The sequence below is a fragment of the Trichomycterus rosablanca genome, chromosome 23 (genome assembly GCF_030014385.1).
Source record: "Trichomycterus rosablanca isolate fTriRos1 chromosome 23, fTriRos1.hap1, whole genome shotgun sequence".
NCBI classification, from domain to species: Eukaryota; Metazoa; Chordata; class Actinopteri; order Siluriformes; family Trichomycteridae; genus Trichomycterus; species Trichomycterus rosablanca.
Window position 1 is genome coordinate 17,622,912 of NC_086010.1, and position 109,204 is coordinate 17,732,115.

Below are 109,204 nucleotides of genomic sequence, written 5' to 3' on the forward strand. Positions count from 1 at the left end.
AATAATCATGGAGTTATAACGCCTATATAACTCATAACATCTTATAATACCTGTATGTGTATAGACACACACATATGTATAAGTAAAATATATAGGGCTTTCATCACGTTATGTATTTTGAGGAGGCATTTGGTTAATCTGTTAAATAATCAGACAATATTTGTTGAGCAACCAATTCATTAACGAGAGTAATTTATTATAAATAACAATAATGAAAATGATCATTTATTATTCAGGGCACCTTTAAGAGAAGCCGGATCAGCTCACTGGTGACGTAAAACGCGCGTCGGTCATAATTCCGCGACTTGTAGTTCTAGTCACGTGTCCTGCAGTTTTAGGTGAGTTACTGATGTTTACAGGATTCTTATACTTTATGTTTATTAGATACATATATATATACATGATATACATGTTTTAATGAAGTTTAAACCGCTTTAATGTCTGTTAGAATCAGTTTTACAGGAATGTGCAGTGCTTTTTCCTTCCTGCATCTCTGTAGTATCAGAACTACAAGGAATGAATTCAGCACATCCAGTATTTCATAACATCAGATAAAGTGTATAATGTATAATGTAGATAAAACGATCGAGTCCGTGGTGTTTAATACCCTGCTGATGTGGTGTATGTATAGTGGATATGTGGACATCAGTGTAATGATTCTGTTTTGCATTTAATATTTGTTATAACAGCAAATGTATTAAATTCTAATTCATTATTTTTATATGTAAATTACCACTTGACGCTTTTATTAAGTAGAACCTTCATTAAACAGGTTATACTAAAATGCATCCTCAATTTAAAATGTTTGACCCCAAACTGTGATCTTTGAGATTTTGTATCCCCTCAGCATGTCCTTAATTTCAAATTTAACTCGTTCTCTATGTGTTAGTGTGAAATTAAGATTATTAATAAATTAAAACTATATTTAATGGCATTTTCTAAACTAATAGCCGTGTGAGCTGAGAGCAACAACATTGTTTTAATTGTTAAAACGATTTTTCACATTAATTCATTCAAGCAATTATAACAACGTTGTTGCTAAAACAGTGGCGAGACTGTAATTCTGAAGCTGTAGCCTGGCGGTTAAGATACTGGACTAGTAATCAGAAGATCGCTGGTTCAAGCCCCACCACTGCCAGGTTGCTGCTGTTGGGCCCTTGAGCAAGGCCCTTAACCCTCAATTGCTTAGACTGTATACTGTCATTACTGTAAATTGCTTTGGGTATTTACATTTACATTTTCAGCTTTTAGCAGACGCTTTTATCCAAAGCGACTTATGAGCTGAACACGATGAGCAATTGAGGGTTAAGGGCCTTGCTCAGGGACCCAACAGTGGCAACTTGGTGGTGGCGGGGCTTGAACCGGCAACCTTCTGTTTACTAGTCCAGTACCTTAACCACTGAGCTATCACTGGCCCTCTGGGTATCACTGGGTAAAAGGCGTCTGCTAAATGCCAAAATTGTTGTAAATTGTAAATGTACATTAATCTTCTATTAACCTCTGTTCTGTATTAGCAGTTTTAACACAGGTTTAACTTTGCTCATGACTAAAATTCCTAATTATTGGAGGAAACAGTTGGACAGTTTTTACATCTCTGCCCTGCTGTTTCTGCTACGAAAGCTCTGTTTGCTATGTATACATTTTGGAAGCTGACAGGTATAACTAATGTCTTATAATGCTGTTATAACTGTTTCTCTTTTCTGTAGTGGACCACTGATATTCCTGCTTAGTTTTCCTGGTGCCATGAAGTTTGAACTGTCCAAAGTGGTGCGAGGATGCCGGCTGGGTCTTTTAACCAGCGTCGGGCAAACAGGGGGGCACTCTTTAGAAGTGCCAAGCTGTCTTCTGTACACCCGCTGTGCCACGGTGCCTCATCTGACTCAGGAGACCCTGCACACGCTCAGCAACCTGCCGGCGGTCACACAGGTCTCGCTGGATAGTCTGTAAGCATTTACTGATCTCTACACACACTTAATATACATTATATTGGTTATCACTGCTGTTTGTACATCAAGTAATCCTTCCTGTTATATAGTGTGTATTTACTGTGTAATCCTGCAGTACTTAGATTTAAGCTGATGCATGTAATTATGCCATCTATTTATGTATTTATGTATTCAATTTGGTTCCCTGTTCAGTGCAGAACACCATGAGGTTCTAGAAGAGTGTAAAGGTGGTGTAAGGAAGTTTGCAGGTCAGTAACACTTTCATTAGTGATTACTTTCATGAATGCTGGCACAACTGCTTATTCAGGCTAGTTTGGAGGATTCCAGTAAAAAATAGCCAATATGTGCAGGAGCAGAACAAAACCAAATAATGAGCAACATGGTATAACGATAACTAAATAGAACAGAAGCAATTTTATTATAAAATGTAGTTTTATAATGTTAGATGAATGTCTGTCTAGAAACTTTAAACCAGATGTGTAATTATTGGTTATTGGAAGGCACATACTGGGACAGCTGTAGCTCGCGGTTAAGGTAATGGACTAGTAATCAGAAGGTTGCAGGTTCAAGCCTCACCACTGCCAGGTTGCTACTGTTGACCCCTGAGTTTCTGAACTCCTCGGTTTGAAACTCGGTGTTGCCACCGGTCGGCTGGGCGCCATCTAGCGGGCATAATTGGCAGTGCCTGCAGCAGATACTAATTGGCCACTGTATCTGCAGGGAGGGGGCCGGACTATGTGTGGGTGGGCGGGTCTTCATACGCCGTGTAAAGACCCTGATTGGCGGAAGAGACGCCTGTGCGGAATGCATGGGCGAGAAGAGGAGGGCTGTACACGTGTCGGAAGAGGCGTGTACAGCGACGTGCGCTACTCGGATGCAATCTGGTATCCCTCAGCAGCGGAAGACAAGTCGCTAAATCGGGAGGAAAATGGGGAGAAAATGCATTGAAAAAAAAAAAAGTCTAAGTCGCTGTGTATAAAAGCGTCTGCTAAATGCTGAAGATGATGATGTGAACATCTGGTAAACAAGCACTACTGCACGTGTGCAGCTGGAAATAAATCTCTGCTGTTGCTTATCTGCTTATCTGTGGGCAAACAAAACAAATCTCCAAAAATGTGAATATAAATGTGAAAATATTAAAATGCAGCTGTAGTTAAGATTTAAATTTGACTTTATATGTGGGAAGCATTTTAAATGGACAGGGTGAAGGTCCCGGTCCTGTAAAACTGCTGCATATTTGTTTAAGAAATCATTCAGTTTAATGAGTCTCACCAGATGGCTGCAGATACTTTATAAATTCCCCACCGTACAGAACAGTTGGCTTCAGACATTGTGGGTTGAAAACACAGTTTAGCTTCATCCAAACATAAAATCTTTATGTATTTCTTGTAGCAAGCTTGTTTTATTGGTTTCGTGTTGTGCCCAGTTGAATGGTTTGCCTAGTAAATCTGGATCCTGAAGCATAATGATCATGATCGGGGGAGGCATCGTGCATGTGGGTGAGGTGTGAATATTCAGTGTGAATACTTTGTTCAAGTCAGAAGTTCTTTTCTATGTTCTTTTATACGTTTTTGTGGCTTTTTCAAAAAGTCGCACGTCCACGTCCGTCCTGATTCGCAATATCTCAGGGTTACACCTCCAAATTACATTTGTTACTTTTTCACCTGCATGAAAATTGTGTGCCCGCGTTTTTATTTTTTCTTGCCTGAAGTGAACGAAATTGCTTCCAGGATTTCAGTGCCATTTGTACAGAGAAAGAAGGAAAGATGTGATTTTGAATGTAATTTTGTACATCAACAGGTCTGCAGGACACCCTGGTCTTCTGCTCCCTCCGTGACCCTGCGACTACCTGCCCTACTGGTCACGTGACTAACAAGGTCAGAGCTTATTGAGAGAGATGCTTAAATCACTCCGGGTTTCAGTCGTAGAATAATATTTACACTCACAGCACACACACTGTTAACACACTAAGAAATCATTTACTGTCCAACTGTCTGTTAACACCATTAACCCACCGTTAACCAACGCAAGTTGTGCTTTTGCTGTGAGTTTTGCAGGATGCTTTTTTTTGTAAAATGTCTGTGCTACTAATACATGTATCTACCTAACAATGTAAACAAAATGTTCCTAGAACTACAGCCCATTAACTAAAACCAGATCTATTTCTAATGCTGAATTCTCTCTGTGTGTGTGTGTGTGTGTGTGTGTGTGTGTGTGTGCAGACGGTGTCAGTATGGGGCAGTGGAGGGAGGATAGAGCTCTCCGTAACCAAGTTCATGGCCTTGCAAGCAGCCGTCCGTCCTGATTTTTACGAAAGCATGGCGGACGGGGAGACGTGGCAGGCTAACACGTCGCGGAAGAGAGTCCGCAAAGCGGTCGAGCGGACGCTATCACATCTGGACGAGTGTTTAGCGCTGCACAACGAATCACAGGTAACGGTGCATGAGTCCAGTACATCGGTCCTGTGTGCTTATCTGTAGAGGAATGTTCGCTCGGAGGGGTTTCGGTTTTGCTCTCAGCGCAGGGACGGATCGTTTGTGTCAGGCGTCTCGGGTAACACTAGAAATGATGCCCGAACAAAATACGAAGAACAAAAGGAAGATGCATTTTAGATAGACAGAGGGAAATTGTTTCCACATCGCTTACTCGAAATGGTGCAATTTGTCACTAACTGTGCAGTTTTGGCCCAAAAGCTGATAATCATCCCTTTTTGCCAATCTAATAAGTCGCCCCTTTTACTCATGACAGCAGCGAGGGATATATGTGGTCCGATCCAACAGACGAGCTACTGTAGCTCAATCTGCTGAAGTTGTTCTTGCTGGTTCTGATAGAAAGGTCGATGGGTCAGGGCTGTTTTGGCAGCAAAGGGGGGACCAACACAATATTAAGGTGGTCATAATGTTATACCTGATCGGTGTACAACCCTGCATTACCCTAGTGTCATCATACATACATCTTGCACATATGGTAAGAGGCATAATGTACTAAAACAAATACATTATACGAAATATGTTCGTTTTTTGTTGGGTGTTTACTTTGGGGCATAAGAAAACAGGAAGACCAAGTTCTGTACACTGATAGATGCTGCATCGGCCACAACGGACTGACACATTTGCACCTAATAAAATGAGAAGAACCCCCACAGAGTTAAATTGGTCAGGTCCCCACCATCATGAAACACATTCTGATTGAATGCACGAAGCACCAGATAGAAAGGCAACGTGTGTCCGTATCTAATGTAATTTAGGACGTATTCAAGCTTACAAGACGTAAACAGTCCTCAAATTCCTTATATATGTATATATATATATATATATATATATATACAGTGTATCACAAAAGTGAGTACACCCCTCACATTTCTGCAAATATTTTATTATATCTTTTCATGGGACAACACTATAGACATGAAACTTGGATATAACTTAGAGTAGTCAGTGTACAACTTGTATAGCAGTGTAGATTTACTGTCTTCTGAAAATAATTCAACACACAGCCATTAATGTCTAAATGGCTGGCAACATAAGTGAGTACACCCCACAGTGAACATGTCCAAATTGTGCCCAAAGTGTCAATATTTTGTGTGACCACCATTATTATCCAGCACTGCCTTAACCCTCCTGGGCATGGAATTCACCAGAGCTGCACAGGTTGCTACTGGAATCCTCTTCCACTCCTCCATGATGACATCACGGAGCTGGTGGATGTTAGACACCTTGAACTCCTCCACCTTCCACTTGAGGATGCGCCACAGGTGCTCAATTGGGTTTAGTCCATCACCTTTACCTTCAGCTTCCTCAGCAAGGCAGTTGTCACCTTGGAGGTTGTGTTTGGGGTCGTTATCCTGTTGGAAAACTGCCATGAGGCCCAGTTTTCGAAGGGAGGGGATCATGCTCTGTTTCAGAATGTCACAGTACATGTTGGAATTCATGTTTCCCTCAATGAACTGCAGCTCCCCAGTGCCAGCAACACTCATGCAGCCCAAGACCATGATGCTACCACCACCATGCTTGACTGTAGGCAAGATACAGTTGTCTTGGTACTTCTCACCAGGGCGCCGCCACACATGCTGGACACCATCTGAGCCAAACAAGTTTATCTTGGTCTCGTCAGACCACAGGGCATTCCAGTAATCCATGTTCTTGGACTGCTTGTCTTCAGCAAACTGTTTGCGGGCTTTCTTGTGCGTCGTTCTCCTCAATCGGAGCACGGATCGGCATTGGTGGAGAGGAAGCATGACGCAATCGGGCAATTGGACACGCTAAAAGGGAGAAAATGCATAAATTAAACATAAAATTTCACAGGAAAATAATCACAGATTTTGCAGATAAAAAAAAAAAAAAAAGAGCCACATTTCACAGCAGTTATTAAATAACACTTATAAATTGCTAACTGAATTGCCGTAGGATTGCTAGGACCGCCTTATAGTGCAAATTAACCAGTAAACAGAAGGCACTTGAATATTACACGGGAATGGGCTTGTTTTACGGTTTGTGACACCATTTTCACGGCTGTGAATTAGGTAAGGCCTTAAGTATAAAAGAAGCGTCCAGAAAAGGCCTAGTTCTCTATGAGCGACAAAGGTTTTGAGACTCGCCACTCGCAGCCGAAAAAATGCACCAATAAATTATACAACACATTAAAAGCAAAGCTACCAAATGCAGGAATTTTACATATTTTAGCGTCTGTGATGCCTGTCACCCTGGATCCCTCAGACAACCCTGCATTAAATCAAAACGATTCTGTAATGGAAATCACCACATGCTTTGACAAGCGATTCTCGATAAACACGAGTCGTCAGAATGAACTCCTGTTTAATACTCACGTCAACAACAACCAGAAACGCAGCCGACTTCTCAAGGTTACTCGAGGTCGATCTGATCAGATCAGATAATCTGTTCCCTGTTCACTTATGTGCACTGGGTTTGACATGTGTGTGTGTGTGTGTGTGTGTGCTGTTTTCATCGATAGGAGCTAAAGGGGTCTGCGATATTCGGCGTGATCGAAGGGGGCGACGTCCTGGAGGAAAGGCTCAGGTCAGCACGTGAGACAGCGAAGCGGCCCGTGGCTGGATTCGTGTTGGATGGTTTCCAGTCTGGCGCCATGGAGCAGAAGCTGAGAGGGGAGCTAATTACAGCAGTAACTGCAGAGCTGCCTCAGGATAAACTCAGGTGTGTGTGTGTGTGTGTGTGTATGTGTTCCTATCAGTTAGAGGCTGAATGCTTGTTGTGCTTCGGGCTTACGTCTGCTAGCACTGATTCCTCACAGCAGCCGTGTTAAATCTCTTTCACCCCACGAGCAACAGCAACCTCGTCAATTTGTGGCCGGGCAACAGGATGAGCTTTAGGGCCGAAAGTCTGGCCTGGGTTTACACTACTGCTGCTGAATAAAACATATATTTACAAAAACCTGAATAATAGTTATACGAGACAAAAACAGAAGTAAATGAGCTTGTTATATTTGAGAGAATAAGTGATAGGAAGGGAATGGTATTGTACACGTACACACAATAAAGTACGTTTTCTGATGCATCCCAACTATTTATCCGGGCTTGGGACTGGTACTTAGGGTGCACCCCCAGCCCCCACCCCCCCCCAAAGCGACTTCAATACAATTCAAGCGCTCGAGGGTTAAGCCTTGTTCAGAGGCCCATCAGTGGCAACTTAGAAGCAGTGGGGCTTGAACAAGCGACCTTCTGATTCCTAGTCCAGCAAGGCGCTTTTATCCAGAGCGACTTATAGTACTGTGATAGTATTTTTTGTCTAAGCAATTGAGGGTTGCTCAAGGGCCCAACAGTGGCAACCTGTCAGTGGTGGGGCTTGAACCATCAGCCTTTCGATTACTAGTCCAACAGCTTAACCACTAGGGTTAGGGTTATACATTATACATTTTCAGCATTTAGCAGATGCATTTATAAGCAGTTGAAGGTTAAGAGCCTTGCTCAGGGACCCAACACCCTGGTGGGGCTTGAACCAGCGACCTTTTCAACAAGATCACTTTTTTATTTAATCAAATTTACAGTTATTAAAGTTGTATTATTATAGCAGCAATGTACAGCGAGGAACATTTGTTATAACCCCAGTTATAAATGTTTACATTTACAGTTCAGTTTATTTACTGATTATATCATCATTTCGGCTGTGTTTTCAGGTTGTTACGGGGTGTAGGCCGTCCGGACGAAGTGATTGCATGTGTGGAAGCAGGAGTGGATCTGTTTGAGTGTTTCTTCCCCTTCCAGGTGACAGAACGAGGCTGCGCCCTGCACTTCAACTACACCGTCACACCTGATCCAGAGACAGCAGGTACATCTGAGCCAACAGGTGGGCCACAGTCTCTTAAGTTAGGCCCTGTGTGTACATGAGTTCCTATGTTTATACAGTATAATAAAAGCCTCCGTGTAGTTAAACTTTATTGTTCTGTGTATTATTCTGTGGGGTCGCGGCTCTTCAGGAGCCCCCGGTGTGCCCGCCTCATTTTAAATTTCAGATTTGAAGCATTTGCATACAAACAGCATGCACATAGTTTCTTCAGTGCTGGTACGAGTTGTTTGAAGGGTGTACCGGATGGTAAAGGGCCCCTGGTTTCACTTATTTAACATGCTTACGTTAAGCCCTCAGCTGAATGAAGTAATTGGCTTGTTGCACCCGAGCCAGAGCTCCGAACATCAATCTCGCCTCTCCAGGGCGGACGCTGATGCTAATTCATACTGTAAGTCTCGACCACGTGGTCTCCGTAACGCAGATGTTGTGATGGGCAGGACGTGCTCAGACGGGCTTAATTGGACTCGGTGATGTGTACAGAGGCGCGGCGGTGGGCAGAACAAATCGATTAGGGGGCGACGATTGTAATGAAATTCCGAGTGCTTTGCTGTTGAGCGCTGCCTTTTGGGATTTTCTATAAGTGTCCTCGAAACAAATTAGTGCACACTGCTGAGGGAGAGGCTGCGGGCTGCCTGTGATCACCCGGCTCATTTTACTGCTCCATCTCTTGTTCTGTCTGTTTAAATAAAGGAATATGACAAGCTAAAGTTCTGTTCTAACAAAGATTTGGTCAGATCTTACACACTGGCTCTCGTTTTCCTAGAAATGTGACCCGTCAATCACCTGAACAATCGGGCATCATTGATCAAGTCTAAATACTGATGTGTTATATACAATGTCCAGTCAAATGTATGTGGACTCCCTTAATTAATCTTAATTATTAAGTTCAGTTGAATTAGCCACACCATTTGCTAACAGGTTTATAAAATCAGTGATATAAAATAAATGATATTAAGGTAACAGTGTGGGGAAGGCCCTTTCCTGAGAAAGCATGACTGCCCCTGTGCACAGAATCTATAGTCTATAAGAAATTGGTTAATGAGTTCGTCTCTATCACCTTTAGGACGAATTGGAATGTCGCTTACAAGCCAGCATTTACATTTTCGGCATTTAGCAGACGCTTTTATGCAAAGCCACTTGCAGTACTGTGACAATATATTGTCTAAGCAATTGAGGGATAAGGGCCCTGCTCAGGGACCCAACTGTGGCAACCTGGCTGTGGTGGGGCTTGAACCAGTGACTTTTTGATTACTAGTCCAGTACCTTAACCACTAGGCTACAACTGCCCTACAGTTGTAGTTGTGTAATATTGTTTTGTTTAATAATTTAAAGTTATTTCATGCGACACCATGTCTTGGAAAAAAGAACAATGTATAGAAATTGAAGCTGCAGCTCTGAATTAAGACGGCAGGATTTAAAAGGTTAATTGTGTGAGCTCACAGCTTCCGTTTAGCCTGATTCTTACAGCGACCTTTTCTAGCTGATAAATCAGATATGAATAAGTTGGGCACGTCGCAGTTCTGCAAAGTGAGCGCTTTATATTGTGGGATAATTCTTTAATTAACTCACGATCCAAAGAGCATTCTCAGGTTAATTGCTTTCTGTGCTGTGTTCAGTTTTATCACAGGAGCTGTGTGTGTGCTTTGCCTAGATAATTCTGTGAAGTTGTTTGCAGTATAACACCATGATTAGAATATTAGTCGATACATATGACTGTAGCTCATGCTGTTGTGGTGAGAATGCAAAAGAAGTCAAAAAGTACCAATGGACTGTATTGTAGAAGATTTATTTAAACACAGTTTGGTGTGGTGGGTTCTTACAGCAGTATATTAGCCAAAGAACAGAACTGTTGGCCTCCCTTTATACTCCACTAGTCACGCTACAGTTTCAGCTCTTGGGGTTGGTACCAACCGTTCTGTAGTAACTCTTATTCCTTATTTTGCTTACAACATCCTGCAGCGGCTTATGACAGATGTGTTGCTTATCAATCCCTCTGCACAAGCAGCATAATACTAATATTCAGATTATACTAAGCATAAAATCTAAGCTTGCTTGACTGTGGGCAGTGTCAACTATCTTTCAGTAGATTCTAATTCACACCATTTTAAATGACATCTGACCAAAATTTTCTCTCGGCTTTAAGTGGCAGTTAAGATTTTCTTTCTTACAAACGCAATTCCAAAAAAGTTGGGACAGAAGTAGAACTTCAGACTGAACTATATTGTAATGTCTGTGTTTGTCAGTGTTGGAACTGAATGGAGAGAATCCGACTGTAGAAAAGCTGAAGGAGAATGGAGACGGCAGTCCTGAGAACATGACCGGCTTTGAGATGAACATGAGGGACTGTGGGTATGTAAAGAATGAAAGGATTGTGTGATTTTATTTCTCTGCCACTGTTCCTGATTGACTAACGCTACGTTTACAACGTTACACTGTAGTTTCATGTAGAACAGTGAGATGAACTGGAACTCTGAGAGCAGAACCAGTTTAACATTCAGAAAGTAGATTTTATACACAGTAGAGTAAGATGCTGTGAAATGGCTTTAGATATTATTATTATTATTACAATTGTTATTAGCATAATTATTATAATTTTATTATTATATTTATTATTATTATTGTTATTATTATATTATTATTATTATTGTTAATATTATTATTATTACTATTATTATTACAGTATTATCATTATTATTCATTTTATTATCTTTATTATTATTATCATTATTATTCATTTTATTATCTTTATTATTATTATCACTATTATTATTATTGCTATTTTTATTATTATCAATATTATTATTTTTACTATTATTATTAGTATTATTTTTACTATTATAATTATTTTTATTAGTATTATTTTTACTATTATTATTTTTACTATTATTATTAGTATTATTTTTACTATTATTATTTTTACTATTATTATTTTTACTATTATTATTAGTATTATTTTTACTATTATTATCTTCTTCATGTCCAGTTTGCACTGGTTCCTGTTTTTTTATGTGAAGGGGAGAATCTTTTGAAGCAGCTTCTGATTCTTGTACCAGCGGGAAGCAAATTTTTACCATGAATGAACTTAACCTTTCATTAGAAGCAGAGTAGCTGAAATAATTTCAACCATGAGGTTCATATGGTCAGTTTCCTCTGAGCTATGTAGGGTGATAATGATTTCATTTCTGGTTCACTCCCATGTGCAGCTGTTTTCCTAGTTGACCGAAGGGCAGTCTATACCACAAAACATCCACAAAACAAACTTTGAGAAATATCACAACTATATTCTAACAATGAGAAGTAAATACGTAATATGAATGAAAGTGAGAAAGCCAAGGCTGTGTTCTGTCCTCAGCTACAAGGATGATTTCCGGCCGCTGGTGGAGGGGTGTGACTGTTACTGCTGTAAGAACCACACGCGGGCGTACATACATCATCTGCTGGTGACCAATGAGCTGCTGGCAGGGGTGCTGCTGATGCTCCACAACACTCGGCATTACCTGGGGTTCTTCAGAGCGCTGAGGGACGCCGTGGCTAACGACCGACTGCAGGACCTGAGGAACAAAGTGCTCCAGTGATCACTGTGGATTAACGGGTGTGGCACGGTTGCGTTTACTGGGGGTTTAGGGAAACAAGGCAGTGTCGAGTATTCTGAAGATTTGGGCTGCATAGGTTTTCAACTTCATCTGTTTTACACAAACGTTGCAAATGCATAACTTACCTAAAAATATCAATACAACCTAGATTTATCATTTACTGAGTTACAAAATTGGATGTTCATGCCTCAAAACTTCTGGTCTGTTTGGTCACTCAAACCTGATAAACATATTTATTGTCCACGCTTTAGAAAACCAGCTCATAAGATTTAAATGTTTTTTAATTTTGAAGCAAGTACTGTATTTAAGCTCCATTTAAAAGTAGAGAACCTTAATGTAATCTGCTGCCTAATATTTAACAACTGGTTGAGCCCCTGTTTTGACTTTCGGTGTATACATTTCCAGTTAAAGGATGAAGTCCTGAGTGACCAGGGTTGGATGGACGCAGCATAAATATGGTGCTGTTTTTTAAATGCATTGTAAGAGAGAAGCCGTGGCCCATCTGAATCTGTTTGCTGGGTACATTTGGTAGATCTGCCTGGCATCAGAGTATAAACTTATGCCAGTTACTTTGCCGCTGTCTGTTTAGCTCATAATCTTATAAAACATTATCTGTAAGATCCCTGGTACTGGTAAGAGTGATGAACTTACGGTTTATGTGAAATTCCTGCACCGGGATCTGAATTAATTCCTGATAATCCACTGATTTGTGTTTGCACGCGTTAATTTCCATTTGCTGCTGACTAAGCTGAACCTGGTAGCGATTTTAATTTTAAAGCATTCAGGGACATTTTATGCGTCTCCTATAAATAATGAGAATCCAGCTGAGCCAGGGTTGTTGTCGGGGCATCTCCTGACTCAGGTCTCTGTACTCGGCTTTAAATGGTTTCGTATTTTTATGTATTTGTTTATTTACTGTTGTATTCACGCCTCCTGCACTCGAGAGAAAGTTGTAGTCAGGCCTGAATGATCCCGCACACCCTGTATGTACTGCAGCTCTCACACATGACTTATGGAACCTAAAAGGGACAATTGGGTGTTTAAGAGGTGGTGAGGGGTGAAGAAGAGGTTTTGTGTTTGGACAAGACACGACACCGGGCAGCGTTTTCCATTAAAAAGGTGCAGAATTACTTTCCAGGCCGGTGCGTTTTTCCATTTCAGACCTAATTTCAAACTACCGCTTATACATCAGGAGGATTCAGGGGTGTAAAGAATGTGTTTAATAAATCCAGAGTGTTTGTGCAATAAAATCAAGTATTTCATTTAAAACACTCTGGGTCTTGGTGCTCTTGTATTGTTGTCAGCTCTATTAATTAGAATTAGGAGTGCTGATGGAATGCGCTGATGGAAGCTGGGAAACCACGTTCCTTCGGTGCAGGAACAAGTTTGTTCAGACTAAAATAAAGTATTTTGAGGTCTTGGTGCTCTTGCATCATTGTAATCTCTATTAATTAGAATTAATTAGAAGAAGTGCTGATGGAAGCTGGGAAACAACGTTCCTTTGGTGCAGGCAAGTACAGAGAAGTGCTGATGGAATGTGCTGATGGAAGCTGGGAAACAACGTTTGTTTAGATGCAGTCCTACCTGGATTCAATCCAGAGTGTTTTCACACTGATATCAAGTATTTCATTTGAGACACTTGTGGTTTGGTGCTCTTGTATTGATGTAATCTCTATTAATTAGAATTAATTAGATGGTATGCTGATGGAATGCGCTGATGAAAGCTGGGAAACCGCGTTCCTTGAGTGCAGGAACAAGTTTGTTCTGATGCAGTCCTACCTGTTTTCACACTAAAATCAAGTATTTCATTTGAAAACTCTTGGGGTCTTAGTGAACATGTATCGTTGTCAGCTCATTTAACAGCTGAGCGCACGGGTGGGATTGTGACGATTCGGATGTGAATGAAAGTTTCTCTCTGGTGTTTTCTAATTTATTAGGTGTCAAGTCATGTTGTGATAGACTAATGCCTCCTTAGATAGTCGCCCTCTGTCCTATGTAACATGTACAGGTACATTTAAAAGCTTACACAGGCTTGTAATTGATGTCACCCAATTCAGGTTCTTTGTGGGTTTTCTGAATATATGGCAACATTTGCCAGGTCAAAAGTATATATACAGCTATTCAGGTGATTTATTTTATAATGAGAAACGAAAGTCCTGTAATGTCGTTAAACCTTGTCAGTGTTTCCTGACTGCACTCATAAAACGTACATACCTGGAACAGTGGTCTTTTGCCAAGGTTAGGAAATAAACCCCAAACTGTCGCCTTATATTGAGAGAAACTGTGTACCATTATCAAGTAGATGCTGCACCACGTTTCTCACAGTTAAGCAAGCTTTAAGTCACCCTGAGCTTCCGTGTGATCAGCAGTGAACTTCTTTTAAGCTTTATGCTGCTGATACATTAACAGGACTGATCGCTTTAACCGAGACTGATCAACTCCGTTGTGCAGCAGCAGATTCCTGGGCGGGTTAGCTAAGCAAAACGTAACGACTGACGTGTTGAACACTGAAAGTTACTGAGCTCCTCAGTGCAGTTCATTCCAATGCTAACTTTTGTCTGTGAATATTGCACGGTTGTACGCTTGATTTTATGATCCTGTAAGTAATGTGTGTGGCCAAAATAGACACACCTATTCATCTCTGTTAATTAGAATTAATTAGAAGGAGCGTCCACATATATATATATAGCTTTAATACTTCATGGTTAAAACTATTCCACCTCCCTGGGTAGATCCGTAATTGCTCTCTTCTGGGAAAACACAAGTCCTGGTTCCAACAAAAGCCCAAACAAAATATCCAGGGCGTCTCGGCTGCTGTTCCACTTACCTCTGCCCCCGCTGCTTTGTGTTGTTTTCCCCCAGTAGTCTGAGGTCAAAGTTTTGAAGTAAAGGTCAGTCATGTCCACCATTACCGCCTGAATAGGTCGGATTGGGCACGTAACCTTCTCCGACATCATCCCTAATCTGCCTCCTCATAGATACAGATTGATTTATCTCACTTGCTGCTAGCTGTGATTAATGGATCGTGTGTTTTCTTCAGGTCTGGAGAGGTAAATACGGCCGGTCTGACTTTGTATGTGACTTTGTGCACGATTTTAAGTCACACTGGAGCATAAAGAAACGCTGCAAAAAGTTCCTGAGTTCTGTCAGCTCAACTTTCAGGCACTATAATTAATGGCAAAATGTGCTCACACATTGCCTGAAGTGTTTGAACTAATTACATTCAGCTTTTTAAAATGCTAAGTGCTGGTAAATAAGCTTTTTGTTAAATGTTCAGCACTTTACAGTCCTCACGTATTTAACCTGAAGTAGCATAAACAGATTTGAAGGCTTTCTAATCAATCAGGAAACGAAGCAGGAAAAAAATCATAATTAAATCGTTTTAGTAAACCTTATACAATTGCAATTAAGTCGATTAAGGTCATTTAGGGATAATAAGTCCCTGCAGGCATAACATTATGACCACCTTCCTAATATTGTGTTGGTCCCCCTTTTGAAGCCCCATAGACAACAAACTGTGCTGCTCTGTGTATTCTCACACCTTTCTATCAGTCTGTTGGATCAGACCACACGGGCCAGCCTTCACTCCCCACGTGCATCAATGAGCCTTGGCCGCCCGTGACCCCGTCGCTGGTTTACCACTGTTTCTTCCATGGACCACTTTTGATAGATACTGACCAATGCAGACCGGGACACACCCCACAAGAGCTGCAGTTTTGGAGATGCTCTGACCCAGTCATCTAGCCATCACAATTCGGCCCTCGTCAAACTCGCTCAGATCCTCACCTCATTTTTCCTGCTTCTAACATCAACTTTGAGGATAAAATGTTCACTTGCTGCCTAATATATTTCACCCACTAACAGGTGCCGTGATGAAGAGATAATCAGTGTTATTCACTTCACCTGTCAGTGCTCATAATGTTACGCCTAGTCGGTATACACTATTAATTTAGTAAGTAATTTTTGGTCAGTGGTTTTATTTGTGTAGCTCTTAAAACGTGTTTTTAAATTTTTACATAGGTGCTCTGGCTCATCGGATGTGCTGGTAGTGAAACACTTTGTTTGGTTTGTATTGTAGTACTAATATTAAAGCAGCTTACATGAAACCGTCCCGTGAGCCGCGGTATTTCTCCGTACTCAACTCCTCTGAGAGCGTCTCTGTTTGAAGATGAAAACCCGACTCTCCTATAAATATTTGAAACCATTTCATCAGGACCTTCAAATGGCTTCACTGACCCGGTCATGGACATCCAGGAGGATGAGATTAGTATCTGAATCACCTGATCTCTCTCTCTCTCCCTGCTCTCACTACGGATCACTGTTATCCTCAACGACGAAAACCCCAGATTAGACGGGTCTGTTCTTCTGCCTGGGTGACGATTCAGGATTTAATACACATGAAGTGACGTGGAAACGGTCTCATGATGAGCAGAGTTCTGCTTCCTGGCTGGAGGAAGCTTACAGTTTAGAGCTCAGTAGTCTGGAGGAGTTTGTACTACGGAGGACAGACACTCGGGATGAACCCATATATCATCTCACAGAAAATCTGTAATGACAGGCAGAAAATCTGTAATGACAGCACCACGGGTGATAAGTGATGCAAGTGGGCCAAAAACCCAGACGACTGAGAATATGTTTTACAGGAAGGGCAGGAATACACATGAGGATGGGATGTTGGGCCAAAGTAAGAGCTCAAGACTTAAAGTGGCTTTATTTTACAATGTGAATCAGAATCACTTTATTTTATGTTAGTTATGCCAGGTATGTTACACATACGAGGAATTTGTTTTGGTGATGCACATAATAGCACACATAATACACATGTATGACCTGTGACATATTTAACAAACCAGACAGCACACGGACTGTTAACAAGTATTTATGCACATTATGTATTTTATGCATAATTTACAGTATTTTGGTGGGATTGTTGTTATTGGATCGATGTTTTTCCCACTGTACAATCTAACAAGTATACAGTCCTGTTGTTTTTGGTTTTTTACTTTAAAAATTAATTTTTAAATTAATAGTTTAATGTGATCATTATTCTTCTCACTAGGTTGGTGCTTTAAACTAGATTGTTTTGTAAATATACTTCCAGAACTAGAACTAAAAAAAAGTGGACGCCCACTGTTGAGCATCATTTGCTTTACGTACTGCAGTTTAAACATCAACTAGTTGATTTTTTTTGTCCCACATTTTGTCCATGATTTACTGCATTCCAGGCAACACAAACAATACATCAAAACGAAACCCAAAACAAAATATATTTAATTAATAAAACAATCTGGTGCCAATCTGGTCCCACTGTGGTTTACAAGATTTAATGGAAAGCTTCCACAAGGGGGCGTTCGTGAGCTGACATTCGTCGGTTCAAATCTCAGCTCTGCCATCCGTCAGGCTGGGCGCCTACATGAACAACGATTGGCTGTTGTTTATACAGGATGGTAGCCGGTTGGGACCTCATAACTGGAGCAGTTATGGCCTCTGCTGGCTGATTGATGGCGTTTGCACAGAGACGAGGGATGATGGGATCAGGGTGCGGCTCTCTGTAAACAAAGCTGATCCGCATATAAACTCGCCTTGTAAGGGTGAAAAGAAATATACTTAATTAAAGACTCCACAAGTTAGTTAGTGTACAAGTTCATTTTGTTTATGTGCCTGTTAAAATGCATTTATTTAATTATTATTATTTTTCTCTGCAACCCATTTTTTAAAGTTAGGGTGGGTCAGACCCAGGGTTTGAAAAAGAACTAGTACATGTTTTGTCCTGACAGAATTCCTCAGCTTGGAGTAAAAGGTACCATCAGTCAGTACAGTTAAAGTCAAAACTTTGCACATATAGTATAACATGACTGTTGGAATTTTAATGATCTCTGTATCTGTTTCTGTAAGACTGAATTATTGCGAACAGGTTCTAAACCCATGCTGATGTATTTCTCACACATTCAGCAGCCTCGTATTTCTCACACATTCAGCAGCCTCGTATTTATAGCAGAGGTTTATAAATAAACCACCAATGAGGAATTAGGACGTCATGCTATGAAGTAATTTTCTACAACATTATCGGTTTTAATGGCCCAAGAAGAAACACATTTAAAAAGATAAATCAACAGGTTTCCTGATAAAATGTGACAGAATGAAAGTAAGAACTCGGAGCGTAATTCTCACCTGAAGGCAGAAGTGACTTAAGTGGGGTTTTACCCACGGCAGATTTTATCTTGTAGAATTTAAGTGGTTGTAAATAATCCCTCAGTCTCAGTGTTTGATGTTCATGAAGGTGTAACGTTGAATGTTTTCACACAGGATTAAACCACTGATGGATTTCGGCTCATTGAGGATTTAATGTTCAGTACCAGGATTTGAAACTGGAGCGGAAGTGCCGCGTTCAGATTTTAGAAAGCAATCAGAATGAAGCGGGATGTGTTGGACTGGACATTGTCATGCTGTATGGTTTAAACCGGGATGGGGGGGGGGGATGTGGTGATTGAACTCCTGTGTGATAAGTGAAGTTGTGAACATGAACCGTTACCTTGTGGCCACTTTCCCATTACTCTGACTAATGAGGAGCAGAGCCTCATGAAACATGGATGAGCCTGAGAGAAGCAGGGGGCGAGTGAATTTTGGTTAGAGGAGAGACACTTGTTTGAATATCCAGCCGTTTTCATGCCTTTATGATTTGCACTAAGCTTTGGATTGTTGTGGTCATGTATTTAATTTACCCCGGGGGGTCTGGGCTCAAGCTCAAGAGGTAAAAACTGCATCACTATAGTAAAGAGGAACATTCATAATGCGCATGAAGAAATAAAAACTGTATTCAGTCACAATTCTAAGTTGTTTCGGCTACACGATCTGTTAAATGCCAACAATGTAAATGTGGTTTTAGTATTGGGATAAGATGTTACCTTTGCTTTCAATGCTCAATGCTAGCTGTAAGGTGTGATGGAGGATGAATTATATTGTGCTTATGTGATATTTACATACTGTTGGCCTTGATGTGGAAGGCAGTGTGTATAATGGGCTGTCCTGCAATAGATTTGCACCCTGTCCAGGTTTTATTCCTACGTTGAGTGGCACCAGACGTTTCATGGCCCCAAATGTTGAATAATATAGTAGTTTGACTTTGGTTTGGCTCACATTACAATTTTCACTCAACCAGATGGACTCCAAGAAGCATTCTTGCTTAATGATTTCCTAGTCATGCAGGACGTCCAAACACTAGAAGTTGTCGCTTTATAAATTCAGTAATTAGAAACAGATTGAAATATCCAGGGGAAAAACATCATTTGATGCCTTTAATGTGGTTATTAAGGTAGATGATTTAGAGGATTTATTTCCCACAAGCTGATCCAAATCAGGTTGGTTACATGGTACGTCAGCGCGATTAGTCATCTATTCATCACCACACAAATGAAACTTTGTTGATGATGGCCTCTATTACGTACGATAACCCTGAAGAAAATAATTAAAGCAGTTTAAACCTCAGCGGATCCTCAACATTCAATTACTGCACCTGACTGAGAGAGGAAAGTAAACCTGTGGAAGACAAAAAGCAGCAGGGACAGAAATGATCGTGTAAGTGGTGTGTAGAAGACGTGAGGGGCGTGTGTGTCATGGCATGGATTTCAATGCCCTCACTAATCACTTTATTAGGAACGTTTGTCTTGGATTTATATTTATATAAGCCATTTTATAAGCTACACTTACCATAAGCTGCAGAATGATCACATTATATGATGAGAAGATTTCCATACAGCCCCAAATTTTTTTCTATTTTATTCTTTTTTTTCTTTAGGAGTTTATTTGGGGTCGTAAATCCAGAAGGCAGCTTAATCTCTGCAGAGCTTATGTGTGACTCTATCTAGAGATTTAACCAGGCTTTGACCTTATAGCAGCTAGCATCTACCTGTCAGCCTTATATGTCACCACAGATCTAAACAAAATCTTACAATTAAGTGACGTCATTCATCCGTCTCTCCTTTTCCGTTCCAGGCGCTGCATTTTAAACTCTTAGTGAAGTGAAGAGCGAGAGTATTGCTGCTGCAAGTAATTCACAAGAGGTGAACCTTATATCCTTTATTAATGCTATTTACCACTAAAGCTGAAGGTTTGCTAGCACATCCCTTACCGGAATGGTCCTGAGGTGATAAATACGCCGGTGCTGACACAGGTCCGAATGTGTGGCAGAATGAAAAGTGAGACTCAATGAGGTTGAAATAACAAACATTGATCTTCCTCAGTGTCTCGCAGCTGCTGATCGGAGAGCTGAAACAGTAATAAATAGTGGCCAGAGTGCAGCTAAGCTAAAGCTAATGATTTTTTGTGCTTATCTCTCGCGGCTCGGGAGGATTTTGTGTTTCGGGACCGGATTTACAAAAGGTGAAGCTTATTGCAGCTCAGCAATGGCGTTCTTAATATGTGAAGGGTACAAGTGCCGTGACAGGTTTGGGTTGATTATACAGCAGTTATTGTGGTTTTATATTATTTGGTTAATGCAGACCATGTTTCCTCAACACCAGGTTATTTCTGTCTTTCAAAAGCACAGCAGGAGGTGGAATGGCTGCTTTACATCTCTCCTAGAATAAATGAATGGATTACATATATTGATTGTTCTGTTTGGTGGCGTAATAGCTAATTGTCTGTAAATAAAGCAATTTTACAATTTACAATTTTACAATTTTAAAATGCCCCCCGTTTGGTAAACGCCAGGATGAAGTCAAGACTCCTCAATGGTCCTTCCATGATCACCAGATCAGACAAAAAAAACAACAATTGAACCTTCATAGATCACAGCTTCAAGATCACAGACTGTAAAGCAGATCTTCAACTCAATTCTTTCTACAACTGGAGAATTCCCATTATAAACCATTTAGGATCTCAATTAGAACATTCAAGGATTACAGCTGTTCTGGGAGTGAAGGGTTTCAGATGTTCTTCCTGTGTTCGTCAGGGTTTTTCTATGCAGGAGGTAGATTGGCTGATCTTAAATAGCCATAGCTGTTGGGGATTGCCTTTGATAAGGTGGCAGCCCTTTAGTCTCGCAGTGAGGTTACTTGTTGGATGGATGGATGGATGGATGGATGACACTAGGTGTGAATGAGTAAGTGCGCAAGATGTGAAATAAACTGAAACTGAACTGATGAATTACTTCTATGACCTATAAAGCAAATCCAAACTATTAGAGCTGGTTTTCTTCAGGTACCCTGGTGTAATCAATCACTGGGTATGTCTGTGGTGCCATGTGACGGACTGGTGCCCAGTCTCGGGTGTATTCCAGTCTGAAGATGAATGCATGAATGAATTCCCTACATGGTTAGCACAGTGGCACTGGGGGTGTTAGTTGTTGGTACCACACATATATAATAGGCACATGGTTTTCGGGACAGGATCCAGACCCAATGAAACCCTCTTCAAAAATCTGAAGAGAAAATGAGTGAACGGATACACTTGAGAATTCATATTCCACCATATGCTGCCTGCTTTTTTATTCCTTCTGTCTGTCACAGGAAGGGAACATGCTAATAAGTGCCCTACATAGAGAGGATACTAGGGCACTTCAGATTGAATGGAATAATAGATTTCCATTGAAGTTATGATATAAAGAATTGTGTGTTTGTGCTTATGTATGTTATGATGCGTACAAAAATAATGCTATATTAATACGTGAGTGAGTTGTATTATTAGTAGTATAAATAAGATATTAAATATTTATTACAGAGATTTCGCAGCATTGGGAATCTAACACAGACCAAATGAGCCAATTAAAAGCCTGAATTACAGATGTGCTGATTATACAAACTTAATTTTTGTGCACAAAACTGAGCCAAAACAGCTCCAGTGTGTGGAATCGACACCAAGTCTTGATTTGATTGGTTTGATTCTCAATGTCTGGAGCCATTTTCTCCCAGTTTAGCATAGTCAATTTGTCTTCCACTGCTGGGGATCGATTGCTGGATATATTGCTGCTCACGCCTCCTCCGACCCGCGCACAGCCTTTAACGAAACCCTTTTCCACCCATGCACTCTGCACAGGCGCCTCTATCCACCAATACACCGCGTTTAAAGACCCACCCACATATTCCGGTCATGCCTCCCTGCAGGCATTGTCAATTATGCCCGCTAGATGGCGCCCAGTCGATCGGTGGCTATGCCGAGTTTCGAACCAAGGAGTTCAGAGTCTCGGCGCTGGTGTGCTAGTGCACCAGGTTGGTGCCATGAGATTCAGATTTTTTTTATATCAACATTTAAAACAAATAGAGATGAACCAAATTATTGTGGATTTTTATTTAGGACCGAACCTATTTGTATATGTGACCAGATTTAAAACCTTTGTGTGGGGATGTATGAATGGTTTTCGCACATTAATGTCACTGCTTTGTTGATCCACGTGCATAATAATGCCCAGCGTTGGTATTTTTCCACTGATGGACGGGGTAGATAGCTGAAAAATTGTGCACAGCAACACATATGCTAATTATATACATTCAAAATGCACCTATATTGTAATGCTTCGTGTAACTTGTGTGTTGTGTGGACAGAATGCTTTCTAACCACTGACCCTTTCTCTCCTGAGATCTTTGAAATGCATTGTTCTCCCCCTTTCTGTATGTCAGTCACAGAAAGCTCTGACCTCCCGCCCTTTACTGCTTATCACACTAAAACCAGGCACAGCGAGGAACTACGAACCCGTCCGACGTGAGGTGAATGCGTTTTCCTCGGGTGGCGGGCGTTTACAGCAGACGCGCAGTCTGTTTAAGATTTCTGTAGGTATCAGCTGCTCTCGTGCGTCCGCCTGCTGCAGCCTAAAGGAATCGATTAATGCGAGATTGGGCTGTCGGGCTGCAGCTGGAGCTTCCACTGCTTATCGTTTAGCAATTTAATGCATAGCTTTACTGTTTTAGTCTTCAGCCGGCCATGCATGCAGGATCGCACTCACACACAGAGCTTGGTTCTTATCGGAATTACACTTCAATACAGAGGTGGACAAAATATTAGAAACATAAAAGAATATATTTCATACCAAAGAGCTGACCACCCTTTATGTCTAGACTGGATTTGATGCTGCCTGAAATATTGTAACAGAGCTACTCAGTGGTTTTTGGTGGGATGTTAAAGCTTCTTTAAGAAGAAAATGTTATAGTTGTTTGAGAAATGAAGGTGTGCACTCCAAGGCATCCTATACGTTTTAATAATGTATACATTTGGTCATTAGAGAGGCCATTAAAGGAGCTTGACTTCCTGCTGATCATCAACTAGTCCTAATTTACTTTAGAAATAGGTATAGACCAAAGTCATTAGCAGGATTGAGTGCAGTGCTTCACCATAAGGTGCAGTCAGGCTGTTATGTGACCATACAAAGCAATCACAGAAGCTGATGAGAACGTCCACTGGACGGCCGCCCATTCCACTATGGATTCCCTGCTATAGTGAACGCTTGGCAGTCAGCATTTTGGGTTGAAGACGTCATTTGGTAAACATATATCCATCCAGATGTTGAAAATGTAGTGAAATTTGACTCAAACTTGGTTGCTTAAGTAATTCCTCAGGCGTCCAGGATTTATACGCTTTACATCAAGGCATTTAATGCAAAACATGTCCGCATTCTAATACATTTTAGACTGCATGGCTTATAGAAGTGCTCATTGCTGTGTTAGCGCACTAAAACATTCCTCCTGCATCCCAACAGCCCAATTAGCAGCTCGTGCGAAGAAAGTGTGGAAATGCGTAAATCTTTGTACTGTCAGTTATTTTTACATCCGAAGACGAGGCGTTTATGTGTGGGCGCTGTACGTGGGCGTACCTCCTGTGTGTCGATCTGGTAAAACTGGCTATGAAATATAAAATATAAAATGAGATAAAACGAAGTCATTTCATTCAGCGGTAGAGCGTCCGACCTTCAGTCTGACCCGGCGGAGCTTATGTGTGCTGTCACAAAGGGCGCTCGGGAGGAGAATTATACCTGGACGCGCTACAGAGAGACCACTGCAGAGGGTGATAAGCTCGGCGTGACGGGAGCTCGCTCTGTCTGAACGTTTCGCCCCGAAAACGACAGCTTTATTAGGTCAGCAGTTCACAGGGAAGGAGTGATCGAACTGGACAGAGGAATTAAGTTGATGGGCGAGAGAGCGTATTAAATTATTTAGCCGCATCGCAAATGAGCAATTACAAGGAGGAAAAAGCAGCCGGCGGTTACATTCTCATTCCCTCCGTAATCTCTGTGATTACTAAAGGTTCCGAATTAAGAGTATTATGCTGGTGTGCTGTTTAGTAGATTGTGCGGGGGTGCTGCAGGTAAACTAAAAACACAATACGATAAAGAAAATACGTTCGTGCTGTGATTCCTGAACAGAACTAATAATATATGAGGGATACGAGCGTTCTTCAAAACATTTCCCACAATTTTCCTCCCAATCTAGTTGTATCCAATTACCCGATTGCATTATGCAAGACTGACACACGACACGTGTCGAAGACGAGTTCATATGCGGATCAGCTTTGTGTACGGAGAGCCACACCCTGATCAACGCATTATTCCTCGAATCAATCAGCCAGCAGAGGTTGTAACAGCATCAGTTATGAGGTCCCTATCCGGCTCCTTCCTTTGGATGAACGACAGCCAAATGTTGTTCATATAGCTGCCCAGCCCAGCCGGATGGCAGAGATGAGTTTCAAACTGACGAGTTCGAAATGTCAGCTCTGGTGTACTAGCATGTTTTACCGCTGTACCAACTGTAATGCTGTCAGCAAAAGTAGCCACTGATGCAGTGCTGCTTTCACATCATCACATGAAAATCTTCCTCCCCTTAAAGCTTCCTTGAGCATCCAAAAAGGTGGAAATCAGATGGAGCTAAATCCGGACTATAAGCATCACTCAGTCTCTCAGACACGACCGATTACTCATCCTCCCACCAGATCACAGCTGGTGGAAGAGCATTTTCTTACAAAGCTCCACAACTTTGGAATAATCTTCCTGCCTCTATTCGGGATTCGGACACAGTCTCAATTTTTAAGTCTAGACTGAAAACATATTAATTTTCTCAGGCTTTTGATTAGTACAGACAAAGGCGCAGAGCTTGGGGGTTCTTGGTCATAGAAACTTGTGGTGATCAGGGATGTTGGGTTGCTGTCGTTCTGCCTCTCTTATCCGATCACTCAGGTTTGATGATGGTAGGGAGGTGGGCACTGATGTCCTGTGAAAGCCTTCATGACCTTGTTACCTGCTCGCTCTCCCTTTTAGTTATGCTGTAATATTTAGGGCTGCCGGAGTCTAAAACTCTCTGTAAAACTGTTTTACTCAACTAGCATTGTACATTATTAACTGCATTCTTTGTTGTTTTACTCCAAAGGCATTCTGATGGAAACCTGTTTACCCGCCGAGGTTAGGGATTAAAGTCGAGACTGCCGTGACAACGATGCTGCTCCTGCCGGATGTGACTGGTCTGGAGTAATTGCACCAAGAATGACAAGGAATACTACAGACTTTATTGAAGACTAGAGCGAATAACAACTGTATTATTATTTATCTATTCACCTATTTATTACCAGTTATAACTTTTAGATCATTTAATTCTGTGTCTGTATGCTTTGTGTAAATCGTGTATTTATTTAAAGTATCCTCCAGGCCACCCAGGAAGGATGGGCCCGGCTGAGTCTGGTTCCTCTCAAGGTTTCTTCCTGTAATTTTCAGGGAGTTTTTCCTTGCCACAGTCGCCCTCGGCTTGCTCAACAGGGGTTTTTGTATGTGTTGGTCCTGGATTTTGTAAAGTTGCTTTGAGACAATGTCTATTGTAAAAAGCGCTATATAAATAAAGTTGACTTGACTTGACTTGACTCCCACCCTCACCATTTATAACCAAAATATAAGTATATAAAAAATAAGAGCCTCTGTAATAAGGGGGGGGGGGGGGATATTGTTTATCCAGAACAATAAAGGACGATAAGAACACATGTAAAGCTGTTTTTCATTTTTAATAAATCTGTTTTTGTGTTATTCTGTGGCTTCGTTTTATAATCCGTTTTTATCGCAGTTGGGATCAAACCTGGCCGCCGAGCATTTCAGTACAAAATACACTCGAGCATAGTGTGCATGGAAATGTTCTTAGCTACGGTCCTTCATCTCCACATCAGTCCTCCCACTGAGCTCTACAGTCCGGTCTGATTTCCTTATCTCTACTGCATAGTAATCTGCTTCACTTTTCCTTTTTTACTGTGGTCTTGTCTCTCACCCGCCTCAACCATTCTCTTCTCTTCTCTTCCTGCCACGTCCCATTTCCAGCTTTCTACACCACATTTATCAGAACCTGTGAGATTTGGTTGTGCTTTAATATACAGTAATATAAACACGGTGTGAATGTAACGGCCCTTCCAGTCGGACCCGTCTAGAAAAGCCGGTATCAGATAAACCGTACGCATATGCAGTTTGGATATATTCACCCCACCCAATATGAAACAGGGATTTATAACACTGAGCTTTTTTGCAGGAGGAGATTTTGAGACAGAGATTCTGAAAGAATTGTAGTTAGTGCTGGTATATTATTCAGAACGTTTGTGCTTTTGATCATATAAACTGTATCCATTGTAGAAGAGGCCAGACTTACAAGGTATCTTCAAAAAGTTTCTGCACTTTTTTTAACAGTATTTATATTTCAGTTATAAGCGGTGAGGATGGAGGAGGAGTAATCGGTCGTCTCTGAGAGACTGAGAGATGCTTATAGTTCGGATTTTGGATGCTCAAAGAAGCTTTAGGGGAAGAAGATTTTAATGTGAAATTTGATGTGAAAGCAGCGGTGCATCAGTGGCTACGACGCTTTGAAAAATGTAGAACTGTGATGTCATTTGTAGTTGAAATTCTTAATAAATAAAGTTAAAAAAGGTGCGGAAACTTTTTGAACCCTTGTACAATAAGAGCAGATCTTGAGTAAGTACAAAAACACAAGTGGAAGTGTCAGATCCACTGGTGTTTGCACTACCAGTTTCCAGCTGTATTAAGTTCCAGTTTCATTGTGCTTGTACTGTGTTTGTACTGTGTTTGTGCAGTGAAAAAGGCCCCGGATAGGAACAAACAGGCCGACAGTGACACATGCAATGCAGATGAGGTGCTCCAATAACAAACCGACATCAGAGGTGCTTTAACAGCGGAAGAAATAAAGAAATAGATCAAAGTCCCGTTATTATTCCTTCATGCTCTGATACTGATTGGGTCTTTGATCTTCTGCTGATGTGTGTTTTTAACCGCTATTAATCCAGTGATGCAGTTTAGTCCATCGATTTGTCTTGCAGTGTGATCTGAACAGTGCTGATCGGGCCCTTGGGTTGTGTTTAAATAAAAAGTTGATTCTTAGTAACAGCATCCGCGGGTAAAAATCCCAGCTCTTCGTTCCTGGTTCTCAGTTCTTAACTTCTCCACTTTCGGGTTTCGGAAGCAGGATGTGATCATACATTGTTTGTGCTTCAGCAGGTGAGGATCTTGATGAAGGCTCGGCGGAACTCGATGTTGAAGGTGGTGTAAATGACCGGGTTTAAAGCGCTGTTGACGTAGCCCAGCCAGGTGAAGGCACTGTAGAGTTCAAGCGGCACGTGACATTTCTTACAGTGAGTGTTCAAAATGTGAGTGACGAAGAAGGGCAGCCAGCAGATGAGAAACACGCCTGGAGAACATGCAAAACACACACACACAGATAGAGACTGAGCATTAATTTTGACTGCTCATACACCTGGCCTTAAAGATCCAAACCTGAACCAGGTCTGGTCCAAACCAGCTTTATGCATCACGTGTCCTGTCCACTCCCAACCACCGGGCCACGACTGTGGGTAATTTATTACCGCTGGTCTAATGGATCATTTTACTAGCTTTACTAGCTTTCTACAGATCACATTTCCCCCTTCAACCATAGTATCATAAATACTAGATATTAAAGAAGAAAGTCTTCTATGTTTTCATTGATTTATTTAGCAGCTGTTGTGGTGAAGGGAAGAGCTCTTGAGGTTGTGCATCTCTATGTTACTAGTAAAAAAAACTAAACAAACCTTATGTCTACCAGCAAAAAAAAACAATAAAATATTTACTAGTGAACAGGAGCTAAACAGGAGCCTGAACAAACAACTCTAAGCTAATCAGCTGCCCTTTAATTTTTTCCCCAATTAACCGGACACCTCAGATTACCATCAGTGCCACTCATCAGATTTAAAAACCAAATTCTGACACTCTGAGCTAATTGTGTGAAATTGCTTGCCAGGGAGGCACATAGCTCAGATTCCAAAGTCTGTCTGACTCTGATCTGACAGTCCATAGCGTTCACGTTTCTAATCAGTGTTACACACACTGAGGTATTAACTGAACTGGATGGCGTGATTAGAATTAGCCCTGATTCATGGGCTTTGCTCAGTGGTGCAGTACAGTTCAGGGTGGTGGGTTCAAATGTGTTTGCATGTTTGATTTACAGATATTTTCCACTCTAAGGACAGTTTAGATTAGTAATTACACCTTCTGAATGTTTTATTATATCTCTCAATCAAGCTTGCACATGTCCTGATCAAGGACATCGGGAACACCAAATGCTCCCTCAGGCACGGGTCCAATCTGCCGCCGCTCCTTATTACCGGCTAAGCTCTCATATTGCAGCAGGAGCAGAAAGAGACCCCATTCAACCTTCCCTTCCTCAAACACTGCCAATTATGTTTGTATGGACGCCCAGGCCAGGTAGGTAACTGTATTGAGATTTGAACTTGTGAGTTTAAAACATCTACTATGAGAATTATGTGTTGAATTTCTGCTGTATTAGCTGCTCAATATAAGCGCAACTCTATTCTGTATGACAAACTTTGTCCTACTAAACATTAGCACATTATTTTTATTGGCCTGTATTCACAGAAAAGAATTTGGGTGCATTAGACGTCAATGACGTGTGAGATCAGTCCCAAGAGGCAGTACGTACCCAGTACAATCGCCAGCATCTGCGTGGCTTTCTTCTCCCGGGACTGTCGGTTCCGATAGCGGCTGTGATTGTTATTCATCGAGACCCGCGGCGGTCGCAGCGTGATGTGCGCCTGGCCGTTGGACAGTTCCTTCACTTCGCAGCACCTCACCACGGCCGGCCCCCCCTCACGCCCCTGCTCTTCCTCCGGATTCGGATCAGCTTCAGTGCGCGCGAAGGACGCCTGGCTGATACTGCAGTAGTTCTGTGTGTCCACCGGGGGCAGGAGAGAATTCTCCACCGGAGCGGTTCTGGGCCGTTTGCGCCGCAGGCAGCCGGAGATGAGCCGGGGCCGCACCGCCTTCTCGGCCCTCTCCTGAGTAGAGATCGAAAAATGTCAAAGGATTACGGAATTAATAACAAAACAGTTACAAGTAATAAATAAATAATGCAGTTTAGTATGCTGTAGTTCGATGCACAGTTAAAAAGTTTAGTCCTCACCAGCGCCGAGATTCTGAACTCCTCGGTTCGAAACTCGGCATTGCCACCGGTCGGCTGGGCGCTATCTAGCGGGCATAATTGGCAGTGCCTGCAGCGGACATATTTCTGCTAGGGCGGGATGCCCGGACTATATGGGTGGGGTCTTCAAACGCTGTGTAAGGACCCTGATTAGCAGTGAAAAGGGGTTCCTCTAAGGTTTGCAATTGGCTATAATTGCCAGCAAGAGAAACCGACTTAACCTTGGTACCTATGTTAATTATTTTTGGTGCCAGTCCTGGATCAAACCCTGGTTCTCAGGGCCCGTGTTGCGATGCAGCACCCACCCTACCCCCTGCACCACAGCTATATAGCCTCACTAGGCCAAAATAAGTGCAGATTAAGTCATAAAGTCAGACAGTTCTACCCACATTTACCACGTTGATCCTGATGGGCGACAGGTCACGTCTCTCTTTGCGGATGTCCTCTTGCAAACACGTCTCCTTAAAAAGAAGAGCCAAGAATCAGAGGAAATTAGGAAAGTCAAGGCAGGAGGTTTTGGAGGGGTTAGGGGTGTGATAAGGAGCGAAGGGAAGAGGGAAAAGGAATAAAGAACAAAGTTTTGATTTATTGTCAGTGGGGTCTTTAATTAAAACTCATTACTACATAGAAAGGATTTATTTTCCTCACTGTAGGTCCACAGTTCATGTATAGTCCTCGTTTTATGTAATTAAAGTTCCTACAGGCTAATTAATCCACACAGAAGCCATTTCTACTGAAGCTGAAATAATTTGCCTTCTGGTCAAAGTGCTTCATTCTTCTCATTATTAGAACAGATCATTTACATAAAATATAACTTATTATAGGTCACAGGTCTGTACAGACTAATCTGTCTACCGCAGCTGCTCTGTTATAATGTGGTAACTGAATTTAATGAATCTTCAGGCTGATGAAGTACAAGTACCAGGAGGAAGCTGACCAAAGGTAAAACCAGTCAGAACTGAGAACAAACAAATGATCCCTAGAAGTGATTCCCCTCAGTTTATAAGGCTTGGGATTTATTCTTATTGACTAGATGTTAAATGTCATGTCAAGAACTGATTTCCTATTGGCTGGTACCCCTAAAGGGATCATTGTTAGTGCTACAGTAATTACTTGTGTGGTACATGTATAAGCAAAACTATGTAATCGTGGTCGCTCAGGTGGCGCAGCAGTAAAATACGCTAGCACACCAGAGCTGAGATTTCGAACACATCGAAATGTGTTCCCATCCTGCTGGGCTGGGCACCTACATGAACAACGATTAGCTGTTGTTCATACCGGGTGGGAAGCCGGACCAGGGCTCCTCATAACTGATGCAATTATGACCTCTGCTGACTGGTTGATGACGCCTGCACAGAGATGAGGGATGATGCGTTGATCAGGGTGTGGCTCTCCGTACACAAAGCTGATCCGCATATGAACTCGCCTCCTGCAGGTGAAAAGATGCAGTCGGGTACTGCGCACGTGTCGGAGGCGGCGTGTGTCAGTTGCTGCACTCCTCAGTCTCTCCTTTATCTTCTTCTAATAGTCATTGCTGATTTTATGAGCTACACCTTCAATATTAATGGATTTTGTAGGTAAAGCATTGACTTATTGTAGCCCAAATGTTGCTCTGTACAATTTGTCAGCCAGTTATTAGAATTGGACCCTCACATGACCTCCACTGACCAGAATTTATTTTGTTGGCGGCTTAATTTGGGACTGAGACGACACTGTTAATGCCGATGACATGGTAGTGTGTGTTATCCTGCAGTTTAGGAGTTTATTTGTCACATACATGGTATACATAGCAGTGAAATGTTTTTTGTTTTTTTTTATAACTGCCCGGTTACATTTAGTACTAAAGATATATAGAAACATTTAAGCTGAGATGAAAACAGAAGGAAAGAAGAGGGAGAAAACGCAATGAGGTGCAATATAAGCCTTTAAAGTGAAAAGATCACAGAAAAACATAAATGAATGAATAAAATATGTAATAAACAAACTGCACATTGATTTTTGAAGAAGATTACAGCAGATTACTTGAAGAAGATCTTGCACTGTTACCCATGGGAAATGTTGCAAAAACAAAACCAGAGCTCCTAACAGAGAGAACTGAATCAATCGGTAAGCCTATCTGCATGCGTGTGTGGGTTACTGTGTGTGTGTGTGTGTGTGTGTTACTGTTACTGCAGACTGTAGTGCAAATCCCGAATGAGCTTCACTGCTGGCCTGTCGGAACGTTATCCTCTTCCTCCTCCTCCTGAGGAAGATGTAGATGCGAATGTACACCAGCAGCGTCACCATGAAGGGCAGGTAGAACGACACCACCGATGAGTAGATGACGAAATCAGGGTTGGATATGGAGCACACCAGGGGATCGTCTGCCACAAGAAATAAACTCACATCTTAAATACTGTTATATAATAATCATGTACAGCAGGACTGTGAGATAATGAGGTGGCACAGTGGGGCGGTCGCTTTGGTGCGTCTACGGTTGTGGTGATGTTTTGCCTGTTCTCCCTAATGTGTGTGTGTGTCCCTAGCGGACCCCTTCTTTCTGCACAGGCGCCTCTATCTGCTGACCATCCCGCCCTAGCAGACACGATGGCCAACTGTTGTCTGCTGCAGGCACTGCCAATTGTGCCCGCTAGATGGTGCTCAGCCGACCGGTTCAGAATCCTGGCGCTGGTGTGATAGTGGAATATCCCTGTTTCTCATTTTAAAAGGATCACAAATCCTATATTGCTTTTGGTTTCTGAAATATTTTGTAAATGGTAAAGTAAATGGTAAATGCCAAAGCCAGTGACAGTGTGGGTTCAGCACATCACTGTCCTGGGTTCTGGGTTTCAACCTCACCTCCTTCTTTCATTTCCATAATTAAAATAAGATATAAAAAGGCATAAAAAGATATTTTTATATGTTACATTTACATTTAACATACATATAATAGTAGATATAATATAAATACACAAAATACATAGATACAAAACTAATACATGAATATGATACTTTTTTAAGTTAAATAAAGGTAAATATATATAAAATAAAGCAGTGCTTAAATCCTCATTTTTTTACACTATAAATTGAAATTTACTGTCTATCAATCACCCCAAACATCCAGAGAATCAACACCTATTCAGTTCACCTATTCACTGTAAGTAATTAGACAGGTTATATAATGCGCCCATTCTTCAGGTCTTTAGGGTTTAATAGTTCCATCATCTGCTATTACTGGCAATTATCAGCCACGATAATGAGCTCGTTTCTCCAGCTCTCGAGCTCAAACCCGGTGCAGTCAAGGTTGATAAAGTTATGTGGCATTTATCACGTAATCAATATCCTCATCTGGACCATCTTCAGCATGCGCAGTACAGCGGTTTTGTTTCTATGGTGACTAATCAAAGATCTTTAGACCTAATCAGATCGTCTCTTCAGCTTAGTCAGAGCGGGAGGAATATTTTGGGAAAACATCGTGATAAATCCTCTGTGTTGTTTCTGGAGGCTTTTTGTCTTGTGATATCACTCGTGACATCTCGGCCAGGGAATAATGAATTGATTACACACATGAAACGGGGGCAGAGATGATTTTGCACATTTGATCTGCAGATCTTTTTCAGGGTCTGATTAATATGTCTCACGAAACAGATTCCTGTGTTGTCTAAACAATTATATGTTTGAATGTCTGAGTCCACACATCAAGAAGTCCTTACTTTTTTAGATGTAAAAAGTAACATAGAAGAAATAAATACGAATAAATTGTGTTTGTAAGGAATCCACTCAGATGCACTGCTGTTTACAAAATACACTGCCATTGGTTTAGTTATACAAAATTTAACACATAGGCTTTAGTCTGGTACACAGTTAGGAAGGGACTCTTGTGTCACAATTATGACCTTAAATATATACTTAAGAAATGATTATGGTTTTAAATGACCTCTGTGTGAGGCGTGCATAACACTTCAATTAATTTGCAGGCCACTTTTTTGATGACGTTAAGTCTTTGAAAAAAGTTTGGACAGCCCTGTTTTAAGGTGTAACTTAAAGCCGACTCTAAACCTAAATCATGCCGATATGAGGATAAACAGCTCTGATACACACTCACCTGTGGTGTTGAATCCAAACAATAAAGGGCAGGAAACAGCGAAGGCCAGGACCCACACTGTGGCGATCATGACTGATACTCTCTTACGAGAGCTGTTGGTTGTGTTGTACAGTACAGGCATCACCACGGCTGTGTACCTGCACACAAGAGATGTTCTGTCGATCTGTTCCTGCCACGAAGACGCCCTCGCTGGCCGATAAAACCCATTCTACTGCCAAGGTTTTTCCCCTGAGATGGCATGGCTGTATGTTTGATTTATACACCTGTTAGACATGAGTGTGACTAAAATAGACTAACAAAAGGGAATGTGCTTTTACATTTATAGCATTAAGTGGACACTTATATCCAAATCGACTTAAAATTATGAGTGAAATAGTGCAAGTAATGGGTGGTTAAGGCCTCACGGGTCCGGTACCTTGACCATTAAGCTTCCACTGACCCTGTGTCTGAATACCCAGGCAAGCACACACGGTTTATTAATATAGAGTTCACGGGCCGTAAGGATAAAAATCAGATAGTAATCTTTAATGCAGTGTGATGGATGAATCTGTGTTTAGGGGAACAACATGGATGAGTGTCCACATACTCAGTCATGTACTGTGTTATTGCTAGGACTTGTAATGATCAGACAAGGTCAAGGTAAGAACGTATGTTTTCTTGTCTACCACAGTAGCCATTGGCTTTAAGATCACACCAACAGAGTCCCAGTCCCAGTGCATTCCTGGTCATCCCTCACAATATCAGGTTAAATATTTATAGTTTATTTATCTCTAAAAACTAATGTTAACAATATTTTACTAGCGGTGCTGTGTTACCTGTCGATACTGATGGCACACAGGTTAAGGATGCTGGCCGTACACATCATGACGTCCAGCGTCACAAAGATGTTGCAGTATATTCGGCTGAAGAGCCAGGCACCCCCAACCACCTGAACATATCAAACGAAGCACTCTTACATTTCCAATCCTTGCTAACTTAACTAACAGACTAACATTAAATCTAAATATTAAATTAGATATTTAGAATTTCTACACCATTACCAAGTAAAACATATTGGTACCTCAAAAAATTCATATTACATAAGAAGCACTGGACAGACAGGTACTCGGACAGCTCGTCTGCCACAACAGCGTGAATTAAATAAAAAAGCAATCTCCACGGATGGTTGAGAGGAATCTAATAAAGTGTGGTTTAGAGTTTAAAGGTTCTGCCACTAAAATAAATGATATTATCATTTACAAATATTCCAGGAATCAAAAGCAATACAGGATACGTGATCCTTTTGAAATAAGAAATAAACAGAAGAAAGAACACATGGTAAAAAGGTAAAATATAGGGACTGGATGCATGGACATGGAGATTTATGCCACTGATGTATTTTCCTAATGTTGTCCTAACTAATAAAAAGCTTGTCACTGACCACGATCGATCCACCTATCCACATCGAGTTGTGATTACCAATGGAAGAAAAATCTATCTGAGCAGCACAATATGCATCGCATGTCTGAATGCAGAGCTGATCTAAAATTCTGCTCTAATATGAATTGACGTACATTATGGCTGTGGGTTTGTTTCCAGCTCCTTCATTTTAAGCCTTATTGGTAATGTGCACTATTTGTATACAAGCTTTGCATCATTTGTTGCAAGCCTTTGTGTGTCCTGACTATTGAAACCTGGTTTCTTTTCACCCTGCAGCTGCTCTGAGGGCATTTTATGGATCGATTGCTGACTTCACTCACTTTCTCAGGCTAAAGCATATCAGATCAAGGAGGCATGGGGTAATTTCCTTTTGCACGTGCATTTAAGAACCTAATAATGGACAGAAATTGGTCAAGAAGACAAATACTAGATGTTTGGGAGCTCAGGTGGTGCAGCAAGTTGGTACATGCTGGTTGAAGAATATAAAGAGCATGCAAGTCTGAGTGAGCACATCCAAGTCTGCTGCTCTCCCTGGCCAGAATGGCGGTGGTGCAAGCAATAGAAGAATTACAATAGGACTTGCAACAAATCACTCCAAGAACTTGGCATTCATTTAAAAGAAAAAACACCTGATGAATAAAGTTGACTGTCCACTAAATTCTTGGTGTGTCTGTGAGACGTTACATTACAAAGAGTGTAAATAAACTGTCGTGTTAAATATAAATTGATGCAACCTGGTGAATTACTATTTGACCAAAGCCAGGATTGGTCAGTTATGGTATACAAAATGAACATGCTTTTAAAAATTATACTTACCTCCAAGTAGACAGCCCATGGCATGACCAGTGAAGCTACCAGCAGATCAGCCACGGCCAGGCTCACCACCAGATAATTAGTGGTGGTTTGGAGAGACCTCTCTCTGACCACTGCCAGACACACCAGCACATTGCCAAACACAATCGCCAGGATAAGCAGGGAATAGAGCATAGCATAGTAGTTGCGAATCCCATCTTCTATAGCTGGACCCAGGCTGACGTTGGACCCTGGACTGGCCGATCGCTCAGAGTCATTCCACCAACGTTCACTGCTGTGTAACATTGCCATGGGTCGCAAGACCTGACCAACATGGAAAAATATAATGGATTGAAAAAGCAAGAAAAGAAAAGACAAAACCAAGTGCTTATGAGACTATCAAATAAAATAAAAACAAGCCAGTCATTAAAAATAAAGACAATTAATAACTGACCACTTATAATGGAGCAACATAAACAAACCATTTCCAAAGAAACTGATGAACAATCATAGAATTCTTGACAAAAAGAAAGCTAGACAAACTTCTGGCTATTAAACTCTTCAGTTACTGAATGACAGGATAAAGATAAAATGAAATACCAGCAAAAGCATGTAGACCTCTTGTAAACCCAATTAACCTGGTTCAGAGTCAAGAGCATTACATCTTCCACTCAGGATCAACGACCTATAACACCAATCTTTAAAATGGGAGATCAATCTGACCCTAACACTTGCAAAGGATTCTGTGTAAGCAGTGATCTGTGATGTGGGAAACATTCTGTGAAGAATTCCCAGAAGATGTATAGGTTTTGAACTTTCTTTTTAAGCACAGCACCACTGATATTTATGTCTCATTACCTCATTATAATAACATCATCTGAAATGTTTACGTCTCAGTGGTTTTAAAGAGGCTTTTAATTGAATTAGTCATCAAGGAATTCAGAAAAAGGACATTTCATTAATGTATGGAGATAGGTGCAATGCTGTTTTGTTAAAACACAATTTAATGTTTACATAAATGATTTATCAGAATTAAGACAAGATGAGTCTGTATTTACTATTCTTCACATAACTGGGCCTTCTGCCGCCTACAGAAAACAGGCTACAGCAAACTAAACCTGTTGTCTCCTGGAGCAGTACATGAACCCGGTGTTGCCTACTGAACAGGACTTGGTTGTGCTGTTTTTGTGAATACTACTGCACAAAACCTTGAACAGAGCATGGACTCACTGTCATCAATGGAAGACAAGCTACACGAGACCTTAATATGTGACCCCTCACAGAACAGGTCTTAAATGCTTGACCTGTTGTTTGTACTTTCTAGAATTATATTGTTGTAATTTGTTTTCTTTATAGTGTGTATTTGATTTGATTTAATGTACAATGCTACTGGGACTCTAATTTCCTTCGGGATCAATAAAGTATCTATCTATCTATCTATCTATCTATCTATCTATCTATCTATCTATCTATCTATCTATCTATCTATCTATCTATCTATCTATCTATCTATCTATCTATCTATCTATCTATCTATCTATCTATCTATCTATCTATCTATCTATCATCTAAATAATAGGGATGGAACAGATTCTGGATCTGGCCTGAAGCTCAAACTGGACCTCTTGCCCACTACATAATAGGACCTGAAGCAGAGATTGAGTCTTTTGCCCCTACTCTACTGCTCTATAGTAACTTACAGCACATGGCCTAGTGAAGAGTCACTAAACAGTCGCTAAACTAATCATGATATATACCTGCTGTCTCACTCAAATTACCACTGAACAAGGGCTATAACAGAGCCTGGATCTGTTGTCCACTACCACAGGGATTACAGTAGAGCATTTAGTTGCTGTTTTTACTGTCATCCATTGATCAGGGCCTACTAAGTAGCTGGGAAAGCTTAAACTCTGTAGGAAGGTTGGTGGGTCTTCAAGTATTGGATCCTTTGGTGTGACTCAGATTTACTCATCCACTTAGCAATAATATAGTCTTTTTTTTTTATCTAAAATTGAGTGTGCACTATTAGTGCCACAGAACATAATAGGATTAACTGGTGAGTGTATCGTGCAGTACATCTGCACTCGTAATGCATTAATTTATTCACTTATTATTTATTTATTAGGATTTTAACATCACGTTTTACACACTTTGTTTACATTCATGACAAGATTCATCAGTTCACAAGTTTAAAGTCAAACACAGTCATGGACAATTTTGTATCTCTAATTCACCTCACTTGGATGTCACTGTGGAAGGAAACCGTAGCACCCGGAGGAAACCCACACAGACACGGAGAGAACATGCAAACTCCACACAGAAAGGACCCGGACCGCTCCACCTGGGAATGGAACCCAGGACCTTCTTGCTGTGAAACTACCCCACTTATTTTTACTTTTATTTGTGACAAACATTGGCGTGTTTGTTCTGCCAGTAAAACACCTGTACCTGAACTGATCTGAGCCAGCATATTAATCATTATTAATAATGTACAGTAAAAATACTCCAAACTATAATTATCAGCTCATATTCAGAACCAGAATTGTAATAAGTGTAATCATTGTTTAATTTTAGCATTAGCTTTATTAGCAGGATCATTATTTCCAGTCAGTCCTCATTTGACCTCTATTTCCTCTGTTTTTACACTGTTATTGCATTTAGCCTGAAGCCAGCATTGACTCAGTTCTCATTAATAATGTGAATAACAATTTTGTTGATTTAGTTCTCAAATTAGTTTATTTCCACTTACTTAATGCTAAAATTAGCTGAGATCACGCATGACATACTGTATTGTTCTAATTTTTTAATTTATTTAACCTTTATTTAACCTTTATTTAACCAGGCAAGTCTTTTATAATGTTATGCCAAGACAGCAAATTTAATGTTAAAATATTACACAGGTTTTACAATGTGTAGTATTAAGCTTTATGGCTTTTTAAAGGTTAAACATAATTACAAAATAGACAGGCTTTAGCTGGGTAATAAAATATTTATAATAGCATTAAACTTTTTAGTGTCGTGGCTATCACTAGATGTCAATGCTATTATTACAAGCCTATTGTTATTTACTGCTTGGACATTAAAAATAACATTGCAAATTAACAAATCAGTAGGCACGTTTATAGATAAATAATTGTGTGATTTTATGACAGTGGTTGTAATATCCGTGGTATTAAACAGCATGGTGGTAAGAAATGGTAAGAAATTTGGCATGTTTTCCCGTGTCTGTGTGGCTTTCCACCGTATAACACGGTTGTTCACAAAAAAAAAAAGTGCAAAAAACTGTATTGCCAAATATAATCTGAATGTGGCTTAGTTCTTAGGTCTAGCTGTCATGGACTGGCGCCCTGTCCCACCTGGACCCTGACCTGGATGAAGCTGTTATAAAAATGAACAGCCTAATAAACAAGTAATAATAATGTTATCAGAGGCCGCACACTTTAATACCAGTCATCCAAACTGACTAATTTATTTCATCCATTGCCAACTAAAACGCCTAGTTTTGGAACTTAAGGCATTATGTAGAGTTATACAACACACTGATTCGTCACAATTGATAAATGCATAATAAATATAATATTTGATCTATAATAAACCTTTTAAAGGTTTTTACTGATGCAGAATGTAAACGCTTATTACCAGATTGGTTCCTCCAGCTGCGTCAAACTCCGGTGCGCACTTCTCCAGTTCTCTTCTCCATTTCTCACTTCTCTTTGTAAAGCATCCAGTGCTTCTTGAAGTCATTAATTAATACACACTATTACACATCCATCCATCCGTCCACATACCGGAATTTCTGCCATCCGTTCACCCCGCTGGAGAGTTTTGGGCTGGAAGAGCGCATCTCCAAGTGCTCTCTGATGCGCAGCGGGTTCAGTGTGAATAAAGCGCGCAGGTTTCAGCGCGTAAAACATCCACCAGCGACTTTAAAAAAACATCTGGATCTGGTCGGAATTATATGCAGCATCCTCACATTTAATTAAAGATTTTTACATCCAGTAGTCAATCTACAAAGCACCCTGATTTAGAAGAAGTGTGTGACGAAGTTGCTTTTCTCCAGGCAGGTGCGTGTTCAGGTCTAGTTTGCTCACTGCCGCACCTGTAGTGCACTCTAACTCTAGTAACCTGTGGTGCACACTAACTCTAGTAACCTGTGGTGCACACTAACTCTAGTAACCTGTGGTGCACACTAACTCTAGTACCCTGTGGTACACACTAACCCTAGTAACCTGTGGTACACACTAACTCTAGTAACCTGTAGTGCACACTAACCATAGTAACCTGTAGTGCACACTAACCATAGTACCCTGTAGTGCACACTAACTCTAGTAACCTGTAGTGCATACTAACTCTAGTACCCTGTGGTACACACTAACTCTAGTAACCTGTAGTGCACACTAACCCTAGTAACCTGTAGTGCACACTAACCATAGTAACCTGTAGTGCACACTAACTCTAGTAACCTGTAGTGCATACTAACTCTAGTACCCTGTGGTGCACACTAACTCTAGTAACCTGTAGTGCACACTAACCCTAGTAACCTGTAGTGCACACTAACTCTAGTACCCTGTGGTGCACACTAACTCTAGTAACCTGTGGTGCACACTAACTCTAGTACCCTGGGGTGCACACTAACTCTAGTAACCTGTAGTGCACACTAACCCTAGTACCCTGTGGTGCACACTAACTCTAGTACCCTGGGGTGCACACTAACTCTAGTAACCTGTAGTGCACACTAACTCTAGTACCCTGTGGTGCACACTAACTCTAGTACCCTGTGGTGCACACTAACTCTAGTACCCTGGGGTGCACACTAACCCTAGTACCCTGTGATGCACACTAACCCTAGTAACCTGTGGTGCACACTAACTCTAGTACCCTGTAGTGCACACTAACTCTAGTACCCTGTGGTGCACACTAACTCTAGTAACCTGTAGTGCACACTAACTCTAGTACCCTGTGGTGCACACTAACTCTAGTACCCTGGGGTGCACACTAACCCTAGTACCCTGTGGTGCACACTAACCCTAGTACCCTGGGGTGCACACTAACCCTAGTACCCTGTGATGCACACTAACCCTAGTAACCTGTGGTGCACACTAACTCTAGTACCCTGTAGTGCACACTAACTCTAGTACCCTGTGGTGCACACTAACCCTAGTACCCTGTGGTGCACACTAACCCTAGTACCCTGTGATGCACACTAACCCTAGTACCCTGTAGTGCACACTAACTCTAGTACCCTGTGGTGCACACTAACCCTAGTACCCTGTGATGCACACTAACTCTAGTAACCTGTAGTGCACACTAACTCTAGTACCCTGTAGTGCACACTAACTCTAGTACCCTGCGGTGCACACTAACCTAGTACCCTGTGGTGCACACTAACTCTAGTACCCTGGGGTGCACACTAACCCTAGTACCCTGTGATGCACACTAACCCTAGTAACCTGTGGTACACACTAACTCTAGTACCCTGGGGTGCACACTAACTCTAGTAACCTGTAGTGCACACTAACTCTAGTACCCTGTGGTGCACACTAACTCTAGTACCCTGGGGTGCACACTAACCCTAGTACCCTGTGATGCACACTAACCCTAGTAACCTGTGGTGCACACTAACTCTAGTACCCTGTAGTGCACACTAACTCTAGTACCCTGTGGTGCACACTAACCCTAGTACCCTGTGGTGCACACTAACCCTAGTACCCTGTGATGCACACTAACCCTAGTACCCTGTGGTGCACACTAACTCTAATACCCTGTGGTGCACACTAACCCTAGTACCCTGTGATGCACACTAACTCTAGTAACCTGTAGTGCACACTAACTCTAGTACACTGTAGTGCACACTAACTCTAGTACCCTGCGGTGCACACTAACCTAGTACCCTGTGATGCACACTAACCCTAGTAACCTGTGGTGCACACTAACCCTAGTACCCTGTAGTGCACACTAACCCTAGTACCCTGTAGTGCACACTAACCCTAGTACCCTGTAGTGCACACTAACCCTAGTACCCTGTGGTACACACTAACTCTATTACCCTGCAGTGCACACTGACTCTAGTAACCTGTTTACTCATTCGCATTTAGAGCAACAAATCCACCTTTTGCATGCTTTTGTGAAAGGGAAACCAGAGTAAAAAAAAATATGGAGACATAAAGAATATGCCAAACTCAGAAGCAAGGGATTATATTCAAGTTCTTCGAGTCCTTCAGTTGTCTGGCTTATTACTAGGACACACATGACTCCACTGATTTAAAAAAATTAAACATGCTCATTTGCATAACCCTCATTAAAACCCAAATATAACACTGAAACGTTCACAGTCAATCTGTGTTGACTAATATTTGTTTAGAAGCCATAAGGATTTGCATGTTGAAAGGTGGTGTCTCTGTTGAATTATTTAGGCTGTATTATGTGTCTGATAGATGTGAAGAAATAGCCCGGGCTTTGTTTTTATGACTGGTGGTTTATGTTGCTACCAGCCTGCATTGGCATTCTAGACCGACAGGAATGTGATTAACATCAGCAGCCAGCTGGAGCAAAGGCGAAAAAATAAAAAATAAAATGTAGTTTTTGAGTGAGCACCCACAGCTCTGAGGTTTGGTTGATTTAAAGAAGGTTGAAAAGAATGGAAAGGTGTCAGAAATCAGGACAAGAAGGTCCCAGTGATCAATAGCTGTACTCCTGAGATCCTGCTTTATCTGTGTTTTCCCTCTGCACGTTTCCTCTCTTTGTGATTGCTTTTACATTTCAGTTTCAGCTTGTTGAGAAGATTGCTGCCTGATTTGTTACCCTTGAACTGATGATTGGCCTGAGAAATGTGTTGGCCCTGACAGCAAGGATGGCAAACATCTATACTGCCTCCAGCTTCATTAGTCCATCACCTGCGACCATGAGGCTGCAGCCGTGCTGCTCATAAAGTGAAATTGTAAGGTTTACAGAAGCTGCAGCATTGCTCTGCTGCCCTCTCCTGACCAAAGATGCTTGTTTGGGCGTTTATTTACTTATTCATTTATTCATTGTCTCTTTTACCAATGCTTAATCCTGGTTTGGGTCGAGGTGAGTCCAATTCAGGAAGCAAAATGCAGAAACAGCCCATTACAGGACACACACTCACACTTAGGGCCCTTCTTAGTAGCTCCAGTTAGCCTGACTGCATGTCTTTGGATTTGTGGGAGGAAACCAGACAACCCAGAGGAAACCCATGTGGACACAGGGAGAACATACAAACTCCACACAGAAAGGACTGCTCGGCCGGGGAATCAAACCCAGGCCCTTCTCGCTGCCAGGTGACAGCGCTATCCACTGCACTACCATGCCACCCTGTCTGAAATCTATAAGTCACAAATCATCCACTGGCTTTAAGAATTAAAGGTCTGAAAATGCTGCCAGAGTTGTAATGAATCTGTCTGGGAAAAGACTCAAGTGTATTTTGCTTTTACACACAGTGAGGAGGAAGATTGATTGAGTTGATTAAGCACCTTTGTAAATAACCTTTTACTCATCTTTACCAAGGGTGGCACTGAAGCTGACTAAAGGTGGGTGAAATTAAAAAGTGAAATAAAGTAAGATCAAACAGCTTGACTCTTGTCACTTTATAGACCTTTAATTTAAATTCTTTATCAATGCACATAAGTTTAAAAGAATAAAGTAGAACTGTACATGCTTTACACTCTGATTAGTCACTGTTTCTCTTTCTCAGCCCATTCCTTGTACCCACCAGCATAGTGACGTGCCCTGAAATACAGAAAGGAGACAAGGTTAGTTCAGGTATTGTGTTTCACTGAAGTGCCAGCCAAGGCCGGCATGGAACTAGCAATATGTACAGATACATCATAGCTTGCCTGCTGAATCCCAGATTCCAGGCGATGTCGAGTGCTGTTAAACTCCTGCGGCCTTTCTGGCAATGAAATACGATGTTGTCGTCCTCCTTCTTAGGAGCCTTCACCTTAAAGAGCTTTTCAAAGTTGTCTGGATGGAGCTTCAGTGATTCCTCAAGCTGCCCCACTGATTATGGCAAATACATGACAACAGTGGCATAAACACAGAACATAACATAACATTTATTTATTGGGCTTACATAGTTAGTCAAAGGGAAATTAAAATAATTTATTCATATGTATAGAGCTGAACAGTCTGAAATAAAGAGCCTTGCTTAAAGACCCAACAAAAATGCTCAAATTTTAACTGCAAGATTAATCTAAGACAATAAATGAATAAATACAACACAGCCTTATTTTACAGTGTGTCCTCTAAAGCAATTAATTGACATTATATTTACTTAATCATTTAATTTAGTGTTACAGGTTATTAGCAGAATTAAAGGGCCATTGGGACCTACAGGCTGCTGAGTGGTAATAAATATGCAGAGCTACAGCATTTCTTGGCACAATATAGCATACTGGCAGCAAAGTTCCCTTTAAATTAAAACAATGTAATTAACACCCATGTTCATAGACTTAAAGAAAAGCTCCTAGAGCAAAGAAACTGCAAACTTGAAAATCATTGTGGTCAGTTAGATGGGACCTCAGAATACTGTATAGCCAATACTTAGATTTAAATCATTTAGTGCCATGTGGATACAGTTAACGTCCCTAGTTAAATAAAACATCACTCACATGGAATGTTGACTGCATCAGGAATACACCCTGCCAGAAACTCATCCTGATTTCGGACATCGAACAGCTGGATGCTGTGACTGGTGAGCAATGTTTTAAGCTGTTCATAAGACACCACTGAATCTGAAATCATAAAAACAGAATTAATCACATGACCATAATTTGCCCTTTGCGCTCAGCATGGGCTTAAGATCTGAAATAGTTTTACTAAATTTGCCATTTTTATCACATAGAATCTCAAAACTGAACACGAAAAGGTCAGTAAAGAGGAGAAAGTTGGAGTAAGTTTGAGTTGTAGAACTTTGTACATGAAAATTCTGAGATAAGAAACAAGACCAAGCTTTTGTATTAAAGGCGCCCTATGAACCCACAATCAGAAAAGATAAAAGCGTCTGTGATTACTAATTAAACTATAGATATTTGTGCTGTATGTAATCTGCTGGTTAACATTAACTAATCCAATTAAATTATTCAGAACTTCTTACACATACATTTATGACCAATATACCAGTATAACACTGCCTCCTTAATAGTTCTAGTAGTTTATCTGTATATACAAACAAGCATAAAAGGAATTTGCTCACAAAGTAATGTGTTCACAAAGGAGAATGTAATAATGTAATCATGTTATAAATACAATATATTATTCTAAGACAGACAGACATAGAGGCAGACAAACAGAAGAATATTTGCTGAGGTGACAAGGATGTGTTTTAATTAATATTATGTGAGTTTCTCCTTTTAACTAACTGTAAATTTAGGTGCTATAATTCAGGTGCTATGGCAGTGTGTAGGATATAAAGATACCTAAAGCATCTAAACATTTACAACAGATAAAAGACTTGTTTTAACAATATATTCAAATTTATTTAAAACATAAATTGTAGATTTTAGGAAATTGACAACAATAATGTATATTTTAGCATTTCCATCACAACAGTTTTAAAATGACTAGGCTGATTTCTTTACTATTGACTTGTGTGCGTTTTATATCCATTTTACTGAAAATGAAAACAATATAAAATGTCACACCTATTTTAGGACTGTGATTAGCTGAACTAGGTGCTGATAAAATTAAATGGGTGAATGTAAGCACAAGAACACAATTATACAAGAACAAAACAAACTGATTCTTTACTGCTGTACTGCACAAGATTTAGAAAACTGAGATTCATCTAAAATGTGTGTGTGTGTGTGTTTGTCTAATTTATCATTTTAATATTATAAATGATTCCACAGCACATTTAGTATTTTACTGCGAACACTCAGGCTAAATGAAGTTGGTGGTGTCTCTTTTACCAGGATGATATTGGTCCTCTTTGGTGCGCTGAGTGCATGAAATCTTCAGTCCTGCAGCTCTGATTCCAGCACAGTAAACCGGTTTAAACTGTTTAGATACAGAGTTAATAACTCGCAGATACACACTCATGTTTAGTGCAAACCGAAGCACAAAGGAGAAGTCACACGGTGTCTGTGTTTGCTGAAGCTGATGATGGTTCAAAGTGTCTCTGTGCCATCACTATTCAAAGCACTAAGTACCACACTGTTCAGACCAGAGGTCCAGAGAGACAGTGGGATTGGCATGTAGGTGGAGACACTGTCAATCATTTGTGACCAATTTCTTAAAGCTGCTTGAATCTAGATGCTTCAGTTTAACATCTTGCAGCTCTAGCAGAGCAGAAACATGTTAATGCAAGTATTCAGCAATACACCTGTACAATACTCCAGGACTGAATGATTAGTTCACTGTTATTAGCACATGTGACCAAAAATTCTAAATTTTTTATAACTCATCTTGTTTCTGATGACTCTGAGGATACAATACATTTCTTGAATGGAGAGGTCTACATTAATAAATAACCAGATAAAATGCCTAGACCAGCCTACTTAGCAAAGATGCACTATGACCTGTAGATTCAAACATGATATTATGATAACATGCTTTCTGTGACCTGATAGCAAATTATTTAACTATTGCAAACTAAAATGTAATGAACAGACTATGGGACTTCTTCTATATGCCAAATAATCTATTAGTACTGCAGAGCTTTTTGCAAATGAGAAATAATAACTAAAATATCAAATAATAACTAAAATATCAACGTCTCTACACATAATTGTAACTTGTCAGGTAATTTACAACATGCTTGTGTTAATCAAATGTCAATACTTTTTGGAGTAGAAGAAATTATCGGGTGGCACGGTGGCTAAGTAGCACTGTCGCCTCACAGCAAGAAGGTCCTGGGTTCGATCCCCAGGCGGGGCGGTCCGGGTCCTTTCTGTGTGGTGTTTGCATGTTCTCCCCGTGTCCGCGTGGGTTTCCTCCGGGTCCTCCGGTTTCCTCCCACCGTCCAAAGATGTGCAAGTGAGGCGAATTGGAGACACTAAATTGTTGTTTTGGTTCCTGTCATGAATGTAACCAAAGTGTAAATCCTAAAAGTGTTAAAATCCTAATAAACAAACAGAAAAGAAATGATCAGTCAGAAAATGTTTTGCATTGATGATATAAGATAATAAAATTAGACTCAAAATATGCTTTTAATGCTTTTAATTCCCAATATACTGTTCCATTAAAGTAATAAATAATAATTCATAACACATTACGTATAGTTGACATTCGATTAACACTAAATGCGCATGCGCTGGCAGAACGCCGGCCTCCTGAATTGCGCAAGCGCAGTAGGACAATACCGGCGGACTGTTAAGATCAGTGGCCTGAACGACGAGCGGATAAGTCGAGTTTTACAGGTCAGTATGTGAATAATTCATGACATCTTTACTTATTGTGTATTTACACGTGTGTGATGTACTGATTAGATAGTCGATACAATCAAAAAGTGGATATGTTGAACAAAACAAACGGCGTCGTAGTTCCCTGTAGTCGTTGTCAGCTAGTTTACGCCAGTGGGTCGTGTTATTTTTGTCATACCTGTTTTCCGACAAAGTCCCGCCTTCTGGGTTATGATTGGCTTAAAAAATGCATTACAGTATTCGATTGGTTTGCAGCTTGCTTCACTAGCCAATCACAAAACAGTAAGCAGGATTTGTCGGAATACAGGTGGAATAAATGTCTCCGTTTATTCTCGAAAAGCCGAGACGTCGCAGATATTTCGCTCAGCTTGATTTAAACAGCGTTTATAAAACGTTCGTTTTATATTTAAGCTGTCATACAAATCATAAAATATAAAACAAATCGAAGTGTCAATTATCGAACGCGTTGACTGCTGTTGAGATTACCTTCCAGTCAAGGACTGTTTATTCAGGCTGCGTTTCTAAGCGCATACTACTCTACTAACCAGTATGAGAGAATAGTAGAATAACACACAGAACTGCTGATGTGTACTAATCTTACATACTAGTTAGTAGTGCAGTATGCGTTTGGGTGCTTTGCATGTGTAGAGCTGTTATCTAGTGCTTGTGACATAACTGCAGGGTGGATATGTCAAAAATAATAACACGATTTAAAGAGCTTCACTATCCGTTATCTTGATAATTATTTGGATAAATGCTCATCCTTAATATATGTGGAGTTTGCATGTTCTCCCTGTGACTGTGTGGGTTTCCTCCGGGTGCTCCGGTTTCCTCCCACAATCCAAAGACGTGCAAGTGAGGTGAATTGAAGATACAAAGTTGTCCACATTAAACTTGTGAACTGATGAATCTTGTGTTACCTGTAACTACCTGTCCTGTCATGACTGTAACCAAAGTGTGTAAAACATGACGTTAAAATCTTAATAAATAAATACAAAATAAAAAAGAGCAAAGTTTAAAGGACAGAATTAGTATTTTTGTGTAGACCCTAAAAACACCATTACCTGTGACAGTAATTTTATTATGAATCATTTGTTAAACATAATTCACCCAAATAGTCCTGTTTTGTTTTGTCAGTCTTTTGGCCCGAAAGTACATTCCATGTGGTTTGTAAAATCCAGATGGGAGATCATTTGTTATTTAATAGCCTTGATATCTGTATTCTATTAAAACATCAAAACAGTAAGCTGTACTAATTTGCTGAAAAATTATCAGCTTTGCCTCTTACCGGGTTCATATGCTGTTGGCTGTACAGTGTACAGATGCTGTTGGTACTTAACTAGCTAAATGCCATAACTATTTTCTAGTTATTTGTTCTCATGTTTGCAATAAACCCCTGAATTAATGTTTTTAAGTTGCATTTTTAATTCGTTTACACTGTATGTTTTGCTGTTTTTATGCTGATTTCATTAGGTTTTTGATATAAAACCAATATTGAAGCTCTAAATATCAGCTGATGCCAAATACTGATCAGATACCGACATCTGCTAACACTGATGATTGAGTTGGCTAAATAATAGCGGGAAAAATACAGATCATGAATACACAACATATGAAGGGTATAATCTGTGTACCGAATATGATTACGTAATATTTGAATTGTGGCTTTTCTCCCTAAAAGCTTCACCATGAGTCAAGGAAAGGACAATGCGCGACTCAAAAGCTATAAGAACAAATCGCTCAACACAGACGAGATGAGGAGGAGGAGGGAGGAGGAAGGCCTGCAGCTTCGCAAACAGAAGAAAGATGAACAGGTACGACAGCTGTAAGCCGGCCTGACCGACTCCTCAGTATTCAGAACCTCTCTGAGATGGAGTGTTTACTTTTCCTGTCAGGCACAGTTTAGCATAATTACCAGGGAAGATTAAACTCAATATTTAATGAATGCAGTGTGGAATTATGGATAATATTACGATATCCAGGTGGCTCTGTTCATCTAATTTGATAGAATCAAGTGCTACATCATTTTGTTTGTTTTATAGCTGTTCAAAAGGAGGAATGTGGCCACAGTGGAGGAAGACTGCACACTGGAGGATGATGGGATGTCGGACAGTGGCTACCTGGAATCCCAGGCTAATAACATGGAACAAATTGCTGTAAGATTTATTTTAATTTCATCTTCATCTTTGACAGCCGCCTTGTCCTGGTCAGGGTCATGTTGTTCATCTGTGTTATTTCGCAGGGAGGGGTTATCTCAGATGACATGATCCAGATGATCTTCTCCAGCTCTCCAGAACAGCAGCTCATGGGAACCCAGCGCTTCAGAAAGCTCCTGTCTAAAGGTCAGAGGTCACATACACACTCGCTCACACACATCGCAGATACGAGACGTTGCATGTAGTACTAATATTAGGGCTCTGTGGTTGTTCTTTAGAACCAAACCCACCTATCGATGAAGTCATCGCCACGTCGGGTGTAGTAGAGCGCTTTGTGGAGTTTCTGAGGAGGAAGGAGAACTGCACACTACAGGTGAACCAACACACTTAATGTTCTATTCATGTGTCTTTTAATAACTGCTTCATCCTGGAAATACTGGACACAAGTTGGTAACATGAGCTGGACAGGGTTCCAGTCCTATTTAGTGTAGCCAGTCCACTTCTTGTATGTACTTGGAATATGCATGGAAATCAAAGAACCATGGGAAACCCAATGCAGGCATGTTAAGAACATACCAAACTCCTCACAGACCGTTACTAAAGGCAACCCTGGTACTGTGTGACACGCACGCTTTGTGCTGTACCTCCATGTAAAACTGTATTGTCAGATATGTGTATTTCTAGGCCACGTCACCCCTAGTTTGTCTTGTGCGGGCGTGCACTGTGCAGCTAAGCAAAATTCTATAGTCCTATACATATACACCAAAGACCAAGTCCGAAATCTTGCCGTTCTAATAGACTCAGATCTTACATTCACCAGCCATATAAAAACCATCACCAAAACAGCCTTCTACCATCTTAGAAATATAGCCAAAATCAAGGGTCTAGTGTGCCAACAAGACCTAGAGAAGCTGATCCATGCTTTTATCTCCAGTAGGTTGGACTATTGTAATGGTCTCTTAACTGGACTTCCCAAAAAGACCATTAAACAGTTACAGCTCATTCAGAACGCTGCTGCTAGAGTTCTAACTAAGACGAAGAGAACTGAGCACATCACTCCAGTTCTAAAATCTCTACACTGGCTTCCGGTTAGTTACAGAATAGAATTTAAAGTGCTGCTATCTCTTAGATCCATGGACTCAGGTCAGCTAGTTGAGCCCAGAGTCCAAACTAAACACGGTGAAGCAGCATTTAGCTGTTGGGCTGCATATAACTGGAACAGACTGCCAGGAGATATTAGATGTTCCGCAAATGTAAAAATGTTTAAATCCAGGTTAAAAACTTTTCTTTTTTCTTGTGCCTATGATTGAGCTCAAAATTTTACCAAACACATTTTACCATATTTCTTTTAGTTTTTCATGCTCTTAATAATTCTTTTTATAGAGTAGTGTACATTCTAAATTGTAGTGTATATTTTACTATATTTTCTTTTAGTTTTCATGTTTTAATTGCTTATCTCTCTTGTTTTAATTTCGTATTTCCCAAATTATAGGGTATATTTTACAATATTTTCTTTCAATTTTTCATGTTGTTAATTTTTTATCTCTCTTGTTTGAATTTCATATTCTCTTAATTGTAACTAAATGTTTGCAGGAAGTCTTTCTGAGGTTTTAGATCTCAGGAATGTTTTAATGCTTTTAATTAATTTTTTTTCCTTATGTAAAGCACTTTGAATTGCCACTGTGTATGAAAGGTGCTATACAAATAAACTTGCCTTGCCTTGCCTTACACAGTACATATACACACATTTAAACACTTTAATTTAACTGTGAAGCTTGCTGACATCCCAACTGGTATAGTGTATTATTTGTACCAAAAAGGAACTGAAACCATGTTTGTAAGTCCAATTCAATATCAAGTTCCTAAGAGGCTAAAATAAAACTGGAGACCATCCGACAGACCCCGTCTACCTTTAGAGGAGTATGTTACATTTTCTAGGATCACTCAGTTGCATCTGTTGACTTTACAAATCACAATTCCTTTGGTAATTGTTGCTGTCGGGGCTTCCTTAACAGAAAATGGTCACTTTTTTGCATGTTGGTGTGAGTACACGGTCAGACAGACATTCGGCTCCCTGAACAGCCGGATTCACCTCCCGAACTCCCTGAGCCCCACAGCAGCCATGAGTCAGTTACTTTTTTGCAGCTGGAATGCTGTAATGATAAACTCACGCTTCAGGAATGCGTGTACGTTACGAGCCTCTCGACTGCAGCAGTAAAAGGTCATGAACGGTTTGCTGACGGGTGTTTTGTCTCCACAGTTCGAGGCAGCCTGGGTCCTGACGAACATCGCCTCTGGGACGTCTCACCAGACGCGCGTGGTCATCCAGGCCGGCGCCGTACCCATATTCATAGAGATGCTGAGCTCAGACTTTGAGGACGTCCAGGAACAGGTATAATGAACCATTACAGGACCATTTCATCCATGATCTTATTTATATTATTTAAATCCTTATAAGGAGTAAAAATAGAAAAGGAAGTGGGGTAACTGAAGCCCTATTATGGATTGGGTGTGCATGGATGTACAGGGTATTCCTTTCCACCGCAACCTTGACCAACCTAACAACCTAACTGTTGTTATAAGGTTCACTTTTATGTGTGACTCAAATTATAAGATGTAAAATAAAGCAAAGCTTTAATATTTTGACGTTCCTAGTCTCAGTGTGTCCAAACCAGCAACCAGCAGAAATACGATCCTGGGCGGATTTAGTCATTTTAATATGGAAATGGAAAAAATGCAAACGCTGCGCTGGGCTCTCCTCCAAACAGAAGACTTTTCAGGTCATTTCGGGTTGCTTTTCCTACGAACAGGCTAGAATTGCTCGCGGCTTTTGCGCTCTGATCCGTTTCTCTGAGATCTCCGAGTGCTTTATTTCCATGTTCCTCTGTGTGTTTCACCGCAGGCGGTGTGGGCATTAGGAAACATTGCCGGTGACAGCACAGAGTGTAGAGATTACGTGCTGGATTGCAACATTCTCCCCTCCCTTGTACAGTAAGTGTACAGTTCTGTTTACGTTCCTTTTTACTCTGCATCTTGTGATTCTGGGTGAACGATTTTTTTCTACACAGATTAAATCATTATGAAATTCATATTATGTTCATTCTTTTCAGGCTCTTGGCCAAACAGAACCGCTTGACTATGATGAGGAACGCCGTGTGGGCTCTTTCTAACCTGTGCAGAGGGAAGAACCCGCCTCCAGATTTCGCCAAGGTATAATCTGTTAGTAATGGAATACGGATTTCTATATTATACAACCACAATTCTGTTTCCTTTTAAATAGAATTAGCTACGAATTCTGTGTAAAACTAGGAGGAATTATTTAAATACGGTCATTACATGTTTATTACATTTACTTGTATAACATGGGCGGCATGGTGGGTAGCACTGTCGCCTCACAGCAAGAAGGTCCTGGATTCGATCCCCAGGTGGGGCGGTCTGGTCCAGCTCCTTTCTGTGTGGTGTTTGCATGTTCTCCCCATGTCCAGTTCCCTCCCACAGTCCAAAGACGTGCAAGGGAGGTGGATTGGAGTTATGTTATGATCATAACCCACATTGACTTTACAAAGTGTTGTGTAATCAACTCTGTTTTGACTAATTTACTACTGATTCTTGGAGCCAAAATAGAAAAAATTATATATATTTAATTTCCCTCTGACCATTTAGTATGACTAGTAGCTAGTGTTATCATTCAGACTGTATTATTTGACTTTGTTGGATACTATCTGTACTATGAACTCCATAGCATTCAGGCCACGATACTGTAAATCTAGTTTTAGTTTTAGTTAAACACTGACTGCAGTAAGCACTGTGTGGGTGTGGATGTGTAATTTGTGTGTTTTTCTTCTTCTCCGTGTGTGTGTAGGTGTCTCCGTGCCTCAGCGTTCTCTCCTGGCTGCTCTTCGTGAACGATACAGACATTCTGGCTGACGCGTGCTGGGCTCTCTCCTACCTGTCCGACGGACCCAACGACAAGATCCAAGCCGTGATCGACTCGGGCGTGTGCCGCAGACTGGTGGAGCTGCTTCTGTAAGATATAAAACGCTCGCCGAGGGGGGTGGAGTCTGTGGGAGCGATGATCAAAACGCATCAGCTGACTCTGGGTTCTGTTTTCTCTTCCCCAGGCATTCAGATTATAAGGTTGTATCTCCTGCTCTCCGGGCCGTGGGGAACATCGTGACAGGAGACGACGTCCAGACTCAGGTGATTAAAAGCTAAATTGCACTAAAATGGCAGACTTGTGCAATTAAGAAGACATTATTGGTTCTTTTATAAGTTCCTTTTGTTGTAGAACTAGAATCAGGATTGAAGAAAGGTGGAGTGACTTGTGTTTTACCTGAACAGGTGATCCTGAACTGCTCAGCCCTGCAGAGTCTGCTCCATTTGCTCTGCAGCCCCAAGGAATCAATTAAAAAGGAGGCTTGCTGGACCATCTCCAACATCACTGCTGGTAACCGAGCGCAGATACAGGTGCGTCTCGGTCATATTAAATGTAATCTTGAGGTGTTACGCAAGCATTTGCTGTTTTACAATAATTCTTATTCTTTTTGTTTGTTTGTTTAGATGGTGATAGATGCAGGTTTGCTGCCTCCTCTCATCAGTATACTTCAGGTAGCAGAGTTTCGTACGAGGAAAGAGGCGGCCTGGGCCATTACCAATGCCACGTCTGGCGGCTCTAGTGAGCAGATCAGGTAAAGTATTGTTTAGAATGCCTTTATATTTTGTCTGCAATTGTTTTTTTATTTGGTTTGTGATGGAGGACAGTCGAAGAAATCTCAATCTTGTGAAAATTGCTTCTGATTAAGACCAGATTTCATGTAGTCCTAGTCCAAAACCCAGTCCACGTTACAACCCTCAAGGTAAACACCAGGCATCCACAGAAACACAACTGGCAGTGTGTGATGGAAGGAAGGTGGTATGGGGGCTCTTCTCACTTTGCCAGTGATATGCGATTTCCAGGACTGTCCTGGACGTCTGCCTGAGTGAGTGTGTGTGTATGTTGGGGGGGGTATATAGAGCTTAGCGTGACTCTCCATACACAGTACAGCTCTGTATAAGTACGGACAGTTTATAAGTAGCCATTGTAGATTGGACACGTGTTGGAGGAACCCGTGTAATAATTCTGACTCCGATTGGGAGTTGTGCAAGCATTAGCGCATTCACATTCCTGACCTGGACGTGACTACATTTGTGTATAAAAAGGGAAAATCCAGAATTTATTTATGTAATAATAGCTTTGTCTAAACACAGAGGTTTGTGATTGGTTCTGTTTTATTTACACAGGCACCTAGTGGAGCTGGGTTGCATCAAGCCTCTGTGTGACCTCTTGACGCTGATGGACTCCAAGATCGTGCAGGTGGCTCTGAACGGCCTGGAGAACATCCTCAGACTCGGAGAGCAGGAGGGCAAGAGGAGTGGAGGAATCAACCCCTATTGTGCCCTCATCGAGGAAGCATATGGTGACGTGCACTAGCAGCCCAGCACACACACACACACACACACACGCAGTACTCGGCTCTTCGCTCCTCAGGAATCGAGATGAAGCCTCATTGAACGTTCCTCACAGAGCTAATCTCACTAAATTTCTGAGTGCCACCTCACTGGCTGCTCACAGACTCGGCCCACTCATTTTAAAACATGATTGCAGACTGATCCTGCGGATCGAGCATGAATTTCACATTCGTCTCACCTTTACCTGCAGTTTGATCTTCACTGACACTCTTCGCTTTCCTTCTTCAGGTCTGGATAAGCTGGAGTTCCTACAAGGTCATGAAAACCAGGAGATCTACCAGAAGGCGTTCGATCTGATCGAGCGTTACTTCAGCCCCGACGACGAGGACCCGACCCTGGCGCCCGCCGTCGACCTGCAGCAGCAGCAGTTCCTGTTCCAGCAGTGCGAGGCTCCCATGGAGGGCTTCCAGCTCTGAGCTCCTCAACCTCTCCCAGAGAGTCATTATCGATTATCGTGATCATGAAGAGTGTGATGTTGCGAAAGCCTGCGTTGCTGGTCGACTTCCCCTTTTCTTGCTCCCTTCACGCCCGCTGCTGTCGCTGGTCCGGCTTTTGAAGAAACCTTCGGGAGAACGAAGCCCGTAGGAACCGACGTGACCGTGAGACCAGCTCTGAACGTTCCCCGTCGCCCACGAGTGTCCTGCATTTATTTATATCCGGCTGAAATCTTTATCCCTGTATAAAATAAGCATCACATCCCTGCGGACTGGACCAGGATCGATGGAATCTGGGAATGAACCGCCCGCCCGCCCGCCCGCCCGCGCGGCCTCACCGCAGCACGGGGCGTCTCGAGGCGGCGATTCTGTTCTCTTCTGTTCGGAAACACTGGATTGACCGCGTGACTGTGGGAGCGCCCAACGATGGCGTACAGAAAAACTGGCACAGCGTGGCCAGTCTGCCCTAAAGACTGAAGGACTTCTGCTGAAGACGCTCTTTTATCTGCTCGGACTGACCGACCGCCACTGGCGACGTTTATTTGCTTTTAAATTCATGCATTCCTGTGACTGAACCCACGTGCGCAGGCTCCGGCTCAGTTATTCTTTACCTTTTAAACAAAACAATGACTAGTTTGCACTTTCGGGAGTTGGAGTCTCCCTGTGCACCGAGACTGATTGACAGGGACGAACCCCCCACCCCCACGCCTCCATGTCTCGAGCCTGTGCATCGGACGTTTTCGGACTTTCATCGGCACTTTACGTTCAGGACAGAAGTGGTTCCCATCAGAACCTCTTCATCTCCACGCAGTACTCGGCTCTTCGCTCCTCAGGAATCGAGATGAAGGCTCATTGGACGTTCCTCACAGAGCTAATCTCACTAAATTTCAGCGTGCCACCTCGTTGGCTGCTCACAGACTCGGCCCTCTCTGAGGTCTCTTCCACTACTCTGACTCTGGACATTCGGCTAGCTTAAATCTTCCTGGCTAGCTTACACACACACACACACACACACATTTTAAACCCCCCGATCAGGTGACCCCCGCATTACAGGACAAGTAGGACGAGAGGAAAAAGGCTGCATCCCTTTTTTATTATGAATACATTTCTTCTGTTTTATTTCGGGGTCGAATCTGTCAGTACCGACGGTGCCATAATTCTATTGTGAAATCATGATTAAAACCCAGCAACGAACGGCAAAAAAAAAACCTAAATGACTCAAAGTAAAGTCTAAAACAAAGTAAATATGTTGTGAGCTAAAAAGCTACGATTGTTTAATAGGTTTGTTTAATTCTGTGTCGGATTCTCTCAGAGCGACGGCCAGCTCTCCGTGTTCAATACTGCTGTCATACTAAGATTGTGAACTGTCCTCTGTCAAGCCGATTGCATAAACGCTGTTTCATGAGGCTCCGATGTTATTTATTTCAGCATTTTCTCCCTTTTTCTCCTGATTTTAGTGTAGTCAATCTGTCTTCTGCTGCTGTGGATCCCTGATTGCGTTCGAGGATGGTATATTGCTGCTAATGCCTCCGACGATGCGTGTGCAGTCCTTCTTTTCACCCATGCTTTCTGTACAGGCGCCTTTATCTGCTAACCAGGGTCCTTACACAGCGTTTGAAGGCCCCACCCAAGCAGACAAGGTGGCCGATTAGTGTCTGCTGCAGGCACTGCCAATTGTGCCCACTAGATGGCGCTAGATTCGAACCGAATCTCGGCGCTGGTGTGCTAGCGGAATATCCCTCTGCGCCACCTGGGCGCCCTAGTCCGGAACTTCCAGCTTATCGTTTGCTTTGCTTCGGATTCATAACAGACGAGTTCGAGTCTCGATGGCGCCACCAGGCTGGTCGGATGTGCTACAGAAACGATTGGCTGTGTCTGAGGAAGGAAAGGGTGAACAGGGTCACCCCATTAAGGCTGCAACGGCGATTCGTCCAGTCTGGTGAAGGCTTCTGCATCGAAAACACGTACATCTAACGAATGTGTTACGGTTCCATGTAGGGCGTGGTGTGACTCCGTACACTGTGCAGCCCTTCGCTTAAATCATAAATCCACCGCAGGCTGGTATAAAGAAGCGACAGGTCACTCTAGACCCGTCAGCGTCAACTAATCCAGGAGGAAAATAATAATTAAATCAACACATTTTTACAGGCATAAACATGAAATGAACCTGTACACGAACACCCTCTAGTGGAGGCTTTATGTTACATCTTGTAAATCACAGTGGGACCATTATTATTAATTAAGTAAATTTCGTTTAGATGCATCACTTTTATTACTTTATTAATTTATCAACTCTATACAAACAATCGTACAAGCTAAATAACGAGCTCATCTACATGAGCTGCTCAATTTAAACTAAACTGAACTATGAGTGCATATTTAGGCACCAGAACAACATTCACGTTAAAGATGTGAATATCAGTCGTGGGTTTTTGACGGGCTCCTCGAATCCCGTTCGGCGCGAGTGCTCTCTCACTGCGGTTTCTGTTCGAGAGCAGCCGCTGCTTCTCGCTCTCTCTGTGCCTCCTCTCTCCATCGAGCTTTCTTCTCCATGTTCCTGCTGGTCAGGTTGTCGTGGCGGCTCACGGCCTGCAGGGGGCAGAAACGTTAGAATGGTTAGTACTAGTCGGAGTTTAATGTAGTTTTTTTTACTTGAAATAACAGGTTGGTGCAGCCGGTGGAGTGTGTGTGGGAGAGCACCATGGTCCTGGTGACATGGGTTTGATCATTGCTTTAAATTATTGCCTTTAAATTCTATTTATTTTCTCCCAATTTTGGTGCATCCAGTTAGGCTTCGGCTGCTGGGGAGCCTGATGGCGTTTGAGGAGGGTCTATTTTGCCCGTGCCTCGATGGATTCGCACATGAGGCTCCTCCATTTCTGCACAGGTGCCTCGGTCTGCTAACCAGGGTCCTTGCACAGCGTTTGAAGACCCCGTCCACTTTATTAGTCCGATCTTTTCCCACCCAGCAGACTCGGAGGCCAATTTTGTCTGCTGCACGGTTGGCACTGCCAATTGTGGCCGCTAGATGGTGCCCAGCCGACCGGTAGCAGAGCCGAGATTCGAACCCAGGAATCGGAACCGGGAGTTCTCAGCGCTGGATTGTCCAGTCGGTGCTAATTTATCAAAATATTGGTTTAACTCGTGAGCCATTTGTCAGCACAATTGAATCCTAATTAAAGGATGGAAGGAGGCTGGAAAAGCTTTAGGATTCGAACCCTAATACATGTGATTCGAAGACCTCTGGTCTCAGAACTATGACCTATACCAGAATGAGAAGGTCAGCTGTTTCCTGTTCCCACCACACCCTATTAATCTTTACAGACGGCTGGATGATGAGCTTACGAGATGCTAAAGGTGTCCTGTAAAGCAGGAAAACCCTAAAACCCTTCAGTGGTCCTTCAGAACTGGAGTTGAAAAGCATATAAATGTAATTATTCTGTTAATTCTGCTCTGGCTGTGTCCCAAATCACACACTTTGGTACTGAATATTATAGTATGTCAATCTAAGATACTACCTATACAACAGTAGTTCCAGGTGGACGTTACCTGTTTTCCCATGATCACCATGCCCACGCAGCCTGCGATGGTCAGCAGTATCATGACGTAGCAGGCCTTCACGCGCAGTCTGTTCCTGGCTGCGTCGATCATCTCGAACCTGGAGATCGGTAACACGAGGACGTCAGACTTACAGTAACGGTGAAGTGAGTTAACGCATTTAGCTTTTATACAATCAATAGGCTACAGTGCTCTGAAATGGACCGATGTTCTGACCAGGGTGAGTTTCTGCACGATCTCCAGTGTTCCAGATCAACCATGACACAATGTGCTCTGACCCCAGCTTCCAAACCTAGCCATCTCGAGGCCAAAAGGGTCAAGGGTCTTGGCATAGACCTAACAGCAGCTGTCTGATGAAGGCAAGATTCAAACCCTCAATTTTTGGGTACTGAGCCCAGCGCTTTACCCACTGAGCCACCACTGTGTCCTGTTTTCTCTCAACCAGTCCATGAAGAGATGGACAATAATAAAGGGCCTGTACTCTATCATATCTAATTATTTAACTCTGGTTTTTGATCACTGACCAGATTAAATCATCCAGGATACAATTAACTCTCCAGTCTGGGTACGTCTGAGACGTTCTGTGCCTTGAACACATCCTGTACACCAGACCTCTAACTTCCCTGTACAAGCAAACGAAACCTCCACGACCCACCAGTTATTCTGTTATGCAACAGGAAGTGAGCACTTACGACACTGTCTCTGGGATCTGATCCATGGATTTGAAGCGACCGGACCACACCAGAATCTTCTTGTCCATCTCGGACGGTCTGTAGCCGGGCACCTTGAACCCGCCTCGCTCGGCTACGGACAAAAATAAAATATAGGGATTAAATATTAAGCGATAACATTCATACCTTCTGTTTAAGAATGATTAACAGGGTGAAACTCTTACGTCCTTTGATACAAACATTAAAACCATAAATACAGATTTTAGTTTATTTAAAACGTTGGTATGGTGGTCCAGCTGGTAGAGTGGGTACCACACAGCAAAATGGACCCTGGGGACTTGGGTTTGATCCTCAGTTCCGGTCACTGTTTGAAGTTTGGCTCCTTATATCCCAAAGAAATGCAGGAGGTGTGATGGCTGTTCTTAATCACCCCTAGGTACGAGTAAGTGAGCGTATGTTGCCGTCTGGTTGGCACTGGACCCACTGCAGCCCTGACTTAAAGTGGGTAGTAAAAAATTAACCAGTAAAAAATTTATGAAGAATTTAACTCTTATTCCAAAGTAGGTGATTAATCAAGATGCCATTGTGTTTTATTAACGTAATAACTACTATATTAATAAACATTAGCAATTAAGGGTTAAGGACCTTGCTCAAGGGCCCAACAGTGGCAACCTGGCAGCTGTGGGACCTAACCCAGCGAACTTTCAATTACTAGTCCAGTACCTTAACCGCAAAGCTACTGTACATCTGCCTTTACGTTCCTGACCTTGGAGTTGACCACTGTTCCATGTATTCCATGTACCTTTATGTATTTTTGACCCATCAGATCGTACTAGTAGGTGCTCCAGTGGGACCCACCACCACAGGGATGCTATCAGCCTGCCAGGCGTCTACACACAGACATGATTCTCCTTCAGAAGACTGAACTAACCTTGTGGTGGAACTGCGGGTTCATGTGGTTTAATGCAGAACGTTCTTCTGCTCGCCGTGCTCAGAGTGGATCTCTGAATTTGGCCTGGAGGTAAAAAAGTGAAGAGTCAGACTGACATCAGGTGAACAGGAGAAAATAAGGAAATCATGCCTCTGTGGTGTCTGGAACGCTGGTGCGCTGTCAGACTGAAACGTTGTACGTGTTTTGATGAGTCACTGTGATGAATGTGTTTGGTTGAGGACAAGTTGTGACATCATGTCAGTCAGCATCACGTTTCCCCTCGTGTCTGTACATGCTGGTTGATTGTTTAAGAAGCTTTACTGGCGTTTCAAACATACACACGTACACAGCTGAACGAAATCATAGCTGGAGCATCATAAAAAGCACAGGGCTACACAATAATACAAACAGTCTTTTAGTTTTAAGTGCCGTGCCGAGTGGCAGCCGACTGCAGCAGCTCCGTCTTCAGAGACGTTATTTTGAACCTATATTAGGCTTACTTCTTACTATACTTACTTTCAGTCATACATACTTAATCATTATTTTCAAACGTATCTTGAGCTGCTGTAATAGTTGACTTTCCCTTTGGGATTAATAAAGCTATCCATCCATCTATCTGTCCATCCATCCATCCATCTATCCATCTGTCCATCCATCCATCTATCTGTCCATCTATCCATCCATCTATCTATCTGTCCATCCATCCATCCATCCATCTATCCATCTGTCCATCCATCTATCCATCTCTCCAACTATCCATCCATCCATCTATCTGTCCAACTATCCATCCATCTATCTATCTGTCCATCTATCCATCTCTCCAACTATCCATCCAGCCATCTATCTGTCCAACTATCCATCCAACCATCTATCTGTCCATCTATCTATCCATCCATCCATCTATCTGTCCATCTATCCATCTATCTGTCCATCTATCCATCCATCCATCTATCTATCCATCCAACCATCTATCTGTCCATCTATCCATCTATCTGTCCATCTATCTATCCATCCATCTATCTATCCATCCAACCATCTATCTGTCCATCCATCTATCTATCTGTCCAACTATCCATCCATCTATCTGTCCAACTATCCATCCAACCATCTATCTGTCCATCCATCCATCTATCTGTCCATCTATCTATCCATCCATCCATCTATCCGTCCATCTATCTATCCATCCATCCATCTATCCATCTATCTATCTATCTATCTATCTATCTATCTATCTATCTATCTATCTCTCCAACTATCCATCCATCCATCTATCTATCTATACGATTCACACACTAACAACATGCTGAATACACACTGTTCATTCATTCACTTATTTAATGTATCCATTCTCACAGGTCTTCAGGCCAATTTTGACCAACTAATCCACCTACTGACACGTGTTTGAAAGCTGGAAGACAACCGGAAACCCCGGAGAAAAACCCACACAAACAAAAGAACAGCAAGCCGAACTCCTGACAGTGACCAAAGTTAAGTTTGGAACCCAAGTGTCCAGACTGTCAAATTCCAAAATCGTGCAGTAGGTGGGTTGCCTGGTCTGATCATCCCCAAAGAAAGTACAAGTGAAAGTGTCGCGACGCGAGGCCACACTGCGACCCTGACCATATGTGACAGATGTTAGACATCACACGATCTGTGCTGCCACTAATACTCACAGATCTACCAGTTTACTGAGCATCAAGTTATAATAAATAAATCACGTTTGTTTACCATGTGGTTTCAGTTCATCTGATTAAAGTATAAAATCTAACAAAACTCACCGAATAAAGCCCCAAAAACAGGCCGAGCTCTGCTGAGAGCACTGAAGAACATTTCTCCTGAATTAACGAGAAAATAAACTTTAAAAATGAGAGAAATCTGGATGTTTTAGGGCATGAAAACTATAAACAGAGATCTGAGCTCTTCCTCCTGATCGGTTACTGAGTGCGTGCTAAAGTGCGTGCTACTTTTGTGGTGTATTCAAACACCCTGCAATTATCTATGTACAAAAGTGTTTTCCAGTTACGCAGGCGTGACCGGGAGCATCATCAGCTGCACTGGTATTGGTCAGTGTGGCACCAAAACCAGTATGGGGCGGCACAGTGGGACAGCAGCAGGGTCCTGTGGATCTGGGTTTGATCCTGGACTTTTTCCTTCTATGTTTATGTAGCTTTCCCTCTTAGTTTAACCCCGACTAGTCAAGTCAAGTCAAGTCAACTTTATTTATATAGCGCTTTTTACAATATACATTGTCTCAAAGCAACTTTACAAAATCCAGGACCAACAGATACAAAAACCCCTGTTGAGCAAGCCGAGGGCGACTGTGGCAAGGAAAAACTCCCTGAAAATTCCAGGAAGAAACCTTGAGAGGAACCAGACTCAGCAGGGCCCATCCTTCCTGGGTGGCCTGGAGGATACTTTAAATAAATACACGATTTACACAAATCATACAAACACAGAATTAAATGATCTAAAAGTCATAACTGGTAATAAATAGATAAATAAACAATTAAATAATAATAGAGTTGTTATCCGCTCTAGTCTTCAATAAAGTCTGTAGTGATTTCTTGTCGTTGCAATTACTCCAGACCCGTCACATCTGACAGGAGCAGCATCGTTGTCCCGGCAGTCTCGACTTTAATCCTTAACATCAATAATAATAATAACAACAACAATAATAATAACAACAACAATAGTAATAATAATAATAATAACAACAATAGTAATAATAATAATAACAACGACAACAACAATAATAATAACAAATAATAATAATAACAAAAACAATAATAACAACAATAGTAATAATAATAATAACAAAATAATAACAACAACAATAGTAATAATAATAATAATAACAACAATAATAATAACAACAACAATAGTAATAATAATAATAACAACAACAATAGTAATAATAAAAATAACAAAAGCAATAGTAATAATAACAAAAAAGTAATAATAATAACAATAGTAATAATAATAACAATGACAACAACAATAATAATAACAAAATAATAATAATAACAAAAACAATAATAACAACAATAGTAATAATAATAACAATAATAGTAATAATAATAACAAAATAATAACAGCAACAACAATAATTATAATAATAATAATAACAACAATAATAATAATAATAATAACGTGTTAACGTTAATAATGTTTTTTTTTTTTTTTTTTTACATAAAAGTGTTCTTTTGTGCTAATACATGCTTTTACATTTCCATTGTAGGTTCGTTTCCAGTACACACCTTTTGTTCCTATTCTTTTTTTAGTACTAGAAAACTAGAATCACTCATGTACTACATATAATAGACCTTTAGACTGGATGAAAAAACTCATTTTTAGTATCACTAAAATTAAAACCGTATCAAAATTTTGACACGAACACTTTTTAACGTTTCGGTGTAGTGAATGTACATTTCCTAGTTAGGACCCTGTTAAACAAAATGAAGTTTCCCTCTGTAAGACACCCAAGTACACAAGGACATAAAAATACATAGAACTTATGCACTACAGTAAACATTAAAACATCAAACCTATCACCTGAACTGATATTACAGCTTAATTGATTAAAACGTGTGTTTGCACTATGAGAATTCACGTTTAGATTTGACATTTTACAACTTTCATCCTCGCCTATTTGTAAAGGAAAGTTCTTTCAGGAAATCAAAGTAATTAAAATAAGAATTTTGATTCAATAAAGCATTAGGAAATGTAATAAATGTTTAGATTCTAGATTTTTTGTCCTGACTGCTGTGGTGTGGTATAAACAATACAGGCAGGACACGGGCAGCTGTGAGAGGCAGATTTTGAAAGCCCCCTCAGAGCACCATGGCGGCGCCCGGTGAGACTCTAAACTGTGAGGACTTTTCAATGTTTCAGGTAAAATTATGACTTTACTCTTCATAAAGAAAGCATGTCTAGTCTTTCTGAAGGAACGCGTTTATTCTGACCTTGTTGTGTTTTATTAGAGTGAATGTTAAATTAAATAGCGCTGCTGAATAACTGTAGTCCATACGGATCACAGGGTAACCAGGGCTGCGTCCTGAATCTGTGTCTGTGTTAGTTTTAGTGCACTAGCTAGGGTGCAGTTTGATCCTTCTGTAGTGCACATATGTAGGGAGCATGGGGTGGATTCAGTCGGACGTGCAGCTTTTCATAATTCCAGACATTTACATTGTTTTCTGTACGATTCATGTGATGGCAAATAGGACTAGTTTGACTGCTCATATTTAAAGTGAATGAAACAGTTGTCTTCTGGTCAAGGGCTTGGAAAACGAATTGTCCACATGGTCAGATGTGATGCCAGAACCACCTCAGTAAAAACAGTTCTGCCAGGCTGCTGACTGGTGACTTACAGGATGCTTACTGCAGCAAACACTTTTTTTTTCTAGTATAAAATAGACAACAGTCGACTTGTAGTGGACCAGAGGGTTGCTGTTTTTGTTTATTAGTACAAAGAACGGGATTAATGCCTCTTCCTTGAGTCTTCCTTGAGTCTTCCTTGAGTCCTAAGGCGTGGATCAGGAGTTCTGGGGGGTGGCTTAAAGGTACAAGGTGATATATGGTAGGTCAGGCTGGTCCATTCTTGGTGTTGTAGACGAGCATTATTTTGTTTAATTTAATTGGATGCAAGCAGCTATAGGATCCAGTGAAGACAGTTGATGAGGAGGGTTATGTGGTACCAATTGGGTGGATTAAAACCATAATTGCAGCTGCATTTGAATTAGTTGCCGAGGTCTGATGAAGGAGGTGATCCAGCTTTAAAACAGCAAGAGACTGGACAAGGATCTGAGTGGTTTCTGTGTTACAAATGTAGTGGAATGATTGGTTCAGGTTCACAATATGAGTCAAGGAGCCAATCCAGAACACTATCTGAGTGTTATTAAGTGTAATGATAAAATCTTGATATAGACAATAATAAAACATTATATAATAGACAGTAAAACCTTGTGTTCTTTTGTGTGTTTGACAGGAGGTGTTAAAAGCAATGCGTACTATTGACGACAGGATCGTTCACGCTCTCAACACCACTGTTCCCACTGCATCCTTCTCCGGCAAAGTGGACGCCACTCAGACCTGCAAAAAGCTCTACGAGTCTGTCAGTGTTTCCTTGTATAAACTTCAAAACAGATTAATTAGGATAAACTCTCATGTTTATTTATATTTCTGGTGTATTTTGTGTGTCACTTGCAGCTGATGGAGGCTCATCGGAGTAGAGATAAAGCAATAAAGACGTGTATCCTGGAAACATCAGAGGTGGTCGGGCGGTTACGTAAAGAGAGGGTGAAGGACAACGATGACCTGTCAGTCATTAAACAACTTAGGAAAGAACAAACCAAGGTAGAGTATTATCATCCACTAGAGGGAAGCAAACTGCTGCACAATGGTTTCACAACATGTACAGGTGAAAGGTCATGATCTGACAAGGATGTGAGGTTAGACACTGGTTAAACATTAGTCACTAGAATATAAACAGAAGGTTAGTGTGTGTAGCTCACAAAACTTACCAGTTTGGATCAGTACTTAGTTGACATTTCAGTACAGATCAAAAAGCAATCCGAATAAGCTTAGGCTAGCTGTAAATATGTAAGCTGCAAAACATATTTTAACATTAATATATAATAAAAGTACAAAAGCAGCAGCATCTCTGACATTATTTGCCTGTAAATGGACACGAGCACTTTTCATGAGTGCTTTTCTCCAAGCATGATGATCTGCTTGTTGTTCATATAAGGCTCTGCCCATTGATCTTAGAGATCTACTTGGTTTATATTCTCTAAATACTAAGCACTAAATACTAAGCACCATTTTTAGATTCCATTTAAATTCATGTGATTAGTTTTGGCTATTCTGTCCTGACTCTGTAAACAAAATCGTCTGTTTCTTTATCACTTTGTTTCCAGTTAAAACTCATGCAGTCTGAGCTGAACGTTGAAGAAGTCGTGAACGATCGCAGTCTAAAGGTCAGAAAGTCAGAGACTTCTGTAGTCTGTGCATAGATCAGATTATATAAATGTTGCTCTTGTCTGAAATCCTGTTTATTATTATTAATTTATTTCATTTTAATTCTTTGCAGGTTTTCAATGAAAGGTGTCGAATCCACTACATCCCTCCTAAGATCAAGTAAACCTTCATGCCTCCTGTGAGATGTGTATATCCATGGCTGAGAATCACAGCCTGAGCCGATCTAGGACGCTGCCCCGTTACACACGGTGCCCCAAATCTCCCGACCTGACCGTGTTTGTTTGTTCTGCCGATGCTCTACATACAGCTGTTGTACAAACTGGTTTTATAAAGAATTGATTTTTTTCAGTGGCCACCATGTGTTGAGTGCTGCTCTCTCAGTGCTGGTTTACAGAACAACCTGAATTAAAGGTCAGGTAAGACCTGTGATTGTGTGTATGTGTGTGGGGTTTGTACTGATAATCAGTGTGTGTAGATTTCTCTTTTGTATAGATGTTGGATGTCATGAAGCTCTACTTATGCAAGAGGTTCAAAGTGCAAAACCTGCTTCTAACTCGGAGTAATAAATAAATCCTCCCATGCATGCAGGGTGATAGAACTTGCTCATATGTTGGAGCAGGGGTGTGGCTGTAGGTTTTTAATACCAACCAGACAGGAGCTTCATCTGTTTTAACCAATAAGTGCAATCATGTCTAGTTTATATGTGGATCGGTTTAATCACTCCTTCTTGTAACATTAAATAATACACATATGAGCCAAAACATTAGGACCATTTGCCTTATATGCTATTAAAACAGCTCTAACTTGCCAAGGCATTAAGCTCACAAGACATCTGATGGAGTTCTGTGGTATTTGGTACCAGGATGTAAGCAGCACGTCCTTCAGATTCTTCACGCTGCGAGTTGGACCGTCCCACAGTGCTTCCTCGTGCCAAGAGTAAACAAGGCACACATGCCCAGCTGCCCATGTGATCCTGGCAAAACAGGATTCTATGAGGAACTACTATCACTACTCATCACATGCACAGTTGTTAGACAATTGCACATTTGAGCGGGTTCTAATGTTTTGTTCATAATTGAAAGATTGGTGCTCTGTACAGGGTATTCAGGGCAGTTGTGGCCTAGTGGTTAAGGTACTGGACTAGTAAATGAAAGGTCATGGCCAGGTCCTTAACGTTCAATTGCTTAGACAGTATAATGTCAAAGTACTGTAAGTTGCTTTGGATAAAAACCGTCTGCTAAATGCCATAAATGTAAATATTCCTGCTTTGCACCATGTGTTGCCCTGTGGAACTGGACCAAACAGGAAAGGATGTCAGGTTTAAATATGTATGAATGCAAAACCTGAAAATAACAACAGCAACCAGGAGTTCTTTTTAAAAAGCGGTACAATATAATGCTGGTGGTATAAAACATCATGTGAATAATACAGAAGTGCACATAATCAGAATTGGCACATGACCACTGATGACTTTATGAAAATGCTCATTCGTGTCAGGATGTTTTGTGGTTACCAGACCAGGAATGTGACTCATGAACGCAGGACTTGGTTAAGCACTGGATTCCTAATGATTGCACACACTGCATATTTCCCCGAACCACCACACCTCGCTCAGCCCATTAGCTTGTCAGTAAATCATTCTTGAGATGGTCCAGAATGCAGACAGAATTCCCGAACATGTGAATGTGAAGTGCTTTAACATAAACTGCATAAAAATCAAACTCAAAACTGATCAAACTATTAACAAGGAAGAGCAGAAAACTCTTTAACAAGCTGTTTGCTTTAATTCAAAATTTTTAGTTTTTTAATAGTAGCATGTGCTGTAAAGGGGGTAAAGATCATTCAAAGAACCCTCAGTAGTGGGAAACCAACATTTTGAGACAAATGTTAGACCATAATGACCAAAGCAATCCACTTTAATGATATAACTGTATTTTTTTTATTGGAGATAGTGCATTTTTCATAATACTTGTAACAACATACTTACACGAACTACAGACATGTTCCCTTTAACATCAAACACTTGTAAAAATAGAATTAGGAAGCTGTAGCATGAATATCACAAATATTACAGCACTTTTGGTGCGTCATTGTCCATAATCGGTCAGTTCAGTAAACTAATGTGAAATAAATCTTTCTTTGCTTTCTCTGTGTGTTGCTAAGTACTAGGTTTGTGTATGCACTGTGGTTTCTTAGAAGAAAATATGTTTAGAAGTATTCGATGGGGTCGTGGTGGCTTTTGGAAGTCTGAATGCTCGTCAGCTCCAGTTTTTCTCCAGCGTGGGGCAACATCTTGTAGACGCGCAGGTGAACGTGGTCCTCATCTCCTACATGAACCTGCAAATCACACACATATTCCCTCAATCAGAAGCTCATGTGTGTTTAATAAGAGTGTGTGTGTGTGTGTGTTGTGTTCTACCTTAATGAAATAGTTGGTCCCGGCTACCACTTGAGTCTTGTATGATTTAGCAGTGAAGACATCGAATGTTTTACCAGCCTTCTGCTCTGCTTGAGGTTTCATCTGCAAAACAGAATTTAAATGTACAGCTGTTAAAGAACGTAGTTCGACTACAGAAGACACAAAAAGCCATGAAGGCGTCAAAAGTCCGATTCACAACCCTGCAAGCAGGTTTATCTGCCTAATTGCATTTAATATGAGGTTCTAAATGACAGTGGCTGGATTTAGATGTAGAGGAACTTTCCCTCATCATCCCAGATTAGCAGAGACTAAATTGTGAAAAACTTTCTTTATAAATGTCGAATGTTGTTTATAAAGAGAATAAATCAGGCTTGTCATCATAATACAAACGTGTCAGTCAGTGCTAATAATCCAATTATTATATAAATGGTAATTTTATTATATTTATATACTTTTGGATGCAGGAGCTCGATTACAAAAAAAGTCTTTCTGAGAAAGGATTACAAAAAAGGCCATAAAAAGTGGGTGTGTGGTTAAGTTAGAACATTCCTGTTAGGCAGGATGATCCTGTATCGAGGGTCAGTAACAGTAAAGGCTCATTATAGACCAGGCTGTCCTGCAACAAAATTCAACTGAACGTTAAAGAACCAATGGTTGGCACACTGTGGACAGTGTCACCAATGTTCCCACAGCTTCTAATTTATGTCAGACTTTTCTTCAGAAAACCTGTGAAAGAGCTTAAATGCCTCAAAAGCAAGTTCAATCACAAAAACACAAAAATCACTGAAATCCTAAAATTGGCATGAAACTAGGGTAAATTTTTGTAGGTAAAAATACATGGTACAAGTATTTATGTAGGTAAAGGGTAAATGTAAATCTGGTCTTGCTGGTTGCTCTGCACACATTTTGTAATGAAGATGTAGTAAATATGTAGTAAAACTCTCACCTGATCACAGATCTTCTGCACTTCATCTGTAGCATCTTTCGCCTCTGAGGTTCCTCCACATAAAGGCATTTTGCTCTAACTAACAGGTAAAAAATTGACCTAAAGTTTAATCTGACTTTCCTGAAGCTGTAAAGTTCTGTGACTTATTCTGCTCACCAGTGGAGTTTATATCTGCTCTCTGGCTTCACTTAAATCTGCCTTCTCATTTATCATATGACTAAAAAGCCACGTCTGACCGTGCACACTTCCCTACTTACTAATACAGTAGAATAGTACGTCACCTATGGCGACTCCTTGTATACTATCTAGTACGCTAGTATGATAGTACGCTAGTATGCTAGTATTGACGTAGCGATTTTTCATTGTTTTGCTTCGATCATGTGACACCAGGAGATACCATTCCTACCAAACTAAACAATCTATATTCAGCTGGTAATAATTATACATATTGCGTATAAGTGTAGTAAAATTAATTCTTTTTTAAATGTACACGATACTTAATCCTAAGAGTTATGTTAATGTTAGCGCTGGTCGTTTGTACGACAGCCCCCCCTTTCTCTGTTCGAGATGGTTTAACCCACCCTGCTTCAACTCGTGACTACTGAGTCATTTTCAAGTGATTCACTTTAATTAATTAAGTCGCAAACATTTTTATTTTTATTTATTTATTATGATTTTAACGCCCCATATATTTGTCAAATTTAGTAAGGTATTTATTAACATTAATACTATTCAATAAATCCGAGTAGCCCTATTTTAAATAGATATTTCCATGCATGCACAGTTCGACTCAACCCCCATAAACTTTTGTTTATCTTTTGTTTATTTTAGGCATTTAATATTCATTAAAAATAGCAAGACGTGACAGCAAAATAATACCAGATATAATATGTAACATTGTAGCTGGTAGTTCAAAGTTGTTGTAAACATGTTGGTGTGTTTTGAATGCGAACATAAACCAAATCTGTGCATGTAATCAGACTGAGAAATATAAACAGTGGGCTGTTGCATGGGAAGAGCTGCCACCAAGTGTAAAATTTATTAACAGGATAGATAGATAGATAGATAGATAGATAGATAGATAGATAGATAGATAGATAGATAGATAGATAGATAGATAGATTGATAGATAGATTGATAGATTGATTGATTGATTGATTGATTGATTGATAGATAGATAGATAGATAGATAGATAGATTGATTGATAGATAGATTGATAGATTGATTGGTACTTTATTGATCTCGAAGGAAATTAAAGCCCCAGTAGCATAATACAACAAATAATTAACAGTACAAAACAAAAGCAAACAGAAAAACTAGAACTGAGTATTTCTTGTATTTTGCATAAAATGGATAACTGGTAACTGTAATGACTATGCATGAGGTACAGTTTCAGTGTAAAGATTGAATAGTAATTAAATTATTAAATAGTAAAGTTACATGTTCTTTTTCGGCATTCAGCAATAATTTAGGATTAATAAATGATCAAGTTATCAAGGGTGATGCTAGGTGTAATTGTTGACCATCACTAGACAACTTCATTCACCTAGTAGAAATTCAACACTGACTGATTGCTGAGAATGCACTGATATAGAAATGTTCAGCTAGACAATGTGTACAGAAACTTACACTTGCTATTAATTTCATGCCTTCTTATTATTAATTACAGAGGTTTAGAATAGATTTAAAGTTTTGCAGAATGATACCTACCTAGACTGAATCATGTCTGTGATTTTTATGGCAAATTACTTAATGTTTTTGGCCGTGAATAGAAGTGAGTCTGAACTGTGGTGAATAAATGGTGATCTCACCTGATCACAGATCATCTGAACTTCATCAGTAGCATCTTTCATCTCTGAGGTTCCTCCACGTCTCTGCATCTCGCACTATCAGGTAAACTGTTTACCAAGAGAATAAAGCTTTAGTGTTGTGATGTTATGCTGGGAATCAGAGTTTAAAATGTGGTACTGGAGGGAGTGAGCAGTGAAATTCCAGTTCAGGACCAGTAGTACCGATGCTTTTGTTTTGTTCCCAGAAATGACGTAATCGCAGTGACGACTTGTTGGGCAATGCTTTGGTAATAGATTCAGTTCTGTACGATAGAATCACGGTGAAACAGCACCGTTTTTGTAAGGAAGCATTAACGAGATCAGGATTTAGACTTTTATGCAGTTTAAAATCACTTTTACTATTTATATCCGTTTGTACTGTGAACTCAGCAGCCTCCTCCTCCACAAGATTGTACTGATGCTGTGAATCGGTTGGTACAAACATCATCAAACATGCACTTTATCCACCGTCACGAATGTGTTACACTTATATTTATTACAAACTATTAGTGTATCTACTTTATATCAAATCATAGAGATAAGTAGTGGTTCTGCTGTTCTGCAGTGGATTGGTGCCAACTTTTCTTTCTACATGGTGTTTTTTTATTAATTATTATTATTATTTTAATATTATTTTGAATTTCAGTTGAGTCAAAAGCTATAAGCTATAATGGCTTTACTGAAACAATCATAACTATAAAACATTGTAGTTTTAACTACATTAAACCAGCAGCAGATTCATATTTAACACCAAAAACCATTTTGGAAAATTGAGCAGTTGATGTTTCTATATGTTGGGATTAAAAAGGGATTAAGGAAGAAATATGGATGTATGATGCCACAACAGATGCCAAAGGAAATAGAACTTTTTTCTAAACAATAACTGATAGATATAACTGGTTTGTTTTCCAATTTACTTTTTCTATAAGTCTTTATTAAAAGACAAGAACATATTCCTGCTATTTATTAACAGTAGGCAGCCAGTGCTTGTGTGGTTCTGTTCCAAACTACAAAGCCATAATAAATGACACTTGGAAACTATTCATGTTCTAGTCAGTTCTGATTTACTATTTACTACCCAGCTTTAGCAATTAAATTTAGCAATGTAGTACGATGACGAGCTAAAGAAAGTGCAATTTTACTACTCAGTTATATCATTACATTTTCAGCAACACATTCTGTAAGTATTCTGAAAGCCAGACACTATTAGCATACATGTTTGTGTATTAGTTAACAATATGCTAGATATAAAATCAAAATATAGCACAATAACTGTGATTTCATGTGAATGATGTTAGCACACAAAATACATTATCACCATAATAAATTTGCATGTGAGATGTGAAACCAGTTCAGGTACTTTCATCTTTATTATTATTACAGTAATTCTATTACATGGGCTGAATTTTCCATAAGAATAAAAAATGTTACATGTTCCATTTCCATTTTAGGCATGTGGCTGGCACTTTTATTCACCACTGTCCCTTCTTTATAGTCCCTTAAACATTAAGCTTCTCGAAAACAACATATATCACTGAGTTATATTAATAACAAATCATGTTAATTACTTTTCTATCCCTTTTTAAAACTAATACTGAAACAAAATAAAACAGACAAAATGTGAAAAAGGAGTTCAGAAGTATTCGATGGGGTCTTGATGAGCTTTGGAGGTCTGTATACTATGAAGCTCCAGTTGTTCTCCAGCATGAGGCAGAGATTTATGTACTCTGAGGTGAACGTGATCGTCACCACCCACATGGACCTGCAAAGTAAGTGACAACACAACTTTACCTCCATCAGTGTCAATCAAATATTATTTGAAAATGATTGTGTACTGTTTATTAGAAGTTTGTGTGATTTGTTGCACCTTAATGAAAAAGTTGGTCCCGGCTACCAGCTGTGACTTGTAGGATTTAGCAGTAAAAACATCAAATGTTCTACCGGCCTTCTGCTCCGCTTGAGGCTTTATCTGCAATCAAAAGTAATAATTTAGGATTAATAAATGATCAAGTTATTAAGGAGTGAGCTAGGTGTAATTGTTGACCATCACTAGCCAACTTCATTCACCTAGTAGAAATTCAACACTGACTGATTGCTGAGAATGCACTGATATAGAAATGTTCAGCTAGAGAATGTGTACAGAAATTTACACTTCCTATTATTAATTACAGAGGTTTGGAATTGATTTAAAGTTTTGCAGAATGATACATATATAGACTGAACCATGTCTGTGATTTTTATGGCAAATTACTTAATGTTTTCGGCCATGAATAGAAGTGAGTCTGAACTGTGGTAGGTGTTAAACTATTTTTATTACATCTGTAGGAAGTATTTCAAAAGGCTAAATGGAAATGAATAAGATTATCTAGTTATATAATAATAAAAAAACATTTTATTACATAAAAAAACTGAAAGGATTAAATCTACAGTACAATAAATCTACAACATAGGTAAGTGGTCACACTGCTGTGGAGCCACCAGTAACTCGAACCCTTTATCCCCAACCTTTCACCCACAATTAAATAAATAAATAAATACAATACAATAAATACATAAATAAAACAGTTTATGTTTCTGTCAGTTATTCTTTGTGTTTATATTTACGTGATCACAGATTTGCTGCACTTCATCCGTGGCATCTTTTTCCCCTGCGGTTCCTCCACACAATAACGGCATTTTAATACCGAAGAGCAAAATTAATTAATAAAAATATGAAGTTTAAACTGAGCAAAGCTGTGTAGAAACTTGGCTGTACAGAAACCAACACAACTGAACATCAGCTGACAAAACAATCACATGTGAAACGACTCACTTCCGTACTAACTAGTGCACCAGGGTAGTGCGCATTATGCGTCACATTTGAGTAAATCTCGTTGTTGTTTTAATTAATCGTACTATTTTTAATTCGATATGATCTTGTTTTGACCTACAGTGTATCTAAACTCATTAATTTGGATATATTCGTACGATAGTATGCTTATTTAACTACTACATACTTGATTCGGGTGGAGTTTAGTATGAATAGTGTGTCACGGTTGTCAGTCACGTGACTGTGGAAGCGCCCATCCATACACCAAAACAGTCTAAATTACTCTGAGGGTCTTAAAATATAATATGTATTTTCATTAAAACCTGTTTTATTAGACATTAGATTATATTTGACCATGCAGACAATGTTTTAAATATATTTTGGTATTTTCTTTCTGACTGTGCAAGACACACTACCATGTTGTCACTATATCATGTTATTGTCCTTGCAGTCCTGAATGGTCCACCACCCAAAAAATGATCAGTGGGGGTCCTTTTTGATTGATAAATGGGGTATAGGGGACGACAAGTGTACAGAACAAATGGGCTCCATTCAGCAGTGTTGCCACTCTCTTTATTTTAAGAATTCCCAAGATCTTGCCACAAAAATCCCAAGATTGTACTGAAAACCCCAACTAACTGAACACCGTTTTGTTACACTGTTTTTTACGTGTTTGGCAGACTGCATGTTCCACTAGCGCTGAGCTGTTAACACCAGTTTTGTAGAAGAAATGGTACATCTTGCCGCATACTTACCTTCTGGTTTAAGCCAAAGTCATGTTCTCATGTCCAAGAAAATGTAAGTAAAGTAAGTAAAGAAGTAAATGTAGAGTAAGCGTATAAATGGCCAGCGACAACCAAAGGTTATTATTTACTAATAGTACGCTTTGTCATTCCTTATTTATGACTGTAGACTATAAAATTGCAGATTGTAATTGCTTGAGTGCAAATTAAAAATCACAAGGTTACTTGGCAAAATCCTTAAATCCCAAGTCGATCCCCCAAATCCCAAGACCCTGGGAAAAATCCTCAAATCCCAACAATCATCATAAACAGTCGATTACTTAATTCAAAATGAAAGGTTAAAGGTCAGGTTATCACATAGATATCGAGTGGATTTTGTACCACGTGTGTATTACATATTTTGGTTGTTATGCAAAAATGCTTCAATTAAAAAAATTCTGGTTAAAAGAATAAAAATGATAAAATGAAATAGTGTAAACACATCATGAGGATGTAGATCTTTTTCCTTTAATGATTCTTTATTGTAAAAGAAATGTAATTGTTGAAGCAGTTAATGAATGGCTTGTGTAAGACCTGTTGCATAACACCCATACATAACATAACACGTGTGCAATAAAAGGCAGCACTGATAGCATCTACGCTGTGTTATATGAATGGAGGAAGGTTGTCGCGTTGCAGGTGTTGCCAGGTAATGCTTACACAACCTACGGTGCTATATAATGTTCAGTTCAGGATTATAACTCTATTCTGGTTTCTACATTTCACACGGAGGGTGTCTGCACTCTGAATATTATCTTCTGGAATATAACAGTTTAGGCAAGTAAAATATGATTATACACTATTGTGATTCTTTATTATGCACTAGATGTGTTAAGGTCTAATCTGAATGGTTAATACTGTATGTCTGGAATAAAAAACTAAACACACACTATTCCTTATTTTTTAGGGCTGTGCAATGGGAGGTCACAATATCGGCCGTGTTTTCGTCATAGTGCTTGCTGTTATAGTGTACATAGTTGGCATCATATTCAACGTTCTTGCTGCTCAAGGACTGTGTAAGTCATTGATCATTTATATTTTTATATTGTATCTAAAAACCTAAAAAACAGGCCTAACAGTATCAAATTACTTTAATGCTGCAAAACATGAAGGTGGCACAACAGGTTTTTTTCCTTTACTCTGGTTATTGTCTGCAATTTGGATTTTCTTTCTGTGTGTGGGTTTTCTCCCCTGCTTTTTAATAACATGCCAGTAGGTGGACTTATACTCAGAGTTAGAATTGAATGCCCTGTGCTGGGTGCAGTTCCAGTACTTTATAAACTCCAGACCCAGAGTAAAGTGGTAACTGAAAATAAAAAGAATGAATAAGATATAAACAAGATATTATTATGCATTTTTAATCATTTATATGTCCACATATGTACGGCACAATATACTTCTAAACCCGCACTAATACTTAGATGTTTTAGGGGAACCCACAGGGCATGGGGAGAACATGCTAAATGTCCCAATGACAGCTTATGGGTAAAGCTTGTAAAGCTTGTTTCACTGTCTGTAATCACATCTCACTTTGTCCTCAGTTTCATTTCGTTTTTTCCACTTTCCAAAACCATACAGAAGGTGGATTGGCTAATCCAAATTGCCTCTAAATGTATGTGATTAAATGAGTGGCTGTGTGTTTGCCTGTGAAAAATTGGGTGGCCAGTCTTTCCTGGTGGTCCTGGACTCATTGCAACCTTGACGAAGGTTGAATCAATTATTGAGTAAATAAACTATGGTAATAATATGGTATTACTGTACAGTACAGTCGTGCTTATTACATTTAGTTAAATTCTGCCTGACACATGAAGAATAATAATGTGTTCCTCTCCCTGCAGCTCCTTTCCTGACACTCACTGCAAACATCTCAGATAAATTTAATACTCAGATCACTCCGTCAGGATGGACCTTCTCCATCTGGGGTGTCATCTATTTCTGGTTAACTGCTCTGCTTACCTACATTCTGAGCACTTTATGCAGAAGGTACCGTCTACATATTTATCTGAGGATAAAAGAAACATATTCTTTGCTACAGGGAGGTGGTAAAATGTGTGTCTGATTTCATTTTACTCCAGGAATTCTTATGGCCCGATGTACTGTAGTCCTTCAGTCCTGCCGTACGGGTTCTTCGTCTGCTGGATTCTGAACATTTTATTTAACATCATTTGGCTTCTTTTGTGGGACAGAGAGTAAGTACAAGTGTTTAGACTTTGGAGACAGTGTTTTATGTAAAACAGTTAATTACATATCAGAGCAGTTTTGTGTTTTGATGTATCATTAAAAGGAAAAGACAAAAAAAAAGGCCGCTCAGGCAGGGGCGGAGCCAGGGGGTGGCCAGTGGTGGCCATGGCCACCATAAATGAATCTTCGGCCACCCCTCCGGCCCCCCCATCACCGCTTTGCCGGCAACTTTTTTTGCGGAAGCATTTCTGCACGCAGGTGTTCTCACATGGACGCAATTCAACAGCGCACCTCAAAGAAGTAGTTCTCCCCCAAAACCGTGCAGTAATACACGACATAAAGGTCAACCACCAACACAATTACAGAAGCAGTACTATAGTGCTACTAGTACTACTATTACTATTTAGTAGTATTTGTGGCGAGCTACGAATAAAGGCGCAACCGGGCTCTGCGCGTTCCGGTGTTGCCAGATTGGGCGGTTATCCGCCTAATTGGGCGGATTTTGTTTGAAAACAATTTAATAGCAGTTAAATAACACTTCTATTTAAAAGAATATATTCCGTTTTAAGAAGCTCCAGCATTGTAGAAGGCTGTTAAAAGTAAAGACTATTTTCAATGCTGATTTGGCTTAATAGTGTTGGTCAGTCTGTATCATATTGTTGAAAGAAAATTTAAATTTGTTTTCCATGCATTCACACTAGCATGTTCTGGGGTTCAAATGAGTCTCATCATTACACACAAGTTGGCAGCCAAATGATAATGTATTGCAAAGGAATAGCTTTGAAATTCTTCCTCATAATGTTAAGGTTATAGGCTATATTCTGGTTTTTCACTTGTCAGGGGAAATGAAGAGAGAAAAAAAGCTTATTATTCTTCGTGATGTAATTCTACATGGCACTTACTGCCTGTATAGGTAAATGAGTGAGTGACCACATCAAAAAAGGTATCAGTTTCTGTGCCACCCCTGTGTGAGCAATGGTCTCAGTCTGGCCACCCCTATGGAAATTGTCTGGTAAAAAGAAACGCGCTGCAACCAGGGCTGGATTCTGAGAAGCGTCGTATCGAATCCAGCCTTGCTTTACCGGTTCGAAGCTGAGTGGCTATATGAGCAACGATTGGCCGGTTGCTCATGTGGGGGGTGGGACAAAGAACCGGATGTGGGTCTCTCTCTGTCAGAATGCGATTGCGTTCTCTGCCGGCTGATTGGAGGCGCTTACACAGAGATGGGAGAGGGTGCCCTTAGGGTGTGTCTCTCCGCATGCAACGCTAGGTGGCGCCAAACTCGTCAATGTGTGGGTGGCAAAGATGCATCTGGCTGCTGCTCGTGTTTCGGAGGGGATACGGGTTAGCTTCAATCACCTCCGTCAGGGCAGGGTTCGGCATAGACAGAGAGGAAGCACGATGCTAATTGAACAATTGGATGCGCTAAAAGGGGAGAAAAAGGGGTAAAAATTTAGAAAAAAAAAAAAAAAAAGGAAAAGCAAAAAATACTCATTTATAGGTGTCTGTTCGGTTGAGTTATTAGCAGCTTGTTGTTCTGCCGAATGATGCTGAATATCTGGAAGCACATTGTGGAAAATTGGGAATAACTTATTGACACTGTAAAAATTGACTGATTAAATGAGGTAAAATGGAATAATCAGAAATCACTAATGAAGTTAAATGGTGCTATATGTTACACTGAAGTTTTTACAGGCCTCAAATGTTTCAAAACTGTTTTCTTTTGTTCTTTTCATTATTTAGGGTGATGATCGCAGCGTTCATCCTGCTATTTTTAGTTGCATTTACAAACTACCTGATGATATTCTTCAGCTGTCATGGACTGAAAGAATACGGTGCTTGGTTGAACAAGTATCACAGAATCGATCTTTGGTGCATCCGTATACTGGTGAGGAATTCTCAAATAGTGTGACTTAAGAATCTGTTTTATTTTATTTTTTCAAATGACACTTTGTGAGTGTTTTTTAAGCATTTGTTTGTGCTGGTGCAGGTTCAGAATGGTATAGCAGTATACACCACGTGGACGAGTATTGCTTCTCTGATTAACTTTACCATAACGTTGAGCTACGATGCTGGAATGAATAAAACAGATGCAGCGACTCTTGCACTTTCACTGCTGTTGGTGGCTGTTATTGCTTGGTGAGTTATGTATTAGAAGCAGGTCACCAGAATCCATGTTTCTGTGTGGCACACACACCACATGGTTTCTCATGTGCCTTTTTGAATTGTTAATTTTTTTAAATGTATTTTATGTCACCATTCCGATGGGGAAGTAGAAACATTTATATGAAGTATTTATAAAAATGTGTAATAGTTGAAATGTAAATGAAACATTAAAGATAAAAGTATGATGCCCAATTTTGTGTTCAGGTTTGTTCTAGAAAACACTTTGCTGGACAGACATGTACGTTACATCCTGACCATCTACCCCGTCATTATCGTCGCCCTGTCTGGCGGTATGACAAAGAACTTTGATGCTTCTGCTCCTGCACTCAATTCTGTCTTCACCGGTGAGTACAAACATAATAAAACAAAACAAGCTGGTCTTCTTTCTTGGTTTATTTATCCAGGTGATTATTAAGTATTTATGATGTTTACTGCTTTCCTCAGCTGTGCTGCTTGCAATTGCCTGTGTGCTGCTGGTAGTGAAGGTGTGTTTGGTCATCTGGAGGCATTTAAAACAGCCAATCTATGGAGATACGATCACACCGGGCATGATGTTACCCATGGAGATTGCTGAAAAACAGAAAAGGATCCTAATGTGAAGCTGGCTGTCTGTGTTTAATGGAATCAAGGTGGTAACTGCAGTGCAGTTGAGTAAGAACTGCAAAAATGTACACATTTTATAAACATTTTTTATAGTAAAAGTTTATTTACCAGCTGGACAAGAAAAGTGGCTTATACAGCTAATACAGAATTATTTTTTAAGAATGTTTTGCACTGTATTTCAATTAAAAAGTGCCTGTTTTTTAATAATTGACTAATAAGTCATAAGCATTTAAGCAATTCCATATTTTTTTCTGTATGCATATTTATTTGTATAATTATGATTTCAAATCAAGATTTATTATTATTATAATTGCATTGTCATATTGTACCTGATTGTAATAATGACTTTTAAACTATTATCACTATAATTGTATTGTATGATTGTAATTGCATTGTAATAGCTTTATGATACTTGTGCAATCAAGATTTTAAATTATTATTTCAATTGCATTGTATCATATTGTAATTGTAAAATTATTATTATAATTGTATTTTGTAATTGCAATTTATGGCACTTTATGATAATTGTGTGTGTGTGTGTGTGTGTGTGTGTGTGTGTGTGTGTGTGTGTGTTGTTTTTTGATCAGTTGAAGGGTTTTTAAATGTGTCAGTAATAAAACAGTATTTCTTTATAAATGAAATTGTTCATAAGTATACTCATCTAAAAAATAAGTGAATTAATTAAGTGAAATTGTGGATTTTCTATTTTTATACTTTTTGTACAATAATTTGTTCACTACACAGCATTTCGTATTTTATAATTAAATCAAATGAGACATTTAATGTGTAATGTGTTTTTTATACATATGATTGAATGAATGTTAACATATTTGACTGTTGTTGAAATAAATACATGAAACTGAGATTTACTACGGCTCGTTCGTGTTATAAAATTAAATCTGGAATTTTACTGTAGATCTGGGGTCTGTAGAAAAAGTTGGTTTTGAGAACAACCTTTTTATAGAATGCGTAAACTTATTTTTTACTTCTAAAACTTGCAAAACGTAGACTAGACGTGTTCAGGCATTTGCACTGTTACTAGGCAAGCTGTAGCCTAGTGGTTAATGTACTGGGCTGGTAATGGGCAGAAGGTCGCTGGGGTTTAAACCCCACCACTGCCAGGCTGCTGCTGTTGGACCCTTGAGCAAGGCCCTTAACCCTCAGTTGCTCAGACAGCATATTGTAACTCGAATGTAAGTCGCTAAATGCTGAAAATGTAAACACGACAGTAGAAATGAATGAGACTGTTATTGTCCTGGCGGCCGGTAGGTGGCGGCACTTAACATCACTCGCCTGATCTGAACCGAGTTCATAGTGCAGAACAAGTTGAACGCGGGAATTTGTGTTGATGTTTGGTTAGCCCGTTAGCTTTTAACAGTCCGTGTTTGGTTACTTTCATTTAAATAACTAATACAAAATAACACGTTTTTATAAATATGAACAGTTTTAATGTTAGGTTATTTTACATTTAAGCTACTGGTGTCGAATTTTGTATTTTGTTTGATGACGGACTTGTAGCCGGCTGCTAAAAACAAAGTAATGAATCGGTCAGAATAACGGAGCCGAAGCTAGCCAAGTTAGCTTAGCAGTTAGCATCACAGTGCGCGCGCTGAATTCAGTCTGCCATGGAGCGAAAAATGATGAACCTGGTTAGTAAAATTAAACTACATGTTATAATCACTTATAACGTCTGTAATAACATGTTAGTTAAGAACCTGAACTGTTACTGTTAGTGTGGGTCTAGCTAGCATGTGAGCTAATGCTAAATGTTAAACTGTTGTACCACAACAGTCAGTACAAAAGTGGTGCGTAGAGCTTTGCAGCTTATGTGGCTCATTTAAAATCACAACAATAATAGAATCCATGCAGTTTATTTTATGACAGAAACACAATCATGTTTACCAGGTGATATTAGTGCATTATCCTCACAAGAGGGAGCACAGCTGTAATGTACTGTTAGTGACTGTGTGTATATATATATATACAGTATTTTTAACATTTTAAAATTCAGTGTACATAAATGTTAACTCTTTTAAATTTAAGTGACCAGTCAAATAGAAATATTATTATAATAGCTATAACAGTAAGTTATTTTAGGGCAGGTTATGTAGGGCAGCTGTAGCCTAGTGGTTATGGTACTGGTTCAGTAATCAGAAGGTTACCAGTTCAAGCCCCACCACAGGTTGCCACTGTTGGGCCTCTGAGCAAGGCCCTTAATCCTCAATTGCTTAGACAGTACACTGTCACAACTGTAAATCGCTTTGGATAAAAGCGTCTGCTAAATGCTGAATATGTAAATTTCAAATATTGATTAGTGAACGTAAACAATAACCTGTTAGTTTTTGAGCTGTTATTAACTTTAGTGTTTTTTTATTTAGGGGAGAGCCAAAAAGAAACTCCGTTACTTCCAGACAGAAGAAAAGTGAGTATCATTGCAACACATTATTTCACAAAACACCATGTCCATGGTCTTCTCTTGACATGCATGCACCCAGTGTGCTCAGTATAGGCTCTGGGCCTTCTTTGAGCCTGATCAGAATAAAGTTCCTGATGAGTAATGAATAAAAAAAAAAAGATTGTGACTCATAAGGCCTGTCACGATTATAAAAATATTCCTAGTACATGAAATGAGTGTCTGTGCTTTCACGGAGTATGTAATTAAAAGACGTGAACATTTGTCCGGTTCTTTTTCCAGTTCTTCATGTCAGGTGAAGATAAAAGAGCTCCTCACCATGCAGGACCTTGATAATATTTTTGATGATTTAGGTAAGTTGTGTATTTAATTCTGATGACCGGTGATGTTAATACACTACATCAGTAATAACGTGAGTAAATTGTGCTTTAGATTCCTCGGGTCCTGGTACGCCTCTGCTTTCCCCGTTGCCCAAGACCCCTGGTTTGGATGAACAAGTGACCGGAAGCAACTCGGTACAGCTGAAGCCGCCCTTACTATTCACAGAGAATATCAGTCCCCTCAAGGTGTGTAAAGTCATGCTATTACTAGTCATGTAGGATTGAGTGAATAGATAATAGATTAGACTATATTGTGTTATTTTTTTGTCAGTATCAAGTTGGTCTTAAGGTTGGTTTCATTAATCGATGACAGGAGTGTATACTATTCTGTAGCAGTCTGCCCGCTTATTGTAAACTTTTGACATTTAGCACATCCCTGTTTGTCTCAATGACATTGATTAAAACTGATATATTGCTTTGATTCCCATTTTTAGGCCTCAGATGCTTTGGTGGCAGAAATTGACATTCACACTGAGCATTTAAATGGTAAAGGTAAATAACTTTCTCTTAGCAGAGCATGGTAGTGGACTTTATAACCCAAATTCAGGTGTGTCGGGATGTTTATTTCTAATTCCTTGCTATATCTTACTTGAATCAGAGAGCCTCCTCGATGTGATTGCACCCATCACCACATCCAGCCCTATTGAGCTGTTAACGGTCGAGGTGGTCACAGAGGAAACGGAGAGGCCTGATACCACCCCGTTGCTCTTCGTCGAGGATGAGGAGCCAATTGGTGGTGACTTAATCAAGCCGACATCCAATCATAGAGCAGAATCTCCAGAGGAGATCCTCCAGGGGTAAGAATTTCAGACGTGTCTGTTAGTAATACAAGGATTTTTAACCAAATGTCTTAGCATGTCACGTCGAAACATGTCACGTCGTATTTATTTATTGATGTTTACATTTGCTATATACATGGGAGTTTCCCATCACATTGGGCACACGTCACTAATTCTGTCCAATGTGTTACATTTATTTATTTTTACAGGGAGAGTGACTCTTTGGTGTCTCCACCAGCACGGTTAGAGTTTGTAAAGCACACAAAAAATGATGATCTTCCTGAGACAAGGTTCGTTTGGTCTGTGCTGCATGTTGCCTAATTTACTGACGTCTAAATGTGTTTAAAATGTTACAGTTGGACTGAACGTCAGTTGGATAATAGCGCACGGTAATAGTGGTGTAGGTTAATTTTACAATTATAACAGTAACATAAGTAATTTCTGTCTTTTGTTTTTTAAGGGAGAGTATCTCAGTGTGTCTGCAACCGCACCAAGAGTTTATTAAGCCCACAAAACAGGATAATGTTCCTGTAACTAGGTTAGTACTTTGATTTGTAGTGCAGATGTATTGATTTAGTGATATCCAGAAACATTAATAACCCCAGAATCCAGAATTTAAACGTGTCTGAATACCTTTTTTTTAAGGGACGGTGAAACTTTGTTGAGTCCGGCAGCACAGACAGAAATCGAGCCCATGAAAGAGGTGGATTTTGTTCCTCTAAGGTTAGTCAGTTGGCCTGTTTTGTAGGGCATTAATTGACAGCTGTCAAACATTGTTAAACTCCATAATTAAATAAAATATTTCAGTTGTTTTATGTATATATATTTTGTTTCCTTTATTTTCAAAGCGACAGTGAGTCTTTGGTGTCTCCACCAGCACGGATGGAGCTCAAAAAGCCCACAGATCCGGATTTAACAAGGTTGGTCTGTTATTTTGTCATTAGTTTGCTGCTGTTCAAAAATATTAAACCTCCTATATAAACAAACAAGTGTGTCGTACGTTCTGTTTACTTTTTTAAAAAGCAGTGAGTCTGAGGTGGCACCACCAGCACGGATGGAGCTTAAAAAGCCCACGAAACAGCATGTTGTTCCTGTAACAAGGTCAGTTCATGTCTTGTGTGGTTTTGATTCCCTGATTCACCGTAAAGCCCAGTACATACGTTATTTAGAACGGATTTATTGTGTTTCTCTTCAGCTCGACGCCTCTGAAGGTTTTGGATGCTGTCGTTCATCAGCCCCAGACGGTCAACGCGCCCAGATCGGAGGAGCCTGAAGAATTCCAAAAGTGAGGGAACTTCTATATAATTTCTATATATGTATAAAATATGGAATAATAAATGTTTTTATGGATATATAAAATGCTTGTCTGTTTAGGGAGGAGAGCCCAGGTGTATCGTCTTCGGTTTCGGTTCGGAACAGTCAGCCGGAATCTGTTCCAGAGGGGAATCTGAACAGCCAGGCACCAGAGCTGGGATTAGAGGTGGAGGGCAAAGAGCCGTCGTTCCAGCAGAAGCTTTTTAGTGCCTTACAGCTTAGAATGAAAAGGTGCGTTTGTAACTAAGATTTGTAGTATTACTGCTAATAATAATAATAATAATAATAATAATAATACACTTTCCTAATTTCTACTTCTACTTTCATAATAGTTTATTATATTACATATCACATATCTTTACTTAATGTACCTTGAGCTGCCTTAACGCTTCTCAGGTGCATATTGAAGCATTTAAATGCCTGAGAAGCATGTTTGGGCAGAACCATACACCAGGATGGAGAGGGTACTTGGCTTACTTAAGTGGCTCTGATTTTACAGTGTTGTTTGAGCAGAAATGGCTTATCTACTAATCTTGGTCATCCCTGTCACATCCTATTATGATAATAATTACATCCAAGTGGTTATTTATCACCCAGATAGAATTATGTGTTTACTGTGCACTGATTTTAATCCTTTAATCCTTGAGCTTAAAAACGAATTAAAGGCTCTTTAATTATTAGTTGCAGGAAATCTCAACCTGTTAAATGCAACGCTCCGTCACCACTCGTATCCGAGGATGATTTTATGATCCTGGACGATGACGCTCCCATTCGATTCGTCATTCCAAAGAAGACGGAGTCAGGTCAGAAAGGCAAACCTGCACCTGAGCACAGTGCTAAAAAGAAAGCATTAAACAGCAAATCAGCTTCTCCAAAGCGGACTGAGGAGGCCCAAAAGGGTAAAGGTATACCTGGTGCAGTGACACAGAATACAAAGACCAAGCGAGGAAAGAATCAGAACATCGGCACTAGGGAGGATGCGGCTCCAGCAGCCGCAGACCGACACGGGGAGACTTTAACGGAGGCCAGTGAAGAACTTGGAACTGCACAGAGCGCCTCCTGTCTGACTGAACAGAGCAAACAAAAAGTTCCTACAGCTGGTATGTACAGGTTATTTTTGTGCTGTATTATGGAAGGATCTTCTTTTCTTTTTTATAATGTAATAATAATATGTATTTTATTATTACAGGTAGACGGAAAACAAAAGGTAAAACGAATACCGAACAGCTCGGCACCGAACAAAGAAAAGCTGCCGGTGACGCCAGCAAAAAACCAGCAACTCCGATGAAGAAATCTGCCAAATTACCCATGAACAGACAGGACGAACCTGCAGAACATGTGAAGAAGAAACCCAACAAAGTCAAACCTACTAATAAAGAGAGTTCATCTGAGTCTGAATGTGTCGGCACGGCCAAACTAAAGAAGAATTCTAAAGACAGGACTGTAACGAGAATGAGGAAAAATCGGGAAACTGAAGCAGTGCAGGAGTGTGTGGATGAGATCCAGGGCCATACAGGACCACATTTAGAAGATAGTAATATACAACCAGAGGGCCAGAATACCACCACGGGTTTGTGCTTTCATCACTTTAATTCCTATGACGTGTGTAATTATTAAGAGAGGTTTTAAAAGCAGCTTTGACTCTTATTATTGACACACTATAACTATCCAGAATTTACAGTATATTAAAAAGGATAAGGGTATAAATGCTCATAAAATAAAAAATAATCCCCTTTATCATCCAATTTATTTATTTTCCTGATCAGTGACAGCTGTTTGAACACAAGCCCCTCTGATATGTTGAGCAGGAGGACCCCCTGTCCGACCTTACCTCCGTCATACTCGGCCAATTGTGTTTGTGTGGTCACTTGGCCTGGTCTGCAGCTCTTCTGAGATTCAGCCTCACAAGCTTAAGCACTCCATGGTGGTGTGTTAGCGCAGGGTTTATCCAAACCAAAAAAAGCCAATAAAGTAGTGGATTGCAGAGAAAAATAATTATAACTAAATAAACTTGTATGCAAACACCCCCTTGTGGAGGGTTTATGTTCTATCTTGTAAATCACAGTGGGACCAGGTTTATAGAGTCCAAACTGTTTGAATATCGCTGGTCTACACTGAACTTTTAATCTCTAACCTTTTCTCTTTGTGTGACAGTTGAAAAAATACCTAAACAGCCTTTAACCAAGCCACCCGCTTCAAAGAAGCCAGCAAGAGTGAAGAAAACAGAAAAGGCAAAAGAAGCATTAAAGATAAAGGAGCTCCCAGTGCCCGAGTCTGATGTTTCTGCAGAGGCTTCTCTGACCAGCAAGCGTAAGAGGAAACCGCCTGGAGACTGGTGGCTCTCGCAGCAGCAGCAGGAACACAGCCCTCAGGAGCACAGAGACACAGTTCAGCATTTAGAGCTCAAACCGAACAAGAAAACGGGCAGAAAAGCACCGGCGGTGGTAACAGACTCTACAGAGCAGCGGTCGCCCAGGCTTTCCCAGAAGAGCCAGAACAAAGAGCGCAAACCTGAGAGTGTCCGAGAAGCGCCGAAAAATCTAAAGAAGTCGCGACCTGATACAGAACGGAAAAATGCAAAGGCAGCCGGGGGCAGGCGGAAACCCAAGGCAGGAGCTCCAAGCCAGCATGAGATGAGTCCAGATACGAGGAGAGGAGAAGAAGCGGAAGATGATGCAGCTGCTGAGCAACCGAGTCCAGTGCATCATAGTTCTCCTAGGTGGCGCAGCTCAACGCCCGGTACAGCCACACAATTAAATCATGTCTCTGATAGGCTGTTATATATTTATTTATTTTGTTTATTAGGAGTTTAAAGTCACGGTTTACACACTTCGGTTACTTTTATGACAGCACAGGTAGATACTGGTTACACTGGTTACACAATTTCTTAATGTCAAACACAGTCACGGACAATTTAGCATCTCCAAATGCAGGGTTTTAAAATTTAATCCTTAAATAGGCTTGTTTTTGGCCCTGCCAATGTGGTTGTATTTTATTAATTAAGGGGGGGGGGGGGTGTAAATCAGCATTAAATAAGAAAGTAAATGCAGCTGTGATGATTAGTATTTCAAGAACGCTAACTACAGTCAGACTGCTTAGTGGGAGATATGATATAAACATGCTAGGCAATGGTTTTGTAAGGGTAATACTTGTTACCTGATATTAAAGCTGCATTAATTATTCTGCTTCCAGTTATTATGGGTATTATATGCTTTGTTGTTAAAAGGTCGTTCATACTAAGACGCGCATATTTGAATATTTTCTGACAGGAGATAAAAGGCTGTTCGCTAAGACCTACACTCGGGACAGCGTGTGTGAATCCGCTCAGAAACGTCCTCCAGCCGTGAACAAGGAACCTGAGATCATTCCAGAAAAACGCCAGAGACGAGCTCCCAGTAACTGGTGGGAGGTTCCCGAGGCTCAGGAACCTGTGGAGCGCCCTCCGCTATCACAGAACCGTCCCTCCGTCAAGTCCAGGCCACAGATGATCCCTCCTGACGATGTATTTCGGAGTGTGGCCAGCCCACAAAAGACAGCGGGTCCGGCTCAGAAACGAAATAAAATGAACGTGATTAAAACACCAAAGTCTTTCAAAAGGTCACTGGCCGCGTTCGATGCCTTATTGGCGTCTGGAAAGACCGGATCCTCGACTGTAAAAGGTTTGAAAGTGAAACAGAAAGGGCGCAGAAAGTTACTGCACTCGCTTGAGGATCAGTCGGAACAATCCAGTGAGAATATCCTGAATGATGAGCAGCAACAAGGGAGCAGCTATGCTACATTTGATGTCTGTGCGAGTGGCGTTACCACAGAGTCAGACAGAAAGAAAACAAACGCTCGCTTTTCAAGTGGATCCAACAGAGCGTATGAGTAGGTTGCTTTTATATCTCAATTTCTTGGTAATCGTTTGATGTGGAAATGTTTAAACGCTTGTTATGAATCGTTTATTTGAATTATTTATCTAGTGATACTGCTTTTAGAAGTGGTCCCTCATCGATGATTGAGCTGGAGAGGTTTGAGGAACATGACTTGGCTGGTACGTGAACATTTTTTAGATTCCGTCCTTCAGCTGATGCTTTGCAGTGTGTGTAGTGATTGCGACCTGTGTGAAGCTCATTGAGCTCTTCAGTACCACGCATTCAATGCAGTCAGTTTATTGTTTACAATGCATGATGCACGTTCGCTTAATTCTGTGCTCGATTACAGATTTACCATCGTCCAGGACAGTCACTCAGGCGCAGCCCAGACCACGTTTTCTGTCAGACTGTGGTATGTGCGGCTCTCCGCTGAAGCCCGTCACACTGGAAGTGGAGGACTGGGACAACATCTGTGTTTGGTTTAATCACATATGGCCCGCAGTGTCAAAGAGTATGTAAATCCCAGCCTGTGTGTTAATGAATCTCACTTTACACAATACACTGGGCACTAATATGTGACTTTTTTGCTAGCTGGTCGGGTCATTAGCATCGATGATTTCCACTGGCACTGCCATGCTGGAAGAGCTATGGGTCACATGATTGACCTTCAGGACGACAAGTTCTCAAGTGGCAAGATTCTCCTGGGCTCGTATATGAAGAAACCCGAGCAGGTGGATCATAATGCAGTAACGGTAAGTGGTGTGTTCTTACAATGAGGAGCAATAAGGAGCACATGACTCCCTCTCTCCCTCAGGCATAGCCACTTGTAATTGAAGCCTTTAATATCGTGTATTAAACATTATTTAGTATTTTATTGAGTTGTCTTTGTCTTATGAAATATTTTTTGAGCATTTGAATTGAAAATACAAGAAACTAACAAGTGGCAAAGACTTTTTAAAAAATATTATTAGGAATTATTGTAAAAGTATAATAAATGAAACGATAAGCTGGGTGTATGATTACATCTCTAATCCTTCCGTCTTTTTTATAATCAAGGTATTTAATGTAAATTCAAGTTGTGTACGTGTGGAAATCGACGGCGTCATGCAGGTTTACAACGCTGGATGTACGTTCATGACGCCTCGAGGTAAGAAACAGATTTATTTGTGTGACATTTGCTTTAATTAAAGTGCATTTTAATGTGGATGTAAATTTTGCACGTTTATTTTAACCAATAACCGACAAGCATTTCATCAAAATATAAAACACATCACTAAGCTTCATATTGATATTTATGAGGTCTTTATTGAATAATAAAGTATAATTTGAATAATATATAATTATAATTATAGCTATTTACATATATGGTATTATGTCTATGTGCATAGTACTATATACATAATAGTAATAGTAATAATAATAGGCCAGTGATAGCTCAGTGGGTAAGGTACTGGACTAGTAAACAGAAGGTTGCCGGTTCAAGCCCCGCCACCACCTAGTTGCCACTGTTGGGTCCCTGAGCAAGGCCCTTAACCCTCAATTGCTCATCGTGTTCCGCTCATTCTGTAAGTCGCTTTGGATAAAAGCGTCTGCTAAATGCTGAAAATGTAATAATAAGCATATTAATATGAATGGGATTACCTATGAATGTCTGTAAAGTTGTGTAAAATAAATAACTATACAACTGTAATTATAACTATATAAAGACACTGCTAAATAACTATACATATGTGGGTTAAATAATTGAGTAGATATGTTTATGTATGACAGTTGTGTAAAGTGCTAAATTAAGTCCAGTGTGTCGTCCACTGGTCCTAAAATGGACATAAACACTGCGAGCAGAGCCACTTCGATATTCAGAAAGTCCGAAGCAAATAGTTTGTTAAAAGCACCAACGAAACAAGCTCATCATAATGAATAAAAATGCAACATTAGTGTGACTATTATGACTTAAGCACAGTTTTATTTCATACTAGAGCACAATGCAAACACTTACATCATTTTTAAATGATAATAATGCATTAAAAAGTTCACCTGGTTGGATTCGAATCTCAGAATCTAAACTGATGCCCGCACACTGTGGGTGCTTCACGTCAGTAGTCTTACTCCGTCCAGATCTGTATCTCCACTCGGACGTCTATCGGTTAGCGTGTTAATCAGCGACTTCCTTAGCTGGTATATTATTGAATTATTTTGTTTCTGCTCATCAGGTAAATCGTACAGCATCCACAACGTGTGCCGTGAGCCTGCTGTTCTGTGGTACCACAGAATGTTATCAAACTGTACGTGAAACCCACCGAACGCGCAGGAGCACCGGCACCTGGCATGACCAACGGTACACGGCGTTTGTGAATATAGGAAAACGCTTAAAGATGTTGATGTGACAAAGGTGTAGATATACTGTTTTTGAAGTGGTGTGTGTGTGTGTGTGTATGTCTGAGAGAGATGTACATAGTATCGTAGCAGCTTTAAAACAGAAGTATGAATTTCATTGTATGTTGAAAAATGCAGTTCTAAAAGCTTGTTATTTAAAGTATTTTGCACTGTCTTGTTTTTTAATGTGATCTACACACGTTGCAGCCTAGTGCATCACATCAAACACACTTCGACTCAGTCTCTGTAGATCTATAGATGAACAGTCAGTCGAATAGGTGCTGGAGGTGGCAGCACGGTCACAGGTTCCATCTCTCTACTTAGTCAATGTGTGTCATTTATGAACTGACCAAATCATGTTAATAAAAAAGAGACTGTTGTCTGGAAACAGTGCCAGCAATATAAACGGGCATCCTAACCATTTTGTGGTTCTGGTAAGATTATTGTTAAACAAATACTGTATTGAAATGCGCTCAAATGAAGCGTTGGCTCGACAGTGACCCCGATTTGAATGAATGGTGTGTAAAGATGGTGTATTTTTAATTGTGAGGATGTTTTTTTCCCCCCTCATTTATTACAGTAAAGTCAAACTTTGCTCTCACTCACTGGTTCTCATGTTAATCCAGATGTGGTTCATTTCGGTGCCACAATCCTTAGTGACAATCTAGTAGGTGTGTATTGTGTGCTGTGCTCTTAGGCTGTAGAACACTTGTTCTGCAGGAACTTTGTAGAGTGTGTGTAGTAAATAGTGAGTTCAAACATGCAGATTAATGTGAATAAGGTAAATAAGTACAAATGAAATAAGCATAAGTGCTTAACGATATTTTTGTATGTTTTTATACATTGAATAGTTGGTCTTTGCATTTATATTTATTTGTGGCCAATGACTGAATACATTTCCAGCATTTAAAGGCCTTGCTTAGGAGCCCGACAGTGGGCAGCTTGGCGGTGGTGGGATTTGAATCAGCAGCCTTCTGATTACTTGTGGAGTTACCACTCCCCCACAGGTGGTCTGTAGTTGGTCTTTGGCAGCTGTTGGTGGTTTGAGCTGGTTGCTTCTTATTGTTAATGCTGCTGAGGCTAAATGGAATCGGACCCTGTCAAATACAGTCATGCTGCAAATTAGCTCAAACTGGAGCTTCATCGTTACTAGGAAACTGTAAAAATCACAGAAGAGAAAGCAACTTAAATACCTTATTTGGGCTTTGTAATGAGTGTATATGTCCAAGACAACACAAGAACCTTGACCTTAAGTCTTAACCTACCTTGCAGCCATAAAAATAAAATCGAAAATATAAAACCGCCCAGATTATAAAGACCTAATACATTTCTTGCCATAAAAAAAGACACGTGTTAAACTTGGCATTAATGTCCAGTGTTTCTGGTCAGTAGGGGGCATCATCTGGCAATGTTCTCATGTGCAGGCACTTCTGTACAGTGAGGCATCTGATTATCCAACACTGTCATTCACTATGGTAAGTGTGGCCTGTTATCAGGTCTAAAGCAAATTGCCTGTTAATATTCACCTTTAATAATGCACTCATGATTCTGAGGTGGACATTTATCACTGAATAGTGGTCTTAATCTTTTAGAATGGAGTCTGCCCTGCTTTTAAAGAATAATTTAGCTGTTTTGATGAAGACTGAGCAATTGAGGCAGGATCAGTGTCATAACATTGATCCTGTAATGACAGTGGTACCTGGGATATATTACTCAACCCTTCATGACAGCAGTATTCCCAAATCACATGGCCTGTGTAAATGGGGCAAAAATTCTCCTCTGGACCTGGATTTAATCCTCTTTCAGTCACTGTCTGGAGTTTAGCATGTTCTCACTTTGTCCATGTGTGTTCCCTCTCAGATTCATAACATGCAGAAGGTAAAATGTCTTCTTAGTTGTATGAGTGTAAAATGCATGGCTCCATGTTAAGGGTGAATTATTATATAATAATAATAATTGCTTTTTGCCAAGTGATTCATGGTGGTGATGGATCCACTGCAACCCTGACCAGCATACCTAACCATGTAGTTAGTTAAATAAATGATTTAGTTTTCTCCCACCTTTCAGTAAACATGCAGAAGATGCACTGCCTGCTTGAATTCTCTCTCCAGGTATGTAAGCGTGTCGCTCTGTGATGTGTGTTTTTGGGTGGTGCTACATTCACCTCAACCCTGACCAGGAAGCATTTAGTGAGGGAGCAGAAACCCGTAGCTCTGTGTGAGCTGGTCTTTATCTTGAAGCCTTTCTAGCTCTTACGTACACACGAGCCTAGAAAAGAAACCAGAGCAGAAGTACGAGCTGAGATAACCTCTCTCTAAACGCAGTGCCAACCGGCAGCCTGCAGTATTCCGTCCATTAACCCGAGGTCTGCGTTTCTAAATACGGCACTCTGACTCCTAGCTGTTGGTCCTTTCTCAGTCTCAGTCTGCTTAGAGATGGTGAAAGTGGGTCGATCCTGTCCTCTGTGACCCTACAAGCAGAGAAACGGAAATGTTAAGGGTCTAAACGCTTCTCTATAGGATGACCTTTCTGCTCGGCTGCTCATTTTTCATCCTGGAACTCCTGCCATTTACAGTCAGCTGGTGTGGAAATGCCCAGTATGGATGTACAGGGAACTAAAGCACAGAATTCTGGCTGTATTTACGTTTACAGTGTCAGCAATTAGCAGACGCCTTTATCCAAAGTGACTTACAGTACAGTGACAGTATACAGTCTGAGAAATTGAAGGTTAAGGGCCTTGCTCAAGGGCCCAAAAGCAGGTGGTGGGGCTTAAACTGGTGACATTCTGATTACTAGTGTAATTCCGTAACAACTATGTACTGTGTGTTCCAGCTATGTTTTCCATGCACGTATAACCGTACTCAGAACTCAGACTCAGCCAGCTGTTTGTTAAGTACCTGGCCATAACGGTAGCACCACTGAGACTGAAACTCAGAAGCTCGAACTCTTAAGTTCCAGGCTCCAGCGAGCACTGATAAGCTTCTTCTCACATTTTCTACTGAATTTTTCTTAGTGCAGAATTTTTGGGACTGCTAAATTTCTCTGTGCACTCTGGTAACCTGCTGCACGACACCCACGCTGGCTTTGTCGGGCTACAGGTCAGGAGCCGCCTTCTCAGACACGTGTGCCGCCAACCACAATTGTTTTCGTTTGGGCGTCATCACAGATTTGGCATTTTCACAGCAGCAGCAGCAGCAGCGCTCTGACACGCCGAAGCGTAAATATTATCGTTTGGATCTGACCCCAGCTGAAACGTAGTTCACGACCATTGTTTACATTCGCTCCGAACCCAGTTGGCAGCAGCTTCATCTGGCAGACTGATTAGAAGCCATTAAAAGCACATTAGCTGCGCAGGAGCTTTATTTTTATAAGGTCTTAACTCGTATATCAGATGCAAACAGCGCGGCTCAGAACAAACAGAGGAAATGGCAGAAACCCGACGGAGCTCTTTCGTTCAGACGGGAAATTCTTCTTTTACATGCAAGACATGCAAGGGGCAACAGAGCTGAATCTGTGGGCTCGATACTCCCAAAATCATGTTTGTTCTGAAGTTTTTACTCATCCATCAGTGACGTCTTTACAAAATACAGAATTCTAAGTGAGCACAGATTGGTTTCCCCTTTTAAAACAGCAGGTCAGATTCAACCAGCACAGTTTTATTTTACATTTAGGTTCATCTCTGGAGAACATTGACACTTAAATTCACGCTTTGTTGATTTATTAAGGGTGCTGGAACTGCAGTGCCGTATATCAAAAATGAAAAGCTCAAACTTTAAAAGTCTGCACTCGTAAAGGACGTGTTTTTGATAAATACGTCAGCCTTTGAGTTCTGCCTATTGATTCTTGCAGAAATCTTTTTCTACCTCTCCGTCTTTGTCCAAAATACTGTCATGAATTTGAGTTTGTAACTGAACGTAGTGGCTTCTGAATATTTGCTTGGTTAAATTATGAGGCTTCTTCAAAGAGTTTCCACACTATTTATTATTTCAAAAACAAATAACATTACTTTTCTACATCGTCACCTTCCGATGCATTTTTCCCAGAGTCCTACCAACTTTTTAGTCACTGATGCACCTTTGCTTTCACATCATCATCACATGAAAATCTTCTTCCCCTGAATCTTCTCTGAGTGTCCAAAAAAGTGGAAATCAGATGGAGTTAAATCCGGACTATAAGCGTCTCTCAGACACGAGCGATTACTCCTCCTTCCACCCTCCCAGCTTATAACCAATATATACAAGTGAGGAACCTATCTATCTGTCTGTCTGTCTGTCTGTCTATCTGATTATCTGATTAAGCAGAGTTGCTGATGGATTTTGTGCTCATATAAATAGGGCTAGTTTGACAACATCTTACTCCTCAGTCTTTTTATGCTGATAGTCAGATGATATCCAAGAACCACCAAATGTGACTGTGCCAAAAATTAAAAGCCAAGCAAGCTTACATCGTCACGGCTTACGTTGGCACTTCGCTTTACTTCAGCTGTAACGAAGACTGGCGCTAACCACACCAACAAAGAATAGTGGGACCTTCCTGTGTCCATGTAGAAGGTGGAGTGAGAGGACTAGCTTGGGTGTTCCTGTTTTGTGAAATTAATACTGATGGTAAAATCATTGTTTGCCTCCAGCCCAGTGTTTTTAGGTGGCACTGGATGGCAAAGGATGAAGCAGTTAGTGTAAATAAATGATTTCATGTCTCTTTCTGCACCAGCTGTACTGGAACTATTCAATTTAATGATTAGATTTTGACTGAATAAATTCTGATATAGGAAACTAATGGATACTTGCAGATCTAGGATGTGGTCTTTGCTTCCTAACATTTTAAAGTTGGCCTAGAAAAGCTCACGCTGGCCACTTAAATCTGTTTCATTAAAGCCGATTTATTAGCCTGTTAGTGTGTGACTGTGTAGTTTAGTTTTGCATTTGCAGAAATGAGCCCTGAGTTCTATGAAATGCTTTTTTTGCTGCTCTGTAATGAGGAATTATGATAATGGAGTTTTAAGGAGGGGCGCAAAATGCCTCGTGTATCCTGAGGCGCTGGCCGGTGCAATTGGAGATGCAAACAGAAGTTAAGCTGTGTGAAAACAGCCTCAGTTTAGGCTGAATGATTTGCGTTAGCACTTCTGTGGGATTTTCAGGGAAAGCTAAAGAGCAATTTGCACATTTGCGAGCTCCTAAAGCTTAATCCTCTTTCTGCGGATTGAGATGAGTGGCGTGATGCTGATGGTTGTTCATGGTGAACCAGGTTTAATCCTTATTATTGGTCAACGTCTTGGAGTTTTCTTCCCTACGTGTCTGTGTGGGATTCCGCTGGGAATGCAGGCAGTAGGTAAACGGGTAAACTGTCGGCTCTGAATTGCCCCGAGGTGCGAGTATGTGGGCGAGCGTGTGCTGCCTCGCAGTTGCTCGCCCATGGTGTGCTTCTGCGACTCATCACAACTCGGGCATTTATGTTTTAATTACATCGTTTGTGTCTGGCGTTTCCAGGTGGCGCTGGACACACAGTGACCCTGAGCAGAACGAAGCGTTTAGTGGAAATCCTATTTTTCTTTACTATGTTGGTTTGCGTAGGCGTTTTTGTGCACTCTGGTTTCCTCACACTGTTGAAAGTGCATGCAGAAGGTGAAGCGGCGGCTCTTAACTACCCCATTGTGAGACGTTTAAGTAAAACAAATGAACGTGTTGAGATCCATTCTGGTGAGTCCCTGTAAGTAAGATAAATGAATCGTATATGAGCCGTTCCACCATGTGGGTGTCATTTGCGTGTAGTAACTGGATGAAATGAAACTTGATTCTTTATCTGAAACTACTCAGAATGTGTTTCGGTCAAATCTCAGGCACCTTTGTTTCATTTTTACAAGGTTTCTAAGTAAAAGATGGTTGTATATAAGTAACAGGACTGACATTTAAACCTAGAATTAGTAAATTCTATCCGCCGATCAGGGTCCTTACACAGCGTTTGAAGACCCCGCCTACATAGTCCGGTCATCCCGCCCTAGCAGAACTGTGTCCGCTGCAGGCACTGCCAGCTATGCCCGCTAGATGGCGCCCAGCCGACCGGTGGCAACCAAGGAGTTCAGAATCCCGGCACTGGTGTGCTAGCGGAATATGCTGCGGCGCCACATGGGCACCATTATACATTTCTTATGAAACATAAATATTAAAAACAGATGTGATGTGGAGTTGCCAAACAATGCAGGAAAAATGATTTCTGAAAGATTTCACTCCTTGTATTTCATTCTAAAGTGTCGTGTTAGAGGGGGGACATGAACAAATACCTACTTTTTCAGTGTTATGGGAGGTTTTATTAATGTTTTAAATTATAAATCCTAAATTTGCAATTTGCTCAATGGAAAAAAAAAACGCATTTTAAAGTTAATTTTCATTACATGTATACATTAGGATGGAAAAGGCACCGATTTGGTGGAATGGCTTTTATGAATTTGTATATTTTTGGTAGTAATTTATCTCTCATCTGGACTAAGATCTGACGATTATCCTCACACGCTCCTCACTGTACGTTATTGATGCTGCACTGGAGGTGACACTCCTCAAAAGAAGAGACTTTCCGTGCTGATCCCTTTACCCCCCCAGACTCCGGAGACAATCGATTTCCTATAGCTGTCGGCTAAAAGCTGCTGCTCAGAACCAGCGCGAAGGCGTCGCCTCCTCATGAATAGAGAACATCATGTGTTTTAGAATCCGGTCAGAATCTGTGAGCCATTTAGTTTCTGTCGTCCGTGTAAATGAGTTCTGGTGTTGTGCTCAGGTTGTATATGTTTAATAACGGCCGATCATTTGAACCGTGTGCTGATGGCTAACGGGATTTCATTTGTTCGCCCGGGTGCCGACGAGGCGTCTGACTCGAGCTGTCACTTTAGTCAGCGTGCACGCCGGCTGCATTCGAAGAATTTGTCCGACGGATGTTCCCGCTCCAGTGGCTCCTCCGAATGAGCCGTCCACGGTGATGCATGTCTCGCCCAGGGGGCAGCTGGGAAATGAGCGTGTTGATGGCGCATCTTCAGGTGGGAAGGAGGCAGGGCTGGGATTGTATTCGGTGATGAGACTACCCCCCCCCAGATCTGTTGTTTTTGTATATATTAAAGTATCTGGACACCCCGTCTGATTATAATTAAGACTGAATGTTTCTGCCATACTCAGTGCTAACAGGTGCATGACATCAATTACTAAAAAAATCACATACTTTCAGCACTAGTGATTATGGTACAGGACTAGTACGGTTGCCACTGTTGGGCCCTTAAGCAAGGCCCTTAACCCTCAATCGCAAAGACACTATACTATCACAGTAATGTCAGTTGCTTCGGATAAAAAAAGCATCTTTTAAATGCAGAAAATATAAAGGTACTGAACTAGTAATCCAAAGGTTTATGGTTCTAGCCTCAACACTGCCAGGTTGCTGCTGTTGGGCCCTTGAGGAAGGCCCTTAACCCTCAATTGCTCAGACTGTATACTGTCACAGTACTCCACTGTAAGTCTCTTTGGATACTCTCGTACCCCCAAAGCCCCGACCCGAACCCTACTGAACCCCACAGTAGCACTTTTGCCTCACAGCAAGAAGGTCCTGGGTTTGGATCCCAGGTGGAGCTGCCTGGGTCCTTTCTTTCTGGAGTTTGCATGTTCTCCCAGTGTCTCAGTGGGTTTCCTCCAGGAGCTCTGGTTTGCTCCTACAGTCCAAAAAGGTGCAAATGAGGTGCACTAAAGATGCAAAATTGTTCATGACCATGAATGAATCTTGTGTAAGCAGTAACTACCTGTCCCGTCATGAATGTAACTCAGGTCTGAGGAAATTTAAGAACTCTGAGAGGTTCAGTTGTTTGAAGGTCAGACCACATGCCGTGATGTGACGTGAGAGTGATGAATGTCAATAGCAACACAATAATGAATATTAATGATTTTTACTCACAGTTTACAGAAACACTGGCGTAAACAATCTTCTAACACACAGTATGAACATTAATGAATATTCAGATGCTTTTTGAAGCATACGGCTCAGAAATGTACACACAGACTTCCCACAGGCAGACAAAATGTTTTATCCTGGTAAGGATCATTGTAGTTCAGGCACCAGTGTGACCCACCAGCCAATCAGCTCCCATTTGAGAAAATTTGCTTATCTTATATACACTGATCAGCCATAACATTAAAATCACCTCCTTGTTTCTACACTCACTGTCCATTTTATCAGCTCTGTTCTTCAATGGTCAGGACCACCACAGAGCAGGTATTATTTAGGTGGTGGATCATTTTCAGCACTGCACTGACACTGACACCACATGGTGGTGGTGTGTTAGTGTGTGTTGTGCTGGTATGTGTGGATCAGACACAGCAGCATTGCTGGAGTTTTTAAATACCGTGACCACTCACCGTCCACTCTATTAGACACTCCTACCTAGTCGGTCCACCTTGTAGATGTAAAGTCAGAGACGATCGCTCATCTATCGCTGCTGTTTGAGTCGGTCATCTTTGAGATCTTCATCAGTGGTCACAGGACGCTGCCCACGGGGTGCTGTTGGCTGGATATTTTTGGTTGGTGGACTATTCTCAGTCCAGCAGTGAAAGTGAGGTGTTTAAAAACTCCAGCAGTGCTGCTGTGTCTGATCCACTCATACCAGCACAACACACACTAACACACCACCACCATGTCAGTGTCACTGCAGTGCTGAGAATCATCCACCACCTAAATAATACCTGCTCTTTGGTGGTCCTGTGGTGGTCCTGACCATTGAAGAACAAGGTGAAAGGGGGTAACAAAGCATGCAGAGAAATTACAAAGTGCTTCTATATGGTAAGTGGAGCTGATAAAATGGACAGTGAGTGTAGAAACAAGGAGGTGGTTTTAATGTTATGGCTGATTGGTGTAGATTGGACTTTGTTACCAAGATATCATTTCTTTCACTAAGCAGGAGACTCTCTCGAGTGAATTCAGGAGCTGTGAGGGTGTCAGGATCTGGTTCAGTCGGTAATCAGAGCTCTAACATTGCCGCTCTGTCTGTAGCTAATTAATTAATGTTCATTTGAATCTCCTGTCACTGATGATCATGTAACAACAGGGTAATTAACACACCGCTGGTCGTAAGTCAAGCAGTTTTGTATTGAAGCTGCGATCAGTGGGCAACACTCTTCTCATCTCTGCCCCCAATCTGCGCTGATATAAATGCCGGAAAGTCATGAAAGCTCATCAGATGAGTCGGGAAGTTGAAAGTCAAAAGGTTGATGTTCATCATAAAGGCTTTGAGAGCTGTCGTATTGAGAAATTCGCCCTGACACGATCTGATCTCCAACACTTCATTTGTCAAACGTCTCATTAAATTCAGCCCATTAGTTCAACCTAGGTTTCCAGTTTAATTAGATTCAAATAAACTAATTGAAACTAGATAGATAGAAAATAAAGGGGCGTACTAATTATGTTCAAGCCCATTTTTCTCCCACACAGATTAAGATACGTCCTGCTAGTCGATAACATTTTAGACTGGAGTAAGAAATGTGAAGTTTTGTACTTTAAGCTTGAATAAAGTCATAGCCTTACATTCTTGTATTGTACCGCAGTACCTGACCGTCACAAAGGATGCATCTGCTGTATTATTACACCTCTCTTAAATCCTACTTAAGCATAAGCAAGCAGTCGATTTTTATCGGCAAAGTTGCTAAATTGAGCGCGCTGGCTGGTCGCCGTGCTCCTAATGCGCTCAATAGTCCATCCGGGAGCCTTTCAGACCTCCAACTGCAGGTCCAATATCCCGTAGCTCTTTGTAATCAAGCATCCAATTAAAGTAAAAGCTTCAGAGAACTTCTCGTCGCAGCGATCGTGACATTTTGCACCGCTATATGGAACGCAGCCCATTATGGTCCATAACAAGAGCCGTGGGGCTTTTAAATCTGGGGTGACCGAGTAGATAAAAGTCTGGATGTTGGCTGGGCTTCAGTTGGCATGGCTGCTGGGTTTAGATGTAGGTAATCCAACACACACACACACACACACACACACACACACACACACACACACACACACACACACACACACTGTCAAAGTCTGATCATATAAATTCCTTTTCTCTACAAAGCATAACATCATAACATTAAAAAAATCATCCATCAAGATAAACTCTATCAGCTGCCGTCTCTCCCTGACAGTCTTACAAAGTTCCTGGTTTAATAATCTCCCTCAATACAGGTCTGAGGAAAGTTTATCAGATAAGAAAGTAGAAATTTGAGAGGTTCAGTTGTTTGAAGGTCAGACTGCCTGCTGCGATGTGATGTGAAAGTGATGAATGTCAATAACAACACAATAATGTTAGAAATTTACTCACAGGCATCAGAAATACTCGCATAAACAGTCTTCTAACACACAGTATGAACATTAATGAACATTACATAAACATTCAGGAAACTAGACATGAACACTGAAGCTTTTTGAAGCCTGTATTTGTGGTTTATAATAATAACACTCACAGATTTAATCAGGGTGGCACTGAGGTCCTGGGTTCAATTCTTGCCTCCTGTTACAATCCTGGCTCCTCAAAAGTAATGTTTGTTGGCCTGTAATAGTTATAGCTTTATTCTGGGTCATTCCTGCCTTGTGCCCAGTGATTCTAGGTTGATCTGACCAGTATAAAGCGGTCAGGTCAATTTATGACACATTTTGCAGCCCTACCTTAAATATGCTGAACCTGAGAACTCAAAACTCTCTTCATGCTCAATTTCATTACAAATTCTTTCCTGAGTTACTAAAGTTTGGTGATTTATCTGCTGGCTCAGTTCCCAGTTTCCAAAAATAAAACTACCTGATCCACTCCACCTTTCTATAAAGCAAAACATTCACAGCTGGGAATCCAACCAGCTAATGGATTCAGCCAACCAGTTTCGACAGAACTAATAAAACACAGCCTGACCCGCCAGCAGCTCGACATAATTCTCCGTGTCCCGGTGAAGCCGGTGTTTGCTCATGAACTGAAAACACTGGATGATGAATCACTTCACTTGTTCATCATCCATAATTCATGCAATCGGGGTTGAGCTATTCGCCCCATCAGTAACCATGAAAGAGAAAATCTGGAAGCTGCTGAAGAGGAGAAAAGCTATAAATGTGATAAATGAGCTGCATCGTTTAGGAGTGGCGACTAAATTTAGCTCCGGCAGCGTCAGCACGATGTATATCCTGTTATTCAGCATAATTCTGCAAAGGTGATCTTAAAATTCTCAAAATTCAGGAGGGAGTGAAAAGTAAGTTGTGGGATGAACCGTCCACCCAAGCAGACGCTTCACTGCTTCAGTGAGCTCAGGTTTGAAGCCGCCTCTGACTTTTGGTATAAATGAGTTTCGGTATAAATGAGTCCCGCCAGGATCCTGCAGTCGTTATTCTGATCAAGTTTGCAGTAAATTTGCTTCACTTTGTATTAGTCAGGGCATTGCCAGAGATAAATACACACATATAGATTTAAACTAAGAACAGAATTCACCCAGAATTCACCCAGAGATCATGAGCTTGAGTCTTGACTGTGCTGTTGTGGTTCTGCTTTCAGGGTGGAAGGGATGGCATTTATGTCTCTATTATCAATTGTTTGGCTCCAGCCAATCCTGAGCGTTTGTGAGCCTCATTCTTTAAGATGATGACAGTCAACGCCTCAAGTAAAATAATAATAGATAATTGGGGCATTTTTCTTTTATGCCTTGTGATGGAATTTGATCTTGAGACCACACTGGTCTGTGGTGGTCCTGATCATTGAAGAACAGCATGAATGGGGGCTAAAAAAAGCATGTAGAGAAACAGATAGACTACAGTCAGTAATTGTAGAACTACAAAGTGCTTCTATATGGTAAGTGGAGCTGATAAAATAGACAGTGAGTGTAGAAACAAGTAGGTGGTTTTAATGTTATGGCTGACCAAAGCAGATCCTGCCTTATGGTCGCTGCCCTTTTAAAGCCTCTTTTTATTATTATTGACCTAAATAGAATGGTAAATTAGACTTATCTATTCATTTCTGGTCCAGACATCTCTTATAGTGATGCCTGGAGTCTGAATCTAAATGGTCAAAGTCAGGACTGGACCCTACGATACCAACGTCATCAAAATCACTGGATTAACAGGCAGTAGAATAATGTTTAATGAAGAAATTATTCTTCATTCGTCATTCTGATTGATATTTACTGTTCTGGTGATTGTGTTATTTGTTCTGTTTCAGTATTTAGGCGTCGCCACAATGGATCTAGTCCTCACACCGGACTTGGTACAGTTTTGACATTCTACTTGCTACATTTCCTAAAGCTATTAAATCTGCTCACTTCTGCATCAGCAGTGCTCAGTGGACTATCGGGTGTGATTTTGCATTCAGAAATACCTAAAAGAATTCCTACAGCATTGTCTGTCATAAACACACCTGAATACTGGAGTTAATGCAACACTGGAGCGAGTAATCACAGATCTATTTCTTTTTTAACACATGTAACAATAACACAGAATACACCCGACACACTAAGCGGCATCATTTCAATCACTGTTTTGTTAAACACGGCACACTTTTTATTTTTAATTCAATTTTCTCCAAATTTAATCACTGCCAATTCTATTCCATTATCTTAAAACTGAATGGAGCAGCTACCCAGCAGGCACAAGAACAATTGCTTTTAAATACACCGTCTACACATCAGCTGCTCATTTCAGAAACATTTATTCTATTCTTTAGTAAACCCGTCTGGTTTTATGTTGGTTGGTACAGTAATATATTATTTTTTATTTAGAGTATTTAGAATCTTTCTCAGGTACATGAGAAAGTAGCCACATCTAAAACTCATTCGAATTAATGTTCACGTCAATGTCTGTGTAAAGCATCCAGACCAGAGATCTTCTGAAGAGTAACTCAGATCAGGGAGGAAATAATCACGGTGTGAATTGACCTGAAGGACATCGTGGTTCTTCTGACTTGTTTTCTTACACTTGATGACACTTTGATTGGCTTTGTGATTTTATTCCACACCAGGGAGAGAATGCATTTTAAACGGAGCAGAGGTGCCTCATAAAAAGGTGTTTAATAATCTGCAAGACTGAAGATCCAGAGTCATTACAGTCTGTCAGACCTTCTGGTATTCAAATTTCCCATTAGACACCAATCGAAGTTTCGTTCTTTCTATTAGATATCTATTACATGCTGATGTAGCTGTGGGAGTGGGTGTCGCACATGGTTGTAGCCTGCTGTTACAGAAGTGATTGTTGACACTGTTGCCTTTTAATTTCACATAATTGTTTAGTATTTCTGACTTGCATCATGTCTAGATCTGCATCAGTCCATTAGTTGTCCAAACAGCTGCTGTATTGTTATGTGTTATTGCTGGGTGGCATCTTCTGACCTGTGGGTTCAGACATGGCGAAATCATCTATAAGAGCTGCATCACTTCCTGTGGCTTAGCTTATTTACACAAACCTCAGTTATATACATTCTCCAGCATGAGAGCTCCAGACCTCCCACCGTGCCGAACATCTACGTAACGTTTCTGTAATTCAGTTTAAACACAGCACATGGATCATCTCATTCAAATGATAATAAACGTAATGATATACCAGCGGCTATGTAGTTTAGAGGTGTGAAGATGAACCATCCTAATGAGTAAATGATCCTAATCAATGTCACATACTGAAATTACATTATGAGGTATTGAATGGATCATTGTTTATCAGTATACCTGCACTCCAGAAGCTTCCCCAAAGCTTTACTGGCTTTTAATCATACATACAAAGACATACAGATTTTGATCCTGGCATTCTGTGTTTCCTGCAGAAGCTCCTCATTCCTATTCATCTCATTAACATGCCGTTAAGTAATTGGCTGCTCAAAAATGTTCCCAGGTTTAAATTAGGGAGGGTAAATGACTGTCATGCACTGCAAGGACCTGGCCCTGGTGTGTCCTGTATGGTATATGACCAGGATAAGACAGTTACTGAAGAAGTGTTGTATATTTCTATATAATCTTTCTTTATTTGGCACATATCGGGACACAGTGGGAAAAGTGGAAATGAACAGGCAGATAAATTAGCCAGAAAGATAATAATGCAAAATACAACAAACAAACACACACACACACACACACACACACACACACACACACACAAAGTACATTAATGAAAAATGCCAAACTTAGTTGGAAACCTAGACAACATGAGATAAATCCAAATATTAACCATAAGCCAAGAAAGCATCAAGGAAGACAAGCAGACCAAGTTACACACACAAGATGTAGAAAAGGTCACACAAAAATCACTCACCAGTGCTTAATAAAAGGAGACGACCCCCTCCAACATGTGAAAGATGCCAAACACGGCTTACAATAATGCGTATTCTAATTGAATCCCCCAAATACACCACAGAGAGACAACAGCTACACAAACCTGAAAACACAAGAGCAAGCCTAAATTTCAGGACAGGAGTTTGAGGTGTTGACTTGGCCTCCAAATCCCCAGATCTCAATCCAATCGAGCTGGACAAACAAGTCCGATCCATGGAGGCACAACTTACAGGAGTTAAAGGATCTGCTGCTGAGATCTTGGTGCCAGATACCACAGCACACCTTCAGGGGTCTGGTGGAGTCCATGCCTAGACGGGTCAGGGCTGTTTTGGCAGCAAAAAGGGGACCGACATGATGTTAGGAATGTGGTCATAATGTTATGCCTGATCGATGTATGCAGATTAGTTACTAGTTAAGTTAAATTGTTTAGTGTATAGAACTGTCCTGTATTTATTCTATACATCGATCCTTCTGTTCCACTTTTTACATAACACAAATGGACTTTGTTTTCAGTATGTATGTTAATTCCTCATTTAAAAACATATAAACATAATAAATTATAATATAAATTAGAAATATAAATTACTTTCCACTGCATGGAGCTTTTTTTTCACCGGCAGCTTGAGTGAAGAGGAAATCATACATCAGGAAAAGCATTCTGTATGACGTTACCTTATTAAATGTAATGTGTTTCCTCTCTTAGCTGACAGTTCTTTATAAGCTGGTGAATTATTATAATGACGGAACTCATTCATGGAGCACCTCGAGTATGTATGCGACGCGGCTTAATGGACTTTTCAGAGTCGAAGAAACAATAAATGAAAAGCAATATGAGGGCAAACAAAAAACAAGTCTGTAAGGTAATAAGAAGATTTTTACTATAGTGTAAACCTGCTGTGTTAAGATGGCTAAAAGTGTAAACCTGTACAGTGGGAAAACGATAAAGTGGTTGTAATTTAATGTTGTGATTGTGTATGATTTGAAGTTTACATTTTTCCCACCTGTAGGATCGTACAAGATAAGATCTGTTTCAATACCGTAGCAAATAATTTAAGTTTTAATGATGACGTAATAGTTTCTATTATTATTTATGCACAAACTAATGTATTTTACGTCATTAACTTTAATTTAAATCTTTATCACATTAGTGAAATGACAGTTTGCTACCAGTCAATTTTACATTCTCTGTTTTGCAGATGGGTGGCACGGTGGCTCGTGGGTAGCACCGTCACCTTACAGCAAGAAGGTCCTGGGTTCGATTCCCAGGTGGAACGGTGCGGGTCCTTTCTGTGTGGAGTTTGCATGTTCTCCCCGTGTCTGCTTGGGTTTCCTCCGGGTGCTCCGGTTTCCTCCCACAGTCCAAAGACATGCAGTCAGGTTAATTGGGGACACTGAATTGCCCTATAGGTGAATGGGTGTGTATATGTGTGTGTGTGTGTGTGCCCTGCAATGGACTGGCGCCCCGTTCAGGGTGTTACTGTGTGCCTTGCGCCCATTGAAAAGCTGTGATAGGCTCCAGCACCCCTCCCCTGATTGGATAAGCGGTTACAAAGTGAGTGTGTGAGTGTTTTGCAGATCACAAACCTGTTTAAATGTCTCCCAACCTTAGAAACCTCTGCCATGATCTCTATCCCAACATCTCACTGTTCTGTTGTATCAGATGAGTCACTGACAGATGAGTTACCAAAAACAGCTTTTCTACCTCCGAGAGCTTTTTAGTCCAGGAAAACAATATTCAGTGATGCTCTGAGTGTTCTTATGATCGACTATTTTTTTCAGTCTGTACTTTAGATGCTTTTACGTAAAACAGCTCATTGTCTGAAGGAGCTGTGATAGAAATGGTTAGAGGCATGAAAAAAGCTTTTAGTCATGAATGAGATGAATCATATTTCTTAATGGGAAATATGTCTTAGATCCTCTCTGTTCAAATCCAATTCAGAGCAAACCTTGATCAAGCGGTGTGATAGTAGAGTCCTCAACTCTATCTCCAAACTGTCAGTGTGTTTCAGATCTGTATATATGATCCAAACATTGTGAACTCTTTGTAATGACCTGGATGTCTGAATTAAATAATACATTTAAGGTGGGTCAGTTTGAGTCTAAAGTACATTTAACAAAACATGACGCTGTAATAAATGTACGTCTATGAACCTTTGTGTCTTAAAACAGACACAAAGCAATAAGGGAGGCACGGTGGCTTGGTGGGTAGCACTGGCGCCTCACAGCAAGAAGGTCCTGGATTCGATTCCCAGGTGGAACGGTGCGGGTCCTTTCTGTGTGAAGTTTGCATGTTCTCCCCGTGTCTGCATGGGTTTCATCCGGGAGCTCCGGTTTCCTCCCACAGTCCAAAGACAATTAATGTTTCTGTCATGAATGTAACCAAAGTGTGTAAAACATGACATTAAAATCCTAATAAATAAATAAATAAATAACAAAGCAATAAGGTTTTATGAACTCTGAGAGTTGAATCCAGGTATCTGCATGGGTAGGATAAATTAGACTGCTGTGCAACCCAAATGTACAGTTTGTATTTTCTAAAGCTACCAGACCTGCTGCTTCTCTAACCAGGTTGATGCGGGTGTTAAAATTAATGAACAAAGGTTCTCATACTGCAGCAAATCAGACCCAAACCATCATGTTTTTCCACCATGCTTCACAGCTTGGAGGAGTTTGGTTGGTGTGCAGCTCCAATTTCCTCCCTTTCTTTTGACAAGAAACTTCTGTCTTTTGATCACTTCAGTCTAGACAATCAGGTAAGTCCAAACTGTACATGCTTCATCGTGGGATGTTCAAGAACTCATGTCTTCTCTTGCAGTGACCTAGGATGAGCTTGAAGATTGAGGTGTCATTTGGCGATTTCCTAGAAAAACTCCTTACAAAAGCTATTGAGTTCTGAAGTGTGCTTATAGAGCGCTCAGCAGGAAAGCCATTTCCAGACAGTGTAGAAGCGCCAGCCAAAAAATGACACAGTGCCACACAGTTCTTTCTTGAACATGCTTTTTTAAGTTTATAATATAAACACAAAGGCTTTTATTTAATGTATTAATATTAAGGGCTGTTTACATTGCTGCAGAGGTTTGGTGGTGGACATACTTTGTTGGGAAGATCTACTATGATATAGCTGGAGTTGTTTAGCTTTTAATTGAGACTGGACAAGATAGAGGTGGACTGTATTTTGGCACAAAATCTATGAAACTGGAAAGATTCCTTACAAGAGGAATGGCTGAGAAAACAAATGGATAGGTGTCAATCTTTTAGCTCGACTAGCACAGATATAACATTACCTTCTCATTTTCTTCTCCTCTGATGATTGCACTTCTCTTTTCTACAGCAGACTGTGAGGTTTTCACTGACCTTGAAACATTATAGTCTTATTTCAACACGAGGATGATAAACCTCAGAAAAATCCATTAAAACCGCTTGCAGCTTATTCTTCTCTGGGACGCTCTGGCTGGGCCGCAGTAATTGTTAAAAACAACACTTTATCCTCAGCCCTAAATCCCCACAATCGTATTACCTATAACATGTCAGTGAAACTGAACCTATAAACTGGCCCTAATGAGGTGCTGTGGCGTGAAAAAAATGTCAGCTTAAGGTGAATCTCAGCGCCAGGTGGTCCGTTATTAATGTGAGAGATTTCGGCGTGGCTTCTTTAACCTTTATCATATTAGTTATGCAGACAAAAGAGACAAGCGGAACTGTAAAATGGCCTTGCTTGTAGGGCTTCAGGGCTTAATTAAGAGCTATAAAAATAGCTTGTTTTACTTGCGCAGTCTGTTACGACACCCCCGCTGTCTCACAAATCTCTCTAAGCTTTAGCGTAAGAGCTTGGCTGGCCCTGGGCGTTGCAGGCATGGCCATAT

At 40.6% G+C, this 109,204-nt stretch overlaps 10 protein-coding genes and 1 long non-coding RNA gene across 17 annotated transcripts; 6 read left to right on the forward strand and 5 right to left on the reverse strand.

Moving 5' to 3' along the window:
- The first annotated feature begins 295 nt into the window (after nt 1-295).
- On the forward strand, nt 296-13,273 carry qtrt2 (queuine tRNA-ribosyltransferase accessory subunit 2). Of its 2 annotated transcripts, none has more exons than XM_062985538.1 (9): nt 296-338; nt 1,707-1,943; nt 2,139-2,194; nt 3,747-3,823; nt 4,169-4,378; nt 6,918-7,117; nt 8,097-8,266; nt 10,510-10,615; nt 11,619-13,273. In XM_062985538.1, the coding sequence occupies exons 2-9, from the start codon at nt 1,744-1,746 to the stop codon at nt 11,839-11,841; spliced, it is 1,242 nt and encodes a 413-aa protein (XP_062841608.1). In that variant the 5' UTR covers nt 296-338; nt 1,707-1,743; the 3' UTR covers nt 11,842-13,273. The 2 variants fall into 2 exon arrangements, with proteins under 2 accessions (XP_062841608.1, XP_062841609.1); XM_062985539.1 differs by having other exon boundaries at nt 8,097-8,248.
- Nucleotides 13,274-27,309: 14,036 nt separating this feature from the next.
- Nucleotides 27,310-39,287, reverse strand: drd3 (dopamine receptor D3). Its single transcript, XM_062985363.1, has 8 exons — nt 39,226-39,287; nt 35,611-35,910; nt 34,191-34,303; nt 33,376-33,512; nt 31,461-31,654; nt 29,681-29,752; nt 28,794-29,148; nt 27,310-27,506 (listed from the first exon to the last, which is right to left on the reverse strand). Exons 2-8 carry the CDS (start codon nt 35,896-35,898, stop codon nt 27,310-27,312), a joined length of 1,356 nt encoding a protein of 451 aa, XP_062841433.1. The 5' UTR covers nt 35,899-35,910; nt 39,226-39,287.
- Nucleotides 39,288-43,230: 3,943 nt separating this feature from the next.
- On the reverse strand, nt 43,231-45,642 carry si:ch211-161h7.8 (thiosulfate:glutathione sulfurtransferase). Its single transcript, XM_062985974.1, has 4 exons — nt 45,513-45,642; nt 44,214-44,336; nt 43,440-43,602; nt 43,231-43,332 (listed from the first exon to the last, which is right to left on the reverse strand). The coding sequence occupies exons 1-4, from the start codon at nt 45,640-45,642 to the stop codon at nt 43,278-43,280; spliced, it is 471 nt and encodes a 156-aa protein (XP_062842044.1). The 3' UTR covers nt 43,231-43,277.
- A 1,252-nt stretch (nt 45,643-46,894) lies between these two features.
- On the forward strand, nt 46,895-56,468 carry kpna1 (karyopherin alpha 1 (importin alpha 5)). Its single transcript, XM_062985790.1, has 14 exons — nt 46,895-46,961; nt 48,646-48,778; nt 49,007-49,120; nt 49,207-49,306; nt 49,399-49,493; nt 51,381-51,512; nt 52,023-52,111; nt 52,231-52,330; nt 52,983-53,146; nt 53,242-53,320; nt 53,462-53,587; nt 53,681-53,808; nt 54,401-54,576; nt 54,857-56,468. The coding sequence occupies exons 2-14, from the start codon at nt 48,653-48,655 to the stop codon at nt 55,042-55,044; spliced, it is 1,617 nt and encodes a 538-aa protein (XP_062841860.1). The 5' UTR covers nt 46,895-46,961; nt 48,646-48,652; the 3' UTR covers nt 55,045-56,468.
- An 857-nt stretch (nt 56,469-57,325) lies between these two features.
- On the reverse strand, nt 57,326-62,181 carry fam162a (family with sequence similarity 162 member A). Its single transcript, XM_062985791.1, has 5 exons — nt 62,001-62,181; nt 60,223-60,306; nt 59,313-59,424; nt 58,612-58,720; nt 57,326-57,651 (listed from the first exon to the last, which is right to left on the reverse strand). Exons 1-5 carry the CDS (start codon nt 62,050-62,052, stop codon nt 57,535-57,537), a joined length of 474 nt encoding a protein of 157 aa, XP_062841861.1. The 5' UTR covers nt 62,053-62,181; the 3' UTR covers nt 57,326-57,534.
- Nucleotides 62,182-64,059: 1,878 nt separating this feature from the next.
- mix23 (mitochondrial matrix import factor 23) lies at nt 64,060-66,871 on the forward strand. Its single transcript, XM_062985792.1, has 5 exons — nt 64,060-64,113; nt 65,207-65,332; nt 65,428-65,574; nt 66,138-66,197; nt 66,311-66,871. Exons 1-5 carry the CDS (start codon nt 64,063-64,065, stop codon nt 66,359-66,361), a joined length of 435 nt encoding a protein of 144 aa, XP_062841862.1. The 5' UTR covers nt 64,060-64,062; the 3' UTR covers nt 66,362-66,871.
- Nucleotides 66,872-68,108: 1,237 nt separating this feature from the next.
- LOC134300898 (cystatin-B-like) lies at nt 68,109-71,553 on the reverse strand. Of its 2 annotated transcripts, none has more exons than XM_062985358.1 (3): nt 71,376-71,553; nt 68,618-68,719; nt 68,109-68,535 (listed from the first exon to the last, which is right to left on the reverse strand). In XM_062985358.1, the coding sequence occupies exons 1-3, from the start codon at nt 71,442-71,444 to the stop codon at nt 68,407-68,409; spliced, it is 300 nt and encodes a 99-aa protein (XP_062841428.1). In that variant the 5' UTR covers nt 71,445-71,553; the 3' UTR covers nt 68,109-68,406. The 2 variants fall into 2 exon arrangements, with proteins under 2 accessions (XP_062841428.1, XP_062841427.1); XM_062985357.1 differs by lacking the exon at nt 71,376-71,553 and adding an exon at nt 69,564-69,842 and having other exon boundaries at nt 68,110-68,535.
- Nucleotides 71,554-72,744: 1,191 nt separating this feature from the next.
- On the reverse strand, nt 72,745-74,188 carry LOC134301223 (cystatin-B-like). The gene is made up of 3 exons (XM_062985829.1): nt 73,998-74,188; nt 73,261-73,362; nt 72,745-73,155 (listed from the first exon to the last, which is right to left on the reverse strand). Exons 1-3 carry the CDS (start codon nt 74,067-74,069, stop codon nt 73,027-73,029), a joined length of 303 nt encoding a protein of 100 aa, XP_062841899.1. The 5' UTR covers nt 74,070-74,188; the 3' UTR covers nt 72,745-73,026.
- A 1,652-nt stretch (nt 74,189-75,840) lies between these two features.
- Nucleotides 75,841-77,162, forward strand: LOC134301224 (uncharacterized). The gene is made up of 3 exons (XR_010007425.1): nt 75,841-76,000; nt 76,823-76,967; nt 77,060-77,162. It is a non-coding gene; the product is annotated as an uncharacterized LOC134301224 (long non-coding RNA).
- A 1,623-nt stretch (nt 77,163-78,785) lies between these two features.
- Nucleotides 78,786-80,062, forward strand: si:ch211-161h7.5 (uncharacterized). The gene is made up of 5 exons (XM_062985232.1): nt 78,786-78,790; nt 78,909-79,053; nt 79,156-79,304; nt 79,536-79,675; nt 79,776-80,062. The coding sequence occupies exons 1-5, from the start codon at nt 78,786-78,788 to the stop codon at nt 79,928-79,930; spliced, it is 594 nt and encodes a 197-aa protein (XP_062841302.1). The 3' UTR covers nt 79,931-80,062.
- A 1,311-nt stretch (nt 80,063-81,373) lies between these two features.
- Nucleotides 81,374-91,453, forward strand: si:ch211-161h7.4 (titin). 5 transcript variants are annotated; one of them, XM_062985954.1, is made up of 22 exons: nt 81,374-81,583; nt 82,313-82,356; nt 82,630-82,700; nt 82,780-82,913; nt 83,162-83,219; nt 83,326-83,524; nt 83,716-83,796; nt 83,967-84,044; nt 84,152-84,229; nt 84,355-84,426; nt 84,530-84,607; nt 84,702-84,791; nt 84,881-85,051; nt 85,502-85,920; nt 86,010-86,390; nt 86,975-87,559; nt 88,090-88,687; nt 88,783-88,853; nt 89,024-89,185; nt 89,266-89,426; nt 89,731-89,821; nt 90,885-91,453. In XM_062985954.1, the coding sequence occupies exons 1-22, from the start codon at nt 81,560-81,562 to the stop codon at nt 90,962-90,964; spliced, it is 3,726 nt and encodes a 1,241-aa protein (XP_062842024.1). In that variant the 5' UTR covers nt 81,374-81,559; the 3' UTR covers nt 90,965-91,453. The 5 variants fall into 5 exon arrangements, with proteins under 5 accessions (XP_062842024.1, XP_062842028.1, XP_062842027.1 ...); XM_062985958.1 differs by having other exon boundaries at nt 88,798-88,853; XM_062985957.1 differs by having other exon boundaries at nt 85,508-85,920.
- The last annotated feature ends 17,751 nt before the right edge of the window (nt 91,454-109,204 follow it).

Excerpts from the sequence above, each read along its gene's own strand:
- qtrt2 (XM_062985538.1), top strand. The coding sequence starts at position 1,744 with ATGAAGTTTGAACTGTCCAAAGTGGTGCGAGGATGCCGGCTGGGTCTT. Across the intron at positions 1,944-2,138 it reads CAGGTCTCGCTGGATAGTCT|TGCAGAACACCATGAGGTTC; the intron begins GTAAGCATTTAC and ends TTCCCTGTTCAG. Across the intron at positions 10,616-11,618 it reads ATGAACATGAGGGACTGTGG|CTACAAGGATGATTTCCGGC; the intron begins GTATGTAAAGAA and ends TTCTGTCCTCAG.
- drd3 (XM_062985363.1), bottom strand. The coding sequence starts at position 35,898 with ATGGCAATGTTACACAGCAGTGAACGTTGGTGGAATGACTCTGAGCGA. Across the intron at positions 33,513-34,190 it reads TGTGCCATCAGTATCGACAG|GTACACAGCCGTGGTGATGC; the intron begins GTAACACAGCAC and ends TCTTGTGTGCAG. Across the intron at positions 29,753-31,460 it reads GATTTGCACTACAGTCTGCA|GAGACGTGTTTGCAAGAGGA; the intron begins GTAACAGTAACA and ends CTTCTTTTTAAG.
- si:ch211-161h7.8 (XM_062985974.1), bottom strand. The coding sequence starts at position 45,642 with ATGAGTGTGTATCTGCGAGTTATTAACTCTGTATCTAAACAGTTTAAA. Across the intron at positions 43,603-44,213 it reads TGATGCAGTCAACATTCCAT|TGGGGCAGCTTGAGGAATCA; the intron begins GTGAGTGATGTT and ends TGCCATAATCAG. Across the intron at positions 43,333-43,439 it reads TGGAATCTGGGATTCAGCAG|GGCACGTCACTATGCTGGTG; the intron begins GCAAGCTATGAT and ends TCTGTATTTCAG.
- kpna1 (XM_062985790.1), top strand. The coding sequence starts at position 48,653 with ATGAGTCAAGGAAAGGACAATGCGCGACTCAAAAGCTATAAGAACAAA. Across the intron at positions 51,513-52,022 it reads TTGAGGACGTCCAGGAACAG|GCGGTGTGGGCATTAGGAAA; the intron begins GTATAATGAACC and ends GTTTCACCGCAG. Across the intron at positions 53,809-54,400 it reads GGCTCTAGTGAGCAGATCAG|GCACCTAGTGGAGCTGGGTT; the intron begins GTAAAGTATTGT and ends TTATTTACACAG.
- fam162a (XM_062985791.1), bottom strand. The coding sequence starts at position 62,052 with ATGTTCTTCAGTGCTCTCAGCAGAGCTCGGCCTGTTTTTGGGGCTTTA. Across the intron at positions 58,721-59,312 it reads CAGATCCCAGAGACAGTGTC|GTTCGAGATGATCGACGCAG; the intron begins GTAAGTGCTCAC and ends ACCGATCTCCAG. Across the intron at positions 57,652-58,611 it reads TGGTGATCATGGGAAAACAG|GCCGTGAGCCGCCACGACAA; the intron begins GTAACGTCCACC and ends TGCCCCCTGCAG.
- mix23 (XM_062985792.1), top strand. The coding sequence starts at position 64,063 with ATGGCGGCGCCCGGTGAGACTCTAAACTGTGAGGACTTTTCAATGTTT. Across the intron at positions 64,114-65,206 it reads AGGACTTTTCAATGTTTCAG|GAGGTGTTAAAAGCAATGCG; the intron begins GTAAAATTATGA and ends TGTGTTTGACAG. Across the intron at positions 65,575-66,137 it reads TTAGGAAAGAACAAACCAAG|TTAAAACTCATGCAGTCTGA; the intron begins GTAGAGTATTAT and ends CTTTGTTTCCAG.
- LOC134300898 (XM_062985358.1), bottom strand. The coding sequence starts at position 71,444 with ATGCAGAGACGTGGAGGAACCTCAGAGATGAAAGATGCTACTGATGAA. Across the intron at positions 68,720-71,375 it reads TTCAGATGATCTGTGATCAG|ATGAAACCTCAAGCAGAGCA; the intron begins GTGAGATCACCA and ends TCTGTTTTGCAG. Across the intron at positions 68,536-68,617 it reads GGACCAACTATTTCATTAAG|GTTCATGTAGGAGATGAGGA; the intron begins GTAGAACACAAC and ends TGTGATTTGCAG.
- LOC134301223 (XM_062985829.1), bottom strand. The coding sequence starts at position 74,069 with ATGCCGTTATTGTGTGGAGGAACCGCAGGGGAAAAAGATGCCACGGAT. Across the intron at positions 73,363-73,997 it reads TGCAGCAAATCTGTGATCAC|ATAAAGCCTCAAGCGGAGCA; the intron begins GTAAATATAAAC and ends TTTTGATTGCAG. Across the intron at positions 73,156-73,260 it reads GGACCAACTTTTTCATTAAG|GTCCATGTGGGTGGTGACGA; the intron begins GTGCAACAAATC and ends CTTACTTTGCAG.
- si:ch211-161h7.5 (XM_062985232.1), top strand. Across the intron at positions 79,305-79,535 it reads TTGGTGGCTGTTATTGCTTG|GTTTGTTCTAGAAAACACTT; the intron begins GTGAGTTATGTA and ends TTTTGTGTTCAG. Across the intron at positions 79,676-79,775 it reads ACTCAATTCTGTCTTCACCG|CTGTGCTGCTTGCAATTGCC; the intron begins GTGAGTACAAAC and ends TGCTTTCCTCAG.
- si:ch211-161h7.4 (XM_062985954.1), top strand. The coding sequence starts at position 81,560 with ATGGAGCGAAAAATGATGAACCTG. Across the intron at positions 83,797-83,966 it reads GATGATCTTCCTGAGACAAG|GGAGAGTATCTCAGTGTGTC; the intron begins GTTCGTTTGGTC and ends TTGTTTTTTAAG. Across the intron at positions 84,608-84,701 it reads CATGTTGTTCCTGTAACAAG|CTCGACGCCTCTGAAGGTTT; the intron begins GTCAGTTCATGT and ends GTTTCTCTTCAG.